We start from the raw sequence: 141,096 nt of genomic DNA, 5'->3' as shown, positions 1-141,096 counted from the left end.
TGCAAGGTCTCAACAATGGAGGGGGCCTGGATCTCTTCCCCCCAAGCCAGGTTGGGGGGGGAGGAGGAGTGTCTGATGGAGCACCCACTAGGCTTTGCAGTGAGGCAGCTCTCATACTTCAGTGGGTCTTCTCCTTCTTGGTTCTGGGTAAGGTGGGCTGGGATTCCCCTTCACTTACCATTCTAGGCCCCGGAGCCAGGTTTTGCACCGCCTGCTTTCCAAGCCTGCCTTGGCATGCCTGAAAGTCTGAGCACCAGGATGGGGTGGCTCTGAGTATGAGCAGAGCACAGGGCTGCTGCTTGGGCTTAGGAGGGCTGCCTGTGCCTCAAGGGCCAAGGCAGATGGGCTCTGGGGCTCCAAAGCAAGGGAGTCAGAACCAAGAACCATGACCCCTCCCCTCACTGCACCCAGCACATGAAAGGCAGAAGGGGGAGGCTAGGACCCTCAGTCCTGCCCAGCTGAGCCTATGACACACCCAGGAGAGGGGGAGCAGCCAAGCACTGGAGCCTCAGCTATCCGTAATTCCGGTCCTGAGTCACTACTGCCATCCACTCCACCCCTCTGCACCTGCCCACCCTCTCCCCAGAAAGGTCAGCAGCTCACCATGATGGGGAAGTAGTCACGGAAGATGCCCCAAATGGCCCAGCAGTGCACCTAGGCCGAGTGGTGCCCCCCTCCCATGGGCATCTCCCAATCCAGGTAGAGCCAGGTGGCGTAAAGGACAGCCAGTGCCCAACCCTCACCAAGCAATAGCAGCAAGAAGAGGCCCAGGCAACACTGAGCTGGGGAGGGGGAAGAGCGAGAGAGAGATACGGGGGGGAGGTTGCAGGAGCTCCAGCCAGCAGAGCACAGCCTGTGCAGCATGCCTCCAACTGCAGTCAAGCTGCTTTCTTTCCATTTGCATCGCCGTCCCGCTCCAGTGCCTGCACAGAGCCCCATCTGCCTCACCCCTTGCACACACCAGGCAGCACGCCCACCAGAGCATGCCCACAGAGCACGCCCACCAGGCCTTGCATGTTTGCAGCTGCCTGAAAAAGGAAAGCCAGTCCAGTCAGGCCACCACCACCCATCCTAGGCTATAAGTGTGGGTAGGCAATTTCCCCCCTGATGCCAATGGGGTGCGCCTGCGGTGGATGTCCTCGGATGTCCCCATGGTAACTCCACCACTGTATGAAACTGGTATGACCTTTAAGAGGCAGGGCAAGTATGAGAATGTGTCATGTCTTTCCAATAAATTCTCCAAGCCTTGTAATCAAACTTTATTCAAGTTCAGCCAAACACTCTGTAAAATACTCCAACAGCTGCATGCATTCCCCTTCCTTACATGTCCTTAATTACTAGCCTCTTAAGGGGGCATACACACTACACCACATTTCCCCCTGTTTAATTTTTTTAACCCAAAACATAGTCCTTTGTCCAAATAGGTGGTCATCTTGTTCTTTTACTTCTTCTCACTACAACAGGTGGTATATTGTGGATTAACGGTGATGATGGTGTCTGTTGAAGGGTATCCAAAGATCCTTGTTGTCCGGGTGGCATCTGTGGGGACATGCCTGAAGATCCTGGGTGTGAATCAGAGTTATTTTCTCCACCAATCACTTCACCCTCATTCTTTACTGGCAACAAAAAGGCATCATCTATTTCAGAACCCATTTTGCTACCACTACCATGTACAGGTACCAAATGTGAAGCATTCCAGATACGACCACCTGACAATCTATAAATATGTAATCCTTTCCTTTCCATTATCCTAAAGGGTGGGGTAAATTTACATTCTCCCTTTCACACAGTCCCTGGTCTTCTTACTCTCACCAATGATCTACATTCAAATGAAATATTCTTAGCACCGCTACGCTTATTTATTTATTTATTTATTTTATTGCTTAAACTTTTATACCGCCCCATCCCCGAGGGGCTCTGGGCGGTGTACAGCACAATATAAATATAATAAAGTTAAAGTTAAATAAATTATTAAAACCATTAAAACAGCGGTAACAATAAAAGAGGCATCCGCCAACCCCACATCCGCCAACCCCACCCCCGACTGGGGGGCACCATTTCAGCGGCTGGACCCTCCAAAGCCCCGGCGGAACAACTCCGTTTTACAGGCCCTGTGGAACTCGTTAAGGTCCCGCAGGGCCCGAACAGCCAGAGGAAGGGTGTTCCACCAGGCCGGGGCCAGAGCCATAAAGGCCCTGGCCCATGTGGAGGCCAGCCACATCATTGAGGGGCCGGGGACCACTAATAGATTGGCCTCAGCTGAGCAGAGAGGCCGTGCCGGGACATGTGGGGCGATGCGGTCTCGAAGATACGAGGGTCACAGGCTGCGTAAGGCCTTGAAGGTCAACACCAATATCTTGAAGATGATCCGGAACTCCACCGGGAGTTATCAACATGTTATCAACATAAGCCTTATACTGCTTTTGCTTCTGATCCACTCTTTTCCTCAAGTCAGATTCTGATGGTTCATCAGTTCTTACTTTTGGGAATCCACTAATATTCAGCTTAGTATTCATTTCTCTCCCATGCAATAATTCTGCTGGTGATCTCTGAGTTGTCGCATGTTTAGTTGCCTATACGCTTGCAGAAAATCAGTGGTAAACGCAACCCATGCCTTTTCTTTGAATCTAGCTGTCTGCAGACTATCTTCCAAACTTCTATTAGCATTGAGGCATTCAGAAGCCTTGGCTTATCGTGATACATGTGAAAACTTAGCTGAAAAGGCCAAAAGGGAATTCAGAGGACTTCAGAAACTCAGTTTATGCTGAGAACTTGAAGTCGTGCCCGCGACACCGCAAGGAAGAGACGAGACGCGGAGATATCATCTGGTGGAGAGAGCCAGTAGCAGGAAGCGCGGGATCCCGTGATCCTGGCAACTCTGCCGTGTGCTCGTCCCTTGCACCTTTTATTAGGGTTTCATTAGGGGCATGTAAAGGGGTCGGACAGGTGGGAGAGCGGGAGGTCGGGAGATCGGGACAACGGGAGATCATCATGTGATGTATGATCTCATCGGGCTGCTACGTGCAGGAGAAGCATCCGCATCTGGGTCTAATCCTCACCTGAGGGCAGGGGCCCTTTTGTCCCTTTGTATGGGACACCTGGTGACCGCGAGTCAGGCAGTTCATGACCCGTGACTCACGGGGGAGCGGGGGTTGGGGGAGCGTGTGCGCCCAGAAGGCCGTAGCTGGTACCGGCATTCCAGGCGCTCTATCTACGGTTCTGCTGGGTTCGCGGGCTCACCCCTACAGAACTACCTGGACTTAGAGAACAAGTTCCAAAGAGGAAAGACCAAACTTAAAATAAAGCAGAAAATTGTTACTGTCGCAATGAATTCTTACCATGTATTGTTGTCTTAACTGCCCCATCCTGCTTCCTTAAACCTAATCTAAATCTACAAAAATAACAGCAAGGGCAGCTAATCCTTATGTACCACTGCATTATAAAGAACTATGAGTCAGGCCCAGACACTGTGATTCTAAACACATTTTGATGGAAGTAAGCCATAAAGATTTTCTACAAACATTATTTTCAACTGGAGAAAGGACAAATACACATCCAAATAACTGCCTTGTGCCCATAGCTCCACGAAGTACAATTCTCTTGCTGCCCTAGGGTTGCTGAGCTTCCTGCTATGGTGGGGGAGGGGAACTCCTGCTGGCAGCTCTAGTTCCTCACTGCCACTGGAGTCTGGAAAAATTTGTCTTGTAAGTTACATCAGTTGTAACTTCCAGGAGAAGCTCTAGGAACCACTGGAAATTGTAATTATTCCTAGAGCTGTCTATGTCACTTCCAGATATTCCCTGAAAGTGATGTTGAGATGCAGCTAATATCACACACCTATATCCTCGCCCACAACCCTCCCACTGGTTACTTGGCTTGGAAGGGGGCGGGGAATAAACTTGAAAGTAGTGAGCAAGAACAAATTGCATCCTCCCAGTGACTGTTGTGAAGTCTAAAGATCCAAATCAGGGTGGTGGGTCAGAATGATAGGAAACAAATGCATTAGTGCTATTCTATCATCAGGACATGGTAAATCAGAACCTTACATCTGGTGGGAAATTAGTGGGAAGGAATGTTGGGAGCATCTTCCAGCAAAATAGAATAATAAATTATAATCAGCGCTGAAATACTAAACATGCTTCTATGGATGCAAATCTCCCAGTAATCAGTGGTACTTACTCCTGAGTAAATATGCATTCATTTGAAATAATTTGCAAATTAGGGCATGAATTTGAAATATGGAGATCTTTCTGCCTGGACCCATCCTTTTACATTATTGGTTCACTCTGAACAGTGCTTAGCTCCTCAGAATGTACTTTGACTCTTCCAAACATTTATTTTTCTGGTTCCTGAAACAACACACTTGAACATACGTGAAACTGCCTTAAACTGAATCAGACTATCAGTCCATCAAGGTCAGCTTTGTCTACACAGACAGGCAGTGGCTCTCCAGAGTCTTCGGCAGAGGCTTCAGTGATAATGATATGCTTACCAGTTTGGCAATAGGGAAGCGATAATGAAAGCCTTTTGCAACAAAACAGCCTACGTATTTTTCCTCAAGCAGCAGTTTATGCGTTGTAAACTATTATTGCTTTGTACTAAAACAGTTATTAACTTTACTAGCACTGAAAGAGAATGTGTCGTGCTAGGGCTGATATTATCCTCCTTTCCCCACCTCTCCACTTTCTTCTTGTTGACACCTCAGTTTTGGTTCATCATGGATTGCAGTTGCACCACAAGATGGCAGTCTTTCGCCAGGATTGCAAAACAAGGAACACCTGTGTATTTCCCAAACAAAAGGGATAGTGAGCTCACAAACTATATGAAATATTTGATGGAAATAGAAGATCCAAATTTCCAGCTACCTTTCAAACAAATAACTTTTAGAGCCTTGAAGAAGTTTCCCTTTTTTCTGTCTGATAATATGCCTTCTGTTGCCTATAAAACTTTTTGCCCTGGCAGCTAAGAAAATTTGAGCCGGAAATTTATCTAACTCGAGTCACACCTGTATATGATTTTATATTGTTTGAAATTATATTTTATTTTATTGTCAGTCACTGAGACCATTTGATTGTAACAGCCTTTGGCCATAGACAAAAAACTATACCCATACCAGAACAGCCATATAGGTGAATAGACTATTTTAAAAAATACTTATAATAGTCTAAACCATTACTGCAAAAAACAAACAAACAAACAGTGGTTAATGTGTAAATAGTGATTATTTTAATTTCACCAATAGGCTGCTTGCAAATCAAGTGTATCTGTTTTGTACTGAATGTTTTCTTTGGGGTCATTCATACCACATGGCATCAGTCAGATTTCTTTACAGCTTGAGCACTGTTTTGAGTGGTATATCTGGAGACTGCCAGCTGTTGGGATATGGTTGCAATGGAGAGGCTTGTTGGGAGCTCATGGGTCCAGTTCTAAATGATTTACAACTAGTATCAGCCAATATTGGATGTGACATCTGTGCATACTGGGAGGCTGGCAACTATACATGTTGGGAGTAAAATGCTCTCATATGTGTAGTTACCAAGTTATCCGAACAACAGCACATATTTTGTATGCACGTACAGCTTCAATGTGTGCAAACCTGAATTGAGCTGTAGGTGGCAGTATGAGAATGTGTGGTGGATTTCAACTACCTTTGGAATTTTAGATTAACACAGACAAGCTCTGCTTTGAAAGCTAGGCTGGTGAAATGGGTAAAACTGGAATCTTAGAGAAGTAAGCCCTGTAGTTCCCGTTCCCATCCCAAATTGTTGTTGTGTTAGTTGATCAGAACGTGGGCAGGGAAGTGGCACAGGGACAACTACAGGAAAGGTAGTATCAGAAAACACAAGTGTAAAGCATTCATGGTACAATTAACGTAAATGTTTGATATTAAAAGGGTAACATTTTCTTCTCAAGTTTTTCAGGATTCTCTTCGTAGCTGGCAGTTTGACCAAAAGATGGTTCACACCACTGCGGCTGAAGCAACATTTGGCCACTTTTCCTATATCCTATCTGTTAGCATTGAAAATGGAGAAGTAATATCACAGCCAGTTTTCGAGGTGCTGCCTTTTATCTGATACAGTTGAACTGCTTCAATGGATACCTTTTCCTGACCTTGATATGCTGGGAGGAGAAAGTGTCACCTGTACATATCTGGTAGCCACATACTTTTACAGGAAAAATAGTGGCAAACCTATTCATTGTCTTTGGGTAAACATAAGCAAAACTTGCTGATTATTTTATTCAGATTGTCCATGGGTGTCTTTTTTCTGCTGCTTTCCTCATTTTTTAAATTTATCATGGTTTTGGTTTTTTAAAGGTACAAAATAGTATGGAGTCATTCCATTTTTGCTTTCAATGGGCTGGCGATGCCTGACTGGGGTGGGGGTGGGGTGTTTCCTTCTATATTAGTTATCCCCTTATCCAATGGTAGGATTCAAATACCTTATATACTCACGTATAAGTCTACTTTTTCAGCACATTTTTGTGCTGAAACCCCCCCCCCCCTTGACTTATACACGAGTGAGGGTCCCACTTAATTCTTGTGTGGCGTTCCCCCTCTCCCGTCTTCGCTCTCTCCTGCCTTCTTCTCTGCCTTCTCCCTTTTAGCCGCTTTTTCTGCCTCTGCTTTGCTCTCCTCTGCCTTCTTCTCTGTCTCCCCCCTTTCAGCCGCTTTCTCAGCCTCCTTCTCTGCTTCGCTCTCCTCTGCCTTCCCCCTTTCAGCCACTTTCTCTGCCTCTGCCTTCTTTTCGGCGGTGGCCGGCCCCTGGCTCTCAGCGGGTGACAGCCAGTCGACCTGGGTGAGCTGGACAAGCTGTGGGATGGAGAGGTTGGTGGCAGAGCCCTTGGGATTGGTGAGATGGGGGGGGTCAGTAGTAGAGACCCCTATCTATTTGTCTTCTTAAAAACCCAGAACATTTGCATGCACAATTAAGGTGATCCCAGGACATATTCTAGGACATGCACACAGTTCATGAAAGTCTAGACCTTGTGGCACTTCTTATTGCCCTGTATGAAATAAGAGTGCCCCACAGGTCTGCTACCACTATACATTGCTGGAAAAGATTGGTAGAGACAAAAAAGCTGAAAGAAGCTTGTCCATCATTAATTGATCTTCTCATAACCTTCCCAGTAGTCTTATTAGTTCTCTTGCTACAGCAGGAGCCCTCCTGTCCCTGGTCCTTGGTTTCCCCCTGCAATGGGAGAAAAATTGGCAGGAAAAGTACTGTTGCAGCAATGCCACAGTTCCCCACAATGCTCTAGAAATCTCCAAAGTCTCTATAATAAAGTCTCATTAATAAAGTCTCTATAACGAAGATTTGGGAGCCTGCTAAAGCATTACAGTAACACACAATTTCACTTCCAAATAATCTCAGTGTTACCCAGAACTGAGTGTGAAAATGACTGCATAATAAAGATACACATTTTATTGTTATCTCTTAACTTCTGCACATCTAAAACTAGCATGAACATATCACACTGAAAATCTGCTAGGAAAAATGAACATTTTTAAGATCAGTGGTCTACAAACTATGGGTGTGCTTGGTAGCCAAATTCCACTTTTTGTTAATGAGCCTAGTCCCTCCACAGCATTGCTTGCAATGCGAAGATCATTCCTAGACTAATTAGATCTACTTCTGTGTTGATAAAACAAAAATACCAAATTAAACTAAAATATTAAACTTGCACTCTTCAGTGCTCATAGTCTTCAATCTTATATAAATTAGCAAATATGTAATTCTTACTTTCAAACTGTGATTAGTTTTGTAACATTTTGATTGATTTATCCTTTCAAAATTATGTCTATAAAATGAATATTTTTTCAGCATGCTCAAATTTTGTGCAATATGTACTGTTTCTTGTGAAGAATATTTATTTCATAAAATGCAAAGGATATGGACCTTGCCCATGGTCCATTACACAGGGAACACCTGGAGTCTGTTCTCTACACAATGGGCTCATAGTGGGCACTTCTCGCATTTTTCTGTTTACATGCAAGGAGGCAGCCCACAGCTTGCGCGCCATCACGTTATGTGTGAGTGCGATCTGCTTTTGTGGGAAAGCCCCAGCAGAAGCAGGTAGCCACTACCATTTTGCTCGGTACAAAGGAGAAGAAGAAAGGAAATGGCTGCAGGGTGAAGAAGGATGAAGTTGGTGGGAGAGGAAACGATAGAACAGCTTAGAGATACATAGCGCCCCGCATTGTCCAGGCATGCAGAAGTTACTTATTCCAACATACATATAACTGCCATGATCACAATGGAAGAGACTTGTTTTAAAACAGAGTCTTGCCTAAAATAAAGTTTTAAAAGCCCTTTCAGCTACTGGAGAGAGCAAAAGCACATTGAGGGAAGTGGGGTGGAGCCAAAAAGCTGCCTGCTTGCAAAAGCTATTACCTTGTAGTGAAAAATCGATCTCTCAATATGGGCACTTCAGAGAAGCAGGAAGAAGCTGGCAGCATGGAGACCGGGGCGAGGGTGAAGGCTCCAGGGGACCTGGCAACTGAGGCTGTGCTGTGAAGAGGCTGTGCTGGTGGAGGAGAGACTGAATACAGACATTAGACAAAGATTGGAGGTTCTCCCCCACCACCACCACTATACATATGAGAGATTGATCTCTTGATCAGTGCACTTAGGTCGATTCCGCACAGCCTAGTTATACCAGGTTACATTTGGTATTTTAAAATCCGGGTTTATTTTATCCCCATTTCTGCCTTTGCATGGGTGCCTGTTTCTGTGAGGGAATCAAGTTAAGACCAGGAGGAAATACTCCAATTTCTTTCGCACAAGCCTGGCTTTTTTTTTGTTTTTACAACGTAGATGCATCACGCATGTCCAGTGTGCTATATTCTGATTGGCTCTACCCCAGCCCCAAAGTTAATGCTTCTGACTGACAGATCCACGGCAACCACAGGAAAAGCAGGACACACACAACCCTTTTCTCTAGCTTTGGAAAGGAGCTGGTGCAGTGAGCAACAAACCAAGCACATTGTGCGATACAAAGTAAAAACTTTTGACCAATACTGGGCAGAGCACTATGTCCCGTCCACATTTAAAGGTGTTCAGGCAACCACAGCACAAGACACTCAGCACCTTCCCCCCTCCCCTATATCAAATAACATTTGGCTGGTCTTGGGGGCTGTCATGGAATGAGAGCATCCTGCCAGGCAGGAACCTCCCCAGCCCTCTCCTCCCAGGACACAGTTGGGAATGTGAGTCAGGAGCTGCAGGACTGGAAGTGGTGAGAGGCGCTTGGAGAGTGTGAACAGGGTGAGCACTCATGCTTGCCTGGCCCCCAGAAGAGCTGCCAAAGAGCAGAAAACTTGCTTGGGGAACGTTTTGGAAAGGGTGGGCTGCAACTCAGCAGAAATGAAACTGATGTAAGGCAGGGAGATCAGATGGGACTGGGAAAAATAAATCGGTTTTGCTCCCATGGCCTTTGCACAGAAGCCATTCAATGCAGGATTTTTGGGAAAAGATCAACGCTTTAGTGGTTTTTGAAAAACTCGGGATGAGGGAAATATCACCAGACAAACCCATGCAAACGTCTTGGCCATATTCCTCTTGCTCAACCCGGGATACTTGGACCGTGTGGAAATGGCCTTAGAGAAGCAGGAAAAAGCCAACAGCATGAAGGGGGGTGAGAGGAAAGGCATGCAAAACTGTCCAAGGGAGCAGGAAGCTTGGCCATGGACAGAGATAAGATGTCTTGGACAAGCGGTACCCACTGGTAAATCCATCCTGTTTTGCCGGCAAAGCAAGAATTAAATCATGCTGTAAGTGGTTTCGCTTTCCACGAAGAAGGTGAAAGAAAATACGTCCAAACAAGCAATCTTGCTGTAGTGACCACTGGCCCCCACTATTCAGCAAAGACTTCATGCATAATCAGCCATAATCTTTTCATTTGGAGTTCTATTCATACCATGATATAAATGGTCGAGTTGTGTTTGAGACTGCTATAAATGCTATGCATTTGCTGTTAAACGGCTAGTAGAACACTTGGTTTAAATTCCTGCTCATTTTTTCCTGATAGGCTGGGCCACATAGATTAATGGTCTGATTTAGTATAAAGCAGATTCATATGTTCAGCGTTAGATTCATGAATTGTTACAAGAGATAAGCCCCTTTAAATTCAGTAGGATTACTAGCAAGTAAATACTCATATGATCAAATTAAAACTACTGAAATTCTGTGGTCACTGGGTTTGAAAAAGCTTTTAGTAGAAATGATAATAAACAATAATAGAAATATAATGAAATTATTTAAAAATGCGGAAAAATCAGCAGAAAATCTGATTTGGTTTTCTGAAAAGGGCTCTCTATTTTTACTTGGTAAAAATGAGGTGTTTTGAACAGTGATGTGTAAACTTTATTTCATCTTAGTCTTTCCAGACAAGGAAAAGGAAGTAGAAAGCTACCTCTAAAACATCTGCAGCATTAAGAGAAGCAGCTTTTGAACTACATAAAATCTTCTCCTGAAAATGGAAAAATCATCTGCATGCTTTATACTATAACAGTTTTAAGGGCACAATGCAGCAAATTTCAGACAGCTACTTAGAATCATGCATGCAGGTCAAATGCGAACCACAGTTTTCTTGTTCAATTGTAATAGCAAACTGGTTTGTTGTAAATCCAAAAATAACTAATTATCTCATGATGTACTATAGGAAGGGAAAGGAGGTGAGTGATTCCCAAGTTCCTTAAAACCTCATTAACACAGGGCATTTCCCCACTCTTGTCGTTCCCCTCTATGCCACGCGCTGCTCTCAGCGCGCAGCATCCCAGGCACGTGCCTGGCCGTCCCCACGCCATCAAAAGGCACCGTTAAGAAGAGCGCCTGGGATGCTGCGCGCTGAGGGGCGCAACAGCAGCAGCTTCGGGGCGGCTGCGTTGTCGCCGCCCCTCTCAGTGGGGAGTGCCGAGGGACCCCGCGCTACTCTCCTCGAGCAGTGCGGGGCTTAAGGTAAGTGGGGAAAGGCCCATAGAGACAAACCATTGCATTAAATGAGTCAAACTATCATGTCCAACATAGATATTCATTTGGGATCTATCTCTGAGATCTAGATTATTTTCTTTAATTATCCTGTTAAAGTTATGTTGCCAATGGTGGGGGTATTCTATCTTCTAAAACAAAGTTTAAAGCAGTTTTGTATAATAATTGATTTTACAACAGCAGCAGACTAGAAGGTTACTACTAACTCTTTAAAAAATATTGTTTGTCTTTAGCACATGGGAGAACATTTCACTTTAGGAAATCTCAGAATCCCTAAACCATGGAAAGGGAGATATCTCACGTACAGGAAAAGGTGAAATGACTTTGGGTTTGGTATACAACACGGTATTTATTGAGTTGAGCAGACTTCCAACAAGTCCTTCTGAGCTGACTTTATCTTCCTACATTTATCTAATCATTTCCTTTAGTGCCAATATGTGTGTAGTTCGCTTTTGAATTTTGGTTATTTGTTTTGTTCCTGGGATGTTTGCTAAGTCGACCACTGGCGTCAGCAGTGTGTTTGAAATCGTAGCTTTTTAATGAGCATCCTCATTAACAGCCAGAATGGAGACAATAGAACACATGAGATTATTTTCCATGTCGCCAATAGCTGACCTTCCCCCTTCCCTTACTTTATCCCAAAGTTTGCGTACACGTTTTGGAGGTTCTCCTGTTCAAGCAATGATAGCACAAAGTTAATGTGTTTGCTTAAGGAGAGAAAAGGGCTCTGACGTTGGAGACGATCACTAGAAGGGCACAGAGTAAACCCAAGAGAAGAGAAAGAGACATGTCGCCAAATGTCAAAATGCCGGTAAGTAAAGTGAAATGTGATGGGGAATTAATTTTCTGGCTAACGAAAGGAAATGAGGGTTTAAAAGTAGATAGCCAGAGCTGTATACTTGACCAGACAGAAAACTTGGACGAAAGAATCTTGACAAACAGTGTGGAAAGACATCCACAAAGCAGATTTGAGAATTCAAGTGATCCAATTTGCTACAATGGAAAGCAGCATTTTGTTAGCCTTACTCTTTGTAGCCTTTTTTTCAGCAATTCAGGCAATTTCACCTGACAATTTGCAACATCAAGAAGGTAAGTTACAATCCCAGTCCTGTAGTGCCAGTTCAATTCCTGTCTTGCATGATGCTATTATTTTAATGGTTTTTAGGTGAAATGCCTTAAGAAAAGAAAGAAAATATGTTAAATGATTTATTTGTATGCCATATTATAGTAAAAGCAACATCTACCAGTGATCAAGTTTTCTGCTTCAGAGTATAAATCAACTGTATCCATAAACTCACTAGTTTAGACTTTATATGCCTTGCCCCACATCAGAACACTTTCATATTTGATGATGTCAATGTTTTCCTGATTTTTCAGATAAAAACCTGAGAGCTATTAAAGAACATCCAGATAATCACCAAAGGAAGATATTGGAATTTTTATCAGCATTTGATAAGGTACAGAAAAGTACCAAGACCGCTGACCTTCAAGGTAATTAAATAGATACTACTTAATTCATATAATCATTTTCCCACTGTTAACGAAATGCTTACATCAAACCTGAATGAATGATATCTAATTATGCCATTCTGCGTGAAATACAGCTAACATTATTTCCAAAATATCACACCATTTTGGGTTTAGCTCTAGTGTTAGTGTATGGTTTCTTAATATTGAAATGAGCTAGGACTGCCTACTTCAGTTAACTACTCATTGAACAGCCTCTGGTGATAGTACTTGATAGCCTAAAAACCAAGTTTTTGAATAAAATACATGGCTATAAATTAAATCTTTTTAAAAAAACTCTTACATTTTTGTCTATTCTGATTATATTTATTTGTTTACTTCACATATGCCACCTTTCTCCCTAATGGGAACCAAAAATAAATTAGATTGATCCCATCTTTATTTTATCCTCACATGAACCCTGTGTACATATTCATACTATTCAAATATCAATACAGTAAAGCTAAGTAATTTTGTAATTGCATGATGGACAGGACAGATTAATCATCATCATCAATTTAATTTGTACCCCGCCTTATCCCCGAAGGACTCAGGAGGGCTATCAATATAGGTAAATAAAATACATTTAACATTATGACTGGTAAATCCGTAAGACTAAAATAAAGTCAAATAAAATTGATAAGTCTGATAAAATTGTAATGCCCACGAACAAAATTTGACTTTGAGGTTTTTCAAGAATGTTGCGCATCCACTCTTTATTTTGCAGGTTCAATTTTGAGTCTCAAAGGTTCATGAATAATGAATTAATCAGTCACAGCATATTATTCCACTTGAAGCCTGTATAGTAGATCATGAATCTAATGATCAGCATGAATCTACCATGTACAAGTGCCTTGTCTAATATGTATAATGGTAAAAATAATGAATCATGTGCTGAATATATTTGTGACACATAATGATGAGCGCCATTAATGGCCCTTAAATAACAATTTGATCTGACAATACTTAGATGTTTATCTGGAATGAATTACATTTTAACCATCTGCATATAGACAATATTCACAGTGAACCGAACATTATTAAGATGGCAGATTGCAGTTATATATTTGACAATTTATATGTGTGCCTGTTGAGTAAAGATATTGCTTTAGGGCTTGTTAATGTTCCATGCCAAACTAAATTCCATATTTCCAAGTGAAAACATGTATTTTCATCATGAAAATATTAAGACGCATTCCGTTACATATCTATATGGAACCCTTCTACTGTAATATAACAACAGAAAGCAAAGGAGCCCAAGCTCACTTCATTGGGGGATAATATACAAATAAAACCCAAGCACAGACTTATCTGAAAAGTTTAAGGTAACCTTATTGCTGAGATACTGGATGCCTTTAAAGGAAGAATGTGACTCTATGTGTACTGACCAGTGCTCTAAATCACAGTATGAAAGGGCTGGCATGGGAAGCAGCCATAAATGCTACGTATCTGGAAAGGGTGTAAAGTCAAGGCAACCAAGCCTTAGACTTAAACATCACACATAAGAAAAAAACATTTTCAGCCCGTGTTACCTTGACCCTATATTACCAAAGTATTATTAGTGTCAGGTTGAAGACACCAGGCAGCTGAAGCACAGTTTCTTCCAGCATGTCACCTCAAGTAAAATTCAGAGCAACACTGTGTGTGGTTGTGGGGCATCCTTAGGAGAAACATTCAAGGAATGTCAACAGAAGCAAAAAGAATGCTGATAAAAACTATCAAAATATCTTGGAGTTTTACACATCCCTGGATTTTCCCTGAAGCAAAATTCAAAGTGAATTTCCGAAGTTCTTCTCAGGCAAGGAAAAGCCAACAACGTTTCTATAAAAACTGCAAAATGTCTTGGCAATGGTGTGGAGAGAGGAATGTAATAGTTTCAAGTTTCAAGAAAAAACTGTTTTACTGATTCAGTCAAAGATGCCATCTAACAGTTAAGTACTTCTGTTTGGAGAATGAAGCAACAGTAGATCTGTCTAGATGGCTCGCTTGAAGAATATCTTGACATGTTCAAACTTCTTAGCAGTTGTGTATGCAATCACAGGAATAGTTGGTATTTAATAAACAAATCCCTTCATTGGTCATTTGTGTCAACTGCAAAGAGTTTAGCTGGAGTCAAAAGGTCAATTAATCTATCCCTCCCTCAAAACTCAGGACAAGCCAAACACCACCACCATGTGCAGCAAAAAAGGGCACTATAGAATGACAACAGCAAAGTCTCTCTCTCTTTCGAATGGTACAGCCAATAGCATTAATTGTAGCTTATTAGCTACAGGCATGTCTATATCGGGAATTAACAGATTAATCAGATGTGTTATTAACTGCTTATGTCTTCCACAATAAAATGAGACATGCTCCATGGTTTCAATAGAATCCATTCCACACCCATCAATTTAATCCATTCCACATCCCCACTTGGAGTAGGGCTTTTTGGAATAGTGCCCTCTCAAAACAACTGTGTGTAGTATATTGAATTTGGCTAAAAAGAATGCTCTTCTGCAAACTGGAATAGTTAAAAATAATAGCAAAATAAATATCTTTATATCACTTGAGGAGCAAGTCAAATTACAATATGCTGGAGTAAGGTGACATAGTATAGTGGCTGTTAAGTGATTAAGAAAACATGGATTTAAGCTTATTATCAGTCAATAAAAATGGCTACTTTTGGAGTGCCCGTTAACTTGAACTGTGATAACACAGGGTAAGGGTGATAACACCCTTGGGCAGTTGAAGAAAGGCCTGTTCTCTGTTCTACTTGCACTTTAATCTTATTGTTACAGCATTTCTTGCACATAGCTTTTAACACTCAGCTTTGTCTCTCTATATACACAAGTTAATTGATTTGCATGAGACTTGTGCAGCTTTGCTAGGATGGATAGTTATGCTGTCCAAGTGAGCTGCACCAAGGACTCCTGTTGGTATGAGGAACTAGAAATGCAGTTTCATGTCAAAAGCCTAAAGGAGGCCTTATAGTTGTTGATCCTCAGGTGTTTCTTACAACCCTTGAGTTAATGGAGCTAGGCCTCTTGTCTTTGATCCATTAAAATCTGTAGCATGAGAATTTAGTTCTGCTGAAAGAATTAGGAACTACTTCCAAAGAAACTACTTAGAATTGGATTATACACTGAATATACTTTTTAGGGCCAAGAGAAATGTTACATTAAATCTTTAGCTGCTACTGAAAATGTTAGGTAGGATGCCTAGCTTCTCCTCCCACTATGTAATGCTTAGAACTTGCCTGTACCCTGAAAGCATGACATTCCTCGATGCCTTGCTCCCGATATAATTGGTTGCTGCTGGAAGAAGAGGCAGCACATGCAGAATGTTGTTTTATCAGGACAAGTTCTAGTAAACATGACAACAGAAGAGGAGACACTGCTACTGGTTTTGGCAGCATGCATGTGTTTAGCATAACAAGGTGGAACAAAGTGGTTAATCAGCCTGTGTTAATCGATCAACATACTGGATTGTTAGGAACAAGGAAATAATTAGGACTGTTGATTAAGTCATGCCAGTCCAAGCCATCAGGGGGAATGGGAAGAGTACACAGTCCAAGGCAGACTATTCCTGTAAAAAAAGTGTGGTGTGGATGTTCAGAGAGAGGGACTAGACTATGGAAGCCCTGACTCATGTCCAGTTCAGCCATAAAATGTATTGGGTGACCTTGGTCCAGTCTCTCTGTCTGCCTAATACAAACAAGGCTGTTGTGAGCATAAGATAGAGCCATGAAAGCCACCTCAGGCTCTTTGGATACAGATGAAATGGACAGATATGTTTCTTAAACTTTCTCTCATTGCTTGTGCAATAGCACTTTCCCAATTGCTATACAGTTTCTGAAGTCTCTGGATGTAACATGACCAATTCTTTTTATGGAAATCTATCATATAATTTTCATATTTTCATTTCAGCTTATTCCAAGATGTTTGGGAAGACAATCAATATGGTAAGAAATGAATAATTAAAGAAAGAATCTACCAGTGTTCCAATAACTGAAGAATTTTGTCTTTCACCAGGGAGCTAATTTATTTCCTACTGCATGTCTCCTGTTGAACTCCCTTGCATACGTGGAATCCCTATGAATAGAAGCTCTCCTATTATATTTACTGGTAGTGCCAGATCTGAGAATGTACAAGGATATATGCAAAGAGCTCCTCCTTCTACTGAAATGAATGGGATAATCCTGCAACTGTGGCAGCTTCAAAACACCCTTTCAAAATCAGCATGTTTGTAATCTTTCTGGTTATTTATTTACAGTATATACTCGCATATAAGTCGACTTTTTCAGGACATTTTTTGTGCCAAAAAAGCCCTCCTCGACTTATACACAAGTGGGAGTCCCACTTACCGGTAATTCAGAAACTCTTCATAGCGCAGCGGCAACCCGGCCCACCCCTTCCCCACCTCGGTCAGCCCCTAGCCGGCGAATGCTCTGTCGGGCATTTCCTTGCTTGCAAGCAAGGAAACGCCAGAGCAGGTGGGGTCAAGGAAGAGCCAGGGCCACCTGTGAAGCCGGGCACACGCCTGTTGGGCACCCACCAGGCTCCCAGCCACCGCCACCACTCGTCATCCCCCTCACTCACTCATCTTTTCCTTTCCCCGCAGGCTAGATTTATACACAAGTCAATACGTTTTCCCAGTTTTTGGTGGTAAAATTAGGTGCCTCAACTTATATGCGGGTCAACTTATACACGAGTATATATGGTAATTCTAAATATCTTTCTCTTGTGTGCTTCATTCTGAATAGGAAGGGTTAGATGACAGTCAATCTAGTCCTCCCATCTCTCATGAAGAAACCATTGTGGATTTTCTGGAAATATATCCTTTGAATGGAAAAAATTTCAGGAAAGCAACACCACTATCTTCCAAGAAATCAAAGAAAAGAGGTACATCTTCCAGGAGACAAATTATATTCCAAACGACATTGTATTTTGGGAATATTTGGTATCTAAAACACTGCAGACTGTGTTAATCCACTGTGTTAAAACACTGCAGACTGTGTTAATTCTACTCACTGAATAAGAAGGGCAAAATATGAAGTCTCATTATGAAGCCTAGATAATATTGGGAGGTTGATGTGTAGGCCCACACAACCGCAGCATCAGGACCATAGGGGGAAAGAAAAGATGTAACCCTTCAACTTCTGCTCAGTTCAATAACTGAAATGGGCTCCATCATTTTTAGATGGGGAGGGAAATTACCTTTAAATATTTTTCCTTTAAAATAAGATAGGGATCCTAGTTTTGATTACCAAAATTGAATGGAGGTTGAAGACTTAAACTCTCCTCTCCCTTTCCTGGAAATTGAGGTTTGCCATTTTCATTTAAAAGTGGACAAAATATAAGATCATCCTCTCTGTTAAGGCAGCAAACTTTCACTCTTGCAGGGAAAATGAGGAAGGAAAGTGTCCACAATCTGGTATCAAATGTGTACATTTCATGCATGAATGATAGTTCTTGGGAATCTTGGTATTTTCAAAATGGCATTACACTAGGACATGCCAATCTAGGAAATTTGTCCCAGTGCAACTATATGCAGATAGACCTTCCTGGTTTTATGTTTTGAGTATTTGTTTGGGGCTAAAACTGTAGAAGTAGGAATATACAAAACCAATATACCTAAGCATATTGAAAAGAGAAAAAATAATTTCCAAAATGGAAAGGGAGTACAGAGGTAGCATAGAATGTAAAATATGCCCAGAATAAGCAGATTTAGATTACAAAGAGGTTCAATTTTAACATGCTTCTTTTTTTATATTTCAGCCTGCTTTTGGAAGTACTGTGTTCAAAGCAAATAGGGTTGTTGTTTTTTTAACTGAGCCAACGAACCATTCTGGTGATTAAGTCTGACAAACAAATCTTCAGATTCCAAAGACTTTATATGGAGAAGATTCAGCACAGACAAGTACGCAGCACTATTTGACCATGTTTGCTTTGAGCAAATATATCTGTAAAGGATTCCTGACAGTATTTAAGATGCATGCCTATTATTTTTATTTAAAACAATAATATAATAAAATGATTTTTATACAAACGATACATAATGTCATGAATAGTTGGGAATATTTGTGGGCAATGTTAAGCCTGCCAGACTTTATTTCAGGGGAAAAGGTAAATATCAAGGAAGTCTGTTTCCTCCTCAAGTACGCCTCATACTTCTTCAGGCTGGAACTTTCCCGCAGAAGACACTGGGGTATTCTCTTACCATGTCTACCATCTCCAGTGGGAAATAAGCAGTGATCACTCTGTTGTACATATCTTGTACTCTGTTACTCCTGTGCAAACATGAAATACTGTTATCCTTCACTTTCAGGCACAGAAAAGCTAAACAGAAAGTGAGAAATCAGAAAAGGAACAAAAGGACTCCAAGTATGATCTAGTTGTTAGTGTCAGACTAGGATCTAGGAACCACAGGTCCACTCAGCCAAGGAAGCTTGCTGAGTGACCTTGGACTGGTTATACATTCTCAGCTGAACATACCTGGCAGGGTTTTTGTGAAGATAAAATGGGGAGAAAAGGAGGAGGACATAATCTGCTTTGGGTACCCATTGAGCAGAAACACAGGATATCAATAAAGTAAAACAAAAATAGCTACAGATTTGGTAGCCTCTATTTTTATATTTATTTATTTATTTATTTATTTATTTATTTATTTATTTATTTATTTATCTGTCTGTCTGTTTGTTTGTTTGTTTGTTTGTTTGTTTGTTTGTTAAATTTAGTATACTGCCCCATCCCTGAAGGGCTCTGGGCAGTTTACAACAAACCAACCAAAAGAATATAATAAAACCACTACATAACTTAAATAAATACATTTAAAAATCCAGATCTACACATATGCTGGCATCTTACCCCATCCCTCAAATCCTAAATGGGAAGTACAGGTGAAAAAAAGATGTAAGAAGACTGAACATGGTCATAAATGCTATGTGCAAGAGTGAAGTCTAGTGAGGTGGATGATTTGGAATTATCTTTCTAAAAGCTGCTGGACAAGGAGACTGAGCAATAATCAGGTGAAGATGAGTGATTCGCCATGGAATGGATCAAAAGTTTAGCTTTACTTCATGTAGCTACTTCTACTGGCAATTTCAGTCACAATTTGGTAGACATCAAATGACCCCAACATACTTGTCCATGCAATAGCAGTAATAAATTCATGAATTCTGTGGTAATCTTCATGCATATAGTAAGTGGAGAAGGTCCACTGATGTTGGTCCCACTCACCTCACCTTCAGTAGCTTTTATATACCAACCCCAGAAGGGTGCAGCCTCATTGAAAGTATAGGTAGGAACCAAGAGATTCGCTTCCTTCTCTCCCTAGCAGGGGATGGAGTGGCACTCAGCAGTTCAGGACAGGGAAACCTCCCACCAATATGACAGCAGATAGAAGCTCCCTCCAATTTGAGATTCCAATAACTTGGAGTTTCATTCTGCTCATATTTCCCTGTCTCGTCCTCCCCACTACAGTCCACTATGCTTTCCAAAATGCTCAGTAGCAAGATGAACTATACTTAGGGAAGTCTCCATAAGAAGGCTATCTGAAGAATGTAGCTAGCACAGTTTGATAAGTATGAGCACCCTTAGCCACAAAGGGATGTTAAGGTATTACTGAATTGAGCCCTGAAGCAGAAGGGTAACCAGTGCAGCATCTTCATGTAAGGGTTATTACAGCTGTCCAGTTTGAAGGTTATGATAGTGTGGATCAGCAGTTACTAGGTCAACAGTCTGCATAAGGGGCTAAGTTTTGAAGCTTGGAGATCTACTGAGATCCCAGGAAATTGCCAGACCCCACCTAGAGGCTGTCAATCCTAGGAGAAAAGGAAGCAGGAAAAAAGGGAGAGGCTATGGGAACTTTCAAGAAAGGGAAAGTGGGAATAATATGGAAGGGAAAATGAAATACGTCCCACAATTTTTTGCAGGTTCCTACTTGTCTATATTCTAATAAAGGAGTCAGCCAAATCTTTGGCTACTTCAATCCAGAGGCTAGAGCAGTGAATGAGCAAGAGAGATCTTTCTACAAACCTGAACACCCTAAGTCTGCAGAAAAATGTCCGCAGAAAATCTTGAAAAAAAATGGGGTGTTTGAAAAATCCAAAAATGATTGGATGAAAAAATGAAAGCTTTAAGCAATGGATTCTCTCAATGGCTGTTGCTGGCAACCACAGTATTCCAAGCTGAGTTTCTGTGAATAAAAAGCCGGGGCGAGTGGGCAGGACCCTTTCCAGACTTCCTTTGTTCTTTGAGGGAGGACTCATTGGGGTTGTCTACAAATCAGAAAAAATGCCCCACATTTGCAGAAAAAATCTAAAACCTATGAAGAAATATATTGGGAGGTTTAAAAAAAACCCAAAATGATAAAAGAATACCTATCGCTTTAAGAAATGGAAGCCATCAGTGGCAGTTTTCAGGTGTAATGAATGCTAAGTCTTTGATCCTCTGAATCCAGAAAGAATTCAGCACTCAAGGAGTTAACCTGTAGCTGCTTGTGATTGTCTAGTGGCTAAAAAGTGAGCAGGTTCAGTGACAGAGTGAGCTAGTAAACAGATATGTGGAGATTGCTCTGTTCTCTTGATATAAAAGCTTACTCATAGGTCGCTTCTGCATGGCCAGCTGAGCGGGGGTGCATCGGCATACGGCTCTTACCTTCTGCCACCTTCTGTCACACTGTGGAGGCCAGAGAACACACCCCCCTGGCCAGAGCGATGGTCAGAGGCCAGGAGACGTGTCCCCTGGCCTCCACAAAGTGACAGTAGGCAACAGAAGGGAAGAGCCGTTTGGGAGGGCTGCGGGGAAAACTCCGGCTTCCACCAAGTGCCGTTCGCTTGGCGCCGAATGGAAGCTGGTGTTTTCCAAAAAAAACCCCAAGCGAGGTTCAAAAATTCCTTTTTGGGGGTGAGAAGCCTCCCCCCCCAAAATGGTGTTTTACTGGGCCAAAAGCGTTGATTTCGGCTCATGGGGAAACAGACTTAGTGAGGAATGAGTCAGACAGAAGTAGTCTGAGTGATGTCTTCCATAAAATGAGCAAAAGAATGAACAGATAAACACTCTGGTGGCTGATTTAAATTCTTCAAAGGAAATCCACACAGAGAATAAGCAAAAATAGGCTTGCTGAGGCTGTGATATTTCATGGAGAGAGGAGATTTTTGTTTGGAGACACAGAAATAAAGGAAATCCTGCTCAATAAAGCAAAATCCTGCTCAATAAAGCAAAATCTGTCTTGAATAGTGTGGAGCCATACTACTTAAACATCTTTACCTGAGGGTAAGCTGTAGTTCTCTCTTAAGGAAGTTAAGGAGAACAATGTACTGAATAACATCTATATTGTCAGGATTTGTAAAATGGCTGACAGAAACAAAATGGATGAATATATGTTCAGCTTCTCAGTCCAGCAGAAAGCATCATAAAGTTAAAGGTTATGTAAAGTTCAAGTGACAGTTAGGCTTCAGTAAAACGTAACAAGCGTAGAACTTTGAAGGGATTGGTGGAAAGTTATGGACCAATCGGGGGCTTGTTGCTGAGGCAAGATAATGTATTCAATGTGTGAGACTGAGCCTAAACTGGAGTTGGGAACCTTTATATGCAACCTCCTACTCTGCATATTTGTTCTTCTGTAATGAGCTGTCTTTTAACAGTAAGCTGTGTGCTTAGAAAGCTGTGTGCTGTATATAGATTTGAAGTGTTCTGTATAGATATAGTAGTTTATATTTGTAGTCTTGTATATCCTTGCAACTTATTATGCAAAGGCCTTTCTAGGGAAAGGAGAACATGTTTGAAGAGTGTTTATTTCCATGATTGAAGGAGGTTCCTATTGTATGCAAGAAGACTACACCACTCTTTCCTTGCCACGAGTTCTACCATTGCGTTAAATTACCTCTGCCGACATATGTAATGTGAATACTGAGTGTAACAAAGTAGGAAAGGACCCACGTAAACACCTTCATCTGAATAATTGAAATAAACTGTAACAAAATAATAAACTAGCAACATTAGCTACTTGTGTATATAATATCTGAACAAACCTGCTTTACTTTTGTCATGATGGTGCCATTGGGGGGGGGGGATCGCTTTCGCTTTTGCAGGTGCAGTTTTATCACTTCTAGCTGTGGCCTTGGAGTTCTGCAGCTGGGAAGAGACTCCAGGCCAGACAATGTGAACTGTCTGTTTCTCATGAGGGAATGGGGATCTCACACTCATCAAGATTTTGGTGTGGTTTTCGCCAGAACTCTTTATGTTCCTGGCATGTCCTCAATAAAAGCCTTGAATTAATCAAGTGATTTACTGTCTGAACAGGGAATCTGACACTTTTCAAGTTACATTTTACTTTGCCAAAAATATTTTTGTTGTTAAAAATAAAAACATATTCTAGTTTATCTTTGGCCCTTTCTGCATAGCAAATTTAGACCAGGTTGCAGCTGGGATAAACGAACCCGGCATAGCCCCAGGCCGTTTGCATGGCATCAGCAGGGGTGTGTACCTTTGCACAGAGACTCATCTTTTGTCTTAAAACTTACCTCCCACCGATGCGCAGCTCTGCGGGCAGACACCCATGCTCCCCCACAGCCTTGCTGAAGACAGAAGTCCCTGCATGACTCCACAGATGGGAGTCGGGAGGTAAGCAAAAACCCCCAACCCAGCCGCATAACATGCCTTGCAGCCGCGGTGTTGAAATGAAAGAATCGCACATACCACAATTCTTGTGAAATCCGGGTTGGGGGGGAATGCAGAGTGGACCCATGTTAACTCCATGCGAAGTTCCCCCTAACCTGGGTTTTATCCCGCCCTTAGCCTTGTTTATTGTCCCTTGCGGAAAGGGCCTTTGTAATGTTGTAAAAGCTTGTGGTGCCTTCCTTTGATTTCTAAGGAAATTTGTTAAAACAGTGAAGCTTTCTGTCTACAATCTTAACTGAAGAAGCCCATTCTATTTATTTGATTAATAAGGTGGGGAAATAAAGCGGAAAAATAAGGCAGAAAAATCAATAAAAGTCAACTTTCACATGCTACATTTTTATTTATAATCTGACAGAATTATTTAAAGACTGCAGAGAACAGCAGTTGGAATTTTAGAGGGAAAATGTTCTGAGAGCAGTAGTGGGCAGAGGGGCATGTCGCATCAGGCAACCCCAGCATTCCAGGCTTGTTTTTGGTTCATAAAGGCTGTTTCCAGAGCTGTTTTGAGGAAAGACTGAAGAAGAAGAAGAAGAAGAAGAAGAAGAAGAAGAAGAAGAAGAAGAAGAAGAAGAAGAAGAAGAAGAAGAAGAAGAAGAAGAAGGAGGAGGAGGAGGAGGAGGAGGAGGAGGAGGAGGAGGAGGAGGAGGAGGAGGAGTTTGGATTTATATCCCCCCTTTCTCTCCTGTAGGAGACTCAAAGGGGCTTACAATCCTTCAGATTAGAGTACACCTGCTCTTAACCATCACACCACACTGGCTCATTAGGGCCAGGCTAGGCAGCAGCCACTGGGTGACTTGATACTGTCCAACTATATAGACATTTATGCATGTACTACTTACTCCAGCGTTGATTCTTTCTGGGTGATTCCCCACTGCAGAGTATACCTAAATTCCTTTAACTTGGGAATGACCCTTGTCCCTCCCCACAGCAACCAAATTCAACTCAGTTCATCCATTTTGAACCAAGCTCAGAGAGCAGGATCATCTGTGGAACCACTTTCACTCCTCATTTCTGATTGGCTCCCGTTTTACAGCGGGAAACGTGAGCATGCGTCTTTTTTTTAGTTTTTATACGGCGCAGCTACATAGACTTGGCCATGTAGAACTGGCCTGGGAAGGACCGAAAAAAGCATGTGACGCACGTCTGCTGCTCTGTGGCTGTATTCTATACACTTTGGATACATATGAGCATACACATACAATATTCAATACTGAGTGCTAATACACTTAAATAACAGGTAAGTCTCTTTGGGAGAAATTCAGCAGTTGTAATAAACAACATTAAGCTTTGCCATTCATAATATTAAGGATACAGTCTCATTTGTTGTTTCCATTCGCTGTATATTGTTTATTACAACTGCTCATATGCTCATATGTATCCAAAGTGTATAGAATACAGCCACAGAGCAGCAGACGTGTGTCACGTGCTTTTTTCGGTCCTTCCCAGGTTCTTAAAGGGCGCACGTACTTTCATTCATTATTCATGTAGAATTGGCACCAAAACATAGATATGTCAGTTCAAGGCATTGAATTTGTTGTCCCCTCAAACAACAAATGTATTTGTAACATACTACCAGAAAGGGAGGGAATGTAATTGATTGGTTGTGTCGTTGAAATGTATGGATGATAATGCAACTTTTTGCTACCAAGACCACAGAAGCATTTTCAAAGCTTCGAAAACGCAACAAAGAAAGTATAAAATAAATAAAATAAATCAAAATGAAAAAGCGCTTTTATCGTTATGACTCTCTAGTTCTGCGCATGCTCAAAACACACATCTTGATTGGCTGAACAGGGAGACATGTGATCGCATCAACGTAGCTTCGACAACAGTATATAAAAAAGGCACGCTTTTCACCGCTGCGACTCTCCCATTCTGCACATGCCCAAAACACATATTTTGATTGGCTGAACTGGAGAGTCACTCCTGACGATTCCCCACTGTCTAGTTTCCAACTGAGTTCAACCTAGTTTCGGGGGGAAAGCTGTAGTTCATAACTGAAATCAGAAATTCCAGTTCTGAGGAGGCCAGAACTGAAACAAAACCAGGTCGAACTCAGCGACAGTGGGGAGTTGCTGTGGCGAACCTAGGTAGAACCTAGGTCAACTCTGCCAGTGGGGAATCACCCCAACTTTGCTGCACAGTGGGGGTTCCCCAGTTTTTTGTTCACACAGGCTTATCTTAGCTGAGCTAATCCACCTTCTTGCCTGACCACTTCATTTTGTTTGTTTCTATGCAACCTCCATTTGGGAGGTTGTCTGCTGCCTTTGTTGTTGTTTTTATATTTGGCCTAGCGCTATTTTGCTATACTGGCTTGTCAATTTCACTTGTGTTTGTTTACCGTTCCAGTGATTGACTTCCAGCATTAAAATATTTTTTAAAGTCCTTATTGTCCTGAAATGATTGCGTGAAGAGTGGGAGGAACTACTGTGGTCTCTTCTAGGCCTGCTTTCTTGCCATTGCTCAACAGCAGACATTCTTATTAAAGCTAGTGTGTGTCACCATTGGAACTTCAGACTTGGGCCTAGAAGACCTGGGTTAAAACTACCAGTCTGTGCTTTTCATATATTTTCAGCCTCACCTGCATCTGTTGTGAGGGTAAAAAGGAGATGAGGAGTTTGATGGAATCTGCTTTGGTCCCCACTTTGGAGAAAAGCAAGGTATAAATGAAATAAATAAATAATAAATATGCTGAAGATGGAAGGCCGATAAAAGACAGGTTAATGAATGACTGAGGAGATGAGGATGGGGAAATGTGGGAGATTCGAGGGTTGTCAGGAGGAAAGGAGAAATCATGTGGGAAGGGGGATTACAGGGGAAAGTGACATGCCTGTAAATCCTTGAGTGTTCCCTATCTACCAGGTAAGTGGGCCTGTTCCAGTGGCTGGCACCATACAACTGAGAAATAGTTTTGCTAGATAAAGGCTGTTAGAAAGAGGAAAAGCTGAAGACAGAGGGACAGACAAAAGTAGGTTTGATGCTTGGTGGAAACAGGAAAAGGGGGAAGACTATAGAGGCTTTCAGGGAAGGGAATATGGAAATAGTCAGGGAGGTGAAATGAGATGCCCCCTTGCAAGTCCTTGTGGGTTTCCATTTATAAAATATAATTTAAAAATTGTTAGATCCCTTGAGCTTTTGGAAAGGCAAGATGTATCTTTTTTAAAATATTAATGTCAGTACCACAAAAACAGCACAGCACATTTAAATCAAAACTTGTGTATTTGCATTTCAAAACTGCAAAATTTGTAAGGCATATCAAATGGCTACAATAGTTTTATATGCAGTCAAAATATCTACATGTGCACCTCTAAACATGGAATGTAATGGTAATATTTGTTTAATTTATGTTAAAATGTTAAATTCAGCATTTAATCTTGATATGATAAAACAGATTAGATTTTAAACAAATTACTTTAAGGATGAAAAAATCAATATTTAACACAAAATTCAAGTTAAACATTAAAAATATGAAGTATTATTTCCTGATTATTCAGTGCAGAATAGCTTACTTTAAAAATAGAAAATACACCCTGTAATAAAATTGGTAAGAAAAGTAGACAACCTCTTGATATGAAAAAGTTTTTCTATTCTAAAATAAATTCAGTATAACAAATATACACTTCAGTCAGTCACATTCAGTACAGAGATGTCCATATGGAGAATCTGGCCACTGAAAAAAATAGAGAAATCTTCTAGTAGTTGTAGTGTATCTTGGTGTGTTTTGATACTGATGTGCAATGTTTTCATCTAGAGAAGCCTGTATTCTGCTTCCCTTTCCATGTTAAACATATTAAAAGCAAGAAGCCATGTCTTTGCTACTAGTCATTTCATGTTTCTTTAGTTTCTCCAAATGAATTCTGAATTAACAAGGAGGTTAGAGGCCATTCTGTTGCTCAAACCTGAACTGTATTTGTAGATTCAAATGAAACAATGGGGAGATAAGAAAAGACCTAATTTCAATAGCTTGAATAAATACTTTCCAATTATGTCTAGCCACCATTTACTGACTGCACCATGTATTAATGAATTGACAACATGAACTGAATTTCTATATCACACAAACGTAATGAATAGAGTTCAAGACGACAGTCCCTGAACAATCAAATGATATTTGTGCATGCCTGAATCAACACAGGCTCTGATCTCGTCTCATATTAATTCCAAGTTAGCTTGAAAACTCCATTCTGTGGATCTCCAAAGTTGGGTAATAGTTATTGGGTGAACCATCCTTGCTGAGGCAAATCTGTTAGAGGCAGAGAATGCAAAACTTGCCCATAGCAAAACCACCCATAGTTTTGTAGCAGAGAGAGGGAGAACTCATTAAAAGATGGGATTTGTTTGAAGGCACCCCTGTGATTTGTATTTATTTATTCATTCATTCAATTTTTAACCCACCCTTTCCAGATCAAGTCATGCTTGGGGCAGCTTATAACAAAATAATAGTTGAACTCATATACTAACTATTCACATACTAAAACTTCTACAATAATGGGAAGCAAGAAGAAAGTACTAAAACTCAAAGTAAAGGGAAATAAAACAATAAATTCAGAAATAAATAAGGGAAGGCAAGAAAGAAAGGGAGGGAGGCTAGAAGATGGGAAGTTTTGCTGTCCTCAACCATAGCCCTGGCTGAACATTTCAGTCTTAGAGGCCCAGCAGAATTGCAACAGGTCCTGCAGGACAGATTTCACTAGAAAGTTCCACCAGTGCCAGGGTTAGTGCGAAAAAAATTCTGGCTCTGGTGGAGGACAGCAGGATGGGTTTGGGGCCAGAGACCACCAGTAGGTTTCCTGCTGAGCATAATCAATTATCCACAGCCTTAAAACAGCTGGCCAATATCGCCAGGATGGTATCTGACCGGCCATCCATGAACAAATATAATTGGGTGTCATACTGATAACAATCTTATGCTACACTTTGTCCCCCAAGCAATGGGCCAGTAGATAATGACAGACCATGGCCCAATCCTGGGGCGCTGTTTTTGGCCTGTGCAGAGTGGGCTCATGTCATCTGCCATCACATTGAGCAATAACAGCAACACTGACCTGCTTTGATCCAGTTGTCTATGGAAATTGTACATAAGGGCAACCAGTTCTACCTCTGTCCCATGGCCAGGTCAGAAACCAACTTGAAATGGGTCCAGAGCTTATGTGCCCTTTGGGACAGTTCTGTTGCCACCCTCTCAACTACTTGACCCATGAATGGAAGATTTGACATTAAGCAGTAGATGGATGGATCAGGATCCAGGGATGGTTTTTTGAAGACCAGAATTACCATTAATTCTTTCAGCTCCCCCGGATTCAGCTGACCTGACATTAATTTTCTGTTGTTTAGAAGGACCAGAATGGTATGAATGGAACATTGTTTAATTGGTGTTATATTTTCATCTAAAAAGACTTCAGTCAATGACCAAATTTGGCAATAGCTCTGGCCGTTTCCGCACGGGCGGAAAATGACGGCCTGGAGACGGTAAAAACGCCATCTCCAGGCTGCCATTCACACGGGCGGCGCAGCTGCAGCGCAGCCGCGCCGCCCCCGCGCCGCCCGGCTGGCCCGCAGCCGGCGTATTCCGAGAACGCTAAGAAGCGTTCTTTTGGGAATACGCCGCCGTGAAGCCGCTGCCGAGCGAACGGCAGCAGCTTCACGGCGCCTCCCCGACTCGACTCACCTTGTCCCTGAAAGCCCAGCTGCCGCTGAGGCCTGGGGATCACGCTTCCGCCCTGCACCGCCGAAAGCAGGCGCGCAGGGCCAGGGGGCGGCGTGTCCCAGGCCTCGGCGACGCTACCGGAGGCCCAGGGACAGTTGGTCGTGCGGGGCCGGCGCCCGCGCGTGCTGCCCGCCTCTTCCCGGGACCATCCGTGCGGACGGTCCCAGCGTCTTCGGGTCGGCGCGAGAAGCGCCGACCCAGCCGTTTCCGCTGCCGCGGAAACGGCCTCTGAGGTAAAGCAAAAATTTTAATGTAACTTTGAGTAGCAGGTATTTAACATCCAATTTAACCTGATAGATTTCTTTGTATAAGAATATCAAGAAGGCTTACTTTGAGGAAAAATTCCATAGGCTGGACTTTTCTCACCACTGATTAACCATTACCACAGGTCAGCAACATCTGAATTAGCAATAGGAGTGTTCAGGACATAGCCGCTGGCTTGTAGGTAGCTTTGAATTCCAACAACTCTGTTCACAGAACACTGCACAAAGTACTATGCTTTCAAATATGTTGTTGGTAGTCCCTATCTTATGAGCTGATATGGAAAATTTTAGGACTGTAAGCCACTTCTCACAATATTGAAACAGGTGTTTGCAACATGTCAACTACCACATTTAAAGTGGAGATGCCTGTTGGCAAACACATGCTCAAGAACCAAGTTGTCTGAGGTTCAAGAGAGTGTATGAGGTCAAACATGGCAAACAACTTTTTAACTGCATGAAATAGGATTGAGATTTTTAAAAAGTTAATGTAGCCCACCCATTAAAGCATGTAGGCATTCTGCCTTTTAGTAAGAGATGGACTTACCAAACTCTCTCTGTACAGTGGGAGCAATCTACAAGTGAAAAGTGGCTCTTCTGCAACCAGGCTCTTGCAAATGCACTATGGCTGTTGAATGGCTGAACACACAACCACATATGATTGTTCTGATTGTGGCAACACACTGAAAATTCCTAAACAGAAGCCAGTTTATGGGAGCTGCTGACTCCTCTGCTGCATCTGGGATGTTCTGAATCTTCGCAAATATTGCAATTTGTATTTAATCTGGATTTTATTATTGCTTTTTTTCAAATTTCAGTTTTGACCCGGTACCTAAATACAGTACAAAACATTTATGTGCCATTTGCATATCTGTAAGTTGATTTATATACAAAGATACTATTCTTGATTGCGCAGGTCAATAAAATAATAAAATAATTAACCTGGGATAGCTGGATAGGTTCATAACTTAAAGTCATGTGGCCTGTTGACTTTGCTATTTCCTTTTTTATCAAACTTATTTAAGAAATACAGAAATAAAATATCTGTTTATTATTTCATCCTTTTTGCAACATCCAGATAAGCAAACTCTATTTCCCGGTCTGCTGGGCACGTATTTGTAAATTCATCTCTGGCATATGCGTTGTTCAAATATCTCCAGATTCCAGTCATTTCAGATGGAAACTCGAAATTTCTGTATTTCTTTGCAACAACCTTAAAAGAAAATAATGGAAGAAATCATTTGACCCAAGCTTCAGTAATTCATAGAAAGTTTCATGATCTTTCCAGTTTCCCAATTGTTGTAGAAAAAAGAATAGAAACAGAAAATAATATGGAATTAAACAAAATTATAATGGCATAGGTTTTCATAGATAAATAAACTTTTGCGATCATGATATAAACATTTTAAGGAAATAAATGCATGAATTAACTGAAAGGTAATTTAGGCTCAATGCTTAAAAAAACAAAAGCTTTAATATAATGGGAATTTCCCTGATTAGACATTTCCCTTAAATAAATACCTTAATCCTAAAGAGGAGAGGCAAAATAAATATAACTGTCTCTCATAAGAAAATGCAATATAAATCTGGGCTGCAATTAAAATGTTCTAATAACTACCTTTTTGACAAATTTGGCATAGACACCAAATATGCATATATAATCAGAGCTTGAAACTACCACCCTGCAAAATATTTGGGAGCTATTCCTCTCATCTCTCCCCCTCTATGCATTCTGTTGCTTTATAGTGCAATGGCAAGCATAACAAATGGGGGCGGGAAGAATCCAGACCTTAATAATGTGAAGTTTTGGCAAGAGATTACAATCTGCTAATGTGAGTTCATCACAATCCAGGAATTTCCTTCTGGAAACAGTGAGTTCTTCAGTGCTATTGGCATCAATTTCTTGAGGCAAGGGGTCGTTTAAGTAGTCATTCAGTTTTCTTAAGGCCTTAAGCAAAGATTTTTCCAAACCTAAAATTTTAAAAAATACTTTAAAATACATAAAAAGAATATATTTCTTGAAGGACTCTTTCTCCCCAAACAGATCCACTGACCAAGTTGGCTTTTCCAAGGCCCCTTCCACACATGCAAAATAATGTACCGGTACTTTCAATCCACTTTCACAATTGTTTGCAAGTGGATTTTGCTATTCCACACAGCTGCAAAGTGCATTAAAAGTGAATTGAAAGTGCATTATTCTGCATGTGCAGAGGGCCCATGTCTTGTAGGCTTCTGTCAGATGTTTGACTCTCTCCATAGCAGCACCTGGTATGAATGGGGGTCACTGTGATGCTAAAATAATACAAGTTTGTTTGGTGGAATGGGTAGACAGATTTCCAGGTGCACTAAAGGGGCAGATGGCATTTTTAAGCTGATGCATAACTAGGAAAAATCAGCAGGTAGTGAGGCATCCTTGAGCTGTTTTCTGTCCTGTAATGGAAGATCTGCTTTTGCCTAGGAGATTCCAAACACCAAATTGAAGGGTTAAATTGCCCAAACACCAAATTAAAGGGTTTAGGGCCAGAAAGCCTTGAATCTATAAGTGGGAATAGTATGATAAACTAATCTGTGATGGGAACTACAGAGTAAGCCCTCCAGTTATCATTGGTGTGAAACAAGGAGGACACTCCAAGCCACAAGCTAATATATTAAGGATGCAGATTACAATCTGCTAATGTGGCCTTTTGTTAAACTTTGCCATTGTCTGGTCCTGGAACCTCAGGGAAATGAGCCAGTAAGGCCCTTTCCACATGGGCCAATTAAACCGAGATAACCCTGGTTAAAAACTTGGGTGCGGGGAACTTCACATGAATCCCGATCCTGATGCGGATCTGTTCCATGTTTCCGCGCCCCCCCCCCATGTTTTTTGAGAACCATATTATGTGTGATTCTTTTGTTTTAATGTGCCTCGCTGCCATGGCAAAGCCAATGGCCGTGGCTATAAGGCACATTCAAACAAGAGAATAGCAACTTAAAACAGTCCTCGAAAAACCCTTCCCTGGCTCCCATCACGCAGGGAAAATGGGCCATATCATGGCCCTGGGGGTTGGTCCTGCCTGCTGTAGGGAAGAAAAAAAGGCAGGGAAGGAAAAAAAGATGCACCTTCGTGTGAAGGCGCGTGCCCTGGCCAACATGCTGGCTGTCCACAGGACAGCCAGCCATGCAAAGGGGCCGGAGCGAGGGCAGGTTCATGTAAGCCACATTTTCCCCATTTGTATTGGCTGGGGCGGAAAGGGCCAAAGCTTAAACAGAGGAGGGCCACATGCTGAGTCATCTCTCAATGCAAGAAAAACAGGAGATGTTTACCAGAGTGAAAAGCACAGTTATATAGTACTCTTCTATGTTTTGGCTTTGTTTAGCCAACCTTGCTGTAAAATACTTCCTAATTATTCATGTGTCCTATTTAATTAAATGTTCAGTAAAATAAATAAGTGTGTTTACCTTGGGGGTGAAGAAATTCTTTTCAGAAACAACTCCAGACCATGTAGACTGCTCAGCCATTAAAGACACAGACAATCCTGGGAAGATAACTCTATCACTTCTTGGGAAAGAAGGGAAGGCAAGCTGCCAGGGAAAGTTTAGCTAGCTTTCTCTCACATTCATGGCCACCTACATGAGGTGGACCAGTATTATACTGGTAAAATTCCATTAATTGTAATTTTTCTGCTGGTGTTGGCTTATACCCTTGTGCTGATCCCAGTGTGGAAGGAGGGAGCCCAAATTGGAGTTTCACCATGGATCCCATCTCTTTGATAACTTAGCTTAGGCATCTAGCCAAAAGCAACAAGCAAAAGGAGTAGAGTGCCAGGGAAGACAAGATCATAACAGTTGCTTTATAGTTGTATTTCACTGGAAACATTTTCAAGTCTTAAGGGAAGAAAAACATAGGTTCATTCCACACATGCAGAATAATGCACTTTCAAACTGCTTTCAGTGCTCTTTGAAGGTGTGTGGAATGGCAAAATCCACTTGCAAACAGTTGTGAAAGTGGTTTGAAAATGCATTATTTTGCGTGTGCGGAATGAGCCATAGTTTTTACAAAATAATGCATGGTAAGGAAAAGAGGAATAAGACTATTACAGATGGTTTGATTCATTTAAGACCTTGGTAATGTATTGTGCGAGAATGAGCTAAATTTCTGCAGGAGGCCATTAAGTTTCATCTTCCAAAGAAAGGGTGCTAATTTTTATTCTGGTCCTTTTCACAAACATATTAACTCTTTTCTTTTTAACTCCATGCAATGTTGTATTGTATGACATCTTTTATCTATTTTAAATCTCTGTATATTATGTAATACTTTAGATGCCAATAAAGGCCTTGGATTGGACTGGATTGGACTGGATTGGACCAATTTGTCAGCATGGGCAGGTGAGATACAACTGGAAAGCTAAAGGGAAGGATAACACACAGCCATTGAATAAATTGTATTCTTTTGCTCATAAATGCCCCTTTATTTAGGAACTTTAGATAAATAACACCACTTTCTCCTACTTCCAAGAGCTCTCAGTGCTTTTTTCACCAGCAGCCATCACAGCAATTCTAGCCTTCATCTCAGGCATAGGGCCAAATTACACACTTATGAAATTCATGGCTTATAATACAGACTCCTGACTCTACTCATGATTATTCGTTCAAGTGGGGAATCACCTTTTAAACGCTCCCCTTTTTTCTGTCTGGCTGCAAATGTGATATAGGTGAGAAAGGGGCTTTGGGTTTCCTTCCCACAGCAATTTTCACCACCCAAGATGGCATTGGGTGGGGGGTTGAACCTTCTTTTAGCTTCCTGTGCCCTGGGATAGACATGTGGTGCCAGAGGAAGGGGCAAGCACTTCCCCTCAAGTGCTGTTTCTGACAGCAAAAATGCCATAAGAGAGAAACCTTTACAGTCAACCAGGAAAAGGAGAGATGAATCTCTGCTTTAATTATAATTGTGAGCTTTGTTAGGAACTGGCATCTGATTCATTGATTTCATATAATATTTGTGGCCCATATTGGCGGGCCTAATAAGCAACATACTACTCAGGGAAGGAAGAAACAGATTCTATTGTTAACAGGCCTGGAACAGAGGATCAAGAAAGAATATGAACTCAAATAGTTAGCAGCTATAGTAGCATTTCTTAAGTCATTAATAGTTGTACTAAGTGTACAAGTACTTACTTTCATTGGCATCTTTTCTTGTGTTTTTTATGAATGCAGAAAATTTAGCAAATACGTCATTTCCTGCAGAATATGATTCCACATGCTTTGGGGAAAGTTTGGGATATCTGAAAAATTTAGGACATAAGAATGTTACCCTAACTCACTGTGACAAAACATTTTACTTAGGAGAATCCTGAATTCTAAACTGGCAGCAATAAATCATAAAATATATTATAACTTTTATATGAGATGGTCTTTAACAACTAGTGATCTATGAGAACAGTCAATGAATATTCTGCATGACACCAAATCTGTATCTACTGAATCAGTCCAGCATAGCAGGCAGTACCTTGGTGGTGCTAGTTTATCTTCTAAGAATTCCTCAATTTTATTCACATCTGTTTTCACTTCACCATCAAAAGTCATAAAAGGAGGATTTGTTCCTGGTGCTAAGTTCTGAAGGTCAGCTGGTTTCCTAAAAAGAGTCAAAATTGTGAGCAGAACTTGCCTTTTCTGTATATTATTCTATTTATGTCAATTATCAATTTTGACATAGACATTATAACTGACTGATTTATATTACTGATTTATATTACTTCAAAAATTAGATGTAGGAGAAACTAATATAGACATTCAGAGAGGTCCAGAGAGGTCCAGAGAAAGTCAGATGTTCTTAAAGTCAGCTGAATTCAACAGATACCTTTTAACTGAGAATTTCAGTACCATAGATTTAAGTCCATAGTAAGCTTGGCCAGTTGAACTTTCTATCATTTGAATTTTCCATCATTCCATCATGTGTACAAGTTGATGTATATCAAATGTTCTTCATAATACAAAAGCAAGTTAAGTCACTTGTTTACTACTCTAGTTATACCTGATAACAATTATGCGAGAGTGAGCTAAATTTTCATGTAAGACGTGGCAGATTTTAAACATCCTGCTAATATCGTTGTTACATATCTGGTTGAACAGTCAGGACTGCCAACATTTCAAGAGAAAATAAACTAGTATGCAAACAAGCAGTAGTCTTCAACTGTCTTTTCTCTTTAGAATAAAAAAGCAGGGCAGGAAACATCTGCATGCAGTGGTTACTGAGGGACATCCAACGGGTCAGGCACCTGGCTGTCACTCCCAAGGAGGCTTCCTGGCAGAATGCAAAAAAGCTTCCCTACTTCTGGGAAGCCCTCATTGAGGGCAATGGATTCATGCCACCTTTTTGGTGCCATAAGTCTAAAGCCCCCAGCCACCGGCGTAACTGGGCCAATGGCTGGAAGGAAGTCGACAAACATTAGCCCCTCCCCGGCCACACCTACAGTCTACTCCCACTACGGCAGCAGTGGGGGTGCAGGGATGCTGGTGTGGCAACCAACACCACATCACACCACCAGGTAGGGCCACAGTAGCACCTGTTGGCAGATTTGCCACCTTGCCCAGGCAAGTGCCCTGGGGAGGGCAAATTCACCTACATGACCCTGCCCCACTCTATCAGTTGATTTTCTTTGGATGGGGCTGTCAGAAATATACATCTTAAAACCATTTAATCTCTCAAAAAATCAGAACATTTAAAACTTGGTTAAAGTACTATACATTACAATAAAATACATATACATAAAAACAATTAATTTTTGTCTATGACATCACTATTTCCAATAGTAAACTTATTATGCCTCATTATCTGATTATCACTGGACAATATAGAGATTTCTAATAATTATAAATGCAGAAAAATATTATTGTAAATCACCCATAAGAAACAAGCGCTGTTATTGTATCTCGTACACTGAGTACCAAATAGACTCCACAAGAGACAGTATGTTAAGAGAAACTGAGAGCCCCATCCAAAGAATAGAGGTAAATCTGCTTGAGGGAGCAGCGAGCAGCCACACTGGCAGATTTGCCCTTGCCAAAGTCAGCCAGTTTTCTCCCAGCCTTTGCCGGTGTTATGCCAAGAGATTTACTGCAGAGGTTTACTGGGCCTAAGTCTGTTCAGGCCCATAGACGCTTCTCAGCAGTGGGGAGGCTACCTCCCCATGTTGCCAGGAAGCCACTATGGGGTGGTGGCCGGGCACCCAGCTCTGTGATGGGACTGTGAGTATCAACCAAGGGTGAGGTGTTTCAGAATACAGAAATCACAGAAATGGCTAGAAGATTGTGGAAAAAAATGTCAAAATATTTGCCTCGTCACAGCTCCTCACAGACCTGCCATTTGTTCTACATATAGAAAATGCCAAAGGTTTCAACTCACCGTTTCAAGTCCACAGTTGTAACATTAAATATAACACCCTTCAGCCACAGAATCATAAAGAGGCGCTGAGAAAATGGACAGTTTCCTATACTTTCTCCATCGCTCCCAGCCTACAACAAATTAAACAATGGAAAGACTTGAATTATTGAGATGGAACGTATAAACTAGGAATTTATAAGTGGTGCTCTAATATTTTATACACTAATAGTAGTGCTCTAATATTTGGAGTGCAATGTACTGTTACAATTACAATAGCAATGTTCAATTGTTATTGTGCAGAACAGGATATAGAGTATAAAATCAGGTTTATGCCTTGAATTCCATTCATAAGAGCTTATCTTGACCAAATCCTACATTACATATTTACTGCTAGGTATTTAAAAATACTTTCATCTGTTCACAGACTCTTGCATGATATAGCTGAATGGAAATAAAGAGACAACCTGGCAACAGACACCATCCTCTTCTGGCCAAAGAATATATAAGCTCTTTCTCTTTCCCTTGGACAAAATAATACACTGTGCTACAACCTGTGCTTGGTTTTCCCCTACTTATGAGGCAAATATCCTATTAAGCCTTCTGTGACTCTATCGACATTAGTCACTAGCTAAACATAAGCTACCACTGGAAAAGAGAGGTATATTCTGCCTACAAATTTTACAATGTTACATTCTGCTTTTATAGAGTAAGAGGCTGTAACAGTGAAATTTAAAGCAAGTTGCAATTTCATCAAAGAATGTTGTACTGTTGAATATAGCCAGCAAGCTTGGATTTTACAGAAGACAGGATTAAAAGGTGTGATATTCTCAGTACATAGCTGAGAAAAGAATTCTTCTTTATTTTAAACTCTGGCAAAAGATTGCTATTTCCGTATTTGTCTTAAACTGCATACAAGGTCAGAAGTACACAAGCAACATATCAAATTCTATTTGCTGTTTATCCTGTTACAAGAATTATGGCTTCAATATGCCAATGCTATTTCTAATCCGTATTTAATAACATGGCAGGAGACCAGCTGAGCATTGTACATCAATAAGGGGAAAAAAGCCCTTATAGCCTTGTTAAATTCTTAAGGGGAATTATTTCAACAAAAGGGCATTATATTCTGGAACACATTATAGGGTTGGGAAAAGCAGATTAACTGGCACTTTAATTACACATCCTGCTTTATATTTTAGCATACGATACTTCACATTTTGTATATTTCTCTCTTTAGATGCAAGCCACAGCTAAAAAAAATTAAAAATATAATATACTTTGAACAAATGCCTTTAATGGCTGACAAAGAAGAAGTGGGGACTTTGGCAGTGCTAAGAAGAAGAAAGAGCCCTTCAGTGATCATCCTAATTCCTGCCTTGGGCCCAAGTGGTAAATTTAAAGCATGAAAAGGATTGTTTTCCCATGGAAGTTCATCCTTAAAAGTTCCCATGGAAGTTCCCCCCTTAAAACCGAGTGTGCATTGGATATACATTATGAATAATGAACTTCATCAGAAGCAGGTACCATGTGAAACTATTGAAATCTTAGTAAAACTGCTTGAAAAGATGTCTTAAAGAAGTTAATCATTGTAGCATAGTGGAAAGTATACCTCTCATTCATCCTTTATGATCCCAACTATTTGTTCTTTCCATTTGGGCTAGAAAATCATAGAGAATGGGTAAAGCATGAAACCAAATTGCCGACTAGAGACGGGCAGTTTATTCAGCATTTGAAGATCACACAGGCAGTCTGATTTGATGCTCCAGCACCAACAGCAGCTTGTGTTATAGAAGCCAAATTAGTAAACTGCACTTAACATAGAACCCCACTAAAAGTTCCATTTCTAAAAAAACACAAAATAAAAGTGCAGGGCTACATGGATTATGCAAGGCTTTCAGATACTGAAAATTACGTCAGCAGGTATATTAAATTGCAACTGGCAGTTATTGAACTTTTTGGTAGCATGAGATGGCAAAAAAGAAAACTAACACACACACACACACCCCTCCACTGGAAAGCCCTCCAAAGGGCTCCACAGACCTACACCACAATCAGAGCCCAGTGCTTTGGTACATCCAGAGGCAAAGCCAAAGTGGAAGCCAACAAACATCAGCTCTACCCCAGTCACACCTCCAGAATGCCCTTGCTATACTGGCGGGGCCAGTAGTTGGATGGGGACTGCATTAGGGTGTCTCAGAAGGCGAAGGTGGCTGCCCACTGGCAAATTTCTCCCTGGGAGGTTTCTACTGCTTCACTCCCCCCCCAATTCTAGATTGGGCTGTCAAACAGATTAGCAGAACAGTAGGCCAAAGTATTCCAATTGATTGATTAATTAAAGAAAAGCCATCATCAGCCATGTGCTTGCCTGTTTTAACTTAAAGAAGCTGTTTGGAAGCTGTGTGCTGAAAGCTAAACTGCACAATTCCTAAAAATGAAAAGAGTAGCCATGTGAATTCCTGTGAAGAAACCGAAGAACTGGTTTTTATACCTTGCTTTTATCTACTTTATCAAGTCTTAAAGTGGTTTACAATTACAATCCCTTCCTCCCCCTACAATGGATTCATTGTGAGGTAAGTGGGGCTGAGAGAATTCTGAGAGAACTGTGACTGGCTCAAGTTCACCCAGCAGGCTTTATGAGGAAGAGTGGGGACTCAAAGCTCATTCTCCAGATTAAAGTCCATAGCTCTTAACCACTAGAATACATGGGTCCTTTCCTCACAACCATTTTAAGATGTCATGGGAACATCTTTTTAAAAAGCTCCTCATTTTTTGTCTGGACAACACGAACAAATATAATGTGTAAGGAGACAGTGGGTTTTTTCTCCCACTCTCCTGGAAGGCTTGCTTTTTTATTTTTACTGAATCGGAGGCATGCACAGCTCATGGGAAGAGGAGAATCTTTCAGCACCGAGTGCATTTGTTGAACGAATATGCATGCAATGGGCAGGCTTTTTCCTACTTCCAGCACTGAATAAACTCATGGAAAGAGCTTTCACTTTTAAACATGCCTGGGAGAGAAAGGGGGAAAGCTTCCCTGATCTGAAAGGATGCCACTCACTTCTTGTTACATCCCTCCAGATAAAAGGGAATGTGGCATGCGAATTCAACATTCAATGGAGGCAAAGCCACTTGAATCCTTCATGCTGCCCGTCATTTGATGAAGTTCAACTGGGATTTTTGTTTGGCTCGTACTGTGGCTGGGCATCTTTTCAATGTGAGAATTGACATGGATTCTCATATTGAGTCTTTGTAGTTTCAGAGTTACCTCCCTCAAAATTCTAAAAAACAAGGAAACAACATGTTGCCGTAAGCAGCGGGAGAAGCTGAGTCAATTCACATACTTTATTCACTGAAAAGACCCCCAGCCGCAATGCCAGCAGAGCAAATGTCCCAGGGGAACTTCACCAAGTGGTGGGCAGCATGGAGAATTCAAGATCAGAAAATGACCAGCAGGAGAAAACAAAAGTGATAGCTTACAGATTGGGCAGGAGAAATAAGATGTTTCCTGCTGACCGCACAGCAAGCAGGAAATATTTTGACTCCATCTTGGGGGGAAAAGATCACTAATTTAGCACTTTCAAAATATGACAGGTTGCAGAGGAGATACCATGGGGCCGGGGTGCGGGCGTTGCACTGGGCGCGAGCCTGAGGGGGACACACAAATTCAGATTTGTTTGTGGGTTTTTTGTATTTTTACTGTTTTTCAGTTTTTGGCCTGCAGGGGGCGCAGTTTTTATGCTAGCAGCACCACAATGTCAGGGATTTTTCAGGAGATTCTCCTGCTGATACCGCCCAAGTTAGGAGAGGTTTGGTTCAGGGGGTCCAAAGTTATGAACTCCCAAATGGGGTGCCCAATTCCCCATTGTTTTCAATGGGAGCTAATAGAAGATGGGGGCTACACCTTTGAGGGTCCATAACTTTGGACCCCCTGAACCAAGCTTCACCAAACCTGGGTGGTATCATCAGGAGAGTCTTCTAAAGATACCCTGAAAGTTTGGTGTTGCTAGCTTAACAATTGCACCCCTGACAGCAGGCACCCCCCCAAAAAAAATTCCCCAGATTATCCTTTTAAATTCACTCCCTTTGGATGGATTTAAAGTGAGAATCTGAGGTCCCCAGTTTAAACATTGCAAGTGATGCTGTTTCAGGGTAAGGGATAATCCACCCCAAAACACCATCAATTTCAATGTTGTTTAAACTGGGGACCCCAGATTCTCCCTTTAAGGTGGATTTTAAAAGAGAATCCGGACTCCCTAGTTTAAACACCATTGAAAGTGATGCTGTTTGGGGGTGGTCCAGCTATGCTGTTTGGGGGTGCCCTCCCCCCCACCCATGGGGGGACTCAGATTTTGCACCAGGCTCCATTTTCCCTAGCTATGCCTCTGACAGGTTGAGCTGAAATAAAACATCCTGAAGAAGAAAAATCTGTGCAGAGTTCTTCCCCAAAATGTTTCTTTTAACGTCCTCCAGATGTTTTATTTGTATCATGCAGAAAGCATCATAGGCTGTTAAAGAAAAAAGCGAAGTAGCACTTTAAAAATAACACATTTATTAGGCAAGAGCCTACTTAATAAATATTTCTGTACTGTTTATACAGTGCTAGGGAAGAGGTACCATTCAGACTTATAGAATAAATATTATTCTTCATTTTCTCATAACATAGACCAGAGCTGAGCCCTCACAAAAGCAAAATACAGATCAAAGCAGATTTGGTTCTAATTAAGCCCTGACTATATTCTTGGACTGCATTTGGTGGCCACAGGAGAGATGGTAGAAATTCCAGCTCAATAGGATAAGTATGTGCTGCTGCATCTGTACTATAACCAGAGCAAGGTCTTATGGAAAATGACCACTTATATCTTTGCACTGGAGTTAGAACTTTTACTCTTGGGAAAAATCATTAGCAGCTGAAAAGATAATTGGCACATAATCTATTAGCACATACTTCTTTCACTCTTTCATCAGCAAAGAAACAAACATAGCAAATGGAACTGCATATAGTCCTTTGTTGTATCATGGGATTTTGTTATCAGCACCAGAATCTGATAACCTTCATATGCCTTACATCAACACCTTGAAAGCATTCACTGCTAGACTTCAGGGTGGAAACAGGTAAACATATCATCATTGGTAGCCCTGAAAACATGCAGTGGATATTAGAAAACAGAGAATTCAAAGTTGTATACATAACCACTAATACAATTCCAGCGTCCTACATATAAGAAATATTTTGTGAATGCAAAATGGATGTAGAAAGTTATCAGTGCAAATGTATGAAAAAGCAAAATTGTGCATACCCTAAGCTTCAAATGTAATTAAGGAGCCATATATGCAAACCGAACAATGGATTTTTGCACAACAAAAAGGCAAATTTTGTTGTGAGGGCAAATTTTGAGCAGTTATAAAGGAAAACTTACATTGTCTGACAAAAAATAGCTTGTGTGTCTATTTTTGTTCAATATCTTTATAACAATTATGTTTGTCTTTACCATAACATGTATTCACTTTTGGTCTTTTTAGCCTTTTCAAAATTTGACATGAAATAAATTCACAGGGAAATAAACTGTAGTTGACATACGGACTACAAGTCATTGATTTGTAATTCGATATTCTCAAAACCTACCAGTGAAGCAATTTTGAACAAAAAAAATAAAGTGTACTACTTTATACAAATACATATTGAATATGTAACATTTCATGTGTAATATTTAAGTACATGTTAATTCTTAAATTCAAAAGTTATTGCTGAAATGAGTGGTAGTGAAATTGTCCTAAATAATAAATGGCTAAGAGAATTGAATGTTGCAACAACAAACAATCCATCAATTAGTGTGCCACATTCCAGCCCTTCCCCAAAGGTGCTGCTGCTCTGCATGCCTCCAGAAGCCCTCCCACCTTACCCCACCCCAAACATCCCCATTTCACCCTCCCATCATTCCAAGGCTCACCCTTCCACCCTCCCTCACCTCAATAATCACCTTCCAATTCTCCCCCTACCCCAAGCCACATCTTCCAACCTTCACACCACCCCAAGCATTCTCTTGCCACCCCACCCCCACCCAAGCCTCACTTTTCCCCCTACAAGCCTTACCTTCCAACTCTCCCCCACCCAAGCCATACCTTCCAACCCTCCCACACCCTAAGCCACACCTTCCAACCAGCCCCCCACCCTAAGCCTCTCATTTCCACCATCCACTCACCCAAACCTCACCACCCAACCCTCCCACCACCCCAAGCCAATTTTTCAGAAATATGGCTAGTCTCTTCTTGATTGATACCCTCGGGCTTTTTTTCATTATGAAAACCAAACATTAGGGAACAAATAACTATTACAGTTTGCTATCCGAATGAGTTTATTTACAGTTTAACCTCCATTCTGGTCAACAGTTATTTAATTACAAATGTAAACATTCCATTTAAAAGGTCAAAATCTTACTATCAAAACAAGCAAATATCTGTATAGGGCCCAAAGTTCAATTGAACGATACAGGCACAGTCTCACAGCAGAGAAAGTAAACTTGACATACTCTCTAAGATCACAAAGCATCCCGGTTTTAGATTGTTAAAAAAATCCAGTCACCTTAAGCAAACTTGGAGCAATCAAGCTTATTCAAACTTTCATAAACTCTTTAGTGAGCAGAAAGTGCTTTAATTTCAGTTAGCATGAAATTGAGGTTCTTCATTCTTTGTTCCCATATTTGTTCCAATGAGACTATTTCAAAGTGTTACAAGTTCCCAATTTAAATTAATTAATTATTATTTAGCCATTAAGTACTGTGACCAGCACGCTCCCATCATTCTTCAAAGATAACAAGCTGTACAATACAATACCCAGTATTGATAAATATTTCTTTCACTTTTTTCAAGCTTACAGATGTATTATGGAATGTTTCCAGCCAGCTGTTCTGGATTAAAAAACATGGAGACCCTCTGCTATACTTATCCCAAAGACCCAATAATTATATAGCCCATGTGCTTCACTCTTTTGTCTCTGCTATCACACTGTGACCTTACTCTAGTGTTTGTTAGGTTGTACAGACCACCACTACTTTAAGTATTTCCTCAGTTTGATGGACAGAAACAAATGACTCATAATTTTTTTAAAAAGAGAGCATCAAGCATAGTTTAAGCTTTCTATATTTTTAAAGGAATGAGATTGGTTGGTAATCCAGAGAAAAATTTTGTGTTTCTTTTAAAGAGTTAAAAAGTTTGCACATGAATAGCTGAGGCTATTGATCATCATCTGCTAAATAACATCCCACTGAATCAACTATAAACGTTGGCACTGAGTGACAGACTAGAATAGAGATGTGCTCTGATAATTTCAGCAAAGTTCAAGCTTCAATTTGCACAGGGGCATATACTATGAGGTACAGACTCAACCGTCACTTCTAAATGCTTGTTTATTTTTAACACCATTATAATTCTCCATGTTTCTTGAATAAAATGGGAAGCCCAATCCACATGGGCAGTGTAGATGAGGACCGGCCGGGGACAACGTAACCACACAGCCTCCAAAGAGGTCTGTGTCAGTGAAGTGAAGAAAAAAAAGAGAAAATTCCATCAACTGCACTGAAAGGTCCCTATATCCTGCCCAGTGGGCTGCACCAGCAAAAGGAAGTGTTCCCGGCTGCAAGACCTCAAGAAGCCAAATAAAGTTACCCTGCTCCCAGGAATGCCCCCAACAGTACCAGTGTGGGTTCCTGCACCAGAGGAGCACTGGCACAGTGGCAGCATTTATGCCCAGGTGATGCAGAACCACACAGCACTAGTGTAAGTGCCCCTCACACTGGCATAGATGCCACTTATGATGGGTAGAGTGCCACTTATGCCAGGGTTGTGGCGTTTCCAAAGCCCTTTCACCTCCCTGACCCCATGGACTGCACTTTAGTGATGCTGGTTGGTGTACTTATTAATAGACACTGAATATACTTCAGTGACAGCATAGCAGATTTTTAAATCCAGTTTTAACATCCATGTTAAGGGAAGAAAAATGTACTATACTGATATACAATCATTTTACTACGTCAGTCTTCCACAAAAGTTTTTGCCAGCATGCTATTGGACACAAAATATTTTGCTCTGGAAAATAATTAGTGGGACTAGGTAATGCTCTATCATGAAGCTAATTGTGCACATTTAAACCAATGAAATAGATGCACCTCTTTCTGTATAAGAAAGGACCATCAGTTCAGCAGCCACAGAAGACTATTTTCAGTCCCTTTGTGTGCACTATGTCCAGAGAAAGAGGGAGAAGAAAAACCTCAAAAGCTAATATGCAATGTTTGGGATTGGCTTCTGCAGCATACACAGAAGTACCAGGTATCAACTCATCCCTACAGCATAATCCTATCCATGATTGCTCAGTAGTAAGCCCTACTGAGCTCAACTAAGCTGCAATCATGTGTACAGTTACTTGCAAGAAAGTACCATTGAACTAATGGGGATCAATTCTGAGAAATCATGATTAGCATTGCATCGTACATATTTTCTGGAAGTAGCAAAAAATCTTCAATTTTTTCATATTTAGCATGCGTGGTGCCAAAACTGGTGAGTGTCTCAACGCAGGAAACCACAACTATGCATTCTGTGATCTAAAAAACCTGTGGCCAGGGTTTCTGAAAAACTGTTTCTTTGCATAGGATCCAGCCTTCCAGTTAGGATCTGCCTCTCAAGCTCTGCAGTCTGTACCCTGCCTTCAGAGAGAAGGTGAATGGTGACTGAAGACATTTCTGTGGTAGCACCTCACCTTTAGAAGGTCCTTTCCCTCAAGGCTCACACAGCACCTACTTCACTTTCTTTTAGGCATCAAGCAACAACACATCTTTTTTTATCCAGACTTTTACTCAGGGGATTTTTAATGGTCTGCTTATATTTTAAGGATAGTTTTGACATAGAATGTATTTTAATACTATGGATTTTATTTACATCAAGAAAAACTCTGAAGAGGAGGCCTAGAAATATTCCAAAGAAATAAATTTTTCCTTGGGTCCCTGACAGAGTTGTCACCTTTGGAGTGGGAAATACCTGGAGATTTTGGGGGTGGAGCCTGGGGGTGATGGGGTTTGGGTAGAGGAGGCACTTGAGAGCAGGCTATAACACAATCTAGTCCACATTCCAGAGCAACCATTCAACCATTGATCGCTGTTGTTTAGAGATTGGCTGCAATACTGGGCGACCTCTGGCAACCATATGGCAATTAGCAACCCTACTCAGTCAACTTGAAAATATCTCCACACTTCTCATCCAATGCAACTATAAAAAGAGCATTTTGCCCCTGAATTTGCGTTATGTTACAAAAGGGTGAAATCAGAATTGCTTTTCCAAACCCTCTGATGAGCCAAAGTCATTGATAACACATTCACCTTTTTTTCTGATATTCAAATTTTGCATTCTGTTTTGCCTTTATGCAAAATAAATTTATCATATTTGTTCAGGAAGAAACAGTAATGCTTCTAATTTGAAATTCTGTATTGTCATTCTGTAGAAAAAAAATCTCTGTTTAACTATTATAGTACTATTGTTATCTTAAATTTCTTCCAGCAAGATCAGGGGAAATTCATTATTCCTCCCTTTTCTGCTTCATCCTCACGCTTTTAATCCCTACGAGGTCAGTTGAGCTAAAGAAGAATGTTTATAATAGTACGAGTTCAGACAGTTTTCCCTTTTATTAATACAGTAAATAGGGTAAGAGATCCAGTTAGTCTAGGAATTCTATTATTACAGGTAATGCTATAGTAAGTTCACAACTAGATAGTAGAAAGTATCAGCTGGCTATTAAACCTAGCCAAAAATTGTGGATCCCTACACCCAACAGACTTTATATTATGGATGTCTATGGTTCTTAGTAAAATGAGATTGGACCAGGGATGTAGCTAGGAAAAATGGAGCCCAGGGCAGACTCCAAGTTTTCTGCCCTCCCCCGCCCCCCCGCCGGGCTCCTGTGCCCTCCTTTGCATCTCAATTACCTTAGCTGGCAGTGGGACCTGGCAAAGCAGGGCTGGGCAGGGATGCATGCAGTGGCATCCGTTGGTCTGGGCAGCGTGGAGCCAGGCAGGGGCGCCCGGCAGCAGCGTGTGCCAGGCCTGGCTGGGTGAGACTGGCCCAGCAGCGGCCTATGCCAAGCCTGGCGGGGCAGGGTGAGGGAGGAAGGAAGAGGGGCATGGGGGAATGCAGGTCCTATGTCACGCCTGCACATACTGCGCTGCCTCCTCTGGCTTGACCCACCCCTCGGGCAGCAACCGGAGAGCACGCCCACGGCCCACTAGTGATGCTGGTTGCACTAGGCCGACTGATGGGACGAGGCCTGCCAGGGCAGCACACGCACATCACGCCCAAGCCCAGCCAGGCCAGAGGTGTGGGGGGAGGGCGATTTTCCACCCCCCATGTGACTCAACTAGGACTGCCAGGGTCTTTTGTCCCTGTATGTACCATTGTAGCTACACCACTGGCTTGGACTTATCAGAGAAAGACAGCATAAGAGTCTCATCATTCTACCCCACAGACCAATTAAATTGTGGCCATTTAGAAAAAGATGAGAGCATTGGCTCTTCTTGCTTTTTCTCCCAGACATATCCATATTTCTGATCAATGAAAAAGTAATTACTATATAATTATGGGTTCATGTACTGAGCAGATACGACTAAAGTACAAATTCCTCTCTATATATTCATGTAAGGTATAATCCCATCCGATGTACCATGTAGGACCAGACAAATCTTACAATTCATATTGCAACCCTACAAAGTCTTGTTTTTAATTAATGTACAGTACAGACGATATAGTATGTATTTTATACATTATAATTGTCCTCACCAGAAACTATCTGTCTCTCAGACAGAAATGTGAACTTCAAGACTTCTGATGTAGCCTTTTCAGTTTCTCATAGCGATCCTTAGTTAATTGCAACTAAGACCTATATGACTTTTCATCTATTTGAGTGAGTTGCATGTCTTGAAAATGTTGCCCTAAGCCAGGCCTGGATCTGGCCACAACTTGTGTTTCTCACCATTGCCCTGATTCTAATATGTTTCCTTCTCCACTCTAGGATACATTGGACTTTCTAGTTACCAGAGGCGTTCCTCCCATTGGGCAAAGTGGGCAGTTGCCCAGGGTGCCCCGTTGTGGGGGGTGCAAAAACTGCAGGTTCGTTTGTGGGATTTTTTGCATTTTCAGCGTTTTTCAGTTTTTGGCCTGCAGAGGATGCAGTTTTTATTAGCACAGGGCCTGTGTTTTCCAGATAGTTCAGGGAATCACAATCCTTCATCAGCCCCTACCAGCATGGCCAATTGGCCATGCTGACAGAGGCTGATGGGAATTGTAGTTCCTGAACATCTGGAGAGCCGCAGGTTCCCTACCCCTGGGCTAGCAGCACCAAAATTTCAGGGATTTTTCGGGAGACTCTCCTGATGATATCACTCAGGTTTGGTGAGGTTTAGTTTAGGGAGTCCAAAGTTATGGACTCCCAAATGGGGTGCCCCATCCCCTATTGTTTCCAATGGGAGCTAATAGGAGATGGGGCCTACACCTTTGAGGGTCCATAACTTTGGACCCCCAAACCAAACTTCACCAAACTTGGGTGGTATCATCAGTAGGGTCTCACAAAGATACTCTGAAATTTTTGTGCTCCTATCTTAATAATTGCACCCCTGACAGCAGGCACCCCTAAATTTCCCCAGATCCTCCTTTTAAATCCACCCCCTTCCTGCCAGTGCTTGTTTTCTTTCTTTCTTGTATTCTCTCAATGCCTAATAAAGGTTTTGTTGTTGTTGTTGTTGTTGTTGTTATTAAATCCACCCCCTTCAGCATGGATTTAAAGGAAGAATCTGAGGTCCGCATCACTTTCAATGTTGTTTAAACTGAGGACCCCAGATTCTCCCTTTAAGGTGGATTTAAAAGGAGAATCTGGGCTCCCTAGTTTAAACACCATTGAAAATAATGCTGTTTGGGGGTGTATTCGAGCATCACTTGTTTAAACTAGGGAGCCCAGATTCTCCTTTTAAATCCACCTTAAAGGGAGAATCTGGAGTCCCCAGTTTAAATAACATTGAAAGTGATGCTGTTTCTCCCAATTGGGGGGACTGGATACAACACCATAAAACGTTTTCATACCAGTGTGTGTCAGTAATAAAATATTTTGAAAGCATTTTGAAGATGTTTTCAAAAAATATTTCTGCTGTGTGGCATGGCCCATTGCTGTGTTCAGATTTGTGAGTTGGAGCATGTTCTATAATGTGATGGTGACTTTGAAACGACCTGGTGGAAAAAATCATTGTTTGGTCATGGTGGGAGAGGGTGGCCGCCCATGGGGGGGGGGGGGCATCAAACTCAGGTTTTGCCCAGGGCTCCAGTTTGTCTAGGTACACCACTGCTAGTTACCATAAGTCTGCAGGTCCAAAACCTTCAAGAGGATCCACAGTTGATCATGCATGAACTTTGTACTGCTTCACTGATTTAAAGACTAACACAGTGTCAAGTTTTTCATTACAATGTCTAACTTTTCAGCTTCCTTTATGGACTCTATTGCATCTTGTTTCCAGAAGACACAGCTGTTAAAAGGGGCTTAGATATGTCTGCACTACTATTTGTGTTAAAGACATTAGTTGTGAAAGCTGCTGGTTGTAGAGGAGGTAATGCTTTTTGAGCAAGAGATGCAGTTCTACAATATATTTCATGACAGAATGAAATGTCAAAGACTTGTTTATATCAGGGTTCAATAATGAAACTGTCCAACTAAATGGATTTTCATCTGGCTAATTTAAACAGTGTTAGCTTAGCAAATATATTTTACAATAACAAAAGGATCTGTGTAGCTTATCACTGCACAGTAATCCTGTATAGGCTAGCTAGGGAGAGAGAAGTTTGTGACTAAATCAGAAAGAATGTGAGAGCTTTTAGGGGCTATTCAGGAACGTTATGAAGCTTGCAAACTCTCCGCATCAGATTTAAGATCAATGGAAGCCTTCATTAACTTATCTCTGGTGCCCACATCAAAAGGATTCCACTGTAAACGACCCGATTGCATTCCCGGCCAAGGTAGTAAACAGGTGGCTGTTTCCTCCCCCTTCCCAGTGCAAAGTGAACAGGGGATCCTTATGCCATGTTGATTACTTAGCAGCAGAGAGCCGCACATACTATCTCTGCAACCGTTTAGAGCAGGGGTAGGGAACCTGCGGCTCTCCAGATGTTCAGGAGCTACAATTCCCATCAGCCCCTACCAGCATGGCCAATTGGCCATGCTGACAGAGGCTGATGGGAATTGTAGTTCCTGAACATCTGGAGAGCCGCAGGTTCCCTACTCCTGGTTTAGAGCGAAGCCTTCCACTTGGGCCGCTTCGCAGGGGTCTGCAACTGCGGCTCTCCAGATGTTTATGGACTACAAATCCCATCAGCCCCCGCCAGCATGGCCCATTGGCTATGTTGGCAGGGGCTGATGGGAATTGTAGTCCATGAACATCTGGAGAGCCGCAGGTTGCAGACCCTGGGACCATTCATTTCACAAGTTGCGCAAGCTACCTTGGCCGCAGCAAAACGCTCAGCTTCCCAGCGGGCGCCCGTGCCTTACCTTGACGAACAGGGAGATGTCGTGCTCTTGCTTCTCTCCGCCTGGGGCCGCAAGCGAGAGGAGACCCCCCGGGGCCGCTTCTTCCCCTTCCCCTCCCTGTAGGCCATTGACCCCCGCAGCCCGCTCGCCTTCCCCTGCAGCCGCTTCCTCCAGGGGCTGACTGCTCTCCTCCGCGGCCAGAGGCTCCGCCGTCCCGGGGCTGGCGGGCTCCCCGTTGAGCTCGGGCTCCGCTGCGTTGGCCTCTTCCGCCGCTTGGCCCTCGTCCCGCGCATCTGGCACGGCTGCAGCGCTGGCCTCCTCCTCCTCCCTTGCCGGACTCCCTGCCCTCGGCGGCTCCTCTAACGGGGCAACCTCGGCGGGCTCCCCTTGCTCGTCCTGCGCGGCAGCGTCGTCCTCGCCTGGCTCTTCTCTCTGGCCCGCCGCAGCCGCCGCAGCCGCCTCCGGAGCCGGCTCTTGCTGGGCGCCAGCCCCCTCGCGCGTCTCCGCTGCTTCAGGAGGCGTCCCGCCGTCGCCCGCCTCTGCCTTGTCGGCCGGGGGCTCCTCGGGGGCCCCGCTGCCCTCGACCTCTTCCTCCGAGCCCCCCTGGCTGCCTGCTTCCAGGCGCTGCTGACCCGCCGCTGTCCCGGGTTCGTCCCGCTCCGCGCGCGCTGTCGCGGGACTGCCCCGGCCCTCCTCTTCACCCTCGCTAGCCCCGCTTTGCTCGTCTACGCCGGTTGCCGTCGCCTCAGGGCTCCCCGCGTCCCCTTCAGGCGTTGAGCGCAGTGCTGCGTCCTGCTCCGGGGCCGGGGCGGGGGGCTGCTGCTCCGTGCCGCTCTCCGTGCCTAGAGGAGGCTCTTCTCCGTCTAGGGGGCCCTGGGGGCTGCCGGCGGTCGCTTCGGCGGTCGCCACTTGGCCGTTTTCTGGAGTGCCCTCTTCGGGTGCTGGGCTGGCGGTCAGGGGCTCCTCCTCGGTGGCTTCCTCCTCGGGCCCCTGGTTCACCGCCTCTCCGCTCTCCTGCTCGCCTTTCCCCGGCACGTCTTCGGCACCCGGCGCCACAGCTGGCTCCAGCGGCTCCCTGGCCTCGGCCATGCCGGCCTCTTCAAGCAAAGGACTGGCTGACTGCAGCAGGTGACAGGTGCGCGCCCTCCTGCTGCCCAAGAGTGCTGCTGCTGCGGCTGCTGGGCGGCTCAGCTCTGGCTCGGACGATGCCGCTGGCTGGCTGCTCGCCGCTCACCTACGAGGAGGTCTGGGACTTGCCCTGCGCCGAGGGTCACTTTCGACAGCCCGTTGCGGCGCGCCCTTGGACTAGTGCGCGCATGCTCGCGAGCAGCAGGGCACGCCGGCGCCTTCGCATTTTCTTGCTCGACTGCGGGAATGTTTTGTTCCCTGAGCTCAACCCCGAGCGGTGGGGAACGAGAGATTGAAGGATGGCGAAATTGACTTGATGCCAGGTTGGAGATACAGTAAGAAACTGGGAGTGGAAAGTGAAGCGGATTCGAAGGAAGGCATCCCAACAGTGCCGAGGAGAGACAGAGAGAGAAACCACAGAACAGGTGGCAAAAGGCTAAGAACAAAAGGAAGCAGATGGACAAAACTGGGACACGGAGTTAGTGGTGCGGCTCTAGAGCTTGCTGTGCTAGTCTTACCAAATGTTTCCCATGCGTCGTTAGCCGTTTCTCCACCTTGGCTGAATGATTTTACCAAGATCCACCAAGTTAAGGAGTGAGGCAGGCGTTTTGTCCTGTTAGAAACTGGGTTACAACCGATCCATGTGACCTACATCGAAGGTGGACTGACTACATTTTCCTTGCACAAACGCAGTTCACAAGTGACTGCCAAGTGTGCAACCTACTAAGAGAAGCTTTTTGGTAAAAGCCGTCAATGCACCAAACTCAGATTCGCAGTCACAATATGTGCTTTAAACTCATAGCTGCAAGTGGATGGGGGCGTACTAAAACTAAGGACAGTGATTGCCAAGTGACAATATACGATTGCCCTTATAGAATGAATGATTGTCCATGGGGAATAATGGAAAGCACGTTTGCACATAGAGAATAATGCAAAACATACTTGCCCATAGGGAATTATGGAAAGCATGTCTGCCCAGAGAGAATAATGGATAGCATGTTTGCCCACAGGGATTAATAGGATTCTTTTGTATCTTTTTGTATCCCATTTTTTGTACCCCATAAAATCTTTTGTATCCCACTTTAGTATCATCTTATACACTTTGATAATCAGTTTATCATCATTTGTACATAGAATACATTCAAAATCTGACATTTGTACACTAAAACCAGCATTCTAATAATCAGCTTTAAATGTTTCTAGAAACTGATAATAATTGAACCAGTTTTTAACTATATCTTCAAGGTTATTCATAGGTTTAACTTCAGTTATCATCTTGGAAATTCAATAACTCTCTCTATATAGGCTATTTTCTTGCATATTCACTTTTCTACCCAAAGCTTCAATTGGAGACTACCGTAGATGTGTTACCCTTGTTAAAAATATTTTGTATTTCAATCATTACCATAGAAGGCTGCTTCTAACCAGCCTTCACTTCTACTGTTGAAAACTACAAACCCAAAATGGAAGCCAAAACATCTCCTGGAGCAGGCACTGCAGCGGTCCCTGATTACATGCAGTGATTACCAGAGGCATAGCTCCAAGGGAGAGGGGGGGTGCGACGCACCAGGTGTGCGCCCCGTGGGGGTGTGGCGAGGGCATTCCGGGACAGGACAGGGGTAGACAATGCACTAGTGCACCAGGCGCTTTCCCTCCTTGCTATGCCTCTGGTGATTACTCCTAGTACTCTTTTCAATTGCCTCAGCTTCAAAATCGATCTCCGCCCTAAAGTTACATTGGTAGTTTGATATGAAATTGGTCTAGCTGATCTGATCAACCATGCTAGTTTTTATCTCTGCCTGAACATTAACATCACAAATTCTATATAAAAATTGACAAAGCTGATCCAATCAACCCTGCTTCTTTGTTTGTTTGCCTCAAAATTACATTGCTAGTTCAATATGACAAAGAGAAATTTAAAAATCTTTTCTAAAACGGAGGAGGAGGGAGCAGAAAATGGCTGAAGGGGAAGGTGGGCAACTACATAGATAAGGGCCAGGTGTTTGGTGAGGCAGAGAAATAAAGACTATTTCAACATAATTACATGCTCAAGAGAAACAGATTTTAAAAAATCACAGTTAAAATGCTCAGGAAAACAGTGGAGGAACAATGAAGGGAAAATGTTTCCAGAACCAAACACAGGGGGGAAAGTGCAGATTTCAAGGGGGAAAGAGTATTTGGTGGTGATATATGTGGTAAACGACTTGTGTGCAAGAGGCCATTGTCTAATAAATCTAAAATATAGAGAGAAGCTCTGAAACAGATAAATAAAAATAACTATTATTGCCCCAGCCTATATAAATTGAAGACTTCAATATGCTGGAAGACTGATCAGCTAGGTTATATTGATATAATTTGGGGGTTGTGGTTGTATCTAAATGTACACTTAGCATTAGTGCAAGGCTGTCTTAACAGCATTATAGGCCCCCAGACAAAACAGGGCACAGAGGCAATGGCAGACCATGAAGATCTTTTCTCTTAAAAACCCCATACAGTTGCCTTACATTAGCTCTGACTTGATAGCAACACACACACACACACACACACACAGAGAGAGAGAGAGAGAGAGTGTTTGTGTAACACAGAGTGTTTGAATAGATGATTTCACAGACATAATGCACCAATTTGATCATATGAATTGCTTGCTTTGATCATAGTCCTGACTGCGTTATTGGCAAAGGCATACATTGCTGGCAAAGTTTGAGGTTACTGGAACAGCATTCATATTGCCATTCCAGCTCTTCAGACACTGATTACTGAAGCATTCAGGGGTATAGACCAACAGGGACCTGGTGATAATCTAATGTTTATTGATCTCTTAGCTATACCTGTTTCATTCCTATTTCATTTCTACTATCATAACTAAAGGAATTCAGGCTCTGGCATGCCAAGCAGTGTTAAATTCAAGCCCTAAATCCTGCCTTGGGGAGATGGAACTGCCAATAGTGCATCATTTGGAGGAATTCTTGGGTGATACAAAACAATTAGATGCAAAAAAAATGCAGATTAGGAAACAAAGAAGAGTTTTCTTTCAAACCGTGAAGTGTAATACGGAACATAGAATAAATAAAAGCAAGACAAATGCATCAGAGTAAGGTAAAAGCAAGTATATTATCAGAGTACCTTGTTCCTCTATGACCCGTTCTGCATTGGTCAGTGAAGCGGCTGCACACCAGCATACATGATGCCGGTGGAGTCCCGGGACCGTTCACATGCTCCCACCCGGGCAACCCCAGAGCTGCCACAGCCCACAGAGGCACCTTCACACAGAGGTGCCTCCTGTTTTTTTAAAAACCTATTTTCTCTGACAAGGGGACATGCCCCTGCGGTCATGGCAATGACCCAGGAATCAGAGGGCAGTGTGGGCGTGACGTGGTGGATTTGAAAAACAGCGTGCTGCTGCCTCATTTTGGAGGCAGCAGTCATGCGAACAGTGCCCCAGGAACTGTATTGTATTGAGACTAGAAACAGATTGGAAGCCAGTTAATGGCTTATATCAGGTTATTCTGGCAAGTGGGTCAAAATTCCACATCACACTAGCTTCTTTTTTTTTTTTAACCAAATAGAGTTCCTGAGCCATCTTCATGGGCAGTCCTGCCAATGCTGTGTTACAGTAGTCAAGTCTGGATGTTTCAAGGCATGTGTAACTGTGATCACATCAGCTTTTTGTAGGAAAGGTTGCAGTTAGTGAACCAACCTCAATTGGGGGAGGGCGGTATAAAAATCTAATAAGAAATAAGAAAGAAAGAAAGAAAGAAAGAAAGAAAGAAAGAAAGAAAGAAAGAAAGAAAGAAAGAAAGAAAGAAAGAAAGAAAGAAAGAAAGAAAGATGGATGGATATGGATGGATGGATGGATGGATGGATGGATGGATGGATGGATGGATGGATGGATGGATGGATGGATGGATGGATGGATGGATGGATGGATGGATGGATGGATGGATGGATGGATGGATGGATGGATGGATGGATGGATGGATGGATGGATGGATGGATGGATGGATGGATGGATGGATGGATGGATAGATAGATAGATAGATAGATAGATAGATAGATAGATAGATAGATAGATAGATAGATAGATAGATAGATAGATAGATAGATAGATAGATAGATAGATAGATAGATAGATAGATAGATAGATAGATAGATAGATGTTCTGGCAATTTCTGAAACTTGACTATCAATGTAAATTCTAGAAGAACCTCCAGATTCCATACTGATGGATTAGAAGGATATCAAAATCAATGGTACTGAATGTCACAGAGAGGTCATGCAAGACCAACATCCCATTCAGGAGGACTTCACACATTGGTTGACCAATGTAGGTCACATGACAGGTTGACCAAGGCAGTTGTGCTATTGCCAGGTTTGAATCCAGATTGAAAAGGTTGATAGTCTGTTTTATGTAGTAGTAGTAGCTTGGCCACTATTCTGTTCAAGACTTTCCACAAAAGGGTAGATTAATACTGGTTTATAATTTTTTTAATTTGAGCTGTTTAATGAAATCACTTTTGGGGTGGGGGCTGAGTCATATTATCCTTTTGTAACAATTACAGGCACGGTTCCTTCCTTCGGTGAATGATTACTAATTGGCACCGTCCAGTTGGTCAGACCCTTCCTGGCTGATTTCAATTCATGAATTTTTTTGGTGTAATTGGCATGAGATAGGCCTCACCTTTCTGAATATCCTGTTCATGTTTTCAGGATGAATTAGCTGAAAATATAAACCTGACAAAGAGAAACTTCAGGAATTCATTGTTGCTGCCATAAAGGGAAATCCAAGCTAGATTGGATGCAAATGATTTAATCCACAAAAATTCCTAGCATATTGGTTATAATAGCTGCAGAGTGTTTGACTATTTGTTCCTGGGGGCCAGCTTGTAAAAAGCCTCTTACAGCAGCATTTGGCAACTCTCTGTGGATTTATTTCTCCATTTGCATCAACACCACAAAGTATGCTTTCAAGTGTGTTCTAACCTGTGCTCAGTCAGAAGTTGGCCAAGTTTTCCTCCACCTTTGCTCTAATAATCTTTCTGTGCGTGTCAGGTCACCTGGATGATTTCATGGGGATGGGAGCATAAACTTGTCAGCGGAAAAGTCACATAGAGCAGTCAGAAAACTTCTTTGCACTAAATTAAGGGTAATCAAAGCAGCAGCTTCTGGTGGTAGGGTCAGGGGGGCAGCAGCCAGGACGCCACCAGTCAACTGGCAAATCGCCCTAGCTTGCCCCACCCTCGTTATCCTCCTGTTGCATTGAAACCACCAGACCACAGTCACACAGGCCAGAAAACCCACAGCAGCCAGATGATTCTGGCTGTGAAAGCCTTCAACAATACAAGTAGAGATAGTTTACCATTGCCTTATTCTGCAAAACCTTCCTTGCTGGTCTCCCAGTACTGAACCTACTTGTCTTCTGAGATCTTTTTTAAAATTATTTTTAAAATTATTTTTCAACACTTATACAAAAGAAAGAAAAAAATAAGAAAAGTACAGGAAATAATAGAAGACAGACATAATTACCTCCAAAAAGGAAAGATCTACCCCTCATTGTATTATGTACATATTACAGAATGGATTCCAGTATAACATTTCCTAATTGTTAGAGAGACTTTATAAAGTTTTAAAATCCTTATCATTTATATATTTCTAAGCATTTTTACTAATCCATTAATTATATCTTAAACATTGTTTAATTCCAGACTTCAAGATATTTTGTTTTTACATGGTCAGATCAGGTTGATATGAAAAATAAGGACTCAGTTTCTCCTCAAATTCATCATTTGGACGTCGATTCACAAGATTGGTTAGTTTGCCCATGATAGCATAGTCTCTGATTTTATCATCCCAGCATTCTATTGTGAGGCCTTTATCAGATTTCCAGTTTGCTGGGATTATAACTCTTGCAACAGTCCATTCCTTTTCTTAGAAAGCTTTTCTGGTAGTATACCCAGCAGCACTGTTTTTGCAGTGAAAGGAAATTTAAATTTGATTATCTGCTGAATCCTCTTATATATTTCTATCCAGAACGTCTTGTTTTTTTTACAAGTCCACCACATATGAAAAAAAGTTCCAAACTCTTAATTACATCTGCAGCAGACACCGTTATGTTGTTTAGTCATCTTCTTAATCATTTCAGGTGTCATGTACCATCTAAAAACATTTTATACTAATTTTCCTTCACTATCTGACTTGCAGCGAGTTTAATGTTTTTAGTTCATAATGATTCCCACTGTCCTGTTTTTCCACTGTTGAAAAGTTTTGCATCCATTTTATCATGCATGTTTTTACTTGTTCCATTTCTGTTTCCATTTTCAGTAGAATCTTATATATCCTGCCCATCATATGTTTCTGTGTTATGATCTCTTTTTCAAAATCTGAAGTCCATAGTTTTCCATTCTATGAACTTAATTATCTCTTAAGTCATTCTAGATGAAATTTGAAAATATGTCAACCATTGTATTTTGGTTGTTGTGGGTTTTCCAGGCTGTGTGGCCGTGGTCTGGTAGAACTTGTTCTTAACATTTCACGTGCATCTGTGGCTGGCATCTTCAAAGGTGTATCACAGAGTGTTTGTTACACAAGTGTCTGTTACACTAGTCTGGTGTAACAGACTTCTCTCTGTGATACACCTCTGAATATGCCAGCCACAGATGCAGGCGAAATGTTAGGAACAAGATCTACCAGACCACGGCCACACAGCCCGGAAAACCCACAACAACCAGTTGAATATGGCCATGAAAGCTTTCCACAATATATTGTATTTTGCTTCCTTTTGTATTTTGCTTAATAAGCTCTCTCTATGGGAGATCCTGGGAGCACTTCTCTGAGGCTCCTGAGACGAGGCACCATCTTCCTGGACTCTTGTCTTCTGAGATCTGATGAGATTGGTCTATACCATGCTGCCTTCCCTCCCTCTCTGTACATAAAATAAATTTAAATCCCTATCTGACCCATGGCTCTAGTATGTCACATTACAAGGACCTTAACTAATAAGTTCAATACAAGAAATGTTCAAGAGCAATACAATGAATTTTCAAGGGCAACACAATTCATAGATTAGCAGTGTTTACTTATTACAATTCAAATACTTGTTAGAGACAGGTAAAGTTGATATATGAAAGCTGTTCAAAATTAGCTTTGCACCAAGAAGAGGAATGTAGGGCATTAATACAGACAACAGCTTCACAGTGTGGTAACTCTGACTTTTTACAGAGGTTATTTTGGTTTCATAATAGGAAGCAATCTGGTGTAAATTAGACATTGTTAAGTCCCACTTGTTTAAGCAGGAGAGTAAAGCATTTTCTTTGCTATTTCACATTGCTTCAGTTCAGACATAATAGAAAACCTCCGTCTAATTAATGTTACCATGGTATATTTGATTTTCAAAATGCAGGCCACTCTTGTCATCAGTCCAAGATCTGAAACTGCTATAGTTTGAAATTGGTTTATTAATCTCAGTTAGTAGTTGTAGTCTTGACCCACGAGGCCCCAATGAAGAGACGAGACGCGGAGATTTCATCTGGTGGAGAGAGCCAGCAGCAGGAAGTGCGGGATCCCGTGATCCTGGCAACTCTGCCGTGTGCTCGCCCCTCACACCTTTTATTAGGGTTTCAATGGGGGCGTGTAAAGGGGTCGGGCAGGCGGGAGAGCGGGAGAGCTGGGAAGAAAGGCCGGAGAGATCATCATGTGATGCATGATCTCATCCCGGGACTGCTACGATGGCAGGAGGAAGCATCGCTTGTCTGGGTCTAATCCTCACCTGAGGGCAAGGAGCCCTTTGTCCCTTTGTATGAGGACATTCCTGGTGATCGTGGAGCCGGTGGAGTTCATGACCCGGGTGACTCAATGGGAACGGGGTTGGGAGGCCGTGGTGTGCGCTCGGAGAGCGTGAGCCGGCACCGGCATGCCAGGGCTGGCTCTTTCTACGGTTCATCAAGGGGTTCGCGTGGCTCACCCCTACATCTCCCCTATTTTCTTATGTTTTAGGAAGGAGGCCGTGATTAGTTGGGGCAAGTACTTTAGGGACGCTTGCTTCCCCAGGAGCCCGGCCCTCCAGTTGGCTGGAAGTTGAGTTGTGTGTGCAACATGAGGACTTGGCGGATTTGTGACGCATAAGGGGAAAGTCAAAAGGTTTTCTTACACAAACGTTACAAGCAAAAGCAGATATACATTGAACAAGACAAGACCCGACAATGAGGCATACGATCAAACCAATGAAGAATTGTACAATAGCGCTCAACCATCCTCCTGGCAGCCAACTCCAAAGGGCTGACCACCAGTGGGGCAATATGTCGTATTTCAGATTAGATACAACATCTTGTAGTTCACGCACTTTCATATGGATCAAGTGGGAATTATCAGAGAGATTAAAACAACACATATTATGTACATTCTCACAACCTTGGTGATGCATTAACAACAAATAATCAATAGCGGCAGCTCCATTGGTTCTAAAGTCACTCTTGATCGAAAAGTTCCCAAGGTTGCTTTCGAGGCCAGGAGCATCCAAGAGCAGTGGAGGTGGAATTCAATGGACTTCGCGAAGGGCACAGAGCCAGCCGGCCAATAGTCTTAGCTGCTATAGGATTGGCCGTAGTCCTGGGACTTTCCCACCAGGGAGGTTGGGCGTAGGGAGACATACTTCGGCTTTGGAGAGAGCAACCGCTGGCCACTCTGGCAGGAAGGGTCGAGGAAAAGAGCCGGAGCGGCAACTGGGCGCTTTGAGCTCCCGGGGAAGAGCCTGAGGCAGGACGATGGTAAAGGCGGACTAAGGCAACAAAGAGTCCCGGCGGTGAGGTGAGCGGGGATGTAGTTGAAAGGTTCCTCTCCCCGCTAAAGTCCAGAACCAGCCCTTAGGGAGGGAGGGGATGTCTCGTGATATATGGGAGGGAATGTCCTCAACATGTGTACGCAGTTCCAGTTGGCCGAGCCGGTGACTGGGCTCGGGCCAGTTTCCTGTCCCCGCCACATCAGCAATGCGAGCGCCAAGTGTTGGACTACGTGGGTTGGCGACGGTTTTGGGTGATGATGAGAGAGGGCGCCGGTGGGGATGGGTTTGAATTCACCTTGTGGGTCCCCAGTCGGCGCTCATGGAGTAAATCGGGATAGATGAGGCGTTCATGAAAAGGCACTCAGGCCAGACTCTTCCAGGAAATCTCCAGGGGTTTGCAGACAGGGGAGTAGGCAGGAGCTTCAGCAAGCTTCCCACCCCGAGATATTGGCCCAGTGGCAGAAGGATGAAAGCGTGCCTGGCAGCGACAGCCAACCCGGCTCCCAGATGTTGACTTGGTTGAGCTCCAAAAGGGGCGTGACCGAAAGCGTCACCGGCAAGAAGGCAGCAGAGCAGGCAGATGATGGTGACTGGGCGGAGTTTGCAGTGATGATCACAAAAGATGGCAGCAGGAGACCCTTGGGTGTCTTGGGGGCATGCTCCTTGCTGTTGCAGCAGCTCACCGAAAGCTTGGCCTGTGTCGTTGCCTTGACGTCTCCTCAAGTCATCTGGGTCCCTCAAAGCCGTTCTGGCGCTGGCGCGGATTCCGTCGGGGGGGCCACGGGACCGGATCTTCCAGGGAGGAGTCCGCTCCATCTCCGGGATCGGGTTGGTTTCCTTCTGGTGCCATTCCATGGGTTGGCTGGACATGGCGAAGCTGGAATCTACTAGGGACCTGTAGGGAGAGGGATTGAAGCATACCCCTTTCCCCAGGTTATGAGAGGGGCCGGGCCCTGCCAAGCTTGGTCTTGGCTTTGGTGGGCCTGGGTGTGTGAAGGAGGCTCTGATTGCCTGAAGTGCCTCTTCATGAGGGGCAGGTTAAATTTAAGTGAGTTCAATTCAGCAAAGGGGGGGCCAGGGGCCACCTATTCCCCTTTCTTTAGTTTGTTTGGACATAGGACAGGGGGTACGAAGGGCAGACAACTCCTATGGAGAGTTGGCTTCAAAGACGTCATCAGGATGCGTCAGAGCGATGGTCCGAGCCCCTAAAGAGAGGAGGGGCGAGTGGACCGTCAAGGGATTGTGGGTATGCATATCTAATTTGCAGGACAAAAAGGACTTTGGGGGTGCGCTCAGAGAAGGGGGGGTATCAGAAGAGCAGGGCAAACACACACTTGTGGGTTGGTCCTCGGGACAAAGGATTGGGGGAAGTTCCATCTTAGGGTGAATGTACTTACCGTGACCACAAGTGCAAAAGCAAACATGGCGTTCAGAATTTTGGATCGCATTTGAGTATCTTGGGGAGATGCCGCCCGCCGAAACCACTCCTTAAGGGGCGGTTTCGGCTAAGCGCCTGGCCTAGCATGTGGTACTGAGAAAGTTGGCAGTGCGCCGAATAAGATGCCATGCACCGGGCGACCACAACCCAAACAGGTTGTGAGTAGGTGCAGATGGCGGCGGCCTCCCCTTAACTTGGGGCCTGTCCTGGCAGTGCTGCGGTACCAGGACGGGCCCAGATTTTAATCCAGGGAGGGCCAGTCAGCCAATTGGCCCTCCCGCCTTTGCTGGTTGAGAAAATAGAGCGAAGTGAGAGAGAAAGAGGGTGTTCCAGAGCGGGGGCTCTGGGGTGGAGGTAGGAAACGCAGTCAGGGCCGGGGGGGGATCTCAACGTGGCCAGCTGCTATTTGTTCTTCTTCTGGGTAGCGGCCATGGTGGGAGTGGATTTATCCATCCCAGACTAGGGTCGTCTTGATCTGACTCATGAGATCCCTTCCCCACAAGTTGACGTGGATGTCCAGAACGATGGGGCGGACTGTGAGCTGGCGCTCAAGTCCCGGGTTGCGGACCGTGAGCGGGCGGACGCTCCGTCTCGCGGTCTGCTTTCCCCCCACCCCCCAGATGCGCGGGCAAGCCTCTGTTGGCCACTGATCAGGCCACTCGGCTGCTCTGATGACGGTCACGTCGGCGCCAGTGTCCACAAGTCCCTTGAATGGACACCCTTCCGGCAAAGATGAGTCTCCGATGCAGGCCGGGAGCTGCATCGATGCAGCGTCTCTACTGCCGCCACGGTGGTGCCAGCCGTGCCTTGATGGCGACTTGGGCTCGTGGCCTTTATTGAGTCGGCGGCAGGCAGCATGTGGGGCAGGAGGATCAGCTGTGCGCAGCTGGTTCCGCTGGGCAATTCCTGCGGGATGTTTGTCCACACCTGAACATGAACGGCTCCTTGGTGTGTAGAGTCGATGACTCCCGGGACGACAAACAGTCCCTGCTCAGCGGCGGAGGCCTTGGGCAGAATTAAGCCGACAGCCTCCGGGGGGATGGGATTGCTGTACTGGGTTGGAGCGACAAGAATCTCATGGGGGAACTTGAGGGAGAGAGGTTGGGTGTAGGTAAGAGAAATGCTACGGGAAGGAGGTGGTTTGGGTTCAGGCCTCGGTTCTTGGGGTCGGTTCAGTATTCTCCTCCTTGGTCCTGGGCTGGGGAGAGGCCCGGGTAGGAGTTTCCTGACAGGCACTCGCTTCTCCAGTGAAAGCCCTCCCGGCATCGGGGGCATTTGGTCCGGGGCTTTCCTGGGGGCCTTTGTCTCCCAGGGGAGAACCCCCCTCCGTCGGGGTTGTAAGCCCCCCCACCGGGCGACCTACAGTCCCTCTGGAAGTGTCCCCACTTGCCGCAGTTGAAGCACTCGTCTTGGGGCTGTCCCCGGGTGGTGGAGAGTGCTGCGGCTAGGAGGCTGGCCTGATGGGCGGAAGATCCAATATCCTGGCAAGCCTTAAGCATGTCGGCCAGTTCGGGGTTTTTTCCTAAGCCCGTGATTGCTCTGCGGCACTCAGCGGAGGCGTTCTCTTTGGCGAGGCGCATGAGGAGCTCATGTTTGGCTGCGTCGTTGTCAACTTGTCTCTGCAGGGCCTCCTGGAGCCTGTTCAGGAATTCAGCGTAAGGCTCCTGAGGCTTCTGCCGAACGTTGGAAAAGCTCTGGGTTGGCTGTCCGCAGCTGGCACCTCTCACAAACGCCTTGTAGAAGCAGTCCAGAGGCAACTCTTAAGGGGTGGCCTTCCAGCAGGACGATCTGTGCGTTGGGAAGGGCGAAGACTTCAGAGCCATAGAGCTGCTTGGCCGGGCAGTATAGAGCACTGCCAGAGGCTGCCCCTCTGCTTCATGCATTGTTAGGCGGTATTCGGCTTTCCCAAACAACATATTGGCGCAGGGTTCAAGAGCATGTGAAAAGGGGTTTTCCAGTCCTCCGGAACCATTACGTGATTCCGTATGACTGCTTCCCCAACATGCATCTCACATAGGGGCTGAAAGTGGATCCCCATCGTCCCGTATTGCCTTTGGCGGAGCTCAGTGCGACAACGTTAGTAGCCTATGGGGAGGCGATACTTCGACAACTTCGGCTGGATGACCGCCGTCCTCCCCCACGTGGGTCAGTGAAGTAGGCTGGGCAGACGGCGAGGAGGTCGGCATCTCGTCTTCCATCAGGAGTTTCCTTTCTCTGCAGATGCGTGGGTAATACAGCTCTGCTAGAGTTTTGAAACTTCGCCGCATTACGTGGGCATCGGCATCGGAGGTCGCGGTGGCTTCGAAACGGGAGGGGGAAGCGGAGGCAGAAGGAGGAGCGAAGGAGGAGGCGGCAGGGCCGCGAGAGCACGAGCGGGAGAGTTTGAAACGGGAGAGGGAGCAAGTGAAACGGGAGAAGGACAGGCGTCCTGCTTAGTGGATAGAGAAAGTTCCGGGCTTGAAACTGTAGGTGAAAGATCAAAAGGAGGGAGATCCATGGCAAAGACACCGTGGACCTGCAGGCTGATGGCGACATAACACTGTCTCCACGTCAGTAGCAGTGACATCAGCGCGCGAGGCTCTCTATGCAGAGTGCGCCCGATGTTTTCCCAATCCTTAAGATTGAATGTTTGTGCATCATGCGAAACCAGTTACTACTGTAGGGGTGAGCCCGCGAACCCCGCAGAACCGTAGAAAGAGTGCCTGGCATGCCGGTGCCGGCTACGGCCTTCCGGGCGCACACGCTCCCCCAACCCCCGTTCCCCTGTGAGTCACGGGTCATGAACTACCCGGCCTTTCTGGGTACCATGGACATTGCCTATCAATCTCCTCAACCAATTCGCGCAGCTCCCCTCTCTTTACGGAGACCCTGCCGCGTTTCGCTAGCGCTTTCAGCTCGCTAACGTGCTTGTCAAAAGTCGCGGCTTTGCTGTAACAGCCCATGCTTACCGGGTGGTTGCGTCCCGGGACGAGAGAGTGTCCTAGAACGAGAATCTCCTGGATGCGCCCGATCCAGCGGACGGTGCGGTACCGAGGGGATGGGTCCCTGGATGCTGATCCAGCCGGACGCATCGGGTACCGAGAAGCCCTTTCCCGAGGCGCACGGTAAGCACGGCGGAGGTTCGAGGATTCCCGGGTTTCGGCACCAGCTTGTAGTCTTGACCCACGAGGCCCCAATGAAGAGACGAGACGCGGAGATTTCATCTGGTGGAGAGAGCCAGCAGCAGGAAGTGCGGGATCCCCGTGGATCCTGGCAACTCTGCCGTGTGCTCGCCCCTCACACCTTTTATTAGGGTTTCAATGGGGGTGTGTAAAGGGGTCGGGCAGGCGGGAGAGCGGGATGTCGGGAGAGCGGGAGATCATCATGTGATGCATGATCTCATCGGGCTGCTACGTGCAGGAGGAAGCATCCTTGTCTGGGTCTAATCCTCACCTGAGGGCAAGGGCCCTTTTGTCCCTTTGTATGGGACACCTGGTGATCGTGAGCCGGGTAGTTCATGACCCGTGACTCACAGGGGAACGGGGGTTGGGGGAGCGTGTGCGCCCGGAAGGCCGTAGCCGGCACCGGCATGCCAGGCACTCTTTCTACGGTTCTGCGGGGTTCGCGGGCTCACCCCTACAGTAGTAACTGGTTTCGCATGATGCACAAACACAGAAATAATGGCTTGTTTTCCCAATGCTGATCCTGGGCATTCTTTACCAACAGAGTTACCTAGACTAAGGAAAGGCAATGAAACCAGCCTTGGTCAAGACAAGCCAGGATATGAGCAATCTCTTGCTGGCTGAATCCTTGTTTCACAAATAAACCACCCTTAAAGAAAATGGGTTTTGAGCAACAACTGAACCAGCCATGGAATAAATGGGACAAAGTGCTTTTTGTTGGCTGTGTATAGAGCATGTATAGACAATTCTTAGATAACATTTCACATTCTAGCTGCAGGGAACATACACGTCTTCTTTCAAGTTCCAACTTACTGGTATTTGAAAACTGGCACTTACACAGCGAATCTAAAGTTGATGGTGAAAAGCAGATCTTCTGGTACTTCCATTGCTATTAAGATCCTGAGTACTGCATGCTTGTGTAGCCCCTAATGACAAGTTTTCTTTTTGTCTTTTAGAAATGGTTTTATTTCTTCAGTTTTTTCTGTTCTTTCCAAGAAGCATATTTTTCTGCTCTATAATTTGAGTGCTCATATATTCAGTTAAAAGGATCACAGAGGAACATTCAGTACAGCTAACTGTTTAAAGAGCTCTAAATTTTGGCACAACTGTAGCAATAACTCTAAATTCTGACACAATAGTGGCTTATGCAAACTTATACACAAGTGACACTCATCCAGTGGCTCACATGGCTGCTTGACATGCTATCTTTGGACTTCCCATCTTCCAGGAAAGTAAACAAGGGCATTGTTCAGCAGACCTTGTGGTTGGCTTGTGGATCCCACCATGAAATAGCCGCTGCTGAAGTGACTGGAAGATGAAAATATGAGCATCATTCCAAGGATGGTAGTAAAGGACATGTCCTCTCCATACCTCTTTACAGCCTCTATGATTTCTTCCTAGCAACCAGAGAGTTGCTGGGAGGAGAGCAAGCTGGTTGCAGAGAAAAGACAACCACTGCCATGAGAGCTATGCAAGAAAAGAGCAAGTTGGCCATAGTGAGGTGGTAGCAGTTTTGCTCTCTCTTCTCCACAGCCAGCTGGTCTTCTAGCAGATATTTTAGCAATTTCACCCTAATCTGCTTTGCCTTATGCTGGGGAGACAGCAGGAAGGAAGAGAGGGAAACCCCTTCTCTAACTCCAGCTACAAAAGAGATAGTGAGACTTCAACATTGATGGGAAAAGACTATCCTGCAAGAACAGAGATATTCCAGCAATTTAAAAAGCTATTATTACATACTTAATAGTTATGTTGGATGCTATTGTATTGTGTGTTTGGTAGCGTGGCACACAAGGCATACAGAATTCGCATGGCTGTTTGGGATGCTGATAATTTCAGATGTGGCTCTCTGCAAGCCATGAAGTAAGTGCCAGTGTCGTTCAGTATTCTGAAGTATCTAGATATGAGCTATAGGAATCAGATTGAGGTGTACTCAACCTGTGCACTGGCACCAAGCTCTGGTCAAGGATGGGAATTGCAAGGAATCCAGACAAACTAACAAGAAAGCAATAGCAAATAACTTACGTGGAATTTCTCAATCCCTATAAAAAGCTTTTAGAGCAGGCATTTTTTTAACAACTGTGAACATTTTTATTTCATTGTATTCTATTACACTGTAGAACATTTCTACTTCAGCAGGAACAGGTCAGATATAAACACACAGTACAATCTTACACAGAGTTAGAGCCTACTAAATCAATGGGCTTAGAAGCACATGAGTGTTTGGGACTGCACTGGTAATCTTGTAAGATAAATAATATGTGCAGGTTACAGTTCATACCAAAATTTAGGGAAATTATGATATTGGAGAATTATGTTAATATGTTTTATGCTTCCTCCTTGGCTGGTGGTGAAAAATGTCAGCAAGTTGCAACCAATTTATAGAAGCCCCACAGCTCCCAGTAGTACAACTCTTCTCCATACTACAGATATCAGCACTCCTGGTGAAAATGACTACTTTGGAGGGTGGACTCTATGGTATTACATCCTGCTGACATCCCTCCCCTCCCAAAATTACACCCTCCCCAAATCTTCAAGAATTTCCCAATCTGGAGTTAACAACTTCAGTGCTGCATCTACAGTGGACTGGAAGGAGCCCTATAAGCAAACTGTTAATATATCCTTAAACATTGATCATTTATAATATTGTGTTCCATGTGTAATGCGTAAAGCTTGGCTAAACAACTGCAGCTAGAAATCTCTGCTATGAACAAGGATACAATTTGTGGATCATGTTCTCGGGTCCCCCCTCAATAAGCTGATTAGGGACAATCAGTTCTCTTCCCAGCTGTTTAAATTAATCCTTCACAAGATGGAAGCAAGGTATTAGTGTAAGCACACAGAAGAAAAAATTAAACATTTTCATTAACATCAAGCACATCAGTTATCCTTTGCTTTTTAATGTCGTTATTATTTAAATAGGTGTTGTTGTTTTTTTGCATTGCTGTTCACAAGCTTCCAGTATGTGTGTACAATGGAGTTGTCTTCTTGTGGAGGGTTCTGAGAAAGCTTAACCAACCTGCAACATCCTATCTAATTCAAAACCTCATAGTGTGAATACAACATTCAACGTTGTCAAAGATAGCAGAAATTGCTCAGGCACTTCAAATTCTAAGACTGGCAGTGGCTATCCAGGGTCTAAGTGAGAGGACAGTCCTGTGTTCCAGGTGAGCTTTAGTTTTTCATGGGTGTATGGTTTCTAATCAGCCACGAGGTGGTACTGTTTACTTATCTGTTTATGAGAGGAAGCAACTTGTTACAGCTGTGATTTATTGTTTGGTGCCAGCAAATTTGCTTTTTGTTTCATGACAACTTGTTGGTATGTGCAAGTGTCTGCCACACTCAGTCATAAAAGGGTTAACTGTACATAAACAGGATGCTGAGGTGATATTATAATGAGCTGATCTATTGATTTCCAATTGGTCAGTCAGATAATCATTGCTTATGTTAGTGAGCAGGTACATCAGAAGGTATAACTTGTTTTCTTTGTTTGCATAGAAGTTCACATGGACAGAGAGAAGAAACAGAGCAGTACAACATTTATTCGTTTTATTCCATGTAACCCTACCCCTTTTAAATTAGTAAAAATGTATATAAAGCAACTCAAGGTATCTCTGGCTCTCTTCTTTCCCACTGGATGCTGCTTCCACATATCTGCTAACAAGTATCTCTTTTAATCGAATACCCTTCACAGCTGCATGATTGGCAATGGGGGTTGGGGGTGTTAGATTCCGTTTTTTCCTTCCGTGTAGATTTTAAAAAATAAGAAAGAAAAAGCAAAGACATACGGCCAGAGAATTGTACTACAGCAGACAAGGACAGGCAAGTGTGGTTTCTCTCGGCAGCGATCCCACAGTTCTGACATGCCTTCCTCTTGGACAGAGAACAACATGGGGTGCTAACCTGAGAAATCATGACATATGTTTCAGCTGCTCTATTTACTCTGCTTTTCAGAACCTGAGACTGTTAAATACTATCCACATTATGGCTGTGGAGACAGAAACATCGGGTTTATAGACTTGAGTATTTGATTGTACACTAATTCACAGATTGCGACTGTATGCGTCCATCTCAGAACTTCCTACCTATACAGTAAATGTTGCGGATTGTGTTTTAGATTATCAACTACGTGGTGGTGGCGTCTGCTAATCGATGTGATATCAGAATTGTGATGAGAGGAGTCCTGAAGTACTTCGTGAAATGAAATATTGTTTTATATCTGTTTTATTTTTAATGTTTAACTCTTAACTATCAGTTAACTAAACAATACAATAGTCACAGTAGCGAGAAGGGAGGTCTCGAGGTACAAGAATAGAAAGTTACAAATCCCAGAAATGTTTGAGTTGTATGTCTAAATCAGCAGCCGGTTAGAAGCAAGTAACTAGCAAGTCCCAAAGCTCTGTAATGACAAAAAATGAGACTTACAGAAAAATACAGTTTCAGATATTTTTATGGTTCACTTGAACTATGATCCTCTGAGACTTTTTAAAAGTTTCCTTTACCATTCACATTCAGATGTAATCTCTTTTGGTAAAACATCGCGGAACTCTCAAATTATACTTTTTTAAATGCAGGCAATTTAGACTAAATATAGGCGGCTCTTCGTGGGGCTGCGAACTGAACGGAAGGGGGAAGGACAGACAGTGCCCTAATCAAAGATGGCTACCGTTGAGACAAGGCAAAATGTCTCATTAGCTTGAGTCACACTTCGAGGCATCAGCAGTTACCAACCACGGCCATTGCAGCTTCAGGCCTACTGTCGCGGAGGGGAAAGGGTTAAGCCAGAGCCGACGGTGGATTGGTCCCTCTTCCGTACGTAGCGTCTGACGCTAACTACCGGGCCTTGTTCCACCCCTGGCTCCGCCCCTCTGCTCCCTGGCATGGACGACCGGGGGGGCGGTTGGAGGGACGACGAGAGACCCTGCGAGGAAGGGGAGCGCGAGCAGGCGGAAGCGTTCGAAGGAGAGGTAGTTGGGCTCGCCGGGGCCGCGGCGGCGGAGGCGCTTGAGTCGGACTGGTCTTTCATCGACTGCGACATGGATACGGTCTCGCTGCAAGACCTGCCCAGTGCGCTCATCGCCTGCAACCTGCCTCTGGGAGTCTTCTTTGGCGACGGCCCGTGCAGGGTGGGTGGCTTGGCGGGACGGGAAGGGACGGGACGGGACGGGACGGGTGGACGGCTGCTCTGACTATTGGCAGCACCGCCTATTATTTAGTTACGTTTTAATAAAGGGGGGATGGGGGGATTCCTTCAGTGGACTGGTAGCATGGTGCAATCGTATGCAGCAGCTGTGGCATGCTGTTTGTGGTACTGTTACATTTTGGAGTCACTGTATGGGGCATCCGTGTTCTGGAGTTTGGTTCAGCCCACGTCCTTCTTTTAAATCGGTTCTGTGTTTATGTAAACCTTTTATTTAGGATCTAGGGTCTCTTAATGGTGCTTGGTAATATTATTTGTCTGCTCTTAAAGCCAGAAATGTGGGCCCCGATACCTTTAAATACATCTGCCCAGTCTCCTTGGTTGGATGACATACCATGCGTTAGAAATGTATTGGGGCTATGATTTTTTAAAATCTTCCTTGGGATATATTTGACTTATGGGAGGAAGGCAGCTGGGCAGGACTATGTACCCATGTTCTCCTGACAATCCCAGAGCTGACTGGGACTAGTGCAGATGTTAAATAACATATGTTTGTACTGTAGCAATTATGTGGTGTGTGTCAGCCAGTGTGGTCCCTTGACCTGTATGGATGTTTCCCAAGCCCGAAGACCGCAATTTTGCTTGTGGGGCAGGATGGATCTATTCGTTTAATATCCGTTTTGGTACACTCTGTGCAAAAGCAGTGAAGTGGGCACAGCCTTTTGGGATTCTTTGTGAGTTAAATTATGGACTCTAGTTATTGTTTGTGATTAATTGTGTCCTCCAGAGCACCATCTCCAGCATGTGGCTTATCATTTGGCCATCAGTGCTGGCAGATGAAGAGGCAGTTGTGTTGCATCCGAAATACGCACTTGGATTCTCATAGCTTTAGGATCCATGGAAACAAAAAGCTGCCATTGTGATGAGTCTTGAGTGTGATATGTAACCAAGTAAAGAGCCTTGCATATTGGTGGTGTTATATGCATAAGGAGGGAGCATATGCTTGCTGGAGGGGGCAAGTGCTTCATAACTTTTTTCTGTGTGCACAGTACACTCTGTGCACCCTCTGCCCTACAAAGAGAAAAGTACAGTGCCTAAAACTTACTAAAGTAATCTCTTTTTGATTTTAGTCCTTTGATGTTCAGGATCCTCTTTCTGCAGCAGAAGCATTATACCATATGGGCAAAACTACTGACTCTTTCAAAAAGTAAATTTATGGTGAAGTTTGTAGACATAAGGGTCTTTTGATAAAATTTATAATTGTAGTCTTTTCTGTCATAGCTAATAGTTTCATGACTTCTTATTACACTGCTTATTAGATGTCATGAGTACACTCAATAGCACAAACCTGTATTTTGGGGGAAAATATTTATTTGTTTATTTTATTAATTTTTATACCACCCCTCCCCTTTCAGGCTCTGGACAGTTCACAACAATTCATAAAAACCGCATAGACTACAATGAACTATAAAAAACTGTTGTACATAGACATTTATAACTGTATAAAACAATAGATTCATTTAAAAATCTGTACTGAGATGGCAGAAAGTATTTCATATCCAATGAGCACAGATAAATCTTAAGAGAGAAGGAGGATGGAGCAAAGAAATTACCACCTAATAGAGAAGGTGGCAGTGAGGAATGGTGAGGGGGGAGGCTGTGGATGGTAACCAGTACTGCCTCAACCATTTGCCTGGTGGAACAGCTACATCTTACAGGCCCTGTGGAACTGTGTTAGATGCAACAGGGCCCTGCTCTCATCAGACAGAGAGTTTCATCAGGCCAGGGCTGAAAAAGTCCTGGTCCCGGTTGAGGCCAAATTAATTTCCCTTGGGCCGGGGACCACAAGTAGCTTATTATCTGATGAATGGAGCATCCACTGGGGGACATAACAGGAGATAGTTTCAAGGTATGTTGGTCCCAGACTGTGTAGGGCTTTGTACTAAAACTTTGAACTTGATGTGGCACTCTACCTGCAGCCAGCCCAGCTGGCAAAGCACAGGTTGAATGTGTGTCACTGTTGCATTCTGGACCAGCTGGAGTCTCCAGAGAAAGAATAAGGGTAGCCCTGTGTAAAGGGAGTTGCAGTAATCTAGCCAAGAGGTGACTGTTGCATGGATCACAGTAGCTGAGTCAGCTTGAGACAGATAGGGTACAAACTGTCTTGCTTGGTGGGTATGATAAAATGCCATACAAGTAGCATTATTCACCTGGCACTCCATTGATAAGTAGTCTAAACTCTTGTCTAAGCTCTTGACAGATGACACAGGAACTAGCTGCCCCCCGACAAGTGATGGTTGCTAACAACACCCTACCTGCCTCTTTAGACTGCCACATGACCTGTTTCTTTGCTGGGTTTAATTTCATCTGTTTGTCTTTCATCCATTCCACCATGGCCTCCAGACAGTTTGCCAAAGCAACTAGGGCAGCATCTAGATAAACATCCACCATCAAATATAACTGGGTATCATCAGCATGTTGATGACAACCCAGTCTGACCCTCCAGATCAACCCAGCTCATCCTTACTGACCAATCCGCTAGTTTTAAGATTTGCTTATCAAACCTTGCATGCTTTGCATTGGGAGGAGGGGAAGAGGGGAGAGAGAGACTTTTTAAAGAGCCTTTGCTCCTCAGTTTTCTGTTAGCATAGTTTAAGAAATTTTGTTGGGCAGTGAAATGCTATACAAAATTTTATTTGAGATGAGTGAAAGACAAAGATTTTTTTGAGACAAAGATTCATTAACTCAAAATATGTACCATGAAAAGCTCAGGCCTCTTCTTTCACTTTTTCAGTGGGAGCTGTGAAAAGTTCAATAACATATTTGTTTTTCATTTGGAATGAGTGAAATGTGTGAAGATGCACAGGGGGCAGCAGTTGACAACTCTCTTATTTTATTATTGGGTATCAGCAATTTTGCTTTTAGAAAACTCAGGCAATAATAAAGTTTCCAAAGAAATCTTGAATAATTATAGCCTGGAAATTTTACATCTTTCTTCACAGGAGTTTTTGTTGCTCCCCACTTTCTCCACCATAACATTTTTCAGTTCCTTGGAGGGGTGAAAGTCTTCCCTTCCATGTCTTCATTTCTCTAGTGGTGAGTGACAACTTTCTCCACCTGCCTGCCCCAGTTGCAGACTTTAAAAAAAAACCCTGCTGGTTCTGGAGGCTGTTGAAATTCAAGTATCACAAACATTCCTCCCTTCTGTCTTCCAATTTCAGGAAACTTCTGTGGGCACGCAATTTACTTCCAGCTTTCTGTCTGAAAAGTTAGAGGACTGGAGAGTAATGATTTTTGTATGCATTTTGGCACCCTTCTTGAGCATAGCGAAGAAGTGTGAAACATGTGAACTTGCAAGGCTGCCTTAGAAAAGCCATGTCTATGTGGTGAGCTTTAGCTCTCAATCTCTAGTATGAGATACCACTGCTCTGCCTTACCTGGCTGAGATAGTACTGAGATGTTGGCTGGTTTCCAGAGAGTCACTCAGGATAATGTAAGCTATTTGAACTAGCCTAGAGGGAATTTTGGCCAAACAGTTTCCCCCCCAATGCTGAGCCGCCAGCTATTTTGGGAGCAGTTTGCTTAGAGACCTGCAGTTTAACTACAGGTTTAGCAGAATTGGATTAATTCTTCTTTAATTTGTTTATGGCCTACTTTTATCATTGAGACTCAAGGCGGATTACAGAATGATAAGGCAAGGCTAAACACATAGACATACACAAACATACGCACACAAACAGTTTAACGCATAGAACAAGAAGCACAAAAAGGGATTACAAAATTAGAAACCAGCACAATAGATAAGGTTGCCAGTTCAAAGCTGGGCATTTCCTCGAGATGGAGCTTCATGGAAACGTGATGCCATACAGTCCACCCTCTGAACCTGTGGTTTCCTCCAGGGGGGCTCATCTCTGCCGTGTGGAGATCAGTTGTAATTCTTTGAGAACCTACCTGGAGGTTGGCAACAGAAAGTATAAATGACATAGCACATATAATAAATGAAATAATTGAAAATTTGCCTAAAATTTTCAGACATTGTTAGAATCTTGCTTACTTTGTAAAATGTGCTCACCTGATCTTCTTAGTCTAATTCCATTTTATTTGTTAAAAATGCGAAGTATTATTATCACTAGCAGACATGTATATTCAGGGATTTGGAAATGAAATCTTCTCAGGATCAGCCACAAGGGGGTGGAGTAGCAGCACAATTCTGTGTGTGGGTGTGTGAGGTTTTTTCCCTTAAGGAAGTTTCTTTAAAACTTCGGTTCTTTCAAGTTTGACTTTCTGCTACAGCTGAGCTGAATTCCCACTCCCACAGAATGCATTTCCACTCCATTCACAAGCAATGAAGAGAAGCACTTATTTTGGCAATTGCTTTAGGAGAAGTGTCCACCCATCTTATCTCCAGAGATTAACCAGGCAGGACAGCTTTCCCTTAAACTACAATCCCTGGGCCACATGGCAAAGAGTTTCAAATGCAGATTTTTGGTGTGTTTTGAGAATCAGCTGCTAAAAGCCAGAGTTCCATTGGGCAGATGCGTTTCCCCTGTATTTCTATTGTGTCGTCAGGAAGCAAAATTTGGCTGTATGATGTGTCGGAAGCTGAATTAGTCTGGGCAGTCCATCCTCCTCTGCTATCATCTTGTTGGTAGAGGTGGGAGAGTAAAAATAGAACTTGGCAGTTGCTGGGAGCAGACTTGCTAACAAGAGCGCAAAAAGATGAAGGGTACACAATATTTTACATACCTCATTTTGAGCCAAAACAACAACAACAAAATCTAAAAACTTTCGTTCAACCTCTGTTTCTGCATTGTTTTTTGTCAGATGTATTCCTTGCACAATGGGAACAGTTTGAACATATGAATAACCTAGCCTTGCAAACCCACAAGTTATTAGCCTGCACGCCCTTATTAATTCACTGCCTTATATACCTATGTTAATAATTTTTTCCACTTTCAGTAGCTTCCTGTGGATTTATCTGAAGATTATACCTAGTTTCCCAGGCTGATCCCTGAAGAGTCTTAAGGGACAGCTGTATTTGTCATTGAATTTAGAAGGGTGTAACTCAGTTTCAGATTACAGTGTTACTCTAGTGACAATTTGAAGGATGGATATATTGTGGCACAAGCATGTCTGGGTTAGGCTGAGCCTAGAGCCTTGTACATAAGATTCATATACAGTATATACCTGATGGGCTCCAGCATTTAAAATCTTATGCCACAATAAATGTGTTAGTCACCACAAACATAATTTTATTGTACAACTCAGGAGAATTCTGTGGAAATATTGTTTTTCAAAAGAAGAATCAATGTAGTAAGAGGCTTTATGCCTTTGTAGTTGAACAGAGATTTTTCTTTAATGGGCCAATCCAGAGCTAATGGGGCAGGGATAGTGCTGCTCTAGTGCTGTCTCGCCCCTTCCAAAGGACTTTCCTGTAGTGCAGGAACCCAGAAGAAAAAAAACAGCTGATGATCCTTTCATAGGGGATTATGGAGGTGAGGGCCCCTGTGCCAGCACGCAGCGGCTGAAAGGCAATGTAAAGCCAGTTTGGCCCCTAAAGGCAATGGACAAAGGTCAGCTTGGCCCCTAGAGCACCCCCAGGCACACCAGTGCAGCTTTGTGAGCCAGGGGGCCTGGGTGAGTACAGTGGCTTCTGAGTTGGGAGCAGAGGAGCCATGTGGCATCTGCCCAGCCATGTAAGTTGCCCCTCTACTGGTGCATTAGCCCCTTACACTGGTGGAATGGGCACCTATGCCAGCACAGAGCTCCAGAGGGGCATTTGGCTCCCCCTCTGGATCAGGCTGCCCACCTCCGAAGTCTGAATTAAATACTGAATCTGTCAACATTAGACTCACAATTAACTCACAATTTCTGCAAATTTTCCTACTTTACATAATTTGTTAGAAATAAATTATTTTCACTTATCTGTCATGTGGTTGTATTGATTTTCAGAATAAAGAGCATTCCTACTTAAGTAAGTTCTACAGTAGAAATATTTATTTTGATTGTGTATTTTAAAAAATAAAATTCTTGTGGCTTCTGATTTTTTAACTGTCTCCTGCTCTTTCATTCAGTCTGAAGGAGAGCTTTCATAGACTGTCTCGTTACTTGTCTTCCCAAAAACTTAAGACGGGCATACCCAGAGAATCAGCCTGTTAGACAAATGGTCAAGAAGTAGTTGCAAAGATCTTGTGTGTGTGTGTGTGTGTGTGTGTGTGTGTGTGTGTAGTTTAGTATATAAAGGAACCGTGCCTTGTGCGCATTGTTTGTTTTTGCAGTTGCTTTTTGAATTGAAAGGCATTAGAAGATATTTTGTTTTCCAGTTTTGCTTGGCTTCACTAAATAATTTCTAGAGAATTGGGGGGGATTTTGAAGGCACAAGGAAACTATTTTTCAGGGAGATTTTTTAATGGGGTGGGGGGAGGAATTGCTGTAATGCTTACATTTTTTACCCAACCCAGATAGGCTGGCTCATAGGACTCCCATCTGCTAAGTGAGGAACTCAATGAAAGCAACTCTTCTAAATATTAATATGCAAACAAATATTTGGTCTTTTCAATAACACATACCTATTTGAATACTTACCCAGGGATAACTTTTCATAGTATTTTTTACTTTTTTATGAGGTATGAATATTATGTTTGTGATTTCATTTTTAAAATAATATTTTTACTAATATGTGTGTGTTTAAATATCATCAGGTCTTCTGCAATAGTAGTTTTTTTTAAAAAAAATAGGTCAGTAACAGTATATTTAAAGAGATGCCATGTTAGGATTCTTGGTAGGGGTGGAATTCATGAAAACTAGAAATAACTTAAGCAGCTTGGAACTTTTATAGACAAATAACAGGCAGGCAGTGAAGATTATGTTTGTAAACAGGAAGAAGTTGCTTGGTAAACAGGAAGAAGAGTTAGTCGTTACACCCTGCTTTTCTCTACCATTAAGGAGTCTCAAAGCAGCTTAAAATCACCTTTTCTTTTCTCTCCCCGTTCCACAACAGACCTGGTGGTGGTGGTGGTGGTGTTGGTGTTGAAAGAGTTATTATTATTATTTATTATATTTGATAGACCGCCCAACCCCCAAGGGGCTCTGGGCGGTGTTCTGAAAACTGACTGGCTCAAGGTCACCCAGCAGGTCTCATGTGGAGGAGTGGGGAAACAAACTCATTTTACCCGATTAGAGTATACCACTCTTAACTGCTGTGCCACACTGACATCCCTTTTCACCTCTGTGCAAGAGATGAATTTATGTTTCCATATGCTTCCAAGTGTGGAGATCAGGATGCAGTTTTATGAAGGACTAAGGATAGATGATGAGATCTAAGGAAACTGACCCATGAACCATTTAACATAATTTGGATTTTTTTAATTTAAAGAAATTAGTCATTTATAGCTTTGCATTTTACATAATTCTGAGTTTCCATTTGATGGACTATTCTATTATTATTATTATTTTGCTGTGTACCTAGTCTACTAGTTTGTAGCAGATCTTCCTTAAAGTATTGTATGACAGTTTGTATTAAAGGGTATTGTACTGTCAGTTGTGTATTGGGTGGCCTTGATCTCTGGAGGAATAGAGTACTTCTAATATGTTCTTAATCTGAAGTAAAATTGGTAGTGCTATGTGTGAAATAATGTTTCTAGTTCCTGCAAACTGGGCAGAAAATTGTCAGGCCTTGAAAAGGACCTTCAACAGTACTATAGTTCTAATAATTAACATAAAATGTATTGTGTGCATGCTGAATGGTTTAAATTACTTCATTTTTACACTGTGCGAATTAACTGTCCAGTTCTTTTTTCTGCGTTGGTGTCTTGACAAGCAAAGTGTTTAAAAAGACCACCACTGCCACCATTCCTTTTCTCATTCTTTGTGTTCCACTGGCTGAAAATGGCAGGAACAGATTTAGAGATACGAAAAACCTCAACATCAGCATTGGTAAAATAAGTAATCAGGGACGTATTGGTTTCTGATAAGCTCCTTTAGAATTCACTTTTTAGAAGAGTAGAGTGCTATTTTATATTTATATGTGGGGAAGATAGTGGAAGGCTTCATGGCCTGGGAACCTTGTTAATGTACGAGGACCTTCATGGCCAAGAGTAGCACTGATTCTAGAAGCAGTAATGCATGTTCTGAATGAACTTTGGGGATCCTTTGATTCTCATACTCTCCTTGGCTTAGAGATTAATCACATATAGTTTAACATCACATGCATACTTCATTAGGCTTCAGGGCATAAACTGGTTTTGTTCTCTTTTCTGATTTCTTCAAATCAGGACTAAACTGGTTTGGATTCCTGGTTTAAAGAAAAGCTATCAGAGCATATTTGAATATAACAAGAAACAATGTCTTGCTACAAACTAAAAACAGTGTGGAGGGGTGCAGTGCACAAAGCCTAAGAATGTCCCTGGGTTCGTGATTTACACATAAATCATGCCACATTTGCAATTTTTGCATTTTTTCCATACTAACCCTCCCATATGTTCTTGTATGATAGTGATTCTTGAAAGTGAACTGTCAGTTTTCTCCCCAGAAATGGTATTTTAAATTAAAGAGTGTTGCTTAGATATCCTCAAGTATCATGTTGGAGAGCACCTGCATACAAACAAATTGGCTGTACTATACTTTGTTGACATCTTCATTGCAACATTGACAAATTTTTATCCTTTCTTTAATGGTTCAGCTTTATTTGCCAAAGCCTTAAGTCTACACACATAGGTATACATATATACTTATGCCTACATAGATGGGTGCTGATACAGTTTGTTAATATCATTCATATGTAAATTAAAGAAATAGGAGGATAAGAGAGAACCTACTTGAACACCTTGAAAGGTAGGAATTGAGTCTGTGGTATGGCCCACTCACTTCTGCAGGAGTCTATCACATACCCTGCAGCTGTGGAAAGGTCTGCATAGGAACCACAAAACACAGCATTCAGACTCATATTGAGGAGCACGAAAGACACTGTCGGCTTAACCATCCTGAAAAATCTGCAGTAGCAGAACATGTCCAAAACAAAACTGGACATAACATTTTATTTGAAAACACTGAAATTCTGGACAATTCAGAAGGTTACTTTGTCAGACTGCACAGGGAAGCCATTGAAATTCACAAACACCAAGACAACTTCAACAAGAAAGAAGAGACTCTGAGAATTAACAAAGCTTGACTACCAGTACGGAGGGAGGGGTGGACTCCTCCTATGCAGACTGGAAGTTGTACTTCTGCCGTCAAATTCTAATGATTACCCATCAATCAGGATGCCCTCTTTGCATCTGAATGGAAAGAACCCCTATGGTAAGTTTCTTGTTCTATGCTCTTGTATATGGTGATGTAAGTTCACATTTAGTACCCAGTATTATTTTTTTCTACTTTATCAAAATATAAAGAAGAGAAGGACATACGTAGGTTTGGTAAACTTAACCCCATGAAATACAGGAGTCCAGTTCTGCACTTATTTTTTGGGGAGAAGGGGAAGAGCATGCTGTCATGTCCAATAACTTGCGTAATCTGCAGTGGTGGCTTCTGTTCTATATTCACAACATGTAGAGGTTGAAAAACATTTCGCTACTTTCCAGTAACAAGATGCTTTTGAGTAGGTGTAAATGAAAATGTGTTTGAAAACATCTGGGAGTATGATGTGGAATAAAGGTTTTGGATCAGAATTATTCCCGGGGGGGAGGGATTACCTGTGGGCCTGCTTACGTCAGTATTTGGCACACTTGCTTCATGTGGTATAGATCAGGGGTCTGCAACCTGTGGCTCTCCAAATGTTCATGAACTACAATTCCCATCAGCCCCTGCCAGCATGGCCAAGATTTGTTAAATATGCCACAGGAGAGGTAGAGTTCCTATAGCAATAAAGGTGGGAGAACTGGATTGATCCAGTAGGTGCTGTATGTCTGCCACACACTGTTTAATGGCTTCTTTGGTTTGTTCATAGCCCATGCTGAGTAAATATTGCAGGGAAAAAACAGATAAGATTTTAGATACCACTGCCTGGTTTCATGTATAGCATTTCCAAAAGCTGGGATACCTCTGGACAAGCTAATGCTGCAATAAGAACTTGAAGGCTTGAGGAGAGCATGTCAGGCCCAAAATCCTGGTATAAACTCTTGGGTGTCCTTCCTATAACTGCATTGGACGGTACGGAAGAAACAAACCCAAATGAGTCCATATAGATCTGTTGAGCCCCACATTTCCTATTCATCTCTAAGAACACAGACTGGCCTGTGTTAGGAAATTATTGGACCCTGAGTGTATATATTGGATTTGTAGTTGCTGTTTTGTTAAATGAGTATCTTTTAGTTTTAGATGAACAGTAAGAATTTGTGGATTGTGTTCAGATTAATGTTTCCGCAAGTGTAAGAATTTTTGCCCATGGAGCAAGATTTTCCTACCTTGTCCTTTCTGTGGCAGCCCCACATCTCTTTCCTTTAGCAGGATTTGTGTACATTTTGGGCTGTGGAAATGTCTAGTTGGGATCCACGCCTGTGATAGGAAGAGTTTCCTGCTTGAATAAGGCCAACAACTAGGACAGCGAACTTGTTCCCTTTTATGCATGGTCAGTTAGCAATTCTTTAAAAAGGAGATGAATGCCTGAGGCCTGATTTAAAACAGAACCAAGCCAGTAAACTTTCGGATATACTGAAAACCACCAGCTAGCAATAAATAGTAATATAGGACAGATACTCCTGTCACAAATTGCACTTTTAACAGAGTTCAACGTGTCCACCTGTCCTTAAGGGAAAGGTTTCCTGTTTTTTCTTCCTTATACACTTTGAGCAGCTATTGTGAAAACCTTTCTAGGTTGCTGGGAAGAGGAAAAAACCATGAATCATCTATGGGGAAAAATGCTGTGCAGTTTTTCTGTTATCGGGAACTGGTGTAACTTTCCACTTTTTGGTGAAGTATTTCATGCGGCATAATTGACGGTTATGGGCAGTTATTGGCACAAGCCTTCCAATTAGCTTAGAATTTTCCAGCAAAGTGCTCTTGGGTGCACCTTCTCATGTTTAATTCTTTCCTGAGATAGGAAACTTCTATGAATGTATAAGGAAAAATCACTTGCAGTGTTTATTTTAATCCTACAAAAATGTGCAAACTATTTTTTCAGAGTGTGAGAAAAGGTTATTTGGGATGTATCACCAATATATTTAGATGCACCCAATATATTGCTGTATCTTAATGGTTCTGTTTTCAGATAAACTTTTGAAAGTCAAATATGTGAGTAATAAAAATAATGAGAAAATCACATCTTTCTTGTAAAGAAGAAAAATATTCATGTGGTCATAGCTGGAAATAAATATGGTTTTAGTTTTCCAGCAAACTAACTTTTGTGTTCTTTATGGTAGATATTTTACTACTGTAAATTTGCTGAGATCATGAGATAGATCAAAGTTTCTGTTTCTTTTTTATACCCCACTAACGATACTCTTGTTCATCTTATCATGCCATATGGATGATGGTATGAAAACTTCCCAGCAGTTCTCTTCGTGAAAACATACTTTAGCACAATGGGAGAACAGAATGACAATACATGTTTATAAAGAAAGCCTAGTGGATACATTTGGTGGTGATTTTTGATCTCTTGGCAGTTCCACTTTTGGATACTGAACAGGGTCTGTTGGTCCTGACAAAGCACTTGTGCTTTCAGGAGGATCAGCTGTATTAGCTCTAACTGTATTCTTACTGGTTTTCTGATGACGTATCATCTGAATCTAACCAATTCGCCTGTGTGGTTTGATGTGTAAAGAAAAAAAAATGAAATGTAAGACGTTGATTACTAACCTGATTATGATTATTTTGCTTGAGTTAGGAAATGAACAAGGTGTCCATTTTGTTTCTTAGAGAAAACTGAGTAACCTTTCTGAGTAAAGTTGAACCTTCCCATTCACAGCATAGAAGAATATGATGACACATGTAGTAATTTTATGCCAGGAAGAAAATGAGCTTTTTAAAGCAGATGTTTAATTATAAACAGCTGACATCTCTAAACTTGTTACACTAAAAGAAATTCCTCTATACTTGCTACACTAAAAGAAATCACATGAAGTGATTTGAAATGTTGTGGAGCTTGCATTTTATGTAAAACCAACTTTAGCAAGCACTACGGTTAATTGTTTTCCTTCTTCACTTCAAGAGTTTTACAGACATTAGGGCTGTTTTATTAGCTTCATATGTTTTTCTCAATTCTGTATTATGTAAATAGGTCGTTAATCGTCATACTTCTCCCCTCCCCCACCCTGTGATAGTTTTACAGATAATGATACATTTTATGAAAGAGCAAAGAATCTTGTGCAGTTTTAAAGACCATCAAACTTATTGTGGTATACACTTTCATGAACCTGAGCACATTCCCTCAAAAGCATTAACTACTCACAGCTGGCAGAAGGTACAAACGTGGACTCATACAGACAAAATAGGAGAAGAGCAAAGGTATTATTATTAGAAGACGGCACAAAACCCAGCAATCAAAGTGAAAACTATTTACTGGGATGGAAACGAATAAAACATGATCAAATCAAGGTGGTAAGCATTCATCTTGCTCATAGTTCATCAGCTCTTGAGAGTAGTCCACTCTATATTGCCTATCTTTTTGATAAGATCTTGCTTTTACTTGTGATCTACAATATAATGTAAAATACCTGTGTTTTAGAATGCGAGGCTTGGCCTACCTTTGTGTTAACTCCTCTTACCATTTAAACTGGTGTATGAATGTAGTGTATATATAAAAAATATGCCAACAGAGTGTAATACTTCATTTATTTGACAAAGTAGGCTCACAATAACTTTGTTCCTTTAGCAACTTAAAGTCTTTTTATTTTGGCTGAAATTTGAAATTTTGAAAGAGAATGTGAGTATTCCTTAAATTTTAGAAATAAAGTACAGACTTTATTCAAGTGGGAGACAGAATTCTTCTTTGAGGTGGAATAATATATTTCATTTTTAAAATTTGATTTAATACCACACCCTCCCTGGCCTAACGGCTAACAATGCATGGTTTAACAACAGTCATAAAACAATAATTTAGATAGTTAATGGTTAAAACATTTCATAAAATTCCCTGATGGTCATTTAAAACAGTCAAGATCATTTGCCCACACATAATCCCAATTTTGCCCGACCTTATAAATCTTATTTGGGCAAAAAGAGGAGTGTAAGGGGTATAAGTATTGTTGTGATTGCCACTGACCCTGGTAGTTTGCACTAGCACTTGGGTTTGCTGACCTTTGAGAAACAATTCAGATTGGTATCTTCATCATGCAATCCCAAACAGAGTTATACCCTTCTAAATCCATCTAAGACAACTGGTTTTCAGAAGGGTGTAGCTGCTTAGATTGCATTGTATTTCATTTACTTTAATTAATGTATGTCATCACATATCAGTGATTTTATCCCTGCCCTATTTTGCATCAGTGCAAAGCCAGAGAAAGGGAGCAGATGACTTTCTTGTTTGTTGTGTTATGTCCCACTGAGTTAGGCACGTTCACTCCCTTTTGTTTATAAATTTGATGAAAGTAGGAGTGAAGAACTCATTATTTCAAGAGCTTTTAGATATTGTATATTGGACTTCAAAAAAGCATCTCCTGGGATGCAAAAAGTTCCTGAGTAAACTTAACACTCTTGGATTAAAATGCTGTGTGCTTCTGTGGAGGGTAAAGTAAATGGACAGATTTCATGATGGAGGACAGTGAGCAGTGTCGTTCCTCTGGGATCCCTATTGGAACCTGTACTATGTAATTTGTTTATGTGTGTTTGGGGTGGCGGGGTTAGTGAAATGTACAGATGACACCAATTATTCAGAAATATTCAGAATATTGGGGAGAAAGATTGTAAGGAGCTCCAAATAGGTGAATGTGCATGTGGCAGATAAAATCCAGTATAAATAAGTGCAAAGTGATGCACTTCAGGTCAAAATACCCTAATTTTATGTGTAAGCTGATGGAATTTGAGCTAGTGATGACAGAGTTGTGGTGGATAGCTCACTTCGAAATGGCAGTCAAAGTGATTGTGGTTAGAGCTCCTATTCCTAAAGCAAAGTATTTGGGTTTTTTTAGTTTAGAGAAGAGGTAATTGCAGTGATATGATGGAGGTAGAGAAATGTGTATGAATTGGAGAGAGGCTTCTCATTCTTCCTCTCCCATAACACTAGTATTCATGGTTGTCTTATGAAATTGGTTGGCAAACAATTCAAGAACAATAAAAACAAATACTACTTAATACTAATATTTATTTATTCATTCATTCACTGGATTTGTTAGCCACCCTCCCCCGGAGGGCTCAGAGCGGCGTACAACATAACAAAACTATAATATAACAATACAGTACTTTGAAATATGAAGTTGGGTTGTGGAGTTCACTGCCATGAAATGGGGTGATAGAAAGTGGGTCTACTCCATAAAAGGGGCTTGGGCAGATTTATGGAGGATATGTCATAGCATATTGGTTATAATAACTGAAGGGGCCTCTGTCAGCAGTTGGACCCCTCCTCCTGCTAAGGGGTGTCATGAAGGCACAGGGGCCAAAGGCTAGCATAAAAGCAAGACACTGCCCCTCACAAAGTGGATGCTTCTCAGAGGGTTTTGTGATCCATCTTGTGTGTCAAGCCTGGGAGGAAGGCAGTTGGCCATTGAACTTTTCCCCTGGCCCTAAGGTGTGCTTTGCTGGACAGTGGGGCTAACTAATCCCCATTGTGTCACCCTAAAGTGATTTAATCAGCGCTCTGATAATTCCTTGCCCTGTCTGTACCCATCCCAGCAATCAGAGTTCAGAAGAATGGGTCCTGACAACGCATCAGACCTCTCCTACCTTTTTGTTTGAACCCTAGAAAAGTAATCAATTCAACAATACATTAAATCAATTCTTTGTCTCTGGCTTTCCTGCCAGCTTGCCTCATACCACCTGAGGACCCATTCTGAGATATAGATATAGATATAGATATAGATATAGATATAGATAGATAGATAGATAGATAGATAGATAGATAGATAGATAGATAGATAGATAGATAGATAGATAGATAGATAGATAGATAGATAGATAGATAGATAGATAGATATAGTGCTGGATCTGTGCACTCACCCCCATTTGTGTGTGGGCTCTTCCTTTTGCTCTTGGAAACACTGGGCGTTTTCCGCTTCAGAGCTGCTTTCCCTGGATATCTCTTCAAGGCTGGTCACTATTACCCATCCCTGAAACCCTATCCAACTTCCTCCCTTTTCTCTTTGCTCTTTGTGTGTGTTGTGTTCATTGCTTAAAATATAGTTCTTGTTTTACTATTTTTATTCCTTAATAAAACCAATCTTAATCACACAACTGCCTGCTTATACAAGTTTTCACCAAGGACTACCTGGTATACATAGGTTATAGATCCCTGATACCCTCTCTCATTCCTTATCTCCAGCTAATTCTTCCCAACTATAGTGAAGACTGCCAACTTAGGGTAACACTTCTGGGTTCGGAGGCAGAACATCTCCATTTTCAGCAGCAAGGGAGTGGTCAGCCAGTAAGGTCTGTTCTCTGTTGATGCTACTTGTGGTCTCCTTTCTGACATCTGACTGGATATAGGATACTAGACTACATGGCTACTCTTACGTTCTTGGCTTGGTGACATGTTTTTACTTCCAATCAATTTTGTGATTTCCTTCTTTCTATGCCTTTTTTGTGCCAGACTCAATGCTTTCTAATGGAAAAACTGAGCAGTTTGTACAAGCATTTTGGGGTATGTGTAGCTGTAATTTCAAATAAATGACCTTAACTCCCTGGTTAAAGTGGAAAATTTCTATTCTTGAGAGAATTTTTTTTTCAGAGGCCCATCTGTAAAGCATTATGTTTGTAATGTTTCTGAGCCAGAAGGGGATTTTTGGTATTTTGGTTAAAAGTTTTTTCCATACCAGTGACTGCTAATGCAGAACATATACAAATTCACAGAACCATTGAGCTGGAAGAGTCCACAAGAACCATCAGGTTCAACCCCTTGCAATGCAGGAACACATAATCAGAGCACTCCTGACAGGTGGCCATCCAGCCTCTGTTTAAAAACCTCCAAAGAAGGAGACTCTACCACACTCTCAGGCAGTGTATTCCACTGTCAAACAACTCCTACTGTCAGGAAGTTCTTCCTAATGTTTAGGTGGAATCTCTTTTCTTGTACTGCATATTCCAGTACTCATCTCTGGTTGTAGTCCTGGTCAGCATGATGATTGTGAAGAGCATTTGTATTACATCCATGTTTCTGCCAGGAGTATGTATATCTGCTGCCTAGTTCTCATTGAAGCTGCAAAATGTGTCTTCCTGTACCACTTTAGATTGCAGATGGTGTGAGTTACCTTATCTAATTGTTTAAAAGCAAATATTTCCATGCATCTATAAAATTAATATTTCGTTCGTGGTGTGCTGTAAATACTTTTGGCTTAAGCATGTAACCGTAAGCATTATGCACTGGACTCAGTACAATTGTTTATCAAAGGACCCCATCAGGAACCCTGCTGGTTTTGAGCTTTTATACTAATGTGTCAGTTAAGAGATTGGGATTCTGCTAGTGTATTCCCCTAATAGTCTCTTTCTGATGGCTGTAGGGAATTTTCCTGTTGATATGGTTGGTACACCTGTTGATGCCCTGGTTGATTACTGGAATGGGGAAATGAGCTGGCATTGACTCAGGAGATCTCAATTGCTGACCAATCTCAAATTATTGAATAGGTGAATTGAACCCTAGACAACTCAGAATTGAATCCTAGACAACTCAGAGTCCTCCTGGATGAGACAAACTGTTTAGAACACTTCCAGTTTGGTTTCAGGCCTGGTTATGGGACTAAAACTGCCTTAATTGTCCTGGAGAATGACTTGTGCCAGGAAGTCGACTGAGCGAGTATGACTGTGTAGATTCTCTGGCTTTCAGTGCTATTGATAATGGTATCATTCTGGACCGGGATTAGGAAGCATCATTCCATGGTGGTTCTGGTCCTACCTCAAGGGTAGGTTTCATAAGGTGGTTCTGGGTACGGCTGCTCAGCCGCTTGGCTTTTCATCTGTGAGATCCCACAAGGTTCCATCTTATCCCTAAATGAAACTGCTGAGTGAGGACTTTCAGAGATTTGGGCTGATTTGTCACCAGTATTGAGATGATGTTTGGCTCCATCTGATTCCAGGGAGGCTGTAGTATCCTGACTGGAGTGGGTCATAGGGACCATATTACTCTAGTCCTGGCCCACCTACACTGGCTTCCGGATTGTTTCCAGGCACAATTCACGGTGCTGGTTTTGACCTTCAAAGTCTTATATTGTTTGAGACTAGCATAACTGAAGGACGGCCTAATCCCTTATGAATTGCCCAACTGTTATGGTAACGTTCAGAAGTTCTTCTTCAGTGCCCTGGCTTCTGTGGTTAGGCAGATGGCAAACAGGCAAGGGGGAGGGGGGAGTTTCTACATCATGGCACCAAATATTTTTAAAAGTAATTATATCATGTATATAATGCAGAAAGGCAGAATATAATATTTGTAAATGAATAACTTCACTGTAAACTAAACCTGAGCCAATATGACCTGTTGGATTGTAGAATTCTCCTGTTTGTGTGACTAGGGGAGGGGGGTGAATGGGAATGCTGTGAATTCTTTTTTTTTCTTTCAGAAATGCATGAAATGGTTTTTAAGAAAATGTTTTTCTCAAGCATGGAAGTCTGAGGACTTTATTTCAAGTTTCTCATTTTTTCTGTCAGAAAAATTCCAGTGGAAAGGATGGATAATTTGGTGGTTCACCGAAAACTACTATAATTTTTTAAGTTTTGAAATGATGCTAATATAGCATGTGGTATAATAGCTGACTTGTTTTATTGAGTTTATTTGCAGTTTTGCTTCTAGAACACTAAGACATTTATATTGTTGAATTCCATAAATAAGTATGTTAACACAATTTCATAGATGAATTATTTTATACATGATGCATTTGTATGATGTTAAAGCAGTACAGTGGGATTTGGTTTGATAGGAAAGCATTGCGTTTAACTTCAAATTGACACACACACCCAAACCAAAATGTCTGGGAATTTTCCCAAAAGAAAATAGGGGAAAAGATGAAGGTAGGGGAGAGGTGGCTTCAACATTTTTGGAAATTTTACATTTTCCTATATAGAGATTAAAAAGTATTGTCCGTTGCAGTAGGGAAACAATAAGGTATTATTTGCCAAACAAAGCATTCTTATTCATTAGTTAAAACTGATTCTTTCAAAATTGATAATGAAATAGCGGAGGGAATCTTTGTGAAAAGAGAAATTCCATTGAGTTGACTAGCATCTCGTTTTGAACAACCTGTTAAAACTTGACAAATGCTTGCTGTTTCTTACAATCTGTATTTCACTAACTTTATATTACCAGCATTTAACATGATTTGTGCTTTGAACCAAACTTCTGCTTTCACCAATGATGACTGGATTTTCTTCATGTTGGCAAATCATGTACTGTGTAATTTTCTGCTATTTCAGAAATGAACATCATTTTTTGACAATTGGGGTTAGTATCTCCAATAGGCTCTTTTCCCTCAGGTTCTTTGAATAGGCTTATTGAAGTAACTCTGTATAAAATTGCATTGTATGCCTCATGTTAAAATATTTATTCATTCAGTTATGTAAAGGAATTGCCTTGGCAGGCACCAAGACAAAGTATGGTAAGTGGGAATCTCTGTGTAACGGCATGTGTTGGTGGTTGGTCCTCCTATGGCACAGAGGTCAATCCAAACCTTTCCAAGCTTCATGACACAACTATATGCTTTCCCCCTTGAGAGTCACCTAGCACTCATTGTGACTCACCCCTCTTGAGGCTCACCTGTATGCCCTTTCTCTCAGTCAGAACTTTTAAACTGAGGAGTTCCATCTTCTTTAGCTGTTTTATGGCCCTCTTTTATTCTGATTAATATTATTTTAGGGTGCCCAGTGTTTTTTCTATGCTGTTTTTGTGTCCTGGCATGTTTGAATGATGTTTTGGTTTTGTTGTATAATTTTACTTGTGAGCCACCTCAAACAAGCCTCTGGAGAGGCAGCAGAGCTCAGTTCAGAGAGCTCTGTTCAAACATCAAGCCGAACCACTGATGATTCCAAACATACAAGCTTGAGGTTTCAAATGCAGAACAGGCCAATTTTACTAATTAAAGTTAGTCTTTTCCTTCTATGTTATAAGCTATAAATATTTCCTGGCTTAAGAATAAAACATGCCCCTGATTTTAATTTTGCAAATGGCAAGTATCAACTATCAGATGTTTAGGAAACACTGTTCCCATGCGCACAAAGATCCAGATAGCATATTCTTGGCCAGCTTCCTCATTCAGTTCTAGGTTTTCTCTCTAGCATGCCTCAGTTCAGTGTTCTCTGGAGTAGATTAACATAGGGAACCATGTTTTGTTTTATGATAATTTAGGGGTTTTTTTCTCCTGTTGTACCTCCAACGAGTGCAGGGTGGTATGTGTCATTCTGCCTTCCTTTTTATCCTCAACACACACAGGCACACACACACACATACACACACACACACACACCCTGTGAAGTAAGGGGATGGCAGGTGACTAGCCTGGATCACCTAGGAGGTTTTACAAGTAACAGTAGTTGGAACTGGCTCTTCCTATCTTTTGACACTCAAACCTTGAACAAAATCCATAACAGCAGTAAAATCAGTCTAAAATTGTTTTTGTAGAAAATGTGGTTTTGTACCCATGCCTGAAGTTTATTTCATTCTTAGAATAAGGCTTAGAATAAATGAGGAAACCTCAGCAGTTATAACATCCAGGCAATGAATACCTCCTTTTATAAGGGTTCCTTGATGCCTTAATCAGTGTTTTTAAGATGCTTGATCATGAGCACTTTGAGTCTTTGGCCAGCTTCACTGAAGGTTTCTGTTACTATAACAGAATAGAAAATGTGCTATGAAAAAACCATGTCATGGAAGTGTTTAGGTTTGCAGTGTAGTCTTTTTGATGAAATAAAAGGAGTGAAGGAGGGCAAAGGTAAGCTATGAAGCTTTGATTTCACCACTTTTAGGCCAAAGGCTTAATTGTTCTTTCCTGACTCATATCTGCATGTTAGTACTTCTAGCTATTTTGCAACAAAAGGCTGGTTTGTGACTCGTGAAAAGGAGAATTCAGATCATATCCTTTGAAATGACTGTATGGATTTTTTAGAACCAAACTGTATGTGATATGTGTGACCTGTAATCATTATGTCCCATAGTTTTCTTCATATTTTAAAATTTAAAGCAGGGGCAGAGTGTTAGGATGGGCTAAAGAAACAGTACTTATCCTTTCTCTAATTGAAAGTCTCCCCAATCCCTTTTGTTTGCTCTGCAGAAAAGAAGTGTACAGGTACTTCAAAGTGTTTATATAGCAAACAGTTGCCATAATCTTCAACTAGTTGGCAGTGCTAGCAGAGGCATGATATGTAGTCAGTGTGTTTAGAACAGTCAGTAATCCAAAGCAGTATTCTATGAGAGAATTGTATTGTTAGCAAGTACTTATTGTCCACTGTTCATAGGCTGATTTTGGGAGAATTGCCAGATAGTTTGTTCAGTGCATGAAAATGTATGACTGGTATGTAATATAGATGAATGGGGGGAAATACACAGCAGTATATTTTAGTATTTAGTGTAGTTTAGTTCTAATAATTTTACAGATCTACTTATGGGACTGGGAAGATGACACATCCCTCCTCTTTTGTACAATAAGGGAGGGAGGGAGGTCAATTCCACATGGTACAAATTGAAAGGGAAATATCCCAGTTTGGGAAAGAACTTTGCATGAGTCCCTTCCCCAAAGCAGGATTGACCTGCGATATTTCCCTCAACCCGGGTTTTTCAAAAAACGGCAAAATTGCAATCTTTAAAAAAAAATCCTGGGTTGAACCTGCTTCTGTGGAAATGGCTTGGTTGCCAAACCACTATTTTTCCTGCCCTGCCGTCCGTTCTCCTGCCTTGCATCATGTCAGTTTCATTTCTGCTACCGGTAAGCTGCCAACCAGTGTGATAGCCTGCCATTTCAGAAACTTCCCCCAAGCACATTTTTCCCCTGTGGCAGTGACTGTGAGCACCATTTCACCCAAATGTATATAGCAATGGATTCATAACAAACAGGACCATTGTGAGCAATAGCCGCGTTTCCTTTTCTTTTTATATTTTGGATGCTCAGAGCACATAGCTAGGCAGATGCACACCTTTGGGTGTGGATGGGACATATTGCTTTGCTCCCTTTTTGGACAGATTGTATTATTTTTTATATTGCAGTATTAAGGGGCGGTTGCATTCTTCATGTTTACATGTGTCATGGTTTCTAAGCCCTAAACTTTTTTTCTACACTGGAGAAATGGGAGAGGGAAGTCGTGCTTGGGCTCCCAGGGTTGCTGTAGATTTCTTCATCTATCAGAAGCGTTCCCTTAGCAGAGGGTGGGAGGGGGACTTTGGTGGTGGAACAGCCAATCAAAACACAAGAAAAACGGGATGTTCATGCCTGCACATTTGCATTGTAAAAAGAAAAATAGCGGGTTTGTGCCAAGGGGCAGAAAGAAAACACATTTTTTTCCTTCACGGAAAACAGGCACCCATGCGAAGGACAAAAACAGAATACAATAGAGCCAGATTCAAAAATAACAGATGTAACACATTATTATCATGCTATGTGGAAGCGACCTTCATTCATTGGACAGCTACGGTAAAGTTTCTGCTTCATTCTGTATCCTAAATTCTTTGGGTGAAATCTAGAACAATGTCACGGAAATCTATGTCTCAAGAAAGACTTGGATCCTTCATTATACATTTAAAGCCCCTTATCTTCATAGGAGAAGATACAGTTGCACACTATAATCCAGAACAGATTGGACTAATTTAATTTCAAATAATTTAACATAGTAAGGCTCTCTGATTTCCATGGGACTTAAGATCTACTTTTGTTGGGTTATGAGTAGCACGGGAACATTTATTCCTGAGTGATGTGGAGACTAACTGGCTATAGATGTGATTACAGTCCAGATAGGAGACAGCTGAGAGCTGTTTTCAAATGGAGAACAGTATATAAGATCTCCAGGAAAAAGTGCAGAAAACTAGCAGGTAAAAGAGGAAAACAGCTGTGGAATGCAACCTCACAGGTCTTCTTTGGAGAAAGATTTCAAAATAGATATTCTCTGGAGTCTTATCTTTAAAAAGAGAGAGAACATTTTTGGAAAGTATAAGCCTAAAACGATACTCTTTGGGACCTGTTTCTGAGTATTTGTGAACAATATTGGACTCCACGGTTTACTAAGATGTCTCAGTTTTCCATCCCCCCCCCCTTCCCCGGTCTAATTGCTGTTTACAGACCTTTGTCCTCAAACAGTAACTTTTTCCATCTTGAAGTGGGTTGTCCCATTCAGGAGAAGAGCATGTAGTCTGAATGCTAAATGGAATTACTGCCAGTGGAAACTATGTTGCAAGAGGAGTTGATAAAGCAGCTGTCTGTGCAAACCTCAGCTGTTTTTTCCATCCTCCAGAGCAAAGTTAATTAGCATAGGGAAACTGACTAATGTGCTTACGTCACCTTTTTCCAGTTGAAGCTTACATTTTGTCCCTGACTGCCTGAAAGCATGTGACGGGACTTTGTTTAGGAATTCGCTGTCGCATACAGGATGCTGTGAAGACTTGGGGAGGGGGGGCATTGGGGGACTGGGCTTGGTCCTTTATAAACTCTCTACTACACTTAACTGCTTCTTCAAAAAGTCTTTCTTGGGATTGTGCTCTGCTCTTGGCATTCTTTTTAAAGAACCAGAAGATGTACTTTAGGAACTTTGATTACATTTTTGGCTCCTTAATTGCCTGTGCTGTTGACAACAGTGTTTTCAGTCAACCTGAAACGAGGGTAAAGTATCTTTTGTTTTGTGGGGTTACAAAGGAATGTAAATGCATTACATTAGAACTATAAGCTGTATGGATGCTGCAATGTTAAATCCATACTTCCAACCTGACATGCTTTTGTGCAGGTTTTGTGTGCTTCATAAATTCATAGAATGCTAAATGATTGTTAAATCTTTATATACTTTATTTTAATTTTGAATGTGGAATCATAAACATGTAAATTGGAAATGTACTATTTGGCAGTATTGGAATGAAAAATTGGAAGTACTTTTCCATAATTTTCATGGAGTAAATAACTGGATTAGAATTTAGAATAAGATTTTCTGTTAGTTCAGTGACTTCTTGGGTGGCATGTTCACAGGTACATTGAAAGACTGTCTTTCCCTGGTAAACAGAAAGCAAATATTTTCTCTCTCAAGGGTTAGAGAGAACTAACTGGTTACATAAAATATAACGTTTTCTATGTAAAATTGGAGAAATATTTAATATCTGTAGGATATTATGAGATCAGTGTTACTTTGTATAAAGGAGTCTTGTGCTGTAAACAGAAACAGATTTATAGTGGCTTAAGCTTTTGTGGATCAGAAACTATGTCTGCACAAAGCTGTGCCACAACAGATATGCTCTTCTTATATGAAACAAGTCTCCCCTCATTTTTTTTTAAAAAAATGTAATATAAGTACTGCTTTTGCTATTGTTGATACCTTTTGAAATAAAATTGTGAAAGGTACAGTAACCCAACCTTGCCTCTTTCTTAAAGTGCAATATGTGTTTCACAACTTTGGGCTTAAATACTTAAATTTCCTGTAGCATTTCCAAGGATTTACGTATTTGTGTTGAGGATGGTTTCTCTCCTCCACACTGAAATTGCTGTTTCCAGAACAGGTTGTATGAAAGCTAAAGCATTTTGAGGTTAAAAACAAGAAAACTCTGGTAGTGCAATAGTGAGATGAAATTGTACTTGGCAGTAAAGTATACTGATGGATCAACTCTGGAAATAGTGAGATGAAACTGCAATTCCGGGCTGCAATAGTGAGATGAAACTGCAATACCGGGCTGTATGGCCGTGCTCTAGCAGCATTCTCTCCTGACGTTTCGCCTGCATCTGTGGCTGGCATCTTCAGAGGATCCAGATCCTCTGAAGATGCCAGCCACAGATGCAGGCGAAACGTCAGGAGAGAATGCTGCTAGAACATGGTCATACAGCCCGGAAACCACCCAGCACCCCATAAAGTTATTTTATTGAGCCTATCCCTTTAAAACTGTTTCCCCCAGTATGCATTGTGGATGCTAAACTGATCATTAACTCTTTTCCTGAAATCAGTTTCATGCCTGTAACTGCTATATGACAGACAAATTCAGCTGGTGCAGATTTTCCCAAGATAGAATGGTGGCGATAGCTGCACATTATGAACTTTTGTATGCCTTACAAATCCCTTTTATGAGAAGATTATACTTTTATTGGTAAATCCGAATTTAAATTGTTTTCATTAGTGTTCCCCGTTAGCCTGTTGTTGTTGTTGTTTTTGTCTTCAGTAGATCTAATTCTAAGCTTGGCCTCATCTGTGGATACTTAAAATTGAAGACTGGTGCCCTGATCACACAACCCAGAAAAGCCCCAGATTTGCAGAAGAAACCTGAAATCTAAAAATAAAAAGCCTCCCCCAAAAATAGATGCATTGTCTGTGCCTTTAGGAAATGAATACCCTCGGTAGCTATTGCTAGGCAATCATAACAATATTGCTAGTCTTCAAACCTTGGTTTCTGTCAACAAAGGCAGGGGAAGGGAGCACCTTTATGCTAGTTCCACCAGTCCTGTAATTATAGTGTCAATTGTGTTGTGTAGTAATTAAAACCCAGTGATCCCTTAAAATAAATAAGATGAGTCTGCAGGGAGCAGTTCTTTTCCTACTCTTTCTCCACACACACATATCACTGAACTTTTATCATTTATCTTGTTAAAGAGATGCAGTTTTTAAAATATAAAATGCAAGTACAGGGAAGCACTGAACTGGGCAAGAATAATTTCAGTACAGTATTCAGTGATGCCCTGGGCCCTTGTCAATAAATGTTCATGACATGCTGCACATGACAGATTCAGCGGCAGTGGAAGCTGGCTGGGGTTGAAGGAGAATGACTTTTAGGCAGGCAGATGTCATTTCAATTTCAGTGCTGGGTAATGGGTGGTAGAGATGTGTTGGGGGCAGTGGAGGGAGGAGATCCTGGATCTCCTGCATCCAAAGGATAAACCCTTAGGGTAACCTTTGAAAACCTATTTCCTAGAAGAAAGAAAATGACTGGTCAGAACTTTAGCTGTTATAACTGCAGGTCACTGAAGTCATTAATAAGGATTTTTATAACTGATATAAACAGTAAAATGTGTTTTTGGATATGAAGGTAATTTACTTTTTAATATTGCTTTTCAGGCCAGATTTGAAGCACTATTTAGAACGTATGAAAAGGATGTCACCTTTCAGTATTTTAAGAGTTTTAAAAGAATAAGGATAAACTTCAACAGCCCTTTGTCAGCAGCAGATGCTAAAATTCAGTTACACAAGACAGAATTTCTTGGCAAGGAACTGAAACTGTATTTTGCTCAGGTAAGATAAACAGAGGCTCTTCGGTAAAATAGCTTCATTATTGCATACATTGGTTACATTTATTTCCCACCTTTATTTTCCAGTTTGCTTACAGCAGTGGTCTAATTATACAATAGTTTTGTGAGGGAGGTTAGGCAGAATTATACTGATTTGCTTATAGTGTTTGAAACTGCATTGTCTATATATAAACTCCCAAGTTGTTATGGAACTTTTAAATCTGTAGTTCGTTTACCTTTAGAGACCTATTGTGTGGCCATTTATGCGGCTTTATGGGGAGATCATAAACTGACTATAGTTTCTACATAAAAGCCACTTCAGAGAAAGAATGATGTTTCATACCTCATCTCTGCTTCTCCAAATCTTCATATGATTCCACTCAGTTTTCTTTCAGAACCTTCTTGCTCCAGAGAAAGGTTCTACCCTTAGCCGTGTGGAATGGTGGTATACAGCTCAATAAGAGCGATTCTTATAATTCTCTTTGATGGGTTTAGATAGCACAGCCATGGAACATTTTGGAAAGGTTTTGAAAAAGCATGAGAGTTGGAGTGGACTTGATTAGGCATCTACTTCTCTTCCCCCAAAGTAGAATTTACTGCACCATAAGAGTCTCTTTTAGGTGGCTGACTTTGTTTTACAGATGAATAAGAAAAGCAGATCTTCAGCCTTACAGGTATCTTTGAGCTAGCTCTTAAAACACATTTGAAATCAAATATACCTGTGTTCTACATGAGTACCATGTAGAAATCATGGCTTGTTTAAAATACAAACCAGAAAAGGTGCCACTTATGCTGGTGGGGTGGGCAGATACATCAGCATGCGCTCATGCCGCTCCTACAGCCCATTCTGCCCACTCACCCCACAACCTGGATTGGCCTATCAGTCATTTTCCATGGTGGAGAAGATATTTATTATTACTATTTTGTTATTTACAGTATGAAGATTAAGTCAAAGTACTATCAATAGGAATGTGACATTTGATGAACAAAGCAGTAGGGTTTGTACTACAGAAATCTGGAAACAGAGATCTCAAAAAACAGATCTCAAATGAAGCATGAGCTTTTAAACGTGATATGTTAAGTGGTATAGAAAGTCCTGTTTCACGGATATTTTATCAGCTTTATCAGCTCTTAGTCTTCCCTTCAGTCATGTTGCCCACTTCTCCTTTGAGTATCGTTGCATTCTTCCTGTTGCATAGCTGTACTTGACTTGTCAGCATAACCTTACTTGGGTTGTTTTTATCTTTCCAGACTTTGCACATTGGAAACCCACACTTAGCACCACCAGATCCAGAAAAACAGTTCTTGATTTCCCCTCCAGCTTCTCCCCCTGTTGGTTGGAAACAAGCAGATGACGCCACACCAGTTATTAACTATGATCTTTTATATGCAATCTCCAAACTAGGTCCAGGTAAGGGGCTTTTGTAACTAAAGTGTAATAGTCCAGTTCAGGTTTTTGCCATCGATTTACTAACAGTTCCCTTTTAATTCTTTCTTTACACACTGCCCCTTTGATATTTCCCATGCCATTTTCCTTGGCCCATTATGTATGGAGTACTTATCTTAGGACTCTTAACTGCTGTAATACGGTCTCCTCGCATTTCTGTTTACACACGAGGAGCCATTCTCTGCCTGCCCCGCAGTTGCTTGCTGAAATCTCAACAGGTCCCTGTTTTTCTTGGTTCTTGTAACTCCTTCTTAAAGGCACTGACTAACTCAACTTCTTAAAGGCACAGAAGGGTGGAAGGATGGAGCTAGGCAGGCTGGCCATGGGCAGAGGGAAGATGTCTGGGGCAAAGATCTGCTCACTGGCACATCTGCCCACTCTGGTGGCAAAGCATATTAAAAGTTTTGCTAGAAGTGGGGTCTCTTGCTACGAAGAGGATGGAAAGTGAAAGTGGGATTCAAGGAAATACATTCATATAAGAAATCTTGCTGCAACAGATATTCGCCTCCATTGCACAACAGACACCTTGTGCTTAATTGGCCCTTGAAATATAGCTTTTAACAGTCAAATTATTAATTAGAGCCATAATATAGCAAGTACTGGTAATCATACTGGGTACTCCATCTTGGTACTGTCCTTTTAAGGTTAGTTGTGTAATTTCTAGCATGCTTAGTACTTTATAAGGTTTGAGAAGATAATAGAAGCTTCCAGTCTGAAAACTGAGACAAGATGCTGAAGGGAAGTGGGAGAAGAAAACAAATCATGGAAGGTTGTGTTGTTTCATTTACAGAGATTTACACAGTTGCAGTTGAGGATGAGAATAACAGGGCTGCGCTACAGATGCCATGAAAAAGCTAGGGTTTGAGGAGGGATTTCTGCCAGATGTTCTGGGAGGCAGATCCAGACCAGGGAATCCAGTCTAGCTAAAGCTTCCAAGTTTGTGGATAGTTCAGATGCGGACTCTGAATTGCATCTGCTTTAATAATCATGACTTTCGTTTGCTGAAGAAGCAAAGTTTGAAAGGAAAAGAAGCTGTCCCTTGGCTTTCCAGAAAAATTGGAAACTGGTGCTGATTTTTTAACTTAAGAGCCATTTCAAGGTATAGCTGCAAGGTCCCATGTTTTGGCACCTAGAGAGTTTGTTTGTTTGGGAGGATTGTCAGTATTTGTTTGGGAGGATTGTCAGTATTTCTGCCATTCTCCTGGGCTATACATTTGTGGGATGCAGTATTAATCAGTTCTCTCCCCAAAAAAACACCTCAGTTCTTTACAGTCATGATTTTGTGAGTGTGAAGTTGACCTTCTTGGAAAGGAGATGGGAGCTCATTCAGAGTGAAAAAATAATCCAATTAGCTTTGCCTGTAATTGTACTATATGTTGTACCTAGGCGAACAATGTCTATTTCATACATTACTCTGCAACATTCTCTTTAACAAAGAGTATGTAGAATGGGAAGAAAGTTGACCCATGATTGTGTTGGAGCTCAGGTGGTTCATTTTAGCTTAACATGCTATATGGAAGCCCACTCCAGGTGTGCTTCAGGTATGCTACAGTATGACCTGTTTGCATGCTGGTTTGGTAACATAGGAGAAAAAAACCCAAATAAGAATGTCAAAGTAATGAAGTTACTTCAATGCCAGGAGCAGCTCTGGATGTGAAATGGCGGGGGGTATGAATTCAGAGCAGATCCAACTGAAGTAAATGGGGAAGCCCTTGCTTCAGCAGAAACCTTATGCACTCATCTGTGCTGCGGTGGTCAAAAGTCACCATTGGGGTATAGGTTCCACTTGTATCACATGCACTTTCTGAGAGAGACAAAGTACATACTTTAACCACCTTTACTGTTTTTAAAAATATTTTAGGAGACAAATATGAACTTCATGCAGCAACTGACTCTACTCCCAGTGTTGTTGTCCATGTTTGCGATAGTGACGAGGAAGAAGAGGAAGAAGATGGAGTCAAAAAACCAAAACCAAAAATTATTCAAACCAGGAGGCCAGACTACACACCATCTTTCCAAAGCTGAACTATAGCTAGAGCTTTATCGTTGGAAAACTGACATTCTCAAAGGAGAAGCTGGGGAACTGTGGATGGTTAAAACTTGGATGGCATTAGATGAAGAAATGGAAATTCTGCCATTTAAGAAAGGGAATGTCTTCATTTCTATGGTTTTAATGCTCCACATTGGCTGATGAGACAGATCCCTACATGAACTTCCTAAATGTCTTGGACAAGGTGAAGGCATTAGGTGGGGGGATAGAACTCTTGGTGTGTTAGAGTGATTTTCAGGTACTCTAAAGCTCTGTAACAAAGCAGCCTTCTCTGTTTATGTGTCTATTCAGTGATGGATTCCTCTGAGTCATAGATTAGACATTGTGGCTGCCGTTTTAAAATTCATTGGTGAATAAGTCTCGTTGGAACCAACAGGACATAGAAGCATGTATATTTGGGATTTCAGCTTGTACATAGTATGTGACGATAACAGTTTTAAAGATGAAGCTAGAGAGAATTAACTTTTTTGTATTAGTTTTGTGCATGCATATAGAACTTCAAAAGTAAGTTTGCTTAATTTATTCTGTCATTTCTAATTTTATATTACTGAGAAAATGAAAAATTATCTCAAGTACTAACTTCCCAGGCTTTTTGCTGAATTATGGTTGAATTGTCATTCACTTTTCAGTGGGAACACATTTTTAATTTACACTTTCTATTTTGATGTAATATCCCTTTTTGATGTTGACTGCCAGTGTTTGGTTTCATCTAGCAACCCTATGAAATGTGTGCATATTTTTAAGTGGAAAGATTACTCTCATTTCTAAATGAACTTATTTGTATTGGTTTAAGCCATCTTGATTTCAACCAGAAATAAGTGAAGACTTGCAGGCAAAGCTTTTGCTGCTTTGCTACAGTTCACAACAGTGAGAGATATAAGCTATTCTGTCCTAGCCACAAATGTGTTCGTTGGTAGCTGTTGCTATTATGTGTTGTTAGTGGTATTTGAGCACATTTAGTGTATAAACAAATGGGGAATGTGGCATTTGAGAAGGATGGAGTGCCTTTCCCCCCATATATTCCTGAGGGGATCATTACACTAGCTGAAAATTTCGCTTTTTCGTTAATTGGCAGTGGATATTTGATATCAGTGTATTCTGCTTAGGCATCGGAGTATGGTGTAATTTGCAGTGTTTGATGCCAAGCTTTGCTATAAGTGCGGCATTCTGTTATCTGCTGCTAAAGGCGAGCAGCAAATGTTCAATCATTTTTTGTGTCATGTTTACAAAAACTCAACTAACTGCAAAGTGACATCCCATTTTGTTCCTAGAAATTTCCTTTGACTAAGAATGCTTGAATTGAACTTCGAGAGGCTTTTAAAAAAATAAACACTTTGGACTATTTGTCATGATTAAGCAAAGGTGTTTTTGTTTTTATGAGAGATTTCATTGTTATTACAAAATCTGCCGCTATATTTGGAACAGTTGTAGCCATTGCTGTATGTAAAATCATTGCTGTACCTATGTGAAATCAGCAGTATATATTGTGTACTGCATTTTTATATTCTAGTTTTGCCCAATCATGTTATTTTTCAAAGCCACGAAGCCAATTCAATATAAGTACAAATAGAACCCCAGGATGTAGTTAGTTTTGTCAAAGGTTTTCAAATGCAAGATCTAGAATGCACCTAGTGCAGAGCCCTTCTGGCACTGAATGCGCATTGCTGTCTGTCTCATTCATGCACTGGGGCTGCTCTCAGGACTTCTTCCTAGATTTTCCCTTTTTAACAGATGAGATTTGCAAAATGTCATGTCACAGGTCAATGATGCTGTGTGTTTTCCTGTATTGTCAGTGGCTTTCCAGCTTCATCTAAGCTGCAGGAAGGTCCAGCGGGTTGGATATTACTGCAGAGTGGAACTTTACCATCTGTAACTTTCCACTGCAGTCTGCTGTGCTCTTGTAATGCAGCTCCTGAGTTTTGGATTCTCAGAATAACATTGGGGGTGGGGGGTGGGGGTGGAGGCAGAAGTCTTACACATGCAGGAAAAGACTTAAGATTCAAACCAAGATGTCTTACAGCTTGATACCAAGCATGCTTACTTGCAAGTAAGTCCAATTTCTTTCAATGGTGCAACATGCAGATAGATATGCTTAGGTTGCAAGCAAGGCTGTTTCAGTCTGCTGATATCAAAAACTTAAACCACTGAAGAATGTAAATAATTGCCGCCTTAGTTTCATGTGCCCTAAACAACCTAGATTGGCTTAGGGATTTGCTTACACTGACATTCTTCTGCTTGGTCTTCATGTGCTAACTACAGAAATAAAGCATGATAAGCATAAGAGATCATTTTTTTTTCCAAAACAGAATTATACTGTGACATATTTGATGCAGTCCTATAAAATACCTCATTGCTTTCGATCAAGGAGACAGAAATGTTGATGATGGCTATGAGACCAGGAGCATCACTGATTGTTTCTTTTTTAGCTAATGCACTCCTTTCATCCAGTTCCATTGCATTACATCACACAAATATTGCAATGCTTGCTACTGAAAGAATGCAAATATGTGCAGTTTCTATTGCCTTGTACTTTTGACAGCCTTTAGCTGACTCGCTGTGATGTAGTCCAGATTTTAGTGTCTGTCACCATATCCCACTCTTTGCAAAATGGTCCAAAGATCAGATAATTAAAAATTTTGACTTCTTCCTTCTCCAAAGGTGTCAAGGTATACAGATACTCAGGCATGTAAATATTCCATGATGTGGAATAATTTTAGTGTGGAGATAGCTGTTCATCCTGTTAGGACGCTGCATCTCTCTTCTTCAGTAAAACCAAACAAAAATGGTGATTCTTCTGGTGTGAGTGGCTTCAAAACATTTGGAGAAGGACTGAGATATTTTATGCAAGTTTATTCAACCTATGAATGAGCATTATATCAGCATACCTGGAAAAATCCTGGTTTATGATTATGTTAATAAGAGCAGTATATTTAATATAAGTAGATATATTATGATACTTTTAGTAGAGGAAAGCTTTTTTTAGTTTAGCTTTCAATGGCCATGTCAAAATGACTTCATGAATATACTACTATTTTAATTTGATATAAAATATGCTCAAGTAGGATAGTTTGAAGAGGTCTAGCCCCTCAAAATGTAGTAAATCGACTGAGCAGTGACAACCTGAATGTATAGGCTTATACATGTGTAAAAGTCAAATATCAATACCACACTGCCATTTTTCAAGTGTTAAATGTAGGGCTTGAAGGCTACATCAGACAAACATTCTTATGTTTTCCAATGTTTTATTTGCTCATTTCATTTTTACTGTTCGGTACTTATAGAGAAGGTCAATGATCCTTACTGAGAACTTTCTTCTTCCTTAATCTTTACCTTCCCACTCTTAAACAATTCAGCAAAAGTACCAGCACTTGCATACAAAGCCATATATATATAATTGCTTTTTTGTAGATGAAGGAAAATCTCTTGTATTTTAGTATATCATCTCCTTTTGTTCAGTTACGGTATATTTATGTGTGTTCCTGTATGTGCATGAAACACTAGTTTCCTTTAATAATTTCATATACTCTGATATTTCATATAAACTCTGAAATAAGTTTTCTGTTGGCTAACCCTTTCCCTGTACATTAAATGCAAGAATTCTTTTTACTCTTAATTTTCAGGTCCAGTTCAAAAAAATAATCCTACCCAAGCTTTCTCCAGCCCAAATTTTCAGTTATAGAGATATACATACGAAATCAAAAGTACTTCCTCTGTCCTGTAGAGGGAGCCGACTATCCAGTGATATAACACTGATAGCATACTAGAGTACAGGATAATTAGATATATTGGTGGTGGTGGTTTTTTTTAGCTGTCCTTCCTCTAAAAAGCTTAGAATAATGTAGATTGTTCTTCCCTCACCTTTCCTTTATCCCCCCAATAAACCTATGAGAAACTGGCCCATGATGGGAAGTTGAGCACTGTTTTTCCCTTTCTGAGTTCAACAGTGGCTTCTGTACCAAACTGGTCCTTTTAAAGTTGAAATGCCTAAGTAAGAGAAGTTTGTTTTGGCATACTGTTAAGATTTTGTTTAAATCCAACAGTTTTTTCAAAGTTAGACTAAGCTGAGTTTGTGGTGAGTATTTTCCTGTAATTCCTAGCATTTTGTGCTAATGTTTTGAAAGGTTCCTGAACCTAGTGACATAATGCAAGAAACCCATATTTAAACCAGCAAATGGCAAATGACACTGGGTCCCACTTTCAGTAAAATTACTGCATCCTTTACTTTCTTTAAATGTGGACAGTCTGTGTTTTTTTTTCATTTGGCTTAGGTGTGCTTGGGTGCAAAGTATGGCTTCAAAGAACTGTGACATACTTTAGGGACAGTCCCTGTAAGTCTTTATGTTTGCTAGGTCAAGGCTTCAGCTATTGTTGTTATAGGCAGTTTGAGAAAGTTAGCATAAAAAAAGTGAAATGAAATAATTACTCAAATTTTCTAGCGCTCAATCAAAAACATCTTCCATTGAAGATAGCAATTATATATGAGCTTTGCTGGATCCCAAACTGACTACATCTTGGTCTTTCTTTAAAAAGGGTCCCTTTAAAAGAATGCTCCTTGCACATTTTTGTCATTCCTATTCTTGTAACACCCACTCCAATGAATGGAATATGTGCAGAGGTTCTTGTACTTTTGTCCCAGCATCTGTAGAAAGGTTTACAAGCAAGCCTGCAATTTTATTTTCCATAATCACTGGAGACGCTTCATACCAATAACTAAGAGATTTGCTGTGAGAAGATGTATACCTTTGAAATGTGAAATAAAGTGTGAAAAATTAGCTCTTTTAAATTTGTTGCAGGTATGACACTAAATCCATTAATGATTTAAAACACTGTGTCTCTTTTGAACATACATAGTCAAGACAGTTGAGTTATGAAGTTGTATTTTGGTCCAGCCAGCATGGTGTAGCAGTTAAGAACAACAGACTCTAATCGGGAGAACTGAGTTTGATTCCCAACATGAGCAGCAAACTCTTACCTGGTGAACCAGGTTTGTTTCCCCGCTGCTACACATGAAGCCTGCTGGATGACCTTGGGCTAGTCACAGTTTTCTCAGAACTCTCTCAGCCCTACCTAACGCATAAGGTGTCTTTTATGGGGAGAGGAAGGGAAGGAATTTGTAAGCTGCTTTGAGACCTCTTACAGTTGAGAACAGCGGGGCATAAATCCAAACTCCTCTTCTAATCTTTTTCATGAGTTACGGTAACAAGTTCAGCTTCTTTACATACGGTCTTAAATAATAGCTTGGGTTAAGTTAAAATGGATTTGAAACATTCAGTTTTGTTATGTCGCATGCATTGTTTGATCTTGATACAATTGAGAAAGAATTGATCAAGCCTTTTAAAATATTGCCTTAAATCTGCATTCAGAGGGAGTTCAGAATGTACATAAAAAAGTGAAATATCATTTCATTCATAAATGGTTAGAGCCTCAGTTCAACAGATGGTTTATTAAAGAGGAACCTCAAAAAAAGGGGGGGGAAGAAGGAATACTGAGAGGGGTGGAAGGCTGAAAAGGGAGGAAGCATTTTGCAATGTGTGAAAGTTCATCTGAGAATGTGTTTTAATCAGCCTTCATAATACTAAAGTGACTATTCTAAATATGGTATAAGATTATTGGCATGGTCAGTAGATTTCAGTTGATTTTCGACCTCACGCACACAATAAGAAAATATGAGGACACCTCAGTTTCCATATTTTATTAAATGTGATAGCCTACCCTTTGCTAAAGCAATTGTATATTGACTGCCTGTTAACAAAACACATTGTGATTGCCTAAAAATGTTAACCTCACACTGTGCTTCAGCTCTTACTGAGATAGAAAATAGAATTTGCTTTAGATGAGGTCTAACATCTGAAGTATATATTACCATCCGGGAGGGGGGGGGGGGAGGATAAATCCAAAGTTTAACATTATCTAGCTATACTACTGACTCTAGATCAATTTAGTTCATGTGAATAAACACCAATGAACTTAAACTGTATTTGATTATCAGTATGTACACTGTAACTCAGCACATACGGTTGATCTGACACTGTCCTGCAGCTTCCTAATTTATCCATCTATTGGGTGTTGACCAAGACTTCTCAAGAACATATGCTTGCTTGCTTTTTTCCATCACACCTGATTCTGATTTCCGTCACACCTGATGATGGCCTCATCAGGAAAATGATTTCCAATATCTAGAACATTCACTGCATGGTGTTCAACAAATGATCCAAGGCAAATGATCCAACCTTTTCGAGACCAAGTGCCCAAATTGCAACCCAAAACCCACTTATTTATCGCTAAGTGCCAACATGGCAATATAACCTGAATACTGAGGTTTTAGTTTAAAAAAAATGGTTGGCTCCGAGGTGTGCGTTACTCGGAAGTAAGCTTGGTGGTAGTCAGTGGCTTTGCTTTGAAACAACTGTGCAACTCTTCCAACGGGTGAATCACAACCCTAGGAGGGTTTACTCAGAAGCAAGTCCCATTGCCAGCAACCGAGCTTACTCCCAGGTAAAGGATTGTGCTTTAGTTCTTCGCATGAAAATCAGTGAAAATTAAGAGCGCTTAACAGGGTTACCTACACTGCTTCCCCAAAACTAGGTTTTAGGTTTAATGCTAATAATCAAGCCCAGTGGCCCAGGCCAGCCTAGATGTGTGTGGGGGGGGGGGGGCTCTGTTTGCGCGTGTCCACAGAGAGGGCTCTGAGTGCCACCTCTGGCATCCGTGGTGTAGGTTCGCCACCACTGATCCAAGGTATCCACACACCCTATAGTGCAATATTAGCTCAGCAGGGATAAATGAAAACTTCTCATAAGGTTTTGCATAAAGATAGTTCCTGTTTGTACAAACAGTCTACAAACAGTCAAATCAACCACAGCTGCTACTTCTCTTTAGGTAGATCACGGTGGGCTGTCCATTAACATTGTATTTGGAAGAAGGGAAGCAAAGAAATATTTAGAGTGCTTTTCTAGCAGAGAAATTAAGCCTAAGGAACAACCAACAGAAACATTGCTGGAGGGAAGATAAATTAACTTAACTTAAACAAGACTAAACTAATGAAACTTAACTATCCCAAATACTGAACACAGAATGTTAAATTACCTTATGAGATGCAGTATAGTGTAATGGTAAAGAACGGCTGACTCTTTATCTAGTGAACCAGGTTTGATTTCCTACCCTCCCTGCTGGGTGACCTTGGACTAGTCACAGTTTTCTCTCAACTCTCAAGGTGTCTGTTGTGAGGAAAGGAAGGGAGGAGTTTGCAGTCCAATTTGAGACTCTTTACAGTTGAGAAAAGTGAGATATAAATCCAAAGTCGTCTTCTTACCCAATGGGTAAATCCCATTGTTTCTGGGGTAAATTGATACTCCTGGCACTTGTTGCTAATGATCAGGAAATAATAAATGATGTTTTTCCTTGAATGATGTTATGCACCATACTGACAGTGACATGTCCTAAAAGGATGAAGTCTTTTTTAAATTCTTGTAAAGCAGTGCACCTGAGACAAGTAATTATGCATGAAAACCAGGGCAAGTTTGACTTTGCTACCCATTATTGTGGGTAGCAATAATGCTACCCATAAGATAAAAGGTATTCTAAATAACTTCCATATATAATAAAATATTGTGCATGTTGGGAAGGGGATATGCCATAGCAGTAGAGTATCTGCTTCACATGCTGATGGTCCTAAGTTCAGTCTCTGACATCTTCAGTTAAAATAAATTAGACTGTAGGTGATGTGAAGACCTCTGGCTAAGACTCTGTAAAGCTGCTGCCAGTCAGAATAGATTATACCAGGGGTAGGGAACCTGCGGCTCTCCAGATGTTCAGGAACTACAATTCCCATCAGCCCCTACCAGCATGGCCAATTGGCCATGCTGACAGAGGCTGATGGGAATTGTAGTTCCTAAACATCTGGAGAGCCGCAGGTTCCCTACCCCTGGATTATACTAACCTCTAGATCAATGATCTGATTTACTGTAAGGCAGCTTCATGTATGTTCAGATTCTGTGCTAATTGTGACATTTGCAAGTTGTTGGTACTTGGATCATAATCATCATGCTATTCGGTCTGCCCCTTTGGAATGGGGTGGAGAACCTTAACATGTTGATGGATACAACCCATTTCTGAATCTATGGCCAGAGGTGGGATCCAACCAGTTCTCACCACTTCTCTAGAAGTCATTACTAATTTTTTTCTGAGTGCCGAGAAGGGGTTACTAAAGCAACCTCCCTGCCTAATAGGGACTGGAGGTGCGTGTGTGCAGCAGCGCCACTGTTTGAATCCCACCACCATCGGAACCTGTTATTAAAATTTTTGGATCCCACCACTGTCTATGGCCCTTTCTGCATGGTGGAAAGGGCATCTCTCCACTGGCAGAAATTATGCCAGTGGAGGGGAGGGGGAAATTTGCACGGGAGCGTGTGAGCGGCCCCCGCAGAGGCCGACGCAGAAGAGGCAGCTCCGCATGAAGCCACCTCTTCTGCATCCCCCACACTCACCTCGTCCTCCAGTGTCAGTCTGGAGGGCTGCAGGGACCCACCCATGCTGCCCTCCGACCTCCAGGGGTCGGAGGGCAATGTGGGCAGGTCCCAGCAGCCCTCCAGACTAACGCTGGAGGACGAGGAGAGTGGGGGGGGAACGGGAAAGTGGTGTCTTCAGAGTGGTGCTGTTCGCACCGCACCGACGCTATGGCGGCGCTTTCAAAAAACCTCCCTCGGGAAGGGAGGTGGAAAGCAGCGCCTTTGCGCCGCTCGAGGCCACACAAGACGGCGCTGCTGCTTTGCCTGTGCGAACAGCACCCCAAGGACCAGTGTTTTTCTGTCCCTGGGCCACTATTTTTGACCCCGTGCGGAAAGGGCCTTACAGTGATAGAACCGCTTTCATTTGTGTGTAGAGTGGCATGTGTTCATGTGGCCAAGCTAGAGCTGCACATGAGAATTCAACTAAATTCCACTACTTCTAAACTGTGTTCTTGCTAACATTTTCCCAGAATGGATACAACCATGTTTTCTGCTGTTGAAAAAAGGGGGATCCTCATTAACCACTAAAAAGGCTATGCTGGGGACTATGGGACTTGCGTGGACAGATTCCATGTGTGTACAATCAGGAGAGGCATTTGGTGTAATCAAATGAAAAGGCTGTCTGAATCCAACAGATAGAGAGCAGAGAACTAAGAATGGTCTTCTGTGTGTGTGAGAAACATACTCATGACCATAAACATGTGTGATCAGTATAAATATAACACATCTTCTAATTAACCCCTGTTCAGAAGTTGATTTGGTGTGGCACTGAAGCAAAGAACACATGCAGTTTTGGGGGATGCGGATGTTACAAGCAGTTACTGTGTGTATGATTACAATGGAGAGTCTTCATAAAAATAATATTTATAAGAACTTATTGTAAGACTGAGTATATTTTCCATTTTGATATTGCAGAACTCTGTATTGCTTCTAAAGTGTTTATGCTGTGAAATGCTATAGTTTGAAAGTTGTTTGGAAGGAAAGAGATCTTTATTTTTGTAAATAAAAATATTCTGGAATTTAAGTCTTGTCAGTAATCATGATTTACACTGAATAGAAAGTATCTAGTTTTGAAAAATGTTCCTATTTATTATTGTTTAATGGATTTTTACCCTACCCTTTTCCGATCCAGGTTGGGCTAACAAGAAAAAACACCATCAATAATACATACATGTTTTAAAATTACAACATTTAACACTCAAAAATACCCATCAGCACTCATTTCTGGATAATCTTACCACCTGAGTGACCAACCAAGGAAAAACTCAACCCCAAAGTCAGACTAAATCATAAAATAAACAATAAATAATGTGTTGGACTTGATAAAGGCCATTGCTTTCACATCCTGCATGTGAGCTCCCAAAGGCACCTGGTGGGCCACTGCGAGTAGCAGAGTGCTGGACTAGATGGACTCTGGTCTGATCCGGCAGGCTTGTTCTTATGTTCTTAAAGGTAAAAGAACAGGAATTTTAAAAATCCCAAATAAGAAAGAGATTGTGCATAATATTAAGATTCTGCAGCAACAACTATCAATGCTGACAACAAATGAGATAGAACTAAATCTAAAGTTTGCTAAACAAAAGACATTTGAATGGGCCAATAAGACAGGGAGATTGTTGGCTGCAAAATTAAGAAAAATGAAAGAGAAAGTTTTATCACAAAGATACAATGGAAAGGTAATTTAGTGTCTGATGAGAAAACAATTAAGAATGCCTTTTTAAAATACTATTCAAAATTATTGGAAAGTAATGTGTCAAAGGAAAGGGGCATTGAGGAGTCCCTAGCTAAACAAGATCTACCACAATTTTCCAAAGAAGAAAGAGAGATCATGAATGACACAATCTCGACTCTGGAACAAACAGAGGCTTTGAAGAAGGTAAAGCTGAATAAATCACCGAGGTCTGATGGATTACCACCATTATATTATAAAACTTTTGCAGATGTATTAATGGAACTTCTTCTTGAAATTATGAATGGGATTTTACAAAAAGGTAAGATTCCAGATTTGTGGAGAGATACCAATATAACTTTGGTATCCAAAGAGGACCACGATTTAACTAATGTTAAAAACTATAGACCAGTGTCACTTTTAAATAATGATTATAAACTATTTGCAGCAATCTTGACAAGAGTATTATGAGAAGCACAGCGACAAGGAAGTAGCCCTGCTCTTTCTGGATGCAGAGAAGGCTTTTGACGATGTTTCTTGGTAGTTTCTGCTATTTTAAGAAAAATGGGCTTTGGAAACAACTCTGAAAAGGGTATACAGGCAATTTATACTAAATAATATTCTAGAATAACTAAATGGAGAAATGTCAGAAAAATATTGACTACAAATATGGACCAAGCATCACAACTTAGACTATCTCAACTATCAGGATGCATGGTGGGGGGAAAATTAAATATTTGGGAATGTGGCTAACAAACAAGAATTCTATGTTATTCCAAAATAATTATGTGAAAGTGTGAAATGATGTGAAGAAAGATTTGATGAGATGGAATAGACTGAATTTATCTTTGATAAGTAGAGTCTCGGTGATAAAAATGAATGTATTACCAAGGAGGTAATTTGTGTTCCAAAATATACCAATAATTAACCCTAACATGTTTTAGGCAATGGTAAAAGGATATAAATAATTTTATTTGGCAGGGAAAGAAACCAAGAATTAATTATAAATATATGCCAGATGGAAAGGAAAGAGGAGGTTTCTTACTGCCAAACATAAAACTATATTTTGAAGCTATTGCACTGACATAGATAAGAGAATGTGTATTCCTGAATAATGTAATAATTTTGGATCTGGGGGGGTTTGACAGGAGATATTGATGGCATGGATATTTATAGTACAACAAAGGAAAATTACAGAAAGAGTTCTCTAACCACCCAGGAGTCTTCTCTGGGTGTGGTTGAAATACAAAAAAAAATGTAGCTAGCACAATACCATTATGGTTGTCCCCAGTTGAGGCTTATTCTAGGAAAGAAATGAATATGAAAGAGAAACAGCCCACATATTGAAAATTGTTAAACTTTTAAAAATGACAAATGGGAACTTAAACTCATGGAGGAGATAACAGACACTGTAAAAACTGGTTTTGTGATTACCAGTTATTGGAGATGTTTAGAACTGATCAAAAGAACATAGGTTTTGACATACAAACAGTGGTGTGGGGGGGAATGGCATCTGGGGCAAAATGGCATCTGGGCCATGCCCCCCTGAGGTGCTCCTCCCCCTGTGGGTTCGCCTCCCCCCCCCCACTTACCTTAGTTCAGCTGGCTGCTCTTTGCAGCCAGCCAAGCTCCAGGCTGCAAAGAGCAGCTGGCTGAACTCTTTGCAGCCAACTGAAGTCCAGGCTGCTCCAGGTTGCACCCCTGTGGGGGGCCCTGCCCCCACTTACCTTAGTTCATCTGGCTGCTCTTTCCAGCCAGCTGAACTCCAAGCTGCAAAGAGCAGTCAACTGAACTCCAGGCTGCTCTGGACTTCTGCCAAGCCTGGCAGGGTGGGAGAAGGGGGAAGGGTGTGGGGCAATTTTTCACCCCCCACGAGACCCCAGTGGCATGCACCCAGGGCATGGCACCCCTCCTGCCCTGTGGCACCCCCTTGCCCGGTGGCACCCCCTATCCTGTGGCAGCTACGCCACTGCATACAAATGATAGAATTTGAAAGTAAGGTTTGTACAAATGAAACTGATTACTAAAATATACAAGATGTTATTGAAATGGGACACAGAAGATGAGCTTGTAAAACCTGTAATGAAATGGTTAAGTGGGCCAGAAACATCAGCAGGAATATTAATTTGGAGCAGTGGGAGAGATTATGGAAAAGGAATTTAAAATGTACAGCATGTTATAACCTGGAAGAAAATCATTATAAAATGATATACAAATGGTTTCTGATGCCAAAAAAATTGGCAAAAATGTATAAAGGTGTATCTAATAGATGCTGGAAATGCCAAAAACATGTGCAATCTTTCTTCTTTTTTTTCATATGTGGTGCTTATGTACAGAGGTTAAATCTTTTTGGGACATGAAACTTGAAGAAATGCAGAAAATTTTGAAAATAACAATGAAGAAAAAGTCTGAAGTTTTTCTACTGGGATTAATTGGAGACAATATCCGAAATCAATATAGAATGTTTTTCGTGTATATGTGTACTGCTGCAAGGACATTGTATGGCCAGAAATGGAGAGAGGAAAAAGTACCAGTTGAGGAAGATTGGATACAGAAGATCACAGAAAATAGCAAAATTAACTTAGTAAAGGATAGTAAGAGGAGTTTGTAGAAAATTGGAAACCTTTTATGGACTACCTATTGAGAAAATACAGTGGAAGAGAAACAATTGCATTGTTTTCATTTTAATATATGGAGGAGTGCACTGTCTTCAAAGAACGATATTTTGTGGGATGGATGAAGGAGGGTCTCTTGTTGCCACTCATCTCCCCCTAAGACAGGGGCACAGAGAGCAGGATGTAAGAGGCAGATCTTAACTGGCTGGCTGGATTATATGAGAGTATTTCACATGCCCTGGCCTTGAAGGTAATAAGAAGTTGTGCCCAGAAACAGGTAGGAAGCCAATACAGCAGTGATAACATTCCTGTAACTTTGGCAGTAGCCTAGTCACAGCATTTTGTCCCAATTGGTTTGAAAGTTCCCAAGCATTTCGAAAGACAGCCTCACATAGGCAGATTCCACATGGGCCAAAAACAGCTGTGTGAAAATGGTGTGAAAACAGTGTAAACCCTTTTACACTATTTTAAACCATTTTACACCGTTTTCACACCACTATTTTGGGCCCATGCAGAATCAGAGTGCATTACAGTAACTTGGATGTGATTAGAATACCATCACTTTGGCCAGATCCTCTTTTTGAGGAATGGCTGTAGTTTATAAACCAGCCAGCAATGATAAAATACATCACATGCCACAGAGAAGACTGAGCCACCACCACTAGGTCACGCCTGAGCTACATACCTGCTCCTTCTGGAGTAGTTTTCCCTTCAGGACAAGTGTCTCTGGAGTCCCCAAGGTGCTTCTCCACTGATAGACAGCACCTCACTCTCATTTGGATTGAGCTAGTTTATTGGCCCTCATTCTCATCATTACCTTTTCCAGGCACTTATTCAGGACCTCTACAGATCAACCTGGCTTAACTAGTAAGGACAAATAGAGCTGGATGGAATCCTCATAATCACTCCAAATCTCCAAATGAATTATCTCAGTAGTTTCACGAAGATGGCAAATAGCAGGGGAAAGAAGATGGTTCCCTTTGGGACACTATAACATGAACACCATGGGGCTGAGCAGCAGTCCCCCAACATCACTTGCTGGAATCAGTCAGGCAACAGCAGAACCACCAAACCTGGTACCCACTACTTCCAGCCCACCCAGCCTCTCCAGAAGGACACCATGGTCAATAGTATGGTAATCACAGACAGGTCCAGAAGAATCAACAAGGTCACATTACCTTGTCACTCCCCTGGCAAAAGACCAAGGACATTTTAACTGAGGGGTTGAACATAGGATCTTCTGTATGCTAAGCAGGTGCTGTACTGATGAACCATGGTCCATCTGTAAGTAATGCCTGGAACTACTTATTTCCTCTCCTAAAAAAAATGAGAGAGATTGGCTAGCTGCTCTTCTCCTGCTCAATGGAGCAGGAAAGAAGCCAAGGTTCTCCTTTTCCTCTCTTGGTTTTGCTCAGACAGTGAAGAAGGGAAACTGGTGCTGGACATAATAGAATACAAGGTGAACCAGAAGTTCTCCCCTTTCCTCCAATTTTGCCCTGCTGGAACAGCTAAACCTTAAACCCAATCACAGAGGCCGTTTCCGCACGGCCAAAAGCAGCGACGCGATGACGTCGCAAATTGCGACGCATCCCAAAAAAAGCGTTCACACAGACAGGCGGAGCTGCGGGCGTCCGCAGCCCCGCAGAAACGTGAGGGTGGGCGCGGAAGCGCTGCGGAAGGGCGTCTCGGCGACGTTGCGCCTGCGCACTTGCGAAGCCGTGCAGGCCCGACGCCATTTGTGACGACAGCTCCGTGGCGGCTGTTCGCACGAGTGCGGCGTCGATGCGTCACATGGGGAAAAAGAGTGGTTTTAAGCGTTTTCTGCATACACCGTCTTCGCGCCGGTTTAGCGTTTTCGCGACGGCGCGACTGCGCACCTCCGCCGCTGCGCGTGCGAACGCTCTCGCTCTGACGCTTCTTTTTCCGTTGCGACGACGTCATATTTTGCCCGTGCGGAAACGGCCATAGATGTTCAATCATCACTACCATTATTTTCTATCAATCAGTCTATAATTTCTTTGTATTGCTGTAAGACTGCTATTAATAGCTACAATGGAAACTTTGATGTAAACTTAATTATAGGCTGGAATTACCATACTGCAGTTGCAGTATGTAGGTCATTAAGAAATCTTCATAAGTCTGTGGTTGTGCAGTACATAGTACATAGTAACTTGTGCACTGTGGCTGATAAAACTGCTCATTTTCAGCGAGTCTCAGTTTTCACATTACAGATTCAAAGGACCACCTTGGATCATTTGCATGGGCTATTTGCCCTGGGTCCAATGCTGTTGGTTTTTCTCCTGCTTCCCCAGAGCATCACGGTGCCTTAGTGCACCTTCTGAGGTTTCCCCAGTTTTTCCTTAATGTTTCTCAAAAGTGTTTTGATGCTAAGTTTGGAAGAGATTGCAGGAAAGGCTGGCTGGATGTTGCATAAATGGGAAATTTCAGATTTTTCCACTCACATGACAGTAATTTTCCCTCATTCTGTCCTTTTGGCTGCCATATCCATTGCCAACTACTGGGGGATTTTGTTTGTTTTAAATTGGCAACTGAGTATCATTCTATCAATATAACCCTGATAACAATCTGAATCCCCACCTTTCATTGTAAAAAATCCTTTAGCCCTTTTCATCACATACATACAAGGGGAAGGGGTATCTTCTCAATGAAATGGGCTACAAGCAGAGGTGGGATCCAACCGGTTCTCACCACTTCTCTAGAAGTGGTTACTAATTTTTTTCTGAGTGCCGAGAAGGGGTTACTAAAGCAACCTCCCTGCCCAATAGGGACAGGAGGTGCGTGTGTGCCACTGTTTGAATCCCACCACCATCAGAGCCTGTTATTAAAATTTTTGGATCCCACCACTGGCTACAAAGTTTACAAAATTACATCTGGGAATTCAGAATAGACTGCTATAACATGATATTTACTTGATGATTTTAAAATAACCGGAAAAGCTCCTGGTGGCCCAGAAGAGGAGGAATGGCTCCTACTTGCAGACTGGAGCAGCCAGGAAACTGTGGGGAAATTTGCTATGGAGAAACCCCAGTGTTGCTGCACCATATTGGCAGTCACAAAACCACCTGAATCTCACAGGTTCACCACTTTGTATGACAATAAAGAAAATGGCTGGTTCAGACACAAAGGTGGGTCTGCTGGACCGAACTACTTTTTAAAAAAATTCAAGAAGTAGAAATAGCTCAGTGACTCACTTGTGTCCACAATACACCTTATACTATTTGACCTAATTTAATTTTCAGTTTTAAAGATAATAATTTCCTTTCAGTGATTTCCTATGGGGCTGCATCCAGGGTGGCACGATGCAGACTAGAGTAATCCCTCCACTTGTCAATTCATGGTTGCAGGTTGCAGATCTGAGAATGCCAGCTATGCTAATGAGGAAAAAACAGGTGTGCTTCTTCCAACTGTTTGCGGCTTGTTACTCAACTAGCCCAGAGCCTTCAGCGGATGCGTGGGTTGCACATGGGAGTGTTTAAGAAAGGAAGAAGAGTCACCCGAGTTAAAAGCTGCTAATGTCATGCAGATACAAATAACACTGCAGCAGGTGCACATGCACTGGTCCCACATGGCAGCACATGAGCTCTCTTATCTGAAACAAGGAAGCCAAAGGAACATTGTCACATACCAGTTATAGAAGTATAGAATAGGAAGACACTTCAGGCCCTCCTAGTCCATTTTTTTTTGCCTCAAGGCAAGATCTCTGGTAGATACTCCTTGACTAACAGAGGCCCTTGGCCCTTGGTGATGTCTACATGCACTCTGCCCCTGGATAAACAGGAAGTATCTACTTGAGGGAGTTTTGTCAGTTGTGCCAGAAACATGTGGTTTAACTGACCATGATTCTTCCATGTGTCTCAAGGGACAAATGATTCAGGGGTAACATAACTGCAAGTCAATACAAGTTAACAGGCGAAAACTATGTCTAAGGAAGCAATCCAATGAGGAGGAAAACAAAAGGCATGAATTGGAAAAACATACAAAAAGTCCTTTAACTATTACCTAGATCTATTTGGAATAGCATGTAGAACACTGCATTCGCTCTGAAATTTAGATGAAACTTTCAGTTCCTTAGGAATTATGTACAGAGTCCATAGCTTGCTCAGCCCTGCTGATTTTACCCTTTGATATGCAGCTGTATAGGAGTATTGGATGTATCCTAGTATACTCTCATGGTCCTGTTCACACAGTAAAGGACGAGATTGCACAGACCCAAGGTGGTAAAATAAACCTCACCTCTTCAGACTTGAGTTGAAAGATCATGGAGGATTATGTTTTGAAATGTTCCTTTTTGTTTTTAAAAAAACTCCCTAATGTAGAAAAGCAGCATAGTACCTTTCCCTATTATATTAGTTTCCTTTGCATGGAGGTTTTTTGGTTTTGTTTTATTTTGTAGTTTTGTTTGTTTTTAACTCAAATCATTATGCAGAGTTGGAACCCACTACTTCCCACCCCTCCAAAATAAATTCTACTACCTCATTACCATCTTATTCTCCAGCATGTATGAACCAGGCCTCAGTTCGTGCTGGGATCATCAAGCTTGGCTGGTAAACTGAATGTATTATGCCCAGGAGGACTCTTCTTCAATACAAACGTTTCTTTGTGAGCAGACATGCAGGATTTCTCAGAATGTACATTAACATGGAAAGGACTCCCATAAGGCAGAAAGTTTGAATGCCTCTGGCTTGGAATATGTTAGGTCAGGGGTGTCATGACATGACATGATAGCCTTTATTGGCATTCCTGGTCAGGGGTGTCAATCAAACTTGTTTGTTACAAGGGTCTGATACGACATAAACTTCATTTGGTTGGGTCGGGCTATGTGTACCCTAAAAGGTAATGCCAGGTACCAGAGATACAAACACTATAGAGGACACAGGCAACACCAATTAATTATATTAATTTTTTCCCCAATACTTCTCTGTGAATATAAGATATATATTTCTCCTTGGTGTGCTAGTGCTTTTTTAAAAGATATTTTCTATTTCAAAAAGAAAAAAAATTACAATGCAATATAATGTCTTATCACATTTTTTCCATTTTGAAAGGACTCACCATCAACAAAAAAAAGTTAACAATCATTAAGATGTAATAAATACAAAATTTAAGCTTGTTGATATAACAATGAATAGTCACTCTCGACTATTTACTCATTTCCATTATCCTATTTAATGTAAAAGTGAGGAACAATGGTATAAGTCTAATGTTATATTAAAATCTTTCCTCCAAATCAAAAAAAAAAAGAGGACTTCCAACTGTCCAAAGACTGTGCTTTGTCCATCTCTTTTCTGCATAAGTTCTGACAATTTTGGTAGTTTCACCATGCCCCAGACTTTCTGAATGCAAAATTTGATTGTAAAATGTTTACTAGTTTTCAATTTTTGTTGAAAGTAGCAGTTTTGCAACTTCAGGTGCTGGCATTTTGTTTAACTTCCAGAAAGTTTTTTTTAATAATGAAAGGGCATTAAAAACTGCATCCTTCTACCTGAAGTTTAAGTAGACTAATCTATCAAATCATGGTTTTCCATTGCATGTGATTTCAATTCCATTGCACATGAACTCAAACCCAGTAAGAGCTCATAATGTTCTTTGTATACAATAAATCATTCACATAAACAGTAGTCCAATTCTACCTGCAGAGGGTGCAGCATTATCGAAGCATCAAACACATCTGCTGTGTCTGCCACACTACACTGCACAATTACACTGCTATGAAGGCATTGGCAGATCTGCACAAACATATGTTCTTCACTATGTGAATCTTGTTTGTAATGCATTTTTATCCTTCTTTTCCTCTTGGGAGTTCAATGAAGCATGCCTCTCTTGTCCTCTTGCTTATCTTCACAATAATCCTATAAGGTAGATCAGACGGAGAAAGAAGGGCTGGTCCAATGTCACCATAAGTTTCATGGTTGGTGGATCTGAACCCCATCTCCCTAGTCTTACACCCTAACCACTACTCCACTCTATCTCATGCCATTGTTTACCATTTGTGTTTCACATAACAAAACCAGGCTCCTCCCTGATTAGATGTTTACCATCTAAATTCTGACAATGAAGTGGGAAAGTACAAGAGTAACTGTGACTAGCCCAAGGTCACCCAGCAGGTTTCATGTGCAAGAGTGGGGAAGCAAACCTGGTTCATCAGATTAGAATTCACCACTTTTACCCAGTAGACCATGCCAGAGCACTTGCAGTTGCATGTGCTTAGGCTTCATTTTAGAAGGGGACAAGGACTAAGGGGGTAAGAAAAAGGTAAATGCCAAGGAGAAATCTGAAAGAAGAAAAAAGAAAGCACAATGTATAAGTCTTTGGAAGGAGTTCCATGCACCTGCCTCCTTGCTGCTACCATGTGCCTGTTCCTGACTTCAGATCCACCCCGTATGTTTAACTGCTTTCCTTTGCATCATACCTCTGACTCTCTGATTGTTAATGAAACATAATAGAGCCTCAGGGTCTGATCCCTCTTTGCTCTAGCTAGCATTTAAGACACACTAAAGGATAATAGTCACTTGATCATGAGCCATGTTTGAAGTCTGGCTCCAAGCAATAGGTTGTCACAATAAGTATTTGTAATTTGGATATCTCATTGCTTTCCCTCTTGAATGGATTTGTTCTCAAGTCATGTGTCTTACTCTGAGACTTTCTACATTTTGTTACAGAGCAGCTGGGTCACTTCAGTCAGCACACTTAATAGATTTTCCAGTAGGAGTTTTATTAAGTTTTATAACAAGGAAAATAACCCTATTTGTGGTAAGACTTTCCAGATCCACTGGAATTTCTTTTCAAAAACTGAGCATTTACATGTTTCAGATTTTTTCTTATGCAGTGATTAATCTTTAGATAGTACGATAGAATGACCAGTAAAGCATAGTATTATAAAACTATGAATGTTACTTATTTTGGCAGAACAAGATCAATACATGAGATACTGATTCTGCTACACTGCTGTCAGGGGACTGACAGTTAATGACTTGGACTCAGAGACAGTGGTGGGATTCAGCAGGTTCGCACCACTTCGGCAGAAACGGTTGTTAAAATGGTGCTTGTAAACAACCAGTTATTACATTATTTGAAACCCACCACTGGAACCGGCTGTTACATTATTTGAATCCCAACACTGCTCAGAGGTATTTCTAAGATAGGGAACCACGTGCCGAGGCGCAATGTCAGTGCTTGCCATGGGACAGGTGCTATTTTCTGTAGATATGCCTCTGCTTGGGCCACACTGTATATTGGCATGCAGAGCAAAGTTTGAAGGTCTCCACCAGCCTAAGGAACCTTCTTCCATCTTAAATGATTCCTTAAGTAACTGGAGGAAATCTCAGGCTAATACTTGCCATTATGAAGAAATGCTTCTGGCTTGAAAAGCCATTTGGGGTATGGACAGTTGCAAGACAAGAATTTCTTTGCTCCAAGTCATCCTCCAGTGGTTTTCCAAAAATGTTTGAACTTCCAAGGATGTGTTTAGAAAGTCATGGCATAGGACTAAAAAAATGGGAGTAGAGGGATGAAATAACAGAGAGATAACATCTATATATATAAAAAGCTAACCGTGTATGTGTTACTGATGCCCTAACGCCGAAACGCCTGGACGGATCACCACCAAATTTGGCCACAATGTCCATTCCCCTGGAGGGCATGTTTCGGCAGCATCACCAGGCTCTGAGGTCACTCATGAGCTCGGTAAAACTCACATTTAGGGAAAGCCACCGTGGACCAATGAGGGGCCGCCATATCGCAGGGGGCCGTGCCTTGCCTGCCTGTAAGGAATTCCATAGAAGCAGAAATAAAAGGCTTTTTGGGTGTAAAAGACCGTTTATTCAGACATCCTAGAAAGCTCACGTACACGCCGTGGCAGGAATAATATCTCCCGCCAGAAGCACAGGTTATAACTCCGTCCATCCCATCCCCCTCCCGGTTTCCCATGGGAACGTAGGTCTCATCTCCCTCGCAGAGGGAGGTCTCATCTCCCTCGTAGGTCTCATCTCCCTCGCGGCTAGGCTTGGTGGAACGCGGGCACCGTGCGAGTATCTTCATCTTGCAGGTTCAAAGGAGTCACAAACCAGTCGGCTGCCGCCCCATCCAGGACGGAGCCGATGTCCCGTATTTTTTCGCGTTCAGACCGGTATAAATCGTCATAGTCCTCCATGTGGGCATCGAGTTGCAGGATGAAGTAGGGAAGTTTGGAAGCGGTCCCATCGAAACGGGCAGGTATTGGAGGTCTGTAATATCCTCTCTCCACGGCCCTTGGCGCCCGCTGGGGCGGCGGTTGCGCAGGTTGAGGCAGCGGCGCAGGGGGGGCCGGAATCGGTGGAGGTGGAGGTACCAACGCCGGTGCCGCTGGTGTTCTGGGGGGAGCCGGTCCTTGGAAGGTGGCAGGACCCAGCAGCGTCGCCCCTCTGGCGCCGGCTGTACCAGTGACAGCGTAGACTCCAACTTGAGGTGTTCTGTTCTGCTGCTTCTTCAGTTCCCTCTCCAAAGGCGCCAGCTCTCTCTCCTGGGCAGTCAATGCATCCTAGTGCGCATGCAAAGCTGCTTTCTCGTTCCAGTTTGGCCAGTTCGCCTCGTTGAACAGCTGCAGTTAGTTCACTTTGCGTGCGCAAGGCCTGAACGCTTTGGCGTTGACGCTGTAAGTCCAGTTTGGAGTGTTCCAGGACTTTTATCATGGACTGATAGGTGCTGCACATAGTGCCGATGCAGCGCGTCTTTGGCACGTTCCAATTGAGTTGGATTTCTTTGCGCTGCTGTTCCCGGTCTCTTTGCAGGTTTTCACGCTCTTGCTGCAGCTGCTCTCGTTCCTCTTCCCATAGCTGGCGTTCACGGGCCCATGCTCCTTGGGCATCTCGCAGTCGGCCCACTTCCTCATCCCAGCTCTCTTTCGATGGGAGAGGGAATAGATCCGGATGGGAATGCAGGCTTTCTTCAGATTCCTCTTCATCTGAACGCAGGACGCCGGTGCTCCACCGGTGGCTCCATCGGGCATCTCAGGTGCAGCTGCTGGTCCGGGATCTGGGGGTTCCGATCGGAAGCTGGTACGGATACCCCTCCCAATCCCCGGTATAGTCCCAGTTTCAACGGTGGTCTTCGGACGGGCCCCAGTGCTATGCCACGGTGGATTCTTTGGAGCATCACCAAAATACGAGTCCAGGAATTGTTCAATGGACTCCTGTGTTGCCGCATGAAAGGTGGTCAGGCCCGTCTCCTCCGTGACGGGTTGCATCTGAGGTTTGTAATCCATACGAAAACGGGCAGATATCCGATCCACAGGCGCTCGATCCATAGACAGCGCCCCAAACGACTCATGTAAGTCCCCATGGTCGTCTTCTCGTCCCTCGTCCCAACGGAGTAAGGGAAGACTCGTGTTGATACGAGGACGGGAAAGAGTCACCAGCGAGACCCGTTCTCCCGCCGGTTCCTCCAAATCCAGAAGGGAAAGCTCGGAGCCCTCTTTGGGGGCTACCGAACCTTCCACAGGAATATTCAACCTCTCCATGCCGAGACACCAGAGGTCCACTGCACTAGGAAGATAGATGAACAATGGATTCCTGCCACAATGTAAGGAATTCCATAGAAGCAGAAATAAAAGGCTTTTTGGGTGTAAAAGACCGTTTATTCAGACATCCTAGAAAGCTCACGTACACGCCGTGGCAGGAATAATATCTCCCGCCAGAAGCACAGGTTATAACTCCGTCCATCCCATCCCCCTCCCGGTTTCCCATGGGAACGTAGGTCTCATCTCCCTCGCAGAGATAAGGTCTCCGCCGCAGAAGCTGGCCCATCGCCCGGGTTGTGGAATGTAGTCAAGGCCAGGCGGCTGACCCGCTCATCAACACCACTGAATCCTTTACACTGCCTTTGTCTTGCCGTGCACACTCCCACCGGCCAAGGTCCCCTGCTGAGGAGCGCTCACAGCAAAGTGCCATGGAAACCACCAGTCACCCTCTCCCCTTCCTCCTCCCTTCCGTGCCGAACTCACCACCCTCAGCGCGCCGGGAAACAGCCGTGGACAATCACTGGCACAGGAAGGAGGAGCGTGCCAACCAAAGCTGCTTGGAGCAGCCGGTTCGCCACTCCCCTTCCTCCTCCCTTCCCTGCCTTGCTCCAAACCGCCGAGGACACACAGGGAGAGGAAGACGGGTTGTCCCACGCCAATCTGCAGGGGACGGCCGGTACATCTCTCCCTTTCCTCCTCCCTTCTGTTCCTAACCCCACACCCACGTAAGCCACAGCGAAGCATGGCCGGGTCCGCTAGTGTATAATAAAACTTGGAGGTTACCTCCATTTGCCATGTCTCTATTCGCAATGGTCCTCAGCTAAAATGGTTTTTCAAGCTTTTAAAATGGGATTTATTGGGCTATACTTGGATGTATTTGAGTAACTGCTAGTTTGACCCGTGAATCAAGGTGGACCTGTGTTTATGCGCCACTTCTACCAAAGATTAATTGTGTGTCTCACACACATTGAGGACATATCAACATTAGATGTTAGTTTAACAAACTGGGGGAGGGGAAAAATATTGAGCCCCTTTGAGAGGCCAATAACATCAGCCCACATACATTTTGTTGGTGGGGATTTTTGCCAATGCTAAAATGTCCCATTTCGTGATTTAGATGGCCCAGGCTATCTCATCAGATCTCAGAAGCAAAGCAGGATCAGTTCTGGCTAGTACTTGGATGAGAGACCACCAAAGAACACCAGGGTCTTGATGCAGAGACAGGCAATGGCAAACCACCTGTTAGTCTCTTTAATTGAAAATCTTATTGGGCTGCCATGAGCCAACTGTGACTTTAAATATATACATACACACACACATACACACAGTGCCCCACAATGTCATTTCTACTTTTTCGCTGCAAATAATGTCAGATGTTGGTGTGGTGTGCTGGTGGCATGTGCTCCCAATTTGCTGCTGTTTTCTCCCTCCAGCCCTTCAGATGCTGGCAGGCAACATCAAGATTTGCCAAGAGGCCTTCTGCTCTATTAAGAAACCTGTCCTAGGAGGGGAAGCAGGAGCCCGTCCTCTTCCCATGCTGTAGTCCTAGAGTCCCTGGCATTTTACAAAGAATTGCCACTGAGAACTCCACCCCAAATGTCTGCAAGCTCTTATAGTGAACTTGCAAAGGGACAACAGAAGTCGTAATGCAGAGGAAACCTGTCCTCTATCCCACCATTCTGGACTCATAATTTTGATTAAGACTTGCTGGCAATGCTAACCATTGCTACTTCATTGTCCTCAAATCGTTTCCTAAGACAGTTAAAAATGCTGCATTTCTTCATATGAAAGTCCTGATTCTCATACAATATACAAATCCTCACATAACTGCTGGCATTGAAACTAAGGATGTATGTACACCAGCTTTAATGTAGGGTAGAAATCATATATTTTCATACCTGCCTACTTTAAGAACAACTTGCTTCTATAAAGTTTACCATGTAAGAGAAAGGGGCTCCAGACGAACTTTCTCCCTGACTGGCTAGCTTTCTATGGGCAGAGTGTTTTATGTGGAGGAAATGGTACAGTACCAAAAGAGTTTTCCCATTTGAACCCACCCCCTTCCTAAACAGGTGTTTTAGCCTTCTTTCAGGATGTGATGCAAGCCTGTCCAGCTGTATTCATCTCCTAGTGGCAAACAGTGTTTTATGCTAACAGGAATATTAGCATGCCCCACCCTTCTTTAGCCAGATGGAGAAGCAGAACTCCTTCAACCAGTTCAGTGACTATTTTTGTTAAAGTGCTCACCAAGTAATATTTATTTGCAATTAAGAGAAAGTTTATTTGAAAACAGATGCAGATGAAGAACAGGTAATGTCTGATTCAAGCAGCAGGAAACTGCTTTAACGCTGTCTAAGCTATTGGTTCAGATGTTTGCTTAAAATGGTGATCGTACTTTACTGAAAAGATACATGCTAAAAAGATGGCCTAGAGATGTTCCCATGCGACACCCTCCTCAAACCCCTCAGTTCTTTAGATGATCAGAAGCTGCCCCATAAATATGGATTTAGATGTCAGTAGCCTTTAGATAGAGCCAGTGTGGTTTACTGGATAAGAATGGCAGACTCTAAACTGGTGAACCAGGTGTGCTACTCATTCTTCCACATGAAGCCTGCTGGGTGACCTTGAGCCAGTCACATTCCTCTCAGAACTTCTCAGTCAGTGCAGAAGCAGGCAATAGCTTCTTTTCTTGCCTAGAAAACCCTCCTGGGTCACCATCACAGCCTCTAGATGTAGATGGCAACTTCCTTTCTGTGACCACCTCTGTATAGCAAGATGTTCTGCTTCATTTCTGAACACTGATGAAGTGAAGGAGATAAAACACCTTCACAAGCAGAAAAATGTTTAGCCAAAGCCAACTAAGGCCAATCCATATCAACCCCCATTGCTTTTACTCAAGGTTTCACGCATGCATATAGGACAGTTTTCTAATTCCACTTCAAGCAACAAGCAGCATAATCACCTATAGGTTGACAGTGCCACTGAAGATCTATCCTCTGATATTATACAGACCTGTGACTATCACTCATTACAGAGACAGAAAGATTATAATGATGCCCAATTAATTATGCTCATTGTGCTGGATCAGAAGAACTGTGAGCGGAAGGAAGATAGACATTAGTACAATTCCACAAATGTAAAGTTCATACAGTGCTATAATGTGTGGATTCCCTAACAGTACTCACATTGGCACAAGAAGCTACACAGAGTCTTGGGTTCTTGCACAGTCAAAAATACAGCTTTTGGATTTGGCTTCATTCTTCCTGCACAAACACAAGGCAACAAAGAACCCTTCTTTCAACAGAAGACACCTTCAGCATCGCAGAAGGGCTGCAGTGGATCCACCCTGGAATACATGCATTTTCTTATTTTTCTATTTACACAGTGGATAGCCCTATAATTTTCATAGCATTTCAAAGAAGCGTACAAACAAAATTATATACAACTAGCGGGCCCAGCCACGCGTTGCTGTGGCAATTGTCCTTCTCATCACAGGCCGCAACCCACACAGATGTCCATGCAGGTCCAATGATCCGCAGCATAGCCTTTTGGGGTGGTCAAATGGAATCCCTCTTTCCATTTTCAATTCACATTGTTATATGGCGGTGTCTTTTTTTTTTAGTATAAGGTAACCCTTTCCATTCCACAACGGAACTGTCCAGAGTGTGAATCCCGCTGTCCATGAGGCTGGTTGACACGCACAGTCCTGGCATGGGTAAGGCCGAACTGGGGCAAGCAGGCTATCCCAGTCAGGCAGCAGAGGCAGGGAGGTGAGGCGCTCAGATCGAGGCCAGCTCCCTGGGTTCTTAAAGGGTCATGTGCCAAAGAAGCAGAGCCAGTAGTGTTGGTTCGCCCCCACCCCGCGGATATTCTTAGAAGAAAAAGGCAAACTCCAGCTCGCTTTTAGTAAAAGAGAGCTGTGGCGAATATGGGTGAGGAAGTGGGTAAGTGGTGGTTGGATGTGAGGGAGGGCAGAGTGAGGTGTGTGAGGATGAGCTGGATGTGTATTGTGTGGTAGCAGTGGGTGAGGCACAGAGAGTGAAAGTTACCTGCGTGTGGGGGGGAACCCCACCTGACGTCTCACACAGCAAAGTGTGTATGTGTTTCACTTTCAGTCGTATTACCTAACAGTATTATCTATTTACTGTTTTCACTGCTCATCTCTGCCCATCCGCACAAACATTCTAAGCCCTCATACCAAGCCCTCAGGCCACAGACAGACAGGCTGCACAAACATTCTAAGGGTGACAGTTAAACACAGCCAGCTTCATGGCCTGGTGTGGCAGGAAAAAGTTTTACCTGGCTCAGGTATGGACTTTCAGTTATTTGAATGTCCAATTACCTGCCCGCAACAGGGAGGGACGTCCTGTGAAAATTTGGGGGCGATCCGTCCAGCAGCTTCTGAGGGAGACCATCAGGGACAAACACACTGTTAGATTTTTATATATATAGATTATAAACAATGCAATTGTAAAAAATAAAACCATTCTCATACAAAGCAAATCAACACCAACAGTAAAGCAGCAAGACAGAAAAAAAAAACAAAGTCCATCAGATAAAGCCAAATGGAAAAAAGAAGGTCTTCACCTCTCCATGAAAAACTTGCAAAGAAATGTCCATTGGAACAGCACTCAAGAGGTCTGGAGCAGCAAGTACAAAAAGCCCTGTCTCTTGTAGAGGCATGTCTCCTCTTCAGATGACGGCTTAAGGAGGTCTTCTTGGCTTATCTGAAACTACATGGAGGTTCACATGCCAGTGTACATACCTCAGGACCACATCACTCTACTCTAGAAAGGAAGTTCACTATGCACAGCTGGAATGCATCCATATGCAAAAGTGAACTTCCATGGAGATACAAAGTAAAGGAAGTCACCACTAGGCAGCTGCAGCAACAGAGACGAAAGCAACATAGTCAGTGGTGGGATCCAAAAATTTTAATAACAGTTTCCGATGGTGGTGGGATTCAAACAGTGGCGGCGCCGCACACACACACCTCCAGTCCTTATTGGGCAGGGAGGTTGCTTTAGTAACCCCTTCTTGGCACTCAGAAAAAATTAGTAACCACTTCTAGAGAAGTGGTGAGAACTGGTTGGATCCCACCTCTGAACATAGTATGAGAATTGAAAAATGAAGTGGAAAATTTTTTAAAATTAAACTAGCAAATGACTTTTTGTTTTGGGGTAATATTTTGGCTATAATTAGGCACTGGCTTGTTCCTCGGGAAGGCCTACGTTCAGAGGACAAGATCTGTTTGTATCACAAAGGTCAGGAGCACACTGTTTGTATCACAAAGGTCAGGAGAACACAGCTCCTTTACTTAAAGCAGTCAGGGGCTCCTTTGCAACCACCTGGCCTCTAAGGAGGCAGGCCAAGTAAAGGGAAAGAGAGAAGCTGATTCCACACAATCAAATAAAAAGTTTTCAGGTCACAAAATAAAATGTTTCCAGATGGAATTCCACATTTTTTCCCCTCCAAACTTTTGGGAAACAGGTTTTTTTCAATTTCCCTCAAAACATTTTATTTTGAAAATGCTAAATAGTGTTTCTTTTTCCCTAAGATGTTTTCAAAATATTTGTTGCTTGCTATACAGAAAACAGGAAATGTTTTATTTTTCCTGTCTGACTTACCAGCTTTCACTTAATTTTTTTCCACAGTTTGTGCCCACCATTTTGTGTTGCTACCGAGATTCTCCATGCCACCGGCCATTTGCTGAAAGTTTCTGACAGAAGTTTCCTCTGCTTGCAGTTCATCTGCCATAGCGGATGAAGCATATGAAACTTTTGTTGGAAACCTTCAGCAAATAGTCGGTGGCATGGAGAATCTCAGCAGCAGCACAAAATGGGGAGCGCAAGATGTGAAAAAAAATTAAAGCAAGAGCTCCTAATAAGGCAGGGAGATAGGCAGGTAAAATAACCATTTTGGGCTGAAAGGCTTTATTTTCCCATGCTGTGAGGGAGAAAAAAGTTGAAACAGTTCTTTTAAAAACATCTGCAAGATGTTTTATTTGTGTGGAACTTGTGTGGAATCACCCAGAGAGAGATTTATATAATATTTATTGCTGAGTTTTATGTATCACCCCTTCTATGTATCACCCCTTCTATATTGTTTAATAAAGAACAGCCACTCAGGATGACTTGCAAGAGAGAAAGAAAAAGAACTGTGTAAGATAAATAAAAGAACAATTAACTAAAAATAAGACCAAAATAATTTTAAAAGGTCATTCAAAATGTAAATGACACTCCAAGAACCATATTAAAATAAAAGCAATGCCATCAGTAAAAACCTCAGAAACATATCTCAGCAAAACAAGCCAGTGCTGCTGTCTGTGTGTTCTCTGCACTGAAGACTGATTCACATAGTGCACGCTCAAGAACATTACATCTATGGTGGAAGTTAGATTAGATTAGATTAGATTAGATTAGATTAGATTAGATTAGATATTAGTTCTGTACATCCGAGGTATGCAAGATTGTGTAACCATGGTGTAGGGTTGCTAGCTTCAGGCTGGGAAACACTTGGAGATTCTGAGAATGGAGCCTGAGTAAGAGAGGGTTTTAGGGGGGGAGGGAGAGGAGGTTTTGAGGAGGGGGTGGGGTGAAATGCCACAGAGTCCACCTTCCAAAATGGCCTCTCTTTTTTTGCAGGTGAACATGAGTGGGGCAGGGTTGGGGAGGGTTGGGGACTTGGGCAGGATATAATGCCATAGAGCCCACCCTCCAAAAAAAGTCATTTTCTCCAGGGAAACTGATCTCTCTCATCTGGAGATCAGTTGTAATTCTGGGAGATCTTCAGGCCCACTTGGAATTTGGCTTCTTTGCCCCTGGGTCATTTCAGGCTGGGAAAATGGTGTTGTGGAGAGGTTCAAGTCACTTCCCCATGCCACAGTTCTGATCTAAGCTAGGCCCTTGAGGCATGTTGGAAGTGAACAAGCAGCTGCCATTTGACTGCAAGTGGTGGTCTTGTGTCAAAAGTAGTTCTGGTCTAATAATGAGCTTTTATATGTCTCATCCGCTAAATGCATGATCAATGGTCAGATGAGGATAAGGGACAGAGAGTTACAGTTTCCTCCCATACACTTCTTTACTCATCTGCTGCTTTTTGCCTCAAGCAGTGCAAGAGACATAGTCAGTCTTCCTTTTCCAATTTTGGGTCTGTTACCTCAACCAAAAACAGCATACTGATTGGCAAGACACTTTTTGTTACTTCCAATCCAGAAGCTGTCCAGAAAAAAACTGAAGAAAGTACAAATGATCCTTTTTGTCTTCCCTTCTCCCAAGCATGGCTTCTTCTTTTGAAGGAAAATGTCAAAAATATATCAGTCTTTTACCATAAAGGTGGAACTGACTTCAGGAGGAGATGGAGCATCACTCTTCTCAAGGGGCTCTGGATAAACTTCCAGTGTCAGCAGTGGCAGGCACTACAAAAAACCTTTCTTTGGCAGAAACCATGCACATTGTTCCACTGAGTACTTTTCTTGAACAAACATCTTAAATGGTATGAAATACTTTCTGAAACCCATTCACACTAGATGCCCAGTAAATGGGAGCCCAAACAATACACTGTAAAACATTTTTAAATCATTAAAACAGCCTGAAGTTTCCCTTCAAAACCAGAAGCTGCTGCCATAAGGGCAATTTTCTTCTTATCGGTTCTGTGAATGTAAATGCGTTGGCAGCAGCAATGGAGTTTCTCCAGGAGGGTTTCCCTGTGCCTTTCCCCGCACACTTGTATTTGCCCCGTGTAATAATTTTTTCAATTCTTGCTTACTATGCATCAAATGCCATTGTAAAGTATGTACCTGGCAACCCCTAAAATTCAAATTGTTGCTTTAGGATAAAACCTCCCTACCCAAAAATGAGAGTAGAAATCCCAAAGAGCTCAGATACGGCAAGAAATTCTTTTCTGGCTCGGTGAGCATACGGATGATTTGACATAGACATGGGTTAAGCATACAAGGAGGAGGAGAATGCTGACTTTTGTTGTATTGTTTCACCTGTTCAGCAATGTGAACAGGCACCTGGAAATGGCTCATACTCTTGGAGATGTTTGCTCAAGTACAATACTTCAAGTGGAACATTATGCATGGTTGCTACTGAAGAAAAGCATTTTTGTATTGTCGTGGCAGGGAAAGTTTTTTTGCGTAAGGAATAAAATATTCTTTCTAAGAGCTTTGTCAGAAGGCAGCCAAGGTCAGGGAGACCTGCATCACCTGCAGTGTGCTTCTGGCATGTAAAATTGTTCAGTAGGAACTTGCACCCTAACTGCTTGAGAACATTTTAGTTTTAACTGTGGGTTAAATAAAGAAAAGTGGTTCCAACTGTCATGGACCGAATCCCCACCAGGAAATTCAATCTAGATCAAACCACGTTTGAAAATGAACTGCACCTTTTCATTGAGGTTTCAATCTCCCCACCGCAGCGTGTTTCCAGTGAAGACATCTAGGCCTATCTCGGATTCACGAAATGAAACAATCCCGACTACCATGCAATCGGCTTGGCGGGTCTCTCCTGATTGGCTGTCTTGCTGTGTTGGGGCAGGACCTTTTTTTCCTCCCGCAAAAACATGCTCACATTATGACATAGCATGTCAGCACATCTCCCCCGCCCAAGTTTCTGGTTGGTTATCGTTCTCTCGTGCTCTTGCAAGAACAGCACCACACGCACTGATTGGTTGTAAGGCATTTGCGTCACGCTCCACAGTGGGAAATTTGAACCAGGGGCCTTTCCCCACTTTAAAAAAGATGGAGATACCCACCGGGTTTGTTTGCTGCGGGACATTTTGGGTGCGGGGTCATGCCCCCCACTGCAGCTTCTGCCCCTCAAACGTTGCTCAGGCAGCAGCCACCAGGAATCCCCCCTTTGAAGCTGTGGTACGCGCGTTGAGCTCAGGGGCTATCCTGATTGGCTGCTGCTGCTGGGCAGATGGGCGGGACTATGGGGGAAGGGGGAGCGCTTCATCACTGCGAGCAAGAAAATACTCTTTTGGCTAGCCGCTAGCGTGTTGCAGTGCCACTATGCCCCAGTGGGAAGGAGGAGGGGGGGGAGCCGCCGTTGCCCGCCACGAGACTTACTTGCGAGTAAAGGGGGCTCCGGGGAGCAGGGCTCAGCTCTTCAGCCTGGAGTCGGTGCGACTCTGCTGGGCTATGCCCGTAATACAGACTGACTGGGGGGCTCCACATGTTAATAGGGTTCAATGTATCTGCTGCCCTCCCCGAAAGGGACTCAGGGGGGCGCAAACGGCTCTGCCAGGTTCCCCTGGGCAAACCCCTGATCTTCCCCGGCTGGGGTGAGAACTCCCTTCCCTGCAGCCTGGCTCCTTCGGACAGGCGCTGCAGAAGACGGGGGTCGTGCATCTTTGATCCCCCGTTTGTTTTGCAGCGCTTCTCCTTCTGGCAACACACACACACAGCCTCCCTCCAAATCCCGTCATTTCCTGCTTTCCCACCGGCATGCTCGTTGGCGGCTAATTTGAGGCGCTAGAGCCTCCGCCAGCGAGGTGATTGAAAGAAGAGGGGCCGGGTTTGAAGCCGCGCTTCCTCTTCATGGCATCACTGGAGTCTCCTTCCAGCAGCAAAGACTGGGGAGAGGGCAGATGCCCAAGAAGCCTCCTATTGCATTACCACATGAACAAAAGGGAGCCAAAGAGATTTTTTTTAAAAAAACAACGGAAGAAACGAATCTCTGTGCGTTTTCAAAGTGACAAGCCAGACGACCGAAGTTTCCAGACAAAAAAAGGGAAACTGTAGATGCTGCGTGCGGCAAGATTGAGCACACCCCCGCCGTGTCCTGAATTGGGCGCATTGCCCAGGATCCACATTGACGCTCTCTGCTGCCCTTACGAAAATCAAGCTCCAGTCACCACCGGGCTTCCCCTCCCCACTGCCAGCAGCATTCCCAGCCGGATTTTTCCAAAAGCTTCTGTTCCAAACAGGAACAGAAATGACCCGCGCTGAGGGTATGGAAGTATGAAGCGGCAGAATCTCGGGGGAAGCAGCTGCGTTCTCGCTGCTGCTGTAGTGGGGATTGTGGCTGGACCCCGCGCTACTTGCCGTGAGTAGCGCGCAACAAAAGGTGAGTGGGGAAAGGCCCCAGGATTAGAAAAAAAAAACCCCGATCCTGCCCTCCAAACTGGATCAAATATGTGTTTTTTGAAAAAGTAGTACTTTCAAGCAGGTTCGGCAAAGGCGCGGGATAAGAGGGAGAATGAGTGCTAGAACCAGGATGAATCCTTGTTCGTCGATCAGGCAATGGGGAGTTCTTCCTGAATCCTTGATATTTCACGTGAGTGTCATGCGATTAATTGACTGTGGGGAATCGAGAATGATTTTCCATATTCTAGAATTCAAACATAATTCCAGGCAGCATTCATTCACATTCACTCCATCTTTTCCCAGCTACCCCAAATGTTTTGAAATAATATGCCCCTTAAAAAAAATAAAGTCAGACTATTTTGGGCATTATGGGTTTAAAATCTGTGAGCCTCTAAAAACAATTTTGTGTAGGGTAGAACTGCCAACTTTGGGTGAGGTTGTTCCTGCATATTTGGAAGGTGGAAACTGGGGAGGGTATGGAACTCAACAGGGTATAATGCCATAGTGTCCACCTTCCAAAGCAGCCATTTTCTTCAGGCGAACTGATCACTACAGGTCAGTTGGAACTCCAGGAGATCCTCATGCCCCACTGGGAGACTGGCAACCCTACTCTCACATCTAAGGTTACCAACCTCCAGGTATGGTCTGAAGTGTTCTCAGAATGATAAGTGATCTGCAGACTACAGAGATCAATTTCCCTGGAGGAAATTTGGAAGGAAGACTCTATGGTACACCATAAAGTCCACCCTCCAAAGCTATGATAGACATTAGAGTCTAAGAGAAATGGTAGCCTAGTGTGACTGCATATACCCACTAAGCTCCCTTGCCTCTCTCAAACTCAGCCCTCCTCAGGCACTGCTCCCAAATCAGATCCAGTGTTTTTAGAAAACTTATTGTGCACATCATATAATAAATATAATGATTTTGTTATAGATTTTATAGTTTCTAGCTCAACCTCTGAGGGTTCCTTTACTTTTCTAGTTGAGGTTTTTTCCCCACTTTCTCCCTTTTTGTTTTTTAACTACTCCAAATCTACAGGAATTTCCAAAGCAATGTTATATTTGTGGACCTGAAGGACTTCCCTATTCAAACAAATACAATCACTGTTTTTGTTCACTGTTCTGTGATATCTGATCATTCATTGCAAGCTACTGATGGTGGAACAGATCAATGCAAGATAACAGGCTTGAACAGCAACCATAATTACATATGTAGTCAGAGCAATTTTAGTTTCCATTCTAATTACTTGCATATTTTTCTTGTTGAATAAGCTATGATCTCAGATTTTTGTGCCAGTATTTTTGGTAAGTGGTATGTATATACTATCTGCACCGGTTTCACAAACTTTAGGGACACATAACCTGCCAGCAGCAAAGACTGAGGCTTATATTTATATTAACGACAATACGGGGTTGCTTATTTATACCCTACTTTTCTCCCCAAAGGAGTTCCTACAGCAGTGGTTCTCAACCTGAGGGTCGGGACCCGTTTGGGGGTTGAATGATCCTTTCACAGGGGTCGCCTAAGACTCTCTGCATCAGTGTTCTCCATCTGTAAAATGGATAAATGTTAGTGTTGGGGGTCACCACAACATGAGGAACTGTATTAAAGGGTCATGGCATTAGGAAGGTTGAGAACCACTGTCCTACAGCATCATTCTCCATTTTAACTGCACAGCACATCTTCGCCCCTACCTCTGCCCCCCATGAGACTGAGAGAGAATTATTGGTCCAAGGTCACTCAGTTAGCTTTCCATGGCAAAATGGGGATTCAAATCCAATTCTGTCAGATCATAGTTGGATAATCTTGCTGCCTCCCACTGAGTAGCATCATTTTTTTAAAATGGTCCATATAACAGAATTTCTCCACATACATGTTCTACAAAGAGATTAGAAATGGTAGATTTGAAGTTACTTTACCTGGAATTCACTTATTCTTAGAATTCTGGTTTAATTAATGCAGAATCCACCTTCACATATGACCCTGAAGTACATGCTTTCTAAACGCTTTGTCCCACAATGAGGATTTCATGTCAGAGATAAAATTCCACACCCCACTGAAATAAAAAAAGATATGAGTTAACTGCTACCATTACTTTGGTAGATTTTAAAATATATGTTCACTTTTTGAGCAAATACTGGCACTTATAGGTGTAAATATTCAATATATACGGGACAAGATTATGATTGTTGGTACCCTCATAGCGTAATTTCTTCTAAATAACATGGCTGATCACTAGAAGCCCAGCTTGCTCTCCCCCTCATCCCCCAAGCCCTGTGAGTGGCACAGGAGAAGGTTGCATGATGACCTGCAAGACAAGAGGCATAGTTGCTCTTGGCAGCCCTGCATCACCCCAGTTTCAATAAGAAAGACGAATATTTGCAGGAAGTGATGGCCAGGTACTTGTTATCTCCAGCTGCTTGGGCAGCCTCCTGTTAAAAGACGATAGGAAACAGGAGGCTGTGGAGAAGCTATGAGTTTGCTTGTTGCTGCCTTAACAGTATGTGCATGTGTTTTGTCTTCTCTGTTTTGACCCTGACCTGGACTTGTGTTGGTTATGTTACACCTGTTTGGATTTGACATCCATGGGTAAAAACTATCTGTGCTGACCTTGTATTGGTCTTTGACTACTGAGTACCCTCTGTGAGTGTGGGCATGACATTTAGGCAGCTGCCACAAACCTGGTAGAAGCAGATGTTAGGAGCTACTCTGGTCCCGTGGTCACTTCAAGATACTACCACCAGGCTGAAAAATAGGGGAAAAGAAGAGGGGGGTAGAGAAAGAGAGGGCAGATTGAGAAATGGGAAAAAGAAAGGGGACATTGTCTGAGAAGGGCTGGGATCTGAGACAAGGGAGCTTGACATAAAAGGGGTGAGGTGGAAAGTGGGGGCAAAGAGAATTGTTAAAGAAGGGGTGTGGGAGAAAAAGAGGTTGAAAATTGATACAGAAATGGTGAGGGGAGAAGGGGGAGGGAACACTGACAGATAAGTGGCAGGAACAGAAAAAGAGAATAGAGAACTTTGACAGGGAAGGGTGGGGAGAGGGAAAATGGAAAGGCAGGGTAATGTCCCTTCCCTGCAAGTTTCTTACAAGCCCCCACTTGTAGTTAACATATTATGCACTGTTTATAATAATAATTCCAGGGAGGTAACCATGCTAGTGTGTTCCAGCAAAAAAAAAAGAGCGGGAGTCTTGAAGCACCTTAAAAACTAACAATATTTTATCCCAGAATACCTTTTTTTGGTCAGCCCACTTTTCTAGATAAAATAGGCTCTAGGCCACAAACACTTATGCTGAAATAAAGATGTGTTAGTCATAATGGTGTCACAAGACACCTGTTTATTTTCAACTTTCCCTCTTTTTCCTGAACTCAATAAATGCTTCATGTTTCTAAATAAATGTATCTTAATATCAACACTACATATTATAAAGTTATGTAGAAATGGGATGTTATAATACTTTCCCCATAACTGCTGGAGGACATTATGGGGTGTTTGGCATGAACAAAATCAAGTTTGCAGATACGTCCCCTTCAGCCATATAATTACCACCACACTACTGTTACTCCAATTGTGCTCTCAGGAAATGTTGATTCTTCCACCCATATTAGATTGGATTGTTCCTATAGCCCTTATCATGTGCATGAGGAACAATACACAATTCTTCAAGAAGTAAAGAAGAGCAGCATAGCATATAATTATGGTGGAGTAAAAGTTAGGGGTATTATTATTGTTACTATTATTGTTATTATTAGACGAAGAGTTTGGATTTACAGCTTACTTTTCTCTCCTTAAAGGAGCTTTAAAATGGCTTACAAATTCCTTCCCTTCTTCTCCCCACAACTGTCACCTTGTGAGTTAGGTGGAGCTGAGAGAACTGTGACTAGCCCAGGGTCACCCAGCAGGCTTCATATGTAGGACTGGGGAAACAAATCAAGTTCACCAGATAAGGGTCCACTGCTCTTGACCATTACACTATGCTGCTGTTGTTATTGTTGTTGCTGTAATTCACAGGGTTGGAGCACTTTTAAAACTTATGAACCTCTAACCCACCAGGAATTTAAGCCCTTCGGAGTTTTTTCAGTTGGCAGCTTCTTCAACAGCTATGAACCTCTTATGAACCTCTAAACCATCCAAACGGGGGGAGAGTTGAGTTCACTGGTGGGAGCAGTGTGTGGCCGCACCAGCAGATTTGCCCTCCCCAGCCACTTGTCCCAGTGGAGGGCCAATCCACTGGCATGTGGTTGCTTTGGCCCTCCCTGGCAGCAGGATATGGTGCTGGATGCAGCGCCAGCACCCCTGCGCTCCCATGACTGCTACCACTGCAGAGTGGGTGGTTTGGGGCCATACCTGGGGGAGAACCCAACATTAGTCAGCTCCCTCTTGGCCCTTGCCACTATTACACTGGAGGCCTGGGCTTGGAACTTATGCCAACCAAAACCTTGACAAAAGTCCATTAAGTTCAATGGGGACTTCCTAGCAGCAGGGAGACTTTTTTGCATTGCAAGTCTCCCCATACCACCAGGAAGCGTTCATGGGAGTGGCACCGCAGCTTGGCGCCTGGCCCTTTGGACGGAGCGTCCCACCCTTAGGACTTCTCCAGTTGGCAGATTCTTCTAGTTAAATCTGTGAAAAAAGCATTGGGCTTGACCTGGCAATTAATTCATGGCACTAGAGTAGTGGTTAGCCTTTAGTGAAAAAAAGTGGCATAGCCCAGTCTCATCAAACCTTGGAAGTTAAACCAGATTGGTACTTGAATGGGAGACAACCAAAGAAGACTCTGCAGGTGAAGGCAATGGCAAACTGCCTTTTCTTCTTGCTTGCCTTCAAAGCTCCTTGCTGGGGTTGCCAAATCAGTTGCAACTTGACAGCGTATATATCTGTACATTGTCTTTATCATATAATATCATTGGTTATTATCCATACTGATTTTGCCATTCCTTGGTCAAGACTACAAGGTATCTGCATGGATGTTGGCATAGTTTTCATATGATAGTAGTATTTGCATGTATATGGGGCCTAAATTTCCTCAAAGGAGTGCGTGCATAGTATTACTATACCTTTCTAAAGTAGGGCAGCATTAATATCTCTGTATAGATTGCATAAGTGAGTTGATGACTATGGCAAGATTTGGACTAGGAACTTCCTTGTACAGGTGCTCATCTGTTAACTGTAGTTGACATTCTGTGTCTATACAAAAGAGATGGCTTGCAAGATGAGGTGTATTTGTGCTCAGCACTGAAAAAAATTTTCATTTAGAACCAACAGACTCTTCAGGCAGACTTTGAGGGGACTCTTCAGGCAGACTTTGAGGGGTTCTATTCCAGGTTCTACTGCAAACATCATAACTGCAGTTTAGTTTTGGACTCATGGGTTTGGAGCAAAATCACTCCAAGCAATTCCGGGAAGGCATCTACTGAATTCTCTTGATGCAACTGCAATGGCAGAGCTGGTGCTGCCCAGTGGGAACAATTAGAAGTCAGCCTCTGTCACGAAAAATTGCACAATGGTGCACTTGGGCAAGCTCTCTGTGTTAACAGATGTTTAGCTGTCACAATAGTAGGCTGCATTTTCTTCAAGAGAGGTTAGCTTAAATAATCCAAAATTGATCCTCTCAAAGTCTCAGTATTCAGAAAGAAATACATAGGAATGTATAACCAACTCTCCAAACTGAACTTCCTTTGGCACTGTATAAAATCCATTTCTTAATACTGGAAATAGTTTTACTAGGATACTTCTAGATAGGGTTTTTTTCTTCTGCATTGAGAGCAAGAATCCCTCACATTTAGAAGGGTCACCTACAAGATTTTTCACTCATTCCAAGCAGTACCCATGGGCTTCCCCCTTTAAACCAGATCATATATAAACCAGATCAAAGAGAGCTTATTTTTGATATGGTGAAAAGCAAAAACTGCAGGGTGGCTACAAATGGAATATCTGCCGGGATACTCCACTCACAGCCAATACAGGGAGAGGAAGGAACTAAGCTCCTCTCTCAAAATGCGGCAGCTTTCTACCTTACACCATTCTTCTTTCAGTCCTTTGATTGTGCTTTCCCTGTCCCCAGACTAGCTATGCTGTATCTATTCAACATAGCTTCAGCATATAAAACCTCACCCTAGTCCGAAACATCTGCCCTCAATATATTGAGGGCCAGAGGAAAAATGGCCAGGAAAGGCTTCCCTAGTGATGCTCTGGGGAATTTGCTATATCTCTACGGTCATTACTATAGAGAATAAGGGGAAATTCCTGCCAGCTGGAAGTGACCTCCACCTCTGGTTGCCAGTTCCAGGTTGAGAAACCCCTGGAGATTTTGGGGGTGGATGTGAGGAAGGTAGGGTCTGGTGAGAAGTATAATGTCAAAGAGTCCACCTTCCAAAGTGACAGTTTTCTCCAGGTGAACTAACCTCAAGGCTGAAATTAAATTCATCAAAGACAGAGGTCCTGTGGCTGGGATGAGGAGGGCCAGAGTGGGTTTTCCAACTGCCAGTTGGAAAGTGAGTCTTTAACACCCGCCTCTACCATAAAAAGCCTGGGTGTGATCCTGGAGTCTTCCTTATCTATAGAGGCTCAGGTCACATATACAGCCAGGACAGCCTTTTTCCACCTTCATTGGCCCCTATCTGTACAGTAAAGACCTGGCCACAATGATCCATGTGACAGTCGACTCCAGGTAAGATTAGTGTAACTTGCTCTATGCTGACCTAATCTTGAAACTGGTCCAGAAATTGCAGCTGGTCCAGAAAGCAGCCACAAGGGTACTTGCTGGGACACTAGCCAGGCAGCACATTAAAACTGTGCTCTACCAGCTACACTGGTTGCCAGTTGAATTTCGATACTCAGATAGTCATTTACTGGTGGTGCTTGGCCCCAAGGACATGTGGCTATCTTCCATCAGAGCTAAGGCCTTCTTGGCTCTGTCTCCAATATGGTGGAACTCTCTTCCAGCAGATGTTAGGGCCCTGCATGATATAAATCAATTCAGCAGAGCCTGTAAAACCAAAATATTCTGCTGGGCTTATAATTGACATTGCTGGGTCCATAGTGTCATCTTGATCCTCGAGCTGCTGTTCACTCCCGACCCGCACCCCAGGATCTTATCAAACTAGGGTGAGAGTTGGGACTGTGATGCTGATAAGAGGCTGTTAAGCTGCCATCATTGTACTTATTGAGATTGTTTTAACAGTTAATTTATTGATTATTAAGTCTGTGTTTTAAATAAGTATGTTACCCACCTTGTGCCTGGCTTAGGCAAGAGTGGGTGGGGTACTAAATTGAATTAATAACAATAACAATAATAATCTTTGTCATTGGAGATCAGTTGCTAACAGCAGGAGATTTCCAGTCATCACGTGGAAGTTGTCAACCCTACCTCCACCCTATCCAGGCACCACCCTCAAATCTTCCAGCATTTGCTGAGGCAGTGCTGACAACATTAGCTGTAGCATGGCTTCGGTGAGAAAGTGAGGTGAAACATGGGAATTGTGCACGTGCAATTGAGTAATGGGAGGAAAAGTCAAATGGGGAAGGTTGCAACACTGAGCTGAAAGACAATGGGTGTATACCGACTCCATTCTCACCTATTCCTGTCCCATTTTCTGCTGCCATAGCAGGGTTACATTTTTGACCCTGTTCCTCCACCCACCCCAGATGCGAACCTAGTTAATCAAGCCAATAGCAGGTTTCAATGGGACACCTTTTTTTTCAGTGTAACTTTCTTCCTGTCCACCAAATTGGGATGCTATTCTCAGATGTTCTTCATGCAAGCAATACTCCCTGCAGAAGTTCTGGTACATAAAAGAAAGCATCCCTCAGCTAGAAGCAATTAAAATTCTTCCTTCCACTGTGACAACATTGGCATGTATATTAATTTTTGTCCTTTCCCTAGATGTTGAAATGGGAGCTGGGGAGGGAGTCTGTTTTCATTTACAAAACTCACTCTTTTCATCAGGAATACCAATCTTGTTGAGGCTGTGGGCACTTTTGGAAATCTGAAACTGTGGAATGGCCCCACCACAAAATGGCTGCCATGGGGGCTAGGCTGGGGCCAATCACTCCATTCTGATAGGTTCCAAGTCCTCCTGTGAGGGAAACAGGTCTTTTTGAATGAGTGCCTACTGCAGACACAAAAGTTATCCCTCCAGGGCTTTTCTGAAGCACCCCAAGCACCACTAAGTTGGAAAGACCAGGCTCTTTTGCAGGGGGACAGAAACTTTGCCAAATAAGCAAACAACCACTAGGAAACCTACTGGTGGACATCATTGCACCCATAGGCCCCATATTGGAAATAATTACTTTGATCCATTGATAGGAAATTAAAGTAAAATGTATAGGCGTCCTAGAAATTTTATTCTCATCCTTGTTTGTTTGTGCTCATATAGAAACCACATGGATTACTCTTCATTTCAGATATCTTGCATCTGGGGGTGAGAAAGCACTTGTTCCTATATAAAATCCAACTTCAGAAGGGGAGAATGCTGGCAACTTTGCTTCTGTTCCTTGCCAGAGCTGCCATGATTGTCACTAGGGGTGGGGAATGTAACGTGGTTTCCTTCTGCCTCTGTCCTCTATCTTTGCCAGTGCTTGCCTTTCAAATAACACAAGCATGCACCAACTGTGCCTCTGTTCCCTTTTGAAGTGCTGCCATGTTTATCTGTTACAGGGGAGAGGGGGCTATAGCTTGACTCCCACTGTCCCCATCATGACTAGAGATTGTGGGTATCCATGGTCTGTCTGAGATGTGTTGTCACGGAAAGCATTCTCAGTTATAGAAGCTTAGCTGATCATGGGATTGTTGGGATGCCAGTAGCATCCATCTTGGAACTATTTGTCAGCACACTTTCATATACAGTAATCATTTGCAGGATTGTCTCTGCAATCCTTAGAACTTTTTCCTGGGAGTAAGAATAACATGGTGTTTCCTTTTGAGTGGACTTGCTTAGACTTGTCCTCCGTGTTTCAAAATCATGGGCTTTTCCACATAGTTTTTAAAATGGTACATAGTACAGTTTATCACCTGATTTCCTGACATCTCCCATAGCACAGCTTATCTCCTGATTTCAATGTATATTTTTGTGTCTTTAGTTTTCACTTTAGTTTTCACTTTTCCTCCCTTGTTTTCTGATCACTTTTATACCAGTGTTTTTCTGGTTGCCAATTTTGACTTGATTTTTTCCTTATGCATAAAGTTTGTATTGGTTTTCTTTGTTCGGTCCCATCCATCTTTAGTTTACTTTTCAACTATTGAACTGCCATGGTCAAGCTACTCTCTTCCCCCCACCCTGAAGATGAGAGTGTTTTTTAAAAAAAATGGCACTAAAATAACAAGTTTATTGTAACAATTGGCTTAGCAGGTTCTTTGAATTCCAGCTTTCATTTCCTTTAAAAAGTAAATTTCTATCTCCTTCCTCTGTGACTTACTTTTTTTAAAAAAATGAAAGCTGGGAATTCAGAGAATCTGCTACACCTGCCATTACAACACTTCAGCAACATATCAATATTTTAGTGCCTTTTTAAAAAAGGAGGTGGTGTGATACCAGTGATGATGTCACTTATGGCACCACCAATGACAAGAGCTCCACTGCTTGAAAATTCTCATTATTGATGGTACATGTGGAAGAAAATACTGATTCCATAGCTGTAAAAATGAAAAGGGAGGGCAGTTGTGCAGAAGAACTGTGCTCAAACTGATTCCAGTGCTTGTGGATCGATTACCAAGAAACCACCCTGAGCCAGTGGCATACTGCCCACATGAACTTGTGGGGTCACATGTCCCTGGGCGCAGGCCATTCAGTCATGTGGGGGATGGAAAATCACCCCTACACAGCCACACCCACACCTCCTCATCGGCAGGGATGAAAGGCACTGGGCTCTTGGCAGGGGAGTAACGAGGCAGCCCTGGGCAAACTGTAGCCCTGGGCAAAACCTGAGTGGGATGCCCCCCCCCATGGGCAGCCACTCCACCACGACCAAATTTTTTTTGCACCAGGACATTGGTGCCTACAGGGGGTGAAGTTTTTAGACATATCAGCACCAGGGGGTACCCCATCCCACATTATTTGCTAAGGAGATGGGGCTACCATT

General features: G+C 42.4%; 2 protein-coding genes across 5 annotated transcripts; one reads left to right on the top strand and one right to left on the bottom strand.

Moving 5' to 3' along the window:
• Window positions 1–29,005: 29,005 nt before the first annotated feature.
• On the bottom strand, window positions 29,006–51,695 carry CLIC6 (chloride intracellular channel 6). Of its 2 annotated transcripts, none has more exons than XM_048492396.1 (6): window positions 50,050–51,264; window positions 36,507–36,616; window positions 34,611–34,736; window positions 34,280–34,386; window positions 30,912–31,093; window positions 29,006–30,335 (listed from the first exon to the last, which is right to left on the bottom strand). In XM_048492396.1, the coding sequence occupies exons 1-6, from the start codon at window positions 51,115–51,117 to the stop codon at window positions 30,174–30,176; spliced, it is 1,755 nt and encodes a 584-aa protein (XP_048348353.1). In that variant the 5' UTR covers window positions 51,118–51,264; the 3' UTR covers window positions 29,006–30,173. The 2 variants fall into 2 exon arrangements, with proteins under 2 accessions (XP_048348353.1, XP_048348355.1); XM_048492398.1 differs by lacking the exon at window positions 50,050–51,264 and adding an exon at window positions 51,675–51,695 and having other exon boundaries at window positions 29,011–30,335.
• Window positions 51,696–69,395: 17,700 nt separating this feature from the next.
• RCAN1 (regulator of calcineurin 1) lies at window positions 69,396–99,975 on the top strand. 3 transcript variants are annotated; one of them, XM_048494457.1, is made up of 4 exons: window positions 69,396–69,651; window positions 94,953–95,126; window positions 96,374–96,533; window positions 98,431–99,975. In XM_048494457.1, exons 1-4 carry the CDS (start codon window positions 69,406–69,408, stop codon window positions 98,592–98,594), a joined length of 744 nt encoding a protein of 247 aa, XP_048350414.1. In that variant the 5' UTR covers window positions 69,396–69,405; the 3' UTR covers window positions 98,595–99,975. The 3 variants fall into 3 exon arrangements, with proteins under 3 accessions (XP_048350414.1, XP_048350416.1, XP_048350415.1); XM_048494459.1 differs by having other exon boundaries at window positions 69,406–69,492; XM_048494458.1 differs by lacking the exon at window positions 69,396–69,651 and adding an exon at window positions 92,340–92,530.
• Window positions 99,976–141,096: the final 41,121 nt, after the last annotated feature.

The sequence above is a fragment of the Sphaerodactylus townsendi genome, linkage group LG04, assembly GCF_021028975.2.
Source record: "Sphaerodactylus townsendi isolate TG3544 linkage group LG04, MPM_Stown_v2.3, whole genome shotgun sequence".
Classification (NCBI taxonomy): domain Eukaryota; kingdom Metazoa; phylum Chordata; class Lepidosauria; order Squamata; family Sphaerodactylidae; genus Sphaerodactylus; species Sphaerodactylus townsendi.
Note: the sequence above shows the minus strand (reverse complement) of the source record. Positions and strands in the feature narration are given on the sequence as shown.

Excerpts from the sequence above, each read along its gene's own strand:
- RCAN1 (XM_048494457.1), top strand. The coding sequence starts at position 69,406 with ATGGACGACCGGGGGGGCGGTTGGAGGGACGACGAGAGACCCTGCGAG. Across the intron at positions 95,127-96,373 it reads TGAAACTGTATTTTGCTCAG|ACTTTGCACATTGGAAACCC; the intron begins GTAAGATAAACA and ends TTATCTTTCCAG. Across the intron at positions 96,534-98,430 it reads AATCTCCAAACTAGGTCCAG|GAGACAAATATGAACTTCAT; the intron begins GTAAGGGGCTTT and ends AAAATATTTTAG.
- CLIC6 (XM_048492396.1), bottom strand. The coding sequence starts at position 51,117 with ATGGCCGAGGCCAGGGAGCCGCTGGAGCCAGCTGTGGCGCCGGGTGCC. Across the intron at positions 36,617-50,049 it reads ACATCTCCCTGTTCGTCAAG|GCTGGGAGCGATGGAGAAAG; the intron begins GTAAGGCACGGG and ends AATTTGTTGTAG. Across the intron at positions 34,387-34,610 it reads GATAAACTAGCACCACCAAG|ATATCCCAAACTTTCCCCAA; the intron begins GTACTGCCTGCT and ends TAAATTTTTCAG.